This window comes from Lygodium microphyllum, chromosome 10, assembly GCF_053477565.2.
Source record: "Lygodium microphyllum isolate KBCC chromosome 10, Lygodium_microphyllum_v1.1.10, whole genome shotgun sequence".
Lineage (NCBI taxonomy): Eukaryota > Viridiplantae > Streptophyta > Polypodiopsida > Schizaeales > Lygodiaceae > Lygodium > Lygodium microphyllum.
Window position 1 is genome coordinate 71,004,514 of NC_141144.1, and position 144,179 is coordinate 71,148,692.

Genomic DNA, 144,179 nt, shown 5'->3' on the forward strand with positions numbered 1-144,179 from the left:
ACTCTTCACCTATCTTCTGTCTAGATCGCCATCTAAGCTTCACACAGTGGAAGCGCACGAGTGGACAGAGCCATCTTTGTATAGTTGTTTGGAGTTAAAGAATTTACTGATTCTCCTCTTATCTGTTGTGTACTCTCTATCTCTTTCTCAGATTCTGTTCGCTGCGCCGTGTAATATTTTACATGAGTGAGCCTATGCTTGAAATTAGAAGGTTAGGAGACAATGCCAAGGATAGGCTCTAGACTTAAAAATATTGTAGAAGACCATAAAAGAAGTCCAAGCATTATAAAGGAAGGTATCGATGGAGAGCCAGCACAACGTCACGATGGATATCCAAAGTCTTGCTATGTACTCAAAGGTATTACATAGGTAATAGATGGATTTGGGTACCAAAGCCCCCTGCTAAACCACCCCTGTCAAAATTGAAGACCGTATCAAAAGCGAAGAAGTGCAGGAGGAAATCTAAACGAAAATCCAAGTCTCAAGTCAAAAACATTGGACTGACTGAGCCCCTCACGATTGAAATTAAGAAACCAAAGATGACTATTTGAAAGGTAGATCCTCAGTTTAGCGTGCTTAACAAGTGGATATCAGATGTAACCATTGATCATGCACAAAGGCCACTAGTGCCCAAGGATCCTTTGACTTCCCAAGAGGATAATGAGCACCACAGGTGCAATGGTTCTCATGATAAGGCTGATTGCTCAACAAAGAAAATGGAAAAATCATCTAACATCCACATGAGGAAATCTTCTAGCCACTAGTGCCAAGTCCACCTAGGAGTCCCAAGTCTCCTACACCCTCTTTTCCTAAATGGACACAGAAAGCACAACAATAGTTGTCAAATGTAGCTACTCGATCCCAATCTCTATCTCCATTTAAGCTTCCAAATGTCCAAGGTGTAGGACATGACACATCCCTAATTCTCAACCTAAGGATATGCATATGCAATCCATCGTGACTAGCTCAACTGATCTACACTAGTGAATGCTCAAAGGGAAACAAAAGACACGACCACCTTTGAACTGCCTAAGGACTTGACACTACAGTCTACCAACAGTAGCCAGTCCACTAAACTAGCCACTACTACTTCCAATCAGGAATCACAGTGGTCATAGCCTTTGGTTGTGATGATGCCCCTTGTGGAATGTGTCCTTATTAGCAATACACCTTTGGAAGAGATGTCGTAACCAACATCCTCAACACCTCCAATATGTTCGAAGCACCTAAAGCCTAAGCTAGAGGAGAAATCTCTCAAATGTTTGGCCAAAGAGATAGTGCATCATCTGACCAATGAACCATAGATGAAGTGCATGATGAAACTTGATCACACGTTGATAGCCATCACACGTGCATACATCCATGTGGACATCAGAAGGCCAACATTAGAGCACAGAAAGCTCATAGCCGAACCCCTTTCTTGGGACGAGCAATAACATATTTGCTCCCGCTATGTAGCTGTCATCATTGATGAAGTCATAAAGATCATCCCAAAAGCCACAACTAGAGAATTGTGCTTGATACCCTCACTCCATACTACTCAATGTGAGACAAACAAGGAAAAGCTCGAGAAGAAATGAAATGAAAAGGTAAAGGACATGGCAAATTTGTACAGAAATGGTACTCAAAGCAAAGTTTGGCAGCCAAATTTGGCCACTAATTAATGACACTCGTTGAGCAAAGGAAAGCCTTTTGTACATCAATCCATGAATCCACATACATTGCCTTGACCTCATTAAGAGTATTGGAAACAGTCCATGAGGTCCACCTTTCTGCCATCGTCCAAAAACATCAATCGTATGATAAACTGCTTCTTGAAGAAGATCTACACATGGCTAGTAGGCTAAGAGTAGGGAGCATGGTACTTGATGTTAGTGCATATGTCTTCTACCCCACTCACAACCCTGCAATCCTAGATCTCTATGCTTCCCATCAATACAACCCTGACTTCTTTGGTTAGTTTCATCCAAGCCTACATGACAGGACCCCTAAACCGTCTCTTGGTTCTATCCTAGAGTCACCCAAACCTCTAGAGTAAGAGAAAAATAGTGGCTTGCTCCATTGCTATCTCATGCAAGGTTTTGGGAGTTTCCCTAGGCTTTAGCATACCTGGGGGCTCAAGCCTAGATGACCAAGATTGGTCAATGCTAGGGTTGCTTATGTCCTCGAGGTTTTCATGTTTCTCATGGTGCTTTGTTGTTATTATGTCATGGTTTTCCTCGAATGCGATTGGTATATATTGTCAAGATTGTGGGAGAGAAGGAAGGAGTCTCACTTGAAGCTTTCTTGCTTGCACAATGGGGGAATACACACAGAGGTGGAGGCTGAAAACAGTTTTCCTCTTCTTAGTTGTATAAGCCAAAAAGAACTCTCTTACAAAGAATTAGAAGAACCCTATATATGGGTCTCAAACCAAACTAACTAAGGTGGCATACTAACTGAGCCACGAACTAGAGTAGATAAGGATAGCTGTCATGTAGCTATTATTCATGGGCGGTGTACCAACCGCATCTACAACTGACAAGTCGGTGACATAAATGCACAACGGTCACCCTGGCATATCACGAGTGGAGCTCGATATCTCAACACTCCCTCTCGAGCTCAATCCCAATTCCTGCACACCAAGCAGGTCTCTGAACTTGCACAGCTTCTTTGCGCCCAATGCCTTCGTAAATATGTCAGCTACTTGATCCTCTGTGCTGACATAAACTAGATCAATAAGACCTAGTAAAACCCTCTCCCGCACATAGTGATAATGCACCTCAATGTGCTTTGTTCTAGCATGATAGACTGGGTTATTTGCCAAGTGTATACTGCTCATGTTGTCACAATAAATGACAACTGGCCCATCTGTAGGCTGATGCATATCATAAAGTAGCTTATGCAACCAAGCTACCTCACATGCAGCCATTGCTGCGCCCCTGTACTCAGCCTCTGTGCTCGACAAGGCAACTATAGGCTATTTCTTGCTGCTCCAAGTGCCTGCAACACTCCCAAAAGAGAACACATATCCACTGGTAGATCGTCTATCGAAAATACTACCAGCCCAATCAGCATCAGTGTATCCATGCAACTATATCTGAACCCCAGTCTCATAAAGTAGTCCATACTGCAATGTGGACTTCACATACCTGAGTATGCGTCTAGCCACATCCAAATGTGGTTTCCTTGGAGCCTGCATAAACTGACTTACCAATCCAACAGCATAGCTCAAATCTGGCCTGGTAATAGTCATATAAATCAAACTTCCTACTATGCGTCTGTACATAGTAGGGTCTTCTAGAAGCTCACTTGCATCTGCGCTCAGCTTCACATTCTACTCCAAAGGAACTGAAATAGGCTTACAGCTTGTCATCCCATATTTGGATAGCATGTCCAATCCATACTTCCTCTGCAAGAGCTGTATCCCACTTGGTGATCTAATCACCTCAATGCCCAAGAAATAACGCAGCTCTCCCAAATCCTTCATCTCAAACTTCTGCTTTAATAGCATTTTCACATGAAGGATATCTTTATCACTGTCACCTGTCATAATCAAATCATCAACATAAATGACAAGTAGCATAATACCTTTCTCTGTTTTTCTCACATAAAGTGAGAAATCTACCTTGGAAATCTGAAAGCCAATAGTGACAAGATACTGTCCTATCTTGTCAGACCATGCTCTAGGTGCTTGCTTCAAGCCATACAAGGCTTTCTTCAACCTGCAAACAAACTTAGGATGAACAGCATGCACATAACCTGGTGGCTACTCCATATAGACCTCTTCTTGCAAATCACCATGCAAGAAGGCATTCTTTACATCCATCTGATGTAAAGACCATCCTTTTGATGCAGCCATAGCAATGACTGCTCTTACGGTTGCCATCCTTGCAACCGGACTGAATGTTTCTTCATAGTCAATGCCATATGTTTGTGCATACCCCTTGACTACTAATCTTGCCTTGTATTTGTTCACAGAACCATCTGCATTGTGCTTCACCTTATAAATCCACTTACAGCCAATTGCATTCTTACCTTTAGGCAAAGGTACCAATTCCCATGTAGCATTTGCTTCCAAGGCATCCATTTCTTCATCCATGGCTTTCTCCCATTTTTCTTTTCCCATGGCTTGCTCAAAAGAAGTGGGTTCTGGTTCCTGTATCACTTTGACCATATATGCATAGTGAATGGCTGTAAATCCATCATATTTCAGCCTATCCACATGATACCTAGCTCTTGTAGACTTGCGCAAAGTAGGTTCACTCCCAGGTGCTCTCAAAACATCCTTGGTCTTCCTTACTCCAGGTGTAACAATAGAAGGAATACCCAACTCATCATCAATGCTCTGTTCTGAGCCACTGGATTCACCATCCACATAAGAGTGACCTGCATTCACATCAAACATGGGCTGATAAACCTTCTCTTTTCCTTTTCGTGATACCTGCATACTAATATCTGTATTGCCTTGAGAAGATTCTCCCGATCTTAATCTGCCTGTCCATGGCGAAGAATGTGAACCACTACTAGAGGACGCTCCAGGTCCACTAATATTTTGTGATTGCTGCTGTGAATTCTGTGCAGCATTACCATTTTGTGCATCTACATCATCAATCACATTTACTGGTTTATACCAGCTACTCATCTCATCAAAAACATCATCTCTACTCACTGTAAACTTACGAGTAGAAGGGTTATAGCATCTATACCCTTTTTGCTGCAGAGAGTAACCAATAAAGATGCATTTCTCAGCTTTTGGATCCAACTTGGATCTCAACTCATCTGGCACATGTACATAGGCAATGCAACCAAAAATTTTCAAATGAGAAATATCTGGTTTCCTACCAGTATACCTCTCCTCTGGAGTGATCCCATGTATTGCTCCAGTGGGAGTCCTATTCATTATGTAAACTGCTGTAGCAACTGCCTCAGCCCAATAAAAATCTAGCAAGTCTTTTTCATTGAGCATGGCACGAGATACCTCTCCAATATGCCTGTTTTTCCTTTCTGCAATTCCATTTTGTTGTGGGGTATGACTGCATGAATATTGCTGCTTTATGCCATGCTCCTGCAGGAACCTTGCAAACTCATTTGAGAGGTACTCTCCCCCTCCATCTAACCTTAGGCATTTTATTTGCAGATCTGTTTCTTTTTCAACCATAGCTTTAAGAGTTTTGAAATGCCCAAAAACTTCACTTTTCTTTTTCATGAAATACACCCAAACTTTTCTGCTATAGTCATCAATAAAAGTGACAAAATAATGACAGCCTCCAAGAGATGCAGCTTTAGTAGTCCACACATTAGAGTGGATTAATTCCAATGGCTTCTTACTCTCTTGAACATGTCTAGGAAATGGTTTCCTTGCCTGTTTTTCAAATTGACAGGCTTCACATATCTTATGCATTTCTGCAACCTTAAATTTTGGCAATCCTGCAACAATATTTTGGGCCTGCATTGATTTAAGTCGTTGTACATTAACATGACCAATGCGTTTATGCCAGATATCAATATCTACAACTACACCGGTCCCATGTGCAAACATTGCTGCACTCAATTTAGACATGTTTGCATCCAATGTAAACATTCTGCCCTTCTTCTTTCCTTTTGCTATCAAGCGACCTTTATTTTTCGTATCCTCAACAAAGCATCCATGAGGATTAAATCTGACCTGCAAGCCCTACTCAACCATTTGACCAACAGAAACCAGATTCTTGGTGATATTCGGGACATGAATTACATCGGACAGGTATTTCTTTTTCCCATCCTGCATAGACAAAGGAATTTTTCCAATCTGCACAATAGGATGTGCAGTATCATCATCAGTCTCCACAAATCCTGGTTTTTCCATTTTCCTTGCATCCTCCATCCATTCTGCATGACCTGTCATGTGGTTTGATGAACCTGAGTCAACATACCATACATCATTGCTTTCTTCTGCACTTGTCACAGAATTGTTCATGTGCTGCACCATAAAAAAATGCTCATTTCTGTCATCACCCTGTCTACTAGAAGATGCATAATTCCCTTGTTGCAATTTCCCATTCATGATGTCATTCTGCTTTTTATAGCAGTCTTTAGCCATATGACCCATTTTACCATAGTAGTAGCATTCAACATTGCTGTTTGCATTTTGGCCTCTTTGCCATCCACCACGACCTCTTTGGCTCCCCCTGCCTCTAGAGTTACCACATCCTCCTCCATAGGATTGGTTTTCTTGAGTTTGTTGCATATTTTGATTTCTACCACGGCCTCCAAATCGGCCTCCTCTACCTCTGCCTCTACCTCTTCCAGCATTTGAGTAGAAGACAGCTTCTTTTGAAGTTCCTCATGAAGAAGATGCACCACCATTTCTCTGCTCCTCAGAAATTAGAAGAGCAATCAACTTCTCAAAATCAGAAAATCTTTCACGAACTGAAATGGATGTCCAAAACTGCGCATAATCCTTTCCTAGACCATTCAAGGTCACAGAAACTAAATCATCATCTTCCACTGGCGACCCAATGGAAGCAAGTGCATCTGCAATCTTCTTCACCTTCATGTGGTAGTCATTGATGCTCATACTTTCTCTTTGCACATTATGCAACTCTTGCTTGAGCTGCATTTTCCTAGCTTGCGTATTTGTGCTATACATTTTTGACAAAGTATCCCATGCCTCCTTTGGCGTACTTGCATCTTGAATATGCACAATCATAGAGTCTGAAATGCTGATAGACAGCCAGTACATAACTCTCCTGGCTCTCTCATGCCATGCTTTAAATGCCTGCATTTGCTGTTGATTGGGAACATCAGGAAGAATTGGTTCTTCTTCATTTCCTGCAACAAATTCCCAATATCCTTTTCCCATAAGGAAATTCGTCATTCTAAACTTCCATGCTTGGAAGTTGTTCTTGTCAAGCTTTTCAGTGACAATCTGTGAAAGAGAGTCAGACGCCATTACAGAACACTGCAAAAAATTCTGTCACTGCAAAGAACACAGCTTCAGCCTCACAAGGGCAAATCTGCAAAACTGGCGAAAGTGGTATTTAACCACACAGTCACTTCCTAGTGACGATTTTGCATCAATAGGCAACAATGGTGATTTTGTAACTCCCAATGTCTCTGCGCACAGGCATACGATGCAATTTCTATAGTAACTTTTCACCGACCTGTAGAACAGTGGTCACACAGTATAAAACAGGGCTTTTTCCTGAGTGCATGCAGAAAACTTCCGCCTCCAAAATAGGCCCCAAAATGGCCTCAAATAAAAAAAACAGGGTCGCCGAGGGCTAAAGGCCTCGCCCGCAGCATATAGTGTCCTCTTGCTTCACCGCGAAGGGCGTCTCAACCTGAGACAATGCACTCTTGCAATTTTCGGCTGTGCTACCTGCAGAGATTTGCTCGCAAAACAGAAAATGAAAGCAATACTGCTCCTCTTACTAGAACATCACGAGCTTGGCTTGCTTTCTTGAGCTCCTTACCACGAACAAGGCTCTGATACCATGTCAAGATTGTGGGAGAGAAGGAAGGAGTCTCACTTGTAGCTTTCTTGCTTGCACAATGGGGGAATACACACAGAGGTGGAGGCTGAAAACAGTTTTCCTCTTCTTAGTTGTGTAAGCCAAAAAGAACTCTCTTACAAAGAAATAGAAGAACCCTATATATGGGTCTCAAACTAAACTAACTAAGGTGGCATACTAACTGAGCCACGAACTAGAGTAGATAAGGATAGCTGTCATGTAGCTATTATTCATGGGCGGTGTACCAACCGCATCTACAACTAACAAGTCGGTGACATAAATGCACAACGGTCACCCTGGCATATCACGAGTGGAGCTCGATATCTCAACATATATTTGTCAACCTATTGTGATAGTGTTGTATCCACTCTTGATTAATCAACGTAAGTTTTGTTGTCGATGGATTGAGCATTGCAAGAAATTGTTGATGGTAATGGTTGATTTGATTTATCAGGACACACAAATGTGTTTGAGGCTTCACCACCATTAGGAGAGATGGCAATGGGTTCATTCATGGGTGGACTCAATGCTTTATTCCTTAGCTCTTCAGCACTATTGGTCTCAATCTTCTTAGCATCTACATCCACTTGCAACTGCCATTGTTTTTGTTGTTTTCTCCTCTTTTTCTTGGGCAATAGAGGTGTTTCCTTTAAAGACTCAAGACCCTGAACTAGGTCAGCCCACCATTGATGTGCTTGGTTGGGCCTCAACATTCTCTTTTTCTGGTGTGTCCTCATGGAACATAGTCGCGGCTTGTTGAACAGCCTCGCTAGGTTGTGAGGGTACAACTGCCTCTCTTTTTGGAGAGTCTAGCTCTTCAGCCAATTCCCCTTCATTTAGCCCCTTATTTGATTGCATTGGCAGTCGTTTCGGGCGGTTGCTCTAGACTCTTGTCCTTACCCATTGGAATATGACTTCATTGCTTCTTATCATAATAGGAGTTGTGTTTATCGAACATAGAAGTGTCACAGAGTGCTTGATTGAGTTGGATGCTAAACTCAAATTATTCACATGTGCCTATGTCCTTTACAGACATGGGGACATTCCCTAGGGAGCGACTTGAGGAATATTTGTCATATATGCTGTCTTGGGAAGATCAAGTATATCTTAACGGGCACTATGACAAGCTCCTACATGAACGCATGCAACTCATCTCTGATGAGGAAGCTGACGAACTACGCTTAACTGTGACATTCAAAGAAGTGTTTTGCCAACCAAATCTCTTAGAGATAGAGTAGGTAAAGTGACAATCAGAGGGTTGAAGTCAATTTGAAAAACGTTGGTGTAATGTCCCCTTTACTTAATTTATTTTAATGCACATATACATTCCAAAGAAAATTGATTTATGTCGCACATTAAAAAAAACAATAGCTCTAATTATGAAATTGATTCTCTCATTATGAAGATAATTATTAATGATGTATTATATGCCAGTTCATGGAAGAAATACTTGGGAGACCCTCCCAAGACTAGCTTATTAAAACTATGTTTATAATATAGAATAACAAAAAGAACTAGCTTAGTGGATAGTCACTTGGCAATTAAGTGTACTTGGGTGATGACACTGCTGAGATGGGTGACCTCTGGGAAAGTTTCTCATGCACAGCTAATGGCACCAATGAAGCCTTCATAGCTCATTGCCAAGTATGCCAAGGTCAAGATGCCAAGGTCTATGCCTTGGTCGTGCTCCTTGGAGTGATGGCCGACGATGCACCATGCGGTGCTCACCCATATATCTGTAAATTTTTATCTTCACACTACAAAAATGGAGCTCTCTCTTTGATGTCATCAATGATGTCATTAGAAACTCTAAAAGAAAGCATAATCTCTTTGTCATCGATGATGTCATCAAAAAATGCTAAAATGGCAAGTGTCCTCTCTTTTATCGCTTGCAAAACGATAAATTGAGGGCTTGGGATGACCAGGAAGAGGGATAAGAGCAATCTTGATGAGGATGAGATGTTGATCGAGAAGCATGAGAATCTATTCCGTGAGACAAAGAGACATCAATCCATTCAACCCAAGGAAGGGGATATGCATAAGGTCTCTCATCCTCTTCTACTCTATTCTGAGAAGAGAATACACTGAAGAACTTTATCCTATTCTATTAATCTGGTTAGAAGTTATACCTCTACTCTCGTCCCTATTCTGTCTACTAGAGAGAGAGAAGTATTGCTCTCCACGAGGCAATAAGAACCATCCATGAGGCCTACATCATTGAATCCCACAATATCCATCATCATCATTGAGAGTCTTACACCCTTGCCAACTTGTATTATTGTCGTGTTCTTCTTCTTCTACAAATCATATTTTTGTCATGGCCCCGAAGAAAAAGAATTCAAAAGTGGAAATCGTAAATGACCCTACTAACGTGGAAGCAATAGTTGGAGTTGTGAGCACGGGAGTCATTACTGGAGTCACGGGCACAGATAACAACCCTTTACCGATTTCGATACCACATGTTTTTCTAAAAAATTCTATCCGAATTAAATAGAAATAAGATAAGTCTCTTAAGAAATACTACAATCTTAGAGTATTCACTTGATAAATTATTAGAACATCTTATAGGCTAGAAACTGTTAGGGGAACTATGAAAACCTAGAACTCAAGAGAAATCATGAGGAATTTTAATGTTAACCCCATAGAAGAGAAGTCTAATGAATTCAAGATGAATTTACTAAGAAGAAAACCATGAAGAAACTAGCCAAGGATATAGTTTTAATCTAGAAGCTCTGATAGAAGATAAAATAAAATAAAACAAAATAAATCTAAGTTAAAGAAAATGACTTAAGGCCAATAAACTTGGTTACAAGAATAAACCTTAAACTGGGAAGTTAGAGACCCCAAAATCTAGATACCTTTAGTTAAATTCCAAGGGGAAGAGTTCATGATGTGAAATTCAAGTATTGGTTGCTAGACTCATGAAGACATAGATTGACAACCGTTTATTACACGAGTGAATTAGGTTCCAAGATTGAGACTTGGACTCATAATGACAATCTTGTGTATGTAAACAATGACACAGACACTTGAGTGAAATGAAAAAAGTATTATGACATTGCATTCAAATGATAGGCAAGTACAATGCTTTATAGCTTGGGGATAGGTAGCACTTTCCACAATTGTGCTTATGGGATTGAGCAAGCTTCATATCCTTATCCCAACTACTCCATACAAAAGGGCTACATTGGGTGTGATTGCCTAATTGCCAACATGCTTTGGTAGTGCTTCACTATCATCAACCACTTCGAATATGCAAAAAACTAGTAGCGACGAAGAAGCCCAAAAAGTCCACAACTAGAGCCTTTGATAGTACTCCACCATCATCACCCACTTCCAATATGAAAAAAAATAGTAGTGATGAAGAAGTCCAAAAAGTCCACAACTAGAGCCTTTGATGATGCAATCCTCGTCACTTATGGTGGTGTGGATTCTTCCATGGAAAGATCCTTCCCTCTCCTTAAAGGTGGGGGCATGTGGTGCTTGGCTACGATCCCTTGATCCTTCGGCGATCAGTCTACAAGGATTTGGAGAGTGGGTAGACCAGTTTGGGGCAAGGCCACATGTTTAACTTGGTAGCAAAGCCGAAAGAAGAGTGTGAGCAAGACAAGGTGAGACCAATAGGGGCACTCTCACCTTTCTACTAACGGGCATGTGGAGTGGCGATGGTGGGCAAAAGAGGCAAACTTGGTATCTGTGTCCATCTCATCTAGTTTGTCGACAGGGGTGGGAGCTTCAAGTAGGAGTTTGTTATGGTGGCTTGGAGTTTTTGTTCCCAATGATAAGCCAATCCTTATCATAATCCCACTAGAATTTCTAAATGGTCTCCAGGTGGAGTGGGGTTGTGCTATCTAGTGCTTTGCATTCAAAGAGGGCAGTATGGCTTGCTTTGGGCAATCCACTTGGGTGGTGAGCTACTGATGCTATTATTGCTGTTGGATCGATTGGTGTGCCATTTTCTAGCTAAACTCTAGAGGGATGTGAATGAGTTGCTAGGAAAGAGTCACGAAAGATGGGGTGATAGCAGAGGAGGTGTTGTTCAGACTTATGAGTGTCATTGGAGTGAGGCCGAGGAGGGTGCTTGCTGTCTTGGGATGGATCTTCCTCCCACTAGTGATTTTTTCCTTGAGATTTGAGGAGGGCTAGTTTGGCAAAGAGGCTTGTTGGCAAAAGTGGACTTCTTGGGCGAGTTGGGGGGTTTGGCTTTCATGGGGTGGTCAGCTATGATTTAGGGCTAGCTTGGCAGTGTCTTGTCCTATTTGGTTCTCTTTTTTGTGGTCTTGGTCTTCAAAGCTTTGCTCCATTGGATCCTAATGAGGGTTAGGGATGGGCTCGTGTGAGGTTTCAGCCTTAGGTTGAGATTGGGCAATGTCTGTCACACTAGTAACATTTGCGAGGCAAGTGGTGGAAGTTGATGGGGTGGGGCAATGAGAGTAGGGAGGGGAAAGAGAAAAGTAAAATATTGGCCACACATTGTCTTCATTGTTTTCATGCCGGCTAGACTGACCTATGGAGTAGGCATTTTTCCTTGATGAAGAGGTAGTCGTGAAAGACATGGGCCTAGGAAATAGGAAGAGCCAAAGGTGAGAAGAAGTGAGATTCTATCTTTTTGGTGGATATGTTAAAGCCTTTCCCTACAGATACAAGGATCCCACAAGGAACTTCAAGGTATCATGCTTGGATTTATCGGGATCGAGGAGACTAATCAAGCAATGTTCTTTGTGAAGAATCAGATTAAAGACATCTTTGATGTCCAAGGTGGAAGACAGTGGAAGGTCAGGGTCACCATGATTGGGGAGGCATAGCTTTTCCTGGACCCACTTGGTTGATATGGTGTACTTGTGAACTTGGATGTAGATGGGGGAGATTGAGACAAGAGCTACTTTAAGATAGAATGTGTGTTGGGATGAACTAGGGTAGTGTGCTATGGCAAGCTAATGAAGCGGTTGAGTTCTCCAAGGGTAGGATTGGCTAAAGTGACAAGTGGTATCTAGCACCAAGTTAACCTAGCCTTTAGCAAGAATCACATTGTGGGACCCATATACATGTATCACCATGCATAGTTGGCCACCACAATCTAGTCTACTAGATTGTTTGGATGGTCACATTAGGAGAGAAATGGCCGTTAGAAACCCCTTCGTTAGCTTCCTTCAGAACAACAGATTGCTCCATTGGTAAAATTGCTCTTTGTAGCACCTCGGATAGGGTATGGTGATACAATTGGCCCATGATGGCCTCAGAACACGAGGTTTGGAGAGAAATTGTTTTTGTTGATCCTCTTACAGATGGGATGGAGGCACTCTGGTCTCTAGGAAGGTCAAAATTTCCTCATACTAGGTCCATGGTGGATTAGGCAGTTCAAGCTTTGGTTCTTTTGCTTCTGCTACAAAATAAGTGGGTATCTATGAAATCATCATCAAAACTTCTTAGAGCTTCTCTAGAATCTAGGAGGAAAAGAAAGTTAGCAATCACATGTTGACTTCTTGGTTGATGTATCACTATGTACTCAAGTTCTTGGAGCAACAAAATCTACCTTGATAATATTCCCGTCACATTTTTTTGCTTAACTAGATAAACCAAGGTTGAGTGATCCACATGGAAGATAAAAGAATGACCTAACAAATAATGTTAAAATTTATTTATGGAATAAAGTGGTGGAGATTTCCCCCGAAGTAGGAACAAAGAGGCTAGCCGCAGCAGATGCAGAATCACGGCGAGACCCTAAGTGGCATAAGCTGGAAGCATCAACCACTACGACCCCTCTCACAGCATTAGTAGTAGTAGACTACGATGCATATGTGGCTAGACTCCTCACTCAATTGAGCAAGGCCAGAGAGGAAAAGAAAGTAGCCTTGGTAGAGTTGGACATTGAAAAGGAAACCTCGGTAGCTTTGAGACTCAATGTGTCCAAGCAAGTTGCAGATCATCAAAAAGAGCTTAAGGCCCTAAAAGAGCAGTTGGATGCCAAGACCAAGGAAGCTCAAGAGAGTGAGGATCATTTGAGGTGAAGGTTATAGGAGGAAGAACAAGATGCATTAGTATTAAATTTCATGGAAGCAAGAAGGAGAGCAACACAGAGTGAAGCAACCTGCTTACACTCTCTATTCTTCTTTTTTATTCATTTAGCACACACATAGTGCATATACAACCTTAGGTCATAAAGACCATTCACAATAGAAGTAACACCGACTTATTTAATACACCTAACTGATCTAGCCAGACTAGCTGTGTCCAGCTCATGTCGGTCAACACACAAGTACGAGCTTGATATTCTAACACTCCCCCTCAAGATCAAGACATCATACGTACTCCAAGCTGCTATCTAACACTACAAAACTTATCTTTACCCAAGGACTTGGTAAAGATATCTGCTACCTGTTCATCAGTCTTCACATGCATAAGATCAACTCGTCTTGCAAGAACCATCTCTCTGATGAAATGGTAGTGTACCTCTATGTGTTTCGTCCTGGCATGATAGACTGGATTCATAGCCAGGTGTACACTACTCAGATTATCACATAGTAGCTTCACTGGAGCATCTACCTGTATGTCCAAATTAGCCATAAGCTTGAGCAGCCATGAAATCTCGCATGCTGCCAATGCAGCACCCCTGTACTCTGCCTCAGTACTCGATAAAGCAACAGTAGGTTGCTTCTTGCTGCTCCAGCTAATCATGCCGCTACCAAATCCAAATGCATATCCACTCGTAGATCTACGATCATATGAGCAACCTGCCCAATCTGCATCCATGTATCCAGTCAATATCAAGGGTTTATCTTTGACATAGAACAACCCATACTCTACAGTAGACTTAACATATCTCATAATGCGTCTAACTGCATCCAAGTGCGGCTTTCTAGGCTTCTACATAAACTGACTAATGAGCCCTACAGCATAGCTCAAGTCAGGCCTAGTGATGGTCAAGTAAATCAAGCTACCAACCATCTGCCTGTACATAGTCACATCCTCTACTTCTGCCCCAGTGTTCATGTCTAGCTTGACATTCTGATCAAGAGGTGTATCCAGCGGTTTGCATTCAACCATGCCATACTTCTTCAGCATCTCTATGGCATAGTGCTTCTGCATCAGCCCCATAACCCATTGTCAGCTGGAATTACCTCAATGCCTAAGAAATACTTCAGTTCTCCCAGGTCTTTCATGTCAAATTCAGATTTCAACATCTTCATTGCATGCTGTATGCCCAAGTCATCATCACCAGTGATTATCAAATCATCAACATATATGACCAGCACTACTAAACCATTGTATGTCTTCTTTGTAAATAGGCTATGATCAGCCCTACCAACAACAAAACCCAATCTCTACAAGTAGTTACTGATCCTAGCATGCCAAGCTCTCGGAGCCTGTTTCAGCCCGTATAATGCCTTTTTCAGCCTGCATACATAATGCTGAAAATCAGGGTGCACATACCCTTCCAGCTGAACCATATAGACATCCTCTACTAGGTCACCGTTAAGAAATGCATTCTTAACATCCATCTGCTGCAATTTCCAACCTTTAGCAGCAGCCAAGGCAATCACAGTGTGTATAGTTGCCATCTTGGCAACAGGGCTCAATGTTTCCTCATAATCAAGTCCATACTGTTGGGCATACCCCTTTGCAACCAGCCTAGCTTTGTATCTCTCCACGCTGCCATTTGACTTGCATTTGATTTTATAGACCCATTTGCAGCCAATGGTCTTTTTCCCTTCGGGCAGTGGTACTAAATCCCATGTTTTATTTTCAGCCAAGGCATTCATTTCTTCATCCATGGCTACACACCAATTCTCATCTTTCACAGCTTCAGCATATGTACTTGGTTCTTTGACCTCCATCACTTTTGTCATGTACGCATAATGCTTTTCATTCATCATAGCCCTAGCAGCTTCCATCAGAATTCTATTCTTCCTTTCAGCTACTCCGTTTTGCTGCGGAGTGTAGCGGCAGGTGAGCTGCCTACGAATGCCATTTTCAGCCAAGAAATCATCAAATTCATTTGATACATACTCTCCACCACTATCAGATCTCAAGCAAGAGATGTAGCATTCAAACTCCTTCTCAACCTGTGCTTTAAATTGTTGAAAAACAGCAAAGACCTCATCTTTTTTTTTTCAATATGTAAAGCCAGGTATATCGATTGTAGTCGTCAATGAAGGATACATAATATCTAGAACCTCCCATAGATACATTATGAGCTGGCCCCCAAACATCAGAATGCACTAACTGCAATGGACGTGTACTCTGTCGTACATTCCTGATAAATGGCAATCGTGACTGCTTACCAAACTGGCAAGCTTCGCATACATGACCAATATCTGAATATTGGAACTTCGGTAACCCTGTAACCAGCTGTTTCTTTTGCATAATTTGCAGTCTTTGCAAATTTACATGCCCCACTCTCTTGTGCCATATTTCCAAATCCCTAACCATGCCAGAACCATGGATAAACATAGCTGAATTCAGCTCTAGCAAAGAAGCATCAAGAGTAAACATTCTGCCATTCTTGTGACCACGAGCTATCAACTTGCAGCCATTTCCAAATTCTTCAATAAAGCAGCCATGCTTATTGAATCTAACCTGCAAGTTTTGCTCCGTCATCTGACCAACAGATAACAAGTTCTTCGTAATTGAAGGCTGAATTCAGCTCTGGCAAAGAAGCATCAAGAGTAAACATTCTGCCATTCTTGTGACCACGAGCTATCAACTTGCAGCCATTTCCAAATTCTTCAATAACGCAGCCATGCTTATTGAATCTAACCTGCAAGTTCTGCTCCACCGTCATCTGACCAACAGATAACAAATTCTTCGTAATTGAAGGGACATGCAATACATTATGCAAATTTTTCTTTCTGCCATTATGGACCACAAGGGGCACTTTGCCTTTATGCTTAATGCTATGCTGCGTGTCATCACCTGTGCATACATAACCATGCTTTTCAGCCACCATATTCGTGAACCAATCACCATGAGGGGTCATGTGATTTGAAGACCCCGAGTCAATGTACCACACTGCATCATCAGATGATTTTTCAGCAGCCTTATCTTTGACATGCTGCATGGCAAACAGTCTATCACCAGAGTCATTTGCCTAACTGGATGTAGCATAATGTCCATGCTGCTTACCCTTTTGATTTCCCTGCTTCTTCCAGCAATCCTTTGCAATATGCCCATACTTTCCGCAGTAGTGACAATCCTTATCTTTATTTGGATTGTTTGACTGACGCTGCTGCTGCCATGAGCCTCTGCCATGGGAGTTAGATCTCCCCCTGCCTCGAAAGTTGCCACTACCTCTTGCATTTGATGACTGCTGATTGCTATTACTATAGGATGCATTCTACTGGCCTCCTCTGCCAGATCCATAGCCTCTACCATGGCTACCACAACCACGCTGATTCGAATAAAAAACTGCATCCTTATTCTTTGAGCTGCTTGACCCTGTAGCTAAGCCAAGCTTCACCTTTTCATGAATCAATAATGCAACCAGCTCATTAAAATCAGGCATCTCAGCCCGCACAGATACTGAAGTGTCAAAAGACTTGTACTCTGGACCCAAGCCATTTAAGGTCACTGCAACCATATCCTCATCTTCTACCTGTGAGCCAATAGATGCCAACTGATCTGCTATGGTCTTAACCTCTGTGACATAATCTTGTATGGTTCTATTCTTCCTCTCCATGTTATTGAATTTCTGCTTCAGTTGTATCTTCCTTGCACTTGTAGTTGTGCCATAATATTTGACCAATATATTCCATGCATCTGCTGGGGATTTACAGTTCATGATCTACATCACCATAGCATCCGAGATACATAATGACAGCCAATGTAAAACTCTGCGAGCTCTTTCCATCCAGGCTCGATGCCCTCGTCTTTGATCAGCTGTAGGATTCCTATCTGGAACTTCAGGTTCAGCCTCAACACCTGTCACTAAGTCCTAGTATCCTTTGCCTATCAGAAAGTTCTCCATGCGGAACTTCCATATTGCATAATTGTTGCTATCAAGCTTTTCTCTCACAATCTGGGTTACATTATCAGTTCTATCAGCATTTGCCATGTTGCAGACCTTGCCTGGCTACCTGCAAACCAAGATCTTCTTAACAGTTCAACTTCAGCCCGGAACTGTTTATGACAGTTTTCTGCAATTAATTGCAGTAAAAACCAGGGTATTTCAGCCCACTAACAGTCCAAAACAGCTCACACCAAGTGGCTTAATCCGCGAGTAAAGCAGTCAATGCAAATACTATGTATTCACTTCGGTTTGAACTCCTGCAACCTCACTGCCAGGGTACATATATGCAGTCTGAAAACTGTAAACTATAAATAATCAGCAACACTTTCAAGTCCAAAACTGAGTGGTAATCATGTCACACATGTCCCAAAAACTCATAGATGGCTGCTAGTACATGTGTCAAGCCATACATAGGCATAAAAACACACAACAGTACATAACCAGCAGATACGAATGTTGTAAATACATTCCAGGTTCCAGGCAGCCCATGCACTGGCAACAAGGATTCATTTCAGTCCCAATGAACCATAAGACATTCGCATCACTTCAGTCTCCAATGCGCAAGCATTTGTCAGTCACAAACCAAGCCTTCAAGTACCTGTATGGCTAATGAACTCAACTAGTTCTTGTAAGAACTAGAGTAACTAATGAGTGCTTTATGCCTGCAATTTTTGACAGTTTTCAGCCTGTCACAAACTCTCAGATTAGGCCACCAAAAGCTTCAAATTTACCAAGAAAAATGACATGTCTTCTGCCAAGCATCACATGCTACATTCAAGCTTAATGTACATGCCAAATAGCATCCAAATCTCAGACCATACAAGTGTAAAATGTCTCTGTACTTTCAATGACTGTTCAGCCCGATCTATTCAGACCGATGCAACTGTATGTCAGCTCACACATGAGCTCCCACAGGGGCAATAGCAAGGTAAGAACCTTCCTTGGTATGCATCCAGCCTGTATTCCACTTGACACGTGCTTTGCATGTTAAATCCCAGCCAACAATGGTAGCCTGTTGATAAGTGCAGCCCAGACAAACAGTTCAGCTTATAGATGACCAAATGAGCATTTGGAGACCCCCAAGCAAGCACACAAGATGCCAAGTATGTGCTGAATTAAATCTGTCCACTTCAGTAGTCAATGCAGCCCCATTTTGGGCATCAAGAACCAGACGCAACCTGTCAGCAACTCGTTTTTACATCTGCAGTAGGGCTAGTCATTAAAGCTCACTCAAATCAAGCTCTAATGCTTGATTATTATCCCCTCTAGAAGGCTCAAATGGTTAAGTATGTTGCTTCTGCAGTCGTTCCACTCCTGAAGGACAGGCGCATTCCAGCAGACCACGTGTTCAGTAGCTTTGAAATTTCGTTTTTCTTCAGCTACCTATGTTGCTTCAGCCAACCATGTTGTTTCAAGTACATAACTAGCATTCATAAAGTGCTTGATGGTCTTCATTTAGCACAGTAATGCTGCCCCAAATCCACGTTTCTTCCATTAGATGCAACCCTGTCATGCTGCGCTTTCTTCCAGGCCATGTTTTTTTTAAACGACTGCTGGTTTTTAGTGTTGATACTCATTTGCATAGGCTTCAAGACTTACCACTAACCTTACTTGAGAAGCCTTTCTAGACAAAGACCAGAAAGAAGTCCTTCATGCTTCCAGCTATGGTTGTCAAGGCCACAGGACAGATCTCTTCACCACTGCAGATGACAGTTGACTCCTTTCCTCTGACTTCAGCTCCTGCAAGTCCAATGCCACACTCCCAGGCACACAGTCTTTGTCGATTCATGGCTCTGATACCATGTTAAATTTCATGGAAGCAGGAAGGAGAGCAACACAAAGTGAAGCAACCTGCTAACACTCTCTATTCTTCTTTTTTATTCATTTAGCACACACATAGTGCATATACAACCTTAGGTCATAAAGACCATCCACACTAGAAGTAACACCGACTTATTTAATACACCTAACTGATCTAGCCAGACTAGCTGTGTCCAGCTCATGTCGGTCAACACACAAGTACGAGCTTGATATTCTAACAATTAGCTCTTCTAAAGAGTCATAAAATGTTAATTTAGCAGTATGATGAGCTAACAGAAAGGACTGCTCGCTTGGAGAAGCACTAGTGCAGGAAGAAAGCTAGGAGTCAGAAGAGCAACGTCAGGAGAAAGAGGATGCCTTGGCGTTCCGGCTATGGTATGAAATAGAGGAGCAAGGAAGACTAGAAAGAGAGATCCAAGTTCTAGAGCAAGAAAGGCAGGATGCCACAGGAAGAAGCATACAGAAGCTGAAAGATGACTTGAAAAACACAAAAAGTGATGTGGGATCTTCTTCTTCCTATCCTCTTCTCATCCTTCTCTCTTCTTCTCTTCTCTCCATTATCCTCTCTTATATATATATCTCTCTCTCTTTCTCTCTCTCCATCTCTCTCTCTCTCTCTCTATGTGGCTCGCAGTAAATTAAAAAAATAAGACTAGCCTCTTGAGCCTTAGGCTGAGGCTTATATAGCCTTAGGAGAGGCTATTAACCTCTCATCTCTCTCGTTTATGTTGCCGTCAGTACAAGCTCTCTCTCCCTCTAGATGATGCCTTCGAGGCATATTCAATTGTACTCACTCATGTGCAGAGTAGGGAGTTTGATGAGTCTGAGGTAGTGCTCATCAATGGATCTAAGAGAGAGGTGTTGATAATCACGATGGTGATGGTGGTGGCCCAATATTCACTGAAACATTTTTTCTTGTTTTTTATTTTAAACTATATTTAAAGATTTTAATTTTTAAATGCCCCTCTTCTTATCCTTGAGTCACATGGGTGGGTGTTAATCTCAACGCAAGAAAAAGTGGAAAAGTGCAAGCCGGGAGCCAAAAGAGGCAGCCCAGAAGGAAATCAGACACAATGAAAGAAGCATGAAGGGAAATGGTCGAAAGAATAAGGGTGGCCTCAAAAGCTAAGGAAAAGGTGAAAGCTCATTTTTAAATGCAAGGCGCCCCTAAAATTTTTTGTAAAAGAGTGCTAGGCTCCCTCTTATGCAAATTGTAAAAGTAGATGGCCAGTAGGAAGGAAGATAGGAAGATAGGAGGACAGTGGGAAAGAGGGCCTAGTAGGCCACGATCGGCCATGTAAAAAAGGGGATAAGGGGATGACCGTCCAAAAGGAATTTAGGGTTTTGTATATAAAGTCAAAAAGTGAATGAGGAGCTTCAAAAATACCTTTTTGATTCGAATAGACGTTGCCGACAGCTCGTGCCTATAGGTGTTGGTTTAAATCCCATGTTTTCTTTGGTGTGTGGCAAAGTGGACTCATCTTCTTCTCTTCTTGTCTTCTCTTCTTGCTTGCTTGTGTGTGCTTGAGAGAGGCAGTGTGAGAGTGTGAGGGAGCGAGTGTGTGAGGGTGAGGGATCTTGGAGGTGAAGCTCTCCATCATCTCCTCTCTTCTTCTCTTCTCTTCTCTTCTCTTGTCTCGCGTGCAACTATGGAAGATGGAGCTTGGAGGTGGAGGCTTGAGCTCACATCTCAAATCGTGGAGCTACCAATGTTCTTGAGGGAGGAGGCAACTCATTTGGGTATCAAGGTAAGCTCACTACACCTTGGTAGGATTGAAGCTGCGTTGGCTAGGTGAGAGATAGCCATAGGTGTTCACTTGAAATGCTTGAATAATAAGCGGTTCATGGGTCTTGGCGGTTGAGTATGGGCTCCTCTACATTTTGGTTCCGTTGTGCTGGGACAAATGGATTCAAGCTTGAGCACTTGCACACCTCAAATCGAGTGATGAAGTAAGGTTTTCATCCCTGAACACCAGAGCTTGAGATAGGTAGGAGGTTTTGGGTTTTTAAATCTTTACAGCAAGTAAGTATTTTGGTTTTTTGATGATTAGGCAAGTAGAAGGAACCATTTCAATATTTTACTTTTGATTTTTGTTGCATTTAGAGTAGGATAGGACCAATAAATTAAAGGAAAAAACTTTAGGGTTTTTGTTGTGAAACAGGCCCAAACAGGGAAAAAATGGAAAAAAAGAGTGCTTAGAGGTGTTAGAATTGCACGGGGAGTAATGGGAAAGATTAAGGCTAAGTCCAACAAGGGTTTAAGACCATGGGAAGCAAAGGGTCATTTTTAGGTTGTTCTATAGCACACATAGAGAGAGAGAGAGAGAGAGAGAGAGAGAGAGAGAGAGAGAGAGAGAGAGAGCTTGTGAGATAGACTTGGAGCTTTTGGCAAATTGATCGGCGGCCACATGAGTTTTTGCTTGGATTAGGTGTGTGTAGAAACCTTTATGTGTATCTACCCTCAAATTCTGGAGAACATTGCTTGTGGGCATGGCCAAAATCATTGCCGCAAAGCGATTTTTGTTGCTGCTATTTGCGTGGTGGCAGAATTGCACACGGTTTGTAGAGGTTCGATTCCCAAAATTTGATGCTCAGACACCCTACACCCATTTGATTCTAAGAATCAGATGGCCAACACTCGGCGGACCAACCTGACCTATCCCATCAAACTCATTAAAATCAGACCTCGGACACTTGGACACACTAGACTCGCACACTCCAATAATTGGACCACTGCCATGTGTTTGATCTTGAGGATCGGATACTCAGACCTATGACCTCGTGCGATTTTGAAAATCGGACTCTCAGGCCACCCTATCCGATTATTGTGGCCATTGAACACACTCAAATTGGACACATGGATTGTGATCAAGCCTGGATGGAGCACATAGGGGCAATAGACAATGAACAAGTAGCCATTGCCCAGCCAAGTGCTTTGTCAGTGAGTAGGGTGACAGAGTCATCGTCGGAACTATGACCACCAAGTGAGACTCCCTCTTCTAGCAAAGATGGAGAGATTGATTCTGAGTCGAAGGTAAGTTGAGATAGTGATCATGAGGTGCCACAACCACCTAAGACTAGATGCACCAAAGGGGACATGCCAGTCCACCTAAGGCGCTGAAGGTTGAAGGAAGAATGACACAAGCAGCCTAGGGATACGCAAGCTAAAGAGCAAAGGAAACCACAAGAATTGCTAAAGCGATTTACTAAGTTTAAGAAAGGCGATAGGGTAGTGATCTTGCTAGGAGCCAAATGGCAAGGGCAAGCAAGTGAACTAATAGAAGGACCACAAGGAGGTTAATCTAGCTAAGGAAGGGGAGACATCCTGACCTGTCTTTATTACCATGATCACTTGACTAAGGAAGAGGAAGCAAGTCTCATTACTCTCTTGCGAGAGTACAAGGACGTCTTTGCTTGGTCCTTTGATGAGCTGAAAGGTGTTAGCACTCATGTAGACCCAAGTGTCGTAACTCATAATATCCTCATGACCCCTGACCAATGCCAATCAAGCAGCGACCATGCCCCATGAATCCCAAGCATGCTCATGTTGTCAAGGAAGAAATTGACAAGATGCTTTCATTTATGAGATTGAGCACACATACTGGGTCTCACCCATAGTGATTGTACTGAAGAAGAATGGAAGGATTAGAGCGTGTGTCAACTACAAGAAGGTAAATGTTGCTACCAAGAGGGACAATTATCCATTGCTATACACTGAACACATGCTCGAAAGAGTAGTAGGAAAAGAGGCATACAATTTTATGAACTCCTTCTCAAGATACAATCAGGTGCAAGTGCACCTTGACAACAGGCACAAGACTGCCTTTGCCATTGAGTGGGGTGTCTTTGCCTACATAGTCATGCCCTTCAAGTTGACTAACACACCTTCTGCTTTTCAGAGGCTCATGTGCACAATATTCAAGGACATGCTTAGGAAAGACTTAGAGGTCTTCACTGATGGCTTGTGTGCCCACTCCAACTGGAAGGAATACTTAGACAAACTCCGAGCAATCTTTGAATGATGTAGACAATATCGTTTCTCATTGAACCTCTTAAAGTGTCAGTTCTAGGTAAATAACAAATGCATCCTAGGGCATGTGGTATCCAAGAATGGCATTGCCACTGACTTCTCAAAAGTCAGGTTATTGTCAATCTTCCATCCTCAACTGATTACAAGGGAGTTCAGTGCTTCCTTGGCCATATAGGGTATTATCGACGGTTTGTGCTAAACTATGCATTGATTGCCATACCCCTATACAAGCTATTGATAATATTCAAATGGACCTAGGAATGCCATCATGCATATGAGGAATTGAATAAGCGTCTAACCACCGTACCAATCTTAAGGTACCCAGACTAGAAGGTAACCTTTCATGTTCATATATTCGATGCCTCAAAATTCGCAGTTGGAGCTGTGTTGTGCCATCCTAATGACCACAATCTAGACTATCGAGTGAGTTTTGCCAAAAAACAACTCATGGATACAAAAATGAGTTCCTCCACAACCAAATGAGAGGGGTTAGCCATGGTATTTGCCATAAAGAAATTTCAATATTACCTTTTGGCTACGCCCTTTATTTTCTTCGTTGACCATCAAGCCTTGCTGTATCTAGTAAAAACACCCTATGCTACAAAACACATAGCTCGATGGTTGCTTCTACTTCTCGAATTTGAATTCTCCATCATCGTATACAAGGGAAAGCAAAACTATATGGTTGATCATATGTCTCGCATACCTACGAGAAAAGCCGTTGGATAGGGCATTGAAGACGAATTGCCTAACGCACATCTATTTACCCTATCTAGTGCAAGAGATCTATTTAGATATGACTTGATGCCATATTGGGCAGATGACATAGTCCAAGTGTTGGAGCATGGACTATCTAACCAACCCATAGAAAAGGCCCGACTGGGGTGACTCATTCTCAAAATCCAACCCAATTAATTAATATAAGGACAATTGTAGCAGTCTCAACTGTGGTGGCCCACTCTTTTTCGAGATGCGGCACGATTCGTGAAACACTGTGATGAGTGCCAACAGACCAAGGTGCCAATTTGCAAGGAAAAAATGGAGCTAAGTCCCATCATAACATGAGACAACCATTCAAGAAATGGGGATCGACTTCATTGGGCCTATCAGTCCCACGGTTCAATATTCATCTGCCAACCAAATGCATCATTGTTGCCACCAATTATCTCACAAAGTGAGTTGCCAGGAAGAATGATGTATGATCTAATGTTAAGTTCTTATGGGAGCAAGTAATCTCTTGATTTTTGACTAACCCCATCAAACTTTTCAGTGATAAAGGCACACAATTCATCAATGAGGTGATTGCTCATCTCCTATCCACCTTCCTGATCATCCATCAAAAATCCTCACCCTACTACCCTCAGGCAAACGGCCAAGTGAAATCAACAAATAAGATTTTGGTAAACATCCTGACCAAGGTAGTCTCTACTTCACGTAGCGACTCAAATAACAAGCTAATGGCAGCCTTATGGGGCTTTTGGACATCCTATAAAATGGCTATGGGATAGATCCCCTTCAGGTTGACCCACGGAATGGAGGCAATTCTACCTTTAAAATTCTTCATCCCTAGCTTGAGAATTGCTATTCAAGATAGATGGGAGGGAAATGAAGCATGGATGGAATGTCTAGTTGAGCTAGAACACTTTTCAGAAACTCGGCTTCTAGCCACCCATGCACTAATCTACGAATGGGCATGACAGAAGAGGTGTTTTGACAAACACGTCAAGCAATGAGAAGGGAGACTTAGTACTGTTGTAGTCGATTAAGGGATATAAGAAAAAAATGAAGTTTAGGCGGTTAGGACCTTTCAGAGTTCGCACCATAAGCTGAACCGGTAATATGGAACTTGAAACCTTGGAAGGTGAGGGCATATGCTTTTTTAATGGCAGCCTCATCAAGAAGTACTATCCCCCTCCCCCCCCCCACGCATCCACTTCACGAATCCCCAATACTAGAAGCCCCTATCAATGTATGGGTAGCCACCATTATGGAGATTGAAGCGGAGGATAAGGAAGCAGTAGCTCTAACTTACGTGCGCATGACTATTATAGCCTAGCAGACACACACCATTGATGCATTGATCGATGAAGGCACTGACTTTAATGTCATGACTCACAATCATTGAACTCAAATTGGCAAATCATGGTTACAGCCCACTAACGCCAAACTTAACCCATTTGGTGGGCCGGTCATATGCACTTCTGAGAAAGTGCAAAGTTGCAGTCTCTATCGAGTTTGGAAGCTTGCCCATGATCTTTTATGTGTTTCCAAACACAAAAGATGCATGCTTTGAATTGCTGTTAGGAAGAACCTTTAATAAGAAGGCCCACTATAATGTCAACTACTAGTCACATCACATCCACCTAGCCATCGAAAACACATGACTTGTCATAGCCTTTAGCAAGGGTTGTGCGACTCTATCATAATCCACAAATCCATTGTTATAGAGAAACCCACCATCAAGCCTAAGGAGGGGGGTCATGATTCATCACCACCCACCAAACCTCAGTACCAACAAAAAGCCAACCACAAAGCTAAAACCCTTGAACACAAGCTCAAATGGGTTCTAAAACATCCAAGACCGCCACTTAGGAGCACCCAACCACATACTCACAAGGCTAGGAACCTTCCCTCAATCGGCCATGCCTAGTACACCAAGGCCACATGCCTAGCCAGAATCACAACCAAAGCTCCATCAGATACTAAATTGTCAAGCCCAACCAAACCAAAGCCACCTACAAGCCTTAGACCCTCTTACTAGTGAAGATACATTCTAACCTTAGTTGTCAACTTAGTTGAGAATACATGTGATGACTTGGTTGCTTGCCTCAGATGCTTGGATGCCACGTTTACCATGCTGGCTAAAAGCTACGATCGGCTAGATGTAGGTATTTTGGATGAGCCTTTAGGAAGTGCGAACGCTACCTTGTTCATGGGAGGAATCAAAATTTGTGTTTTTCAAAGCTGCCCAGGCAGCCAACTCATTGTCGATTGAACAAGCATGCAGACAACGCCTTATCACATCTTATGACAAGAGCAAAGTCCTTGCCATGGACCAAGAAATTGAGAAGTTGAAGCAGCTCATGGACACAACGACTCCTCTTTATTATGCAAATGGTACACCCTTCGCCTTTAGTGGGGCACTAGAAGGATGCCGAGTCATGACAAATGCTGAAGAGAGATGAGTGATCAAAACCGTGGAGTATGACCCGACGTATGTAGCTCCAGCTTCCTATACGATGTTGACTATTGTTCGTAATCAACTCCTTGAAGACCACATCAGAGGGTACATGTATTTAGATTCTCATTGAGGAGAAGTTACACATTGCCAATCGAATTGAATCCGATGACTTCCTTACGTATTTTCTCACCTACATCACTCAAGTAGGCATCCGTCCTTGTGACATGGACCGCTATGCTAATCTAGAATACATTTCAAACTTCTATGATTGGCTTATGCGGAAGTAAAACACCACAACCAAGCGTTGTGAACGCCCTTGACCTCTCAAACCTTAATCCTAGGAAGGATTCTTCTTCTTTCCGCAGGGGGAGGGGGTAAGGTGGAAATAATAATAAAACTCAAAAGCAAAGGAAAACAAATCAAAACCAATTCATGATTAAGAAAAAGGGGATGTATGGACTACTCCAGGGAGAAGTTTAATCCTATAATTTAGCATTTCAATTCCACAAGCATGTGATCTTTTTCCTCTGCAAATAATGGTTTTGAAAAGCACTAATGGTGAACATGGATTCATGATAGGCACCTAGCATGGCATGCCAAGAGAAAGCTAGCAAATTTTTATTTTTAGAAGAAGAGCAGGAAAAATATGGCCTTTCTATGGAAACAAGGGCCTTTAACCAATTCAAGTTCAAGCACATTGTGAGCTTGGAGGATGTTGCCATGGAGGAACAAGCAGTGAAGCAGATTATCGAACAATGACATCTACAAAAGTACATGTAAGCAGTCAGCCAATCTATCGACTACAAGAAGTGCATGGAATTTCTCTCGACCTTTGGTAGAAACCCCGCGACTATGACAGTGTGGAAAAGAGAAGAAATCCCGCCAAGTCCAGATCAAGTTAACCCTAGAGTTGGTGGAGAAAGCATTGGGCCTAGCCAATAATATGGAAAGGTGGCCAAAAAGAGATACGTATGCCATGTTAGGAATGGACAAGGTGGTGGTCCACACAAACGATGGCATCAGCTTGGCAGACATCCTCAACCCCAAAATCCAGCTCCAGGCCAAAATGATGCATGCACTGTTCTCTAGCCATAGGCACAACTCAATAATGAGCCGAATCAACAGGCCTATGTTGGAGAGCATTGTAGTAGGATCCCTTGACAAAGTAAACCTAAATGGCTTTGTGCCTAAGACCATTGAGTTTTCAGCAAAAGCACTGGCAATAGGAGGGAAACCAACACATGAGGAGAGTCCCCTACTACCAAGGCAAAAAGAAAAGCATCGTCCTCAAAGGCCTCTACCATCCGATTCGATGGGGTCTTGATAGTTATAATAAGGGAAGCATTGGGGGAAGGACAGGGTGAAGAAGAAGGAGTCAGAGAAACACCACAGAGGTCACCTCCTCACCATGAACAACAACCACAGTCCAGTGAAAGAACAGTGAGTGAGGATGAGGAATGAGAATGAGAAATGCAAAGTAGCCAACGAAAACCCAAAAAACCAAAGAAGAAGGATTCGAAAGAGAGGACCGAGGAGAAGAAATAAATGGAGGAATCAGAGAGGTTGGAGGAAGAATCAAGAAAATCTAAGGAGGAGAGGAAAAGGAAGGCAACAGAAGAAGAGGAGGAGTTGAAAAGGAAGGAAGATGAAGACATGGCTATGGAAATACGCCTATCTATAGAGTAGCTATGCAGGCAGGACAAGTTGGGCGCTATGAGCCCATCTAGAGATGAATGCCCGAGCTTGAGCACACAAGTTCTAGAGAGATCACACCAACCACAGTGAAAGAAGGCAAGGGCAAGGCCCCAATCAATCCCACCCCTACCCTCATAGTGCATACCACTCCCACAAGCATGTCCGCACCAAGCTCCATGGCCAAAGTGGATGCTACCAACCTCATGGCCTGGTTATAGTACTTTGTTAATAAGGAAATGGCCCAAGGAATGAGAGGGGCTACCCCCATAACAAGGACTAAAAAATTGATAGCAGGCAGGATGCTAAGTCAAGGCAGGATCCCAAGAGGCAGGAGAGGGAAACCTCCACAACCTCCATTCCCACGACAAAGTTGCCACCTCTATAGACTATGATGAATATGTCAAGGATCTCCTCTCGCAACTAAAGAAGGAAAAGGAAGATAAGAAGATGGCACTGGTGGCTGAACTAAAGGCAGAAAATGAGGCCATGGTTGCGTCACAATTAGAGAAAACTTGTCAAGTAGCCACGTGCCAAAGGGAGATAAGTGAGCTGAAGGAGCAATTGCAAGCCAAGGACAAAGTAGAAATCGATTAACATGCACAAGGCTGGATGAAGAGACTCAAGCCCTAGTGAGCCTGTGATGCCATAATGATGAGCTCGTAGGGCTCTATGAAGACCTGCAAGGGGAGATGGAAAAGGTCCATGAAGCCATAGAAGAGTTAGAGGTGGTAAGAGAGGAAAGGGCACATACATACCAAGAAGATATATAGAGAAGCAAGAGGAAACCTCAGAGTAGCAAGAACAACAGAGGGTGAAAAAAGAGATCAAAGATCAAGAGCAGAGACTAATGATATTGGCTCAAAGGGAAGGAGAAAGCCTCAAGGAAATGAAGAAGAGAGCAGAGGACTGGGTGAACCATAATGAGAGAAGAGTCAAAGCTTTGGTGCACCATCTGGCTCATGTGGAAAGGAAAAAGTGCTAGTTGAGAGCAGAGCAGAGGCTACTCAAGTGGGTTTCAAAGCCCAACAATGCACCTTCTTGAATGCACTGCTAGATGTCACTCAAATGCAAGAAAGGGAGGCCATTGACTCCATAAAGAAGAAGCTAGGGATTGCATGCATGTAGGGCCTTGAGAGCACGCCTGCAGATGCCAATGCAACCCGTGGGTGTTAGCCTTGGCCTTGAGGGTCAAAGCTTTGGTGCACCATCTGGCTCATGTGGAAAGGAAAAAGTGCTAGTTGAGAGCAGAGCAGAGGCTACCCAAGTGGGTTTCAAAGCCCAACAATGCACCTTCTTGAATGCACTGCTAGATGTCACTCAAATGCAAGAAGGGGAGGGCATTGACTCCATAAAGAAGAAGCTAGGGATTGCGTGCATGTAGGGCCTTGAGAGCATGCCTGTAGATGCCAATGCAACCCGTGGGTGTTAGCCTTGGCCTTGAGGAGCAACGAAACTATCTACTGCAAGTAGACTTAACCCCACAAGAAGTCGATGCACTAGGGTTCATTGAGGGGGCACAATAGGTAGCAAAGCCTTGAAACGGGACATTACGAAGAAGTTGTTGACCCATAGCCTCCTTCCCCATGCCTAGAAAAACAATAGCAGCATGTAGACACCTCTATTGATAGAAAATTGGAGCTTAAGAGAAAGAGGCAATGGATGGTGGAGCAAGCAAGGCAAAGATTGAATGCCAAGCTAGCACTAGTATTGACTGCACCCATCCCACCAAGCTAGGACGACATCCTAGTGAGCTTTAATACCAAACTTGTGATCTGGGAGCAACAGAAGACCGCTAGAAGGCCCTTCTATCTTAATTTTTGATTCCCCACCAACTTGCGCAGAGTGTTGCCAGTCATGGTGGTGGAAGAGGTGATTAATGTGGGAAGTCGACTAGGAGTCAAAAGGACCCCTGAGAAAGAGAAGAATCCCATCCTATGGGGGATCAAGGACGCATAATTTTAGCAATATAAAGTTTTTGAACTACTGAGGGCTATGAAGGGCTATGAGTACCAACCCACATGGAGGAGGTCCATTTTTAATGTAAACATGGATGCCTGGATAGCTTTTTGTAACACCCTACCCTTCAAGAAAAATAACCCAACCTTCATGCCATATCTGACAAGGGTAGGAGTGGATTTTAACCCAAGCATCCATGGCTAGTACGAATTTCCATGGATCTACAACGCCAATGTTACTAAACCCAAATAGGCCCTCCTTTTCACACCAGAGGACCTATATGATTCAATAATCTACTTCATCAACGAATTCTCTTCATGTCCTGATCCCGCCTTCATTACCACCTATAATTATCTTAGATTACTTAGGATACTACTTAGATAGGATCCCACACCACAAGAGCTTTACCTTACACTCCTTTTTTTAGACAGTTGTGTCATGGCAAGATTGATGATGTGAGCCACTCTACTTCCTTCATTTTTCTTAGCCCTCCTATAAGATATGAATGATATCTGCTTCACATGCTGCAATCATCCGTTTCTTTCCACCACCACTCTCCAAGTACGCATAAACCTTAGAGGTTACATGCAGAGCTAGAAATTCCTTGGTAAATCTTGTAAGCCCCCAACTCCACCCTCTTTTGACATGGATGATGAAGTTTAGCCCTTGTTATAACTATGTAATTCTCAAAAAAGAAGAGAAGAAAGAAGAGCCTAAAATGAAAAGAGAAGAAAATCATAAGAAAAACTAGTTAGCTCCACATTGGCCATAATAATTGCACCTAGGGTTCTCAAGTTAGGCACATCCAGTGGCCTTGATTGGCCAGTTTTATCCCTAACCCCCTAGCCCCTTTTGCTTCTTCACTGCATGCTTAGGACACCTCAAGGGCAGGACTTCCAAACCTATCCCCTAAGCCACATCCACTACATTCCCTTATGCAAAAACTGGGTCCTCAAGTGTGGGACAACACCTTGGCTTCCCAGTGGTTCCAATCCAACTCCCAGTTCCACTAGCATGAGCACAATGCACCACACGATAAGGTGGGCATGCCCCCAAATAATGCACATTATTTTCTTTTCAGGTAAATACAAATGATGCAACCCACCAACTTTGGAGGCCCCATCATCTACTCAAGTCACTCTTGGCCCCCACCAAGACCAAACCCCATGAAACCCTATCATCATCGAATTCCACGACCGGTGTCACGCGATGTGTCACCATGCAGCCGAAAAAAAGCAAAGGAAGCCCAAGTCAAGAAGTGAATGAAGAAGCTCATTTTTCTCAGGCATAAAAAGTGTAGGAGATGGCAACCTTACAAAGAACGTGGGGGAGCTCCAAATATTTTGGTGAGGTCCTCTCAAGGATGAGGGAGATCCTGTCAAGAATGAAGGGTTCTTTCTCAAGGATAAATGAAAGCATTGGATATTCTAGCAAGGCTCTCTCAAGGATGAGGGAGAGCCTCCAAAGGCACTCACAAGGAAATCACGAGGCACAATGTAATTCATTTTATAAGAATGATGGGTTCCTCATGTGTAAGTGGTAAAGTCTACATGGACATAGGTGAAGAGATAAGGCAACTTGAAGGGAATAAGTAAAAGCCATGTTAAGCTCATGTCATAGCAACCCTGAAGGATGCGAGGAGGCATCCGTCCAACACCATTGTCAATTTCAAAAACGGATCCGTCCATCCACTATTCTCCAAGAAGGATCCATCCAACAAGAACTTTAATTTCAAGGGATAGATCCACTCATCTAGTGCCATGGGATTGGCACTCAGCTAGGAGGGGGTGATGTTAACCTTTGCACAAGAAAAAGTGGAAAAAATGAAAAAGCGCAAGCCAAGAGCCAAAAGAGGCGGCCCATAAGGAAATCAGACACAACGGAAGAAGTAGAAAGGGAAACGACCGAAAGTGCAAGGGCAGCCTTAAAAGCTAAGGCAAAGGAAAAAGTGCATTTTTAAATGTGAGGCACTCCTAAAACTTTTTGTAAAAGAGCATCAGGCTCCCTCCTGTGCAAATTGTAAAAGTAGATGGGCAGTAGGAAGGAAGCTAGGAAGATATGAGGATAATGGGAAAGAGGGCCTATGCCACAAGGGTCGGCCATGTAAAAAAGGGGATAAGGGGATGATTATCCTAAAAGGGATTTAGGGTTTTGTACATAAATTCAAAAAGTGAATGAGGATCTCATTCTTTGGTGTGTGGCAAAGTGGACTCATCTTCTTCTCTTTTTCTCTTCTCTTCTTGCTTGCTTGTGTGTGCTTGAGAGAGGGAGTGTGAGTGTGAGGGAGTGAGTGTGTGAGGGTGAGGGATCTTGGAGGTGAAGCTCTCCATCATCTCCTCTCTTCTTCTCTTCTCTTCTGTTCTCTTGTCTCACGCACGGCTATGGAAGATGGATCTTGGAGGTGGAGGCTTGAGGATGCTTGAGTTTGCATCTTGAATCGTGAAGCTATTGGTGTTCTTTTGAGGGAGGAGGAAACTCATTTGGGCATCAAGGTAAGCTCACTACACCCCAGTAGGATCAAAGGTGCGTTGGCTAGGTGAGAGATAGCCATAGGTGTTTTCTTGAAACGCTTGAACAATAAGCGGTCCATGCATCTTGGCAGTTGAGTGTGAGCTTGCTTCTATAGTGGGGAGAGAATAACGTGGAATGCTACAAGGACAAAGATAACTTTGACATTGACTTAGTTGACTACACTACCAATGGCTAAGTAATAGAGAAAATATCTTAGATCCCAAGCTCTCATCACATACGGAAGGTCTATTTAGTGATGTGGGAATATCTAAATTTAAATTAGAGCTATAATGGCTGAAGCACTTAGAGGTATTAGATTATGAATGAATGGATATTAGCATGTAGAAATGATCCCCACCTTTGAGGTGCTCATGATCATCAATAATGAAAAGGACATAGCTTTTGATTCTCCACCAATGGAAAAACGCTAACTTAGAAATAAATACAAATGATTATTTAAATCCTAAAATTCTATCATCATCCAAGTCTTGCAAGAGTAAAGTCAAATTCTCAATCTATCTCAAGCACAAACACCTTAAAAACATTGCATACTAGACAAAGTCAGAAAAAAGCTAGAAGAAGCCACATGATCTTCCCAAATGACTTGTTAAATACAAAAGAGGAGATTAAGATTTTTCCTTATATAAAGAGGAAAGGGCAAACCAATGAACCCAGAGGGCTTATCACAAGTGAGTTATAATTTTTCTAGATACAAATCAGTGAACCCATTGAGGGCTTAGCACAAGGAAAGGAGTAAACCTTGCTAAACCATAGGAAATTCCTAAACTAGCCTTTACCATCGAGGAGCTCAATGCCGGAAGATGAGCAACATCTTATAGATCTACTCAAGGGATATCACAATATGTTTTCTTGGAAAGACCTCAAGGGCATACCATCCTACATACTAATACATGCTATCCCTTTGAAACCTAACACCAAGCCTACAAACCTATGCCATGAATCCTTGTTACATGCATCACATTTCAAAAGAGTTGGAAAAAATAAAAAAGGAAGGATTCATTTATGAGATTGAGTATACAAACTAGGTATCACCCATCATTGTGGTATCCAAGAAAAATGAAAAGATTAGAGCATACATTACCTACAAAAAACTCAATCTTGTGAAGACTAGATGAGACCATTATCCACTGTCATACATGGATCATATGAGTAGGATATATTTAGAACTAAGTTCCAACCTAAAACTACCTTTGCCACTACATGAGAAGTGTTCACCTACATTGTCATCCCATTTGGCTTGACTAATGTGCTAGCCACTTTCCAATGTCTCATGTGTATTATGTGTAATGATATTTTGAGATGATGGCCCAAGGTATTCCTAGATGGACGTTATGTCCACTTCAGTTGGGAGGAATACCTTGAAAAGCTTCGATTAGTCTTTGAGAGGTATCAATAGTACCAACTCTTCTTAAATACCTTGAATTGCTAAATCTATGTTATACATAACATCATTTTGGGGTGTATGGTATGGAGAAATGGCATTGCAATAGACACCACTAAGATCAAGGTCATAATGGATCTCCTACCACCCACCAACCACAAGAGCATTCAATGTTTCCTTGGACATATCAAATATTACCTCTCATTTGTAGATACACTTTCACAACACAATTATTTTACAAGCTATTGGGTATCCGGGAATGGACAAATGAGCTTCATATGAAGAAATATTGAAAAACACTCTAATGATCATACTAATTTTATGAGTCTAATATTGGACAATAACATTTCACATGCATATTGATGCTTCTAGAATTGCCATTGCAGCTATGTTGTCTCAACCTATTCAATATACTATGGACTTCCTTGTGAGGTTTACCAGTAGATAGCTCATCAAAATAGAGATGAACTATTCCAAGACAGAACAAGAAGGATTAGAAATGGTATATGCCATTAAGAATTTTAGTCACTATTTATTGGCTTCCCATTCACATTTATTATAGACTATCAAGCATTCCTCTATCTAGTAAAAAAGCCTTGCACTACATGCCTATTATGTGATGCCTATTCACAATGTTTTCTTTCAAGTCTCGGAGGATAGCTTACTCTTCAAAACATAGAGTATCGGAGGATAGCTTACTCTTCACAATGTTTTCAAGTCTCGGAGGATAGCTTACTCTTCAAAACATAGAGTCTAGCCATGTTTCTCTTGATTCTATATCCAAAAGATGATCATAGCACCCTAGAGGTAAGACTCAAAATGTGGCTTTCCTTTTCTAATTCAAATTGAAAATTTCCTATAAGGAGATAGATGAGATAACTTGTGTAATAGAAGTCACTTTTATGAGATGGCAAGCTCAACACATGCAGACATTGATGATGGACTGCCTGGTTAGATGGGTTTGCATGTCTCCACTTAGTATGTTGGTGGTCATTATGATCCTCACATTGCCATTGACTTATAACTTATTATATTTAGTTTGTTGTACATACCTACAGCTTGCATAGTTATAGCGCTAGTCAATTAATATGGTCAATTATGCATTGTTTGATTTAATAGGCCACTTTCCTTTATGTTGTATCTTATCTATACTTTGTATACATTGTATTGTGTATGAAAAAAGAAGAAAAAAGTAGCAAGAAAACGTTTTGGCCTCTATCTCTCTTTTCGTGTTCTTAAGTGAGCTTTCTCTTGTGTGTATGGTGGGTGTTCGACATAATAGCTCAAGCAAGTTCCCCCACCATGTGATTCTTGGCATGGTATTAGAGTGGTGCTTCTAAGAGAGGCTAGTTTTGAAGGCTAAAGTGAAGGGAAAAAATCAAGGATTTGAGAAAGCAAGCAATGGGTAAGAAGCTCTCCTATTCTTCCACTCTTTCTCTTGGATAGAGCCTATGGAGACATAAGAAGTAGGGCAGAGCAAAAATCTCATATTGCTATGAAATTTGGTTTACGAGTAGAGCACTATACATTTTACAAATAAGCCCTTTTGGGCTTGCCACTACTTTTTTGCCATCCGAGGCCATTTTGAGCCCCACTTTAGACCCATAAGATTGAGAATAAGAGTTTTAGGGCATACTCTTATTTCGATTATGTCGACTAAAGTGGGTGCACATATTGTAGATCTCAAATCTATAAATTTTGAGGTATTTGGCACACAGAAAACACAAGTTTTATTTGCAAATAGGTTACAAATTGCATGTATGATTGAGTCACTAAAAGAGGCTATTTGGTGTATTGTTGTGCACTTATTGTAGAAGATTTATATAAGATTTGCTTGTTATTTTGCATCAATTTTGTTAAATGGCAAAGAATAGTGGAAACCCCATCATTGAGAAGCTAGAAAAGAACAATTATCAATCATGGAAGTTTCATGTGATAAACTTCCTTATTAGAAATGGCATTTGTGAGTTTGTTTCAAGTGAAAAAAAGGAGCTAGAGCTAAGTAATCCTAGGATTGCTGAAGAATTAAAGGTATGGAAAGAATGAAATGCGAAATACAGAAAGGTGGTGTATTGGCTATTTACAATCATTGGACAATACTATGTTGGGGCATATATAAAATGTAAAAACTTCACATGCACCTTGGAAAATCTTTGAGACTATATTTTTAATAAATAAAAAGGCATGGAAGATTCAACTCAAGTAAGAGTTGAATACTTTGAAGAAAGTGAAGATGTCTATGAATGAGTATGTTTTGAAAATAAGAAGCATTGCATATGCTTTAATAGCAATTGATGCAATATCTGATGATGATGATTTGGTTTCATCTACTTTAGATACCCTCAATAATGAGAAGGCATTGAAATCATTTGTCACTTTTGTATATATGTAGAAGCCATTTCCAAATTTTGATGAGTTGGTCTCTCTTATGACCACAAAAGAGATCAATATGCAGGGTGAATCATTTGAAAGAAGTGATGAACCAATCCAAGAATTGTACTTAAGTTCACGAAGAGGACATGGTAGATCCTCTTCAAGAGGCCATGGTATGGGACATGTTAGTATTTAAATTAATGTTTTTCATATTGATGTAGCACTTCCTCATTTATATATTGCATTTTAAAATGCTTCAACACTTTCCATTATTTCTACAAGATGTTAGGTTGCTATTTCAAGAATTAAAATTATATGAATTCATATTTTTGCAATCCATCCTATAATTTAAACACTACCAACAAGAAATTATTGCTACATTTAGCTTTCACTTTTGTATGATTAGTTTAGCATTCTTCCTCAAATTAGTTATGTGCTGACACATCATTGAATCAAAACCCTTTATATATGTATAATCCTAAGTAAAATATCCTGAAACTTTGTATAACTTGACAAGATTTTACTTGAATTTTTCTTCTACAAAGATGCTGATCTAAATGGGTTTAGCCTCTCCTTCCACATTTAGATTAACTTCTTGAACTTGATCTTCAACTACCCTTGCATATCTTCTCATTGTATGCTCATACCTCTACTCAACCTAAATGATAGCCTTTTGTCCTTGTACATCTAGTACATCAAAATGTCCATACAATGCTCCACATCAGTTTGCTAACTTTCAAGTAACCCATGCTGAGCAACTTTAGGATGACTAGTTTTTGAGTCTTGAACCATGCTATACTCCTCATCCCCTAACCTCATGAAATTTAAATTGCTCTTGATCTTCAAGAAGGCTATTGAATGATGTCCTAATTGGTTATGGTCTATAGGTTGAATGGTTTGCTGTCTGGAAATTCCATTTCCTGCACTTTTGGGCTATCCTGATACCCTTGAATGCAGTTATCCACATATATTTTAAGAATTGGAACTACTTAAGGATTTTCTTGGGACCTAAAATGGACCCGACACTGGCTATAGGCACTAGCCAAGCCTCTATAACTCTCACAAGATAACCCCACACGGCCTTGCAGCCAAGAGTGTCTAAGGGACACACTGCCCGAATCACTACTATGGATATTGTATTTGTAGTAGAACGTAGTCCAACGATTTCCCTTCCTTACTCCTCAGAGGGAGATCCCACACATCTTGGTGTGATATACCACGTAACACAAACATAAAAGAGGCACCCCTCTGGCTAAATGTCATGGCCCCACTGCAGCTCTCCTACACTGAGAGGATTGGCCCCTCGATACACTGCTCTAACACAAAGAACATATGAAAAATCTCCACTCTTATATATTTTGAACGATCCAGGAGATAAATTTTCCTCACTTGACAATTTCCCAAATATTTGAGCGACTAGCCTACAGCTTGGGTTTCCTCACAACTCGGCATAGGTCATATAATTGGCAATCAATTGCTATGCATCTAGGAGTTACCATGTCATGCTCAATGCAAATGTGGATGATCATTGTGCTCAATAAATTTATGATTAAAAACCTAGCCACATGAGGTGCAAAACCAATCCTCTAATGATTTCCAAGCTACTCATAATTACGGCATTGCTAGAGACTAGCACCAAGTTTCAAACCATAATCCGTCCTATATGTTATCATTTTCAGCTACTAACCACTTCCACAAACCCTCATCTCTCTACCGTTTAGGTTTTACTTTCGTTGGGTAGGTGTAGGGTTCATTTTCATGTAATTTTCTATATAAAAATCGATAAAAACACACTATAACATAGAAAAAAGACTTGACAGAGGCTTGATCCTCATGATCCAGCCTTGTTATACACTCACGAGAATAAAATGTATTTTTTCCTAAATTTTTAGGTATAAAAACTAAAATTTTTCTTATTTTTCTGATTTTTTCTCATTTATTTATTCATAAAAATGTGATATTTCAGAATTATGAGTTCTTACTAATCAAGGACACTCAACATCATTTTCATATTTATTTTTAATTACATATGACCCCAAAATACTCAACAAAAATCCCAAATTCCATTTTTTTTCATAAAAACCGCAACATATGGGTTGTGTGTTTTGCGAAAAATTATTATATGATCATATTTTCTGGTTTTCTTTCATATTTTAGAGAGAATGCAACATGGGAAATCAAGAACAAATAAAATCAAACAATTTCTCCAACCATTTTTCGTAAAATAAAAGAACCACTCACTTACGCATAGAAACCATGATTTCGAGGCTTGTATCTCGTAGACGGGAGGTCGTTGATGCTTCTTCTTTGCTGTTGATGCAATCTCTTAGCCTAATCAATGTCCTCCATTGCTCTAGAATTATCATTTGCTCCGGATTCATCATCACAACCCTTCCCCTTCTCTCTTGAATTGATGCGTATGAACAGCCGCTAAGAGGAGAGAGAAATACTAAAAATCAGATTTTGAAATCCTCCATTAAAATGGGCAAGCTTACAACCATCTCGTTCCTCTCTCTGTCTTGATGGAGAATCTCACACTCTCTCTCCAAATGGGTCAAGATTGGAGCGGTATCGATGAGATTTGGAAGGGGTGCAAAAAAAATTTGCGTCCCCCCCCCTTTGTTCGATAGTATTTCCATTAGTTTGAGCTTCTTTAAAGCCTAAGGGTAATAATTTTTAAAATAACTGGTTCAACCTTTTGTATTCATAGTGTCTTGTAAGTGGATATTTCGGTTTTAAGGGGGCAAATAGACTCGAATTCGAGATCCGTATGGATAGGCGGCTTCACAGCATCAAAATCTATAAACCTAGGCCTCGTCGCACACTTTCCAACTCCCAGATCTAGTAGCTTATTTATAACACCAAACCTTGTGGGGATTAAATGGAGGGTCAAACGACCTCTGATTGATGAATTGAGACTTGTGTTGGATTTCTAACATTGAAATGCATCTAGGAAAACTCTAGCTCAGCCATTTGCGACCATTTGATTTTTCATGAAATTTGGTCTTTGGCACTTCCTCGGCACTCCTTGCTCCAAAAATGACCTCAAATGCTTCAAGCACGGCTCAAAATCGGCTCTTAATATCCAGCTCTCAGATTCTCTTGAAGAAATAACTCCTCCTCATCACCCTCTACATCATCCACCAAACTTATTATTTGTGCATACATATCCTCAAGAATAACATCCTAACTTGAAATATAAGAAAATTCTAATTGAGTATGCAAATCAGTAATTTTATTATCCTTCTGCAAAACAACTTCCTCAAGAGCATTAATAACCTCAAAACAATGTGAAACTTACCATTCCATTGCATTCTTGATATGCGAAACCTCTTATTGAAGCAATGGTTTCTCTTTTGAAGCCGATTGATAACAATCAGAGCCTTAATTGTTGCAATTTCTGATGCATTCCTTTTCTTTTCCAACTCAAAAGAAATCCATTGAGCCATTTTAGTTGAAGATTGTTCCATAGAGCATATCTCTTGCAAACCTTCAAGAAAACCAAACAAACTAAGTGTTTTTTGTAATTCCTATATTCAACCTACTGTTGTGAACCTAAACATTGCTAAAAACTAATCATTTGCTATCTTGAAAATTGCTCATACATGCAATATCTTGAAAGTGTGCAGTAGTATAAACTTGTTTAATTTCTTTAGGTTGGATAGTATAATGTCTTGAAATAATATTCAACATGCTGGAAATACAGGCATGATGAAAAAGTACATAAAAAAATGATGCATTTTGCACTACAAGTAATGGCATTTCAAGTAGTTGCAAAGTCTCTTCACTAAAATTTAACTTCCTTGTTGCATTATCCTTCTCAAAGCTAGTAAGAGAACCAAGAAAATAATCCATAATAGCATCTTCATTGAGAAAACCATAATCCTCATGCTTTTCATCTATGATAATATAATCTTTTTGAATACAAACTGATCTTCTTGATCACCAAACTAATCAACCTTCTTGACAATAACTTCATTACTTCTTCCTTCTTCAAGAAAACTGATCAAAGATTGATTATGATAGTTTGCAAGAGACCAAAATACAAAAAATACCTTCAAGTTATTGATGCAAGGTGTATGATGCTCCACTCTCCCATTGGTAAGCTTCTTTGTTGGGTTTGGGGCACTGGAGGATCCTTAGCTACTTTGACTCTTGTCCTCTCTCACTCCCTCAGCCTCAATTTTTGGAAAATCCATAGGTAAATGGTAGCAATCATCATCATCATCACTTGAACTTAAATCAAACTAGAACATCTTCATATTTCCCCTTGATCTTCTCAACTGCTCTAAGTAGTCTCTGAACATGCTTCAAATTGGAGCAAGATTTAACTTTATGGCATTCATGGTCATCATGCCACTCATAAGCATCATCAAGTATATTCTCAAAATAACTCAACCTTTCCCATTCTCGATGCATCCTTTAACTTGCATATTTCTTTGCTGCTAAAGAAAGCTTCTTATGAATACCATTGAATTGCATACATAAGTCAACCATGTAGAAATACTTGTAGGATTTCCCTCTTTCAAAAGACTCATAAATATACACACAACATCTTGAGGTATGTCAATGCTCAAAGTAGAATTTGCATCTCTTTTGCTTCTTCTTAGATTTATCGATGATGAAACATGCCTATAGTTTGCAAAAGAACTACTTTTCTTTTAGCAACCTCCTAACTTTTGCAATGATCAAGTAATAGGTTTCAGGCTATGATATTCATATTATTCTTGCAATTTCTGTAGTTCAAGCTATTTGAAAAACTATTTTGCAAGTATTGCCTAAAAACACATGTATTGATCAGATTTGTTTGTGTTATATGGCTAGTCTCTCTAATAGATTTTCAACAATTCAAGTTACTCCCTACCATTTCCACAACTCCTAGCACTTTTGCACTTTAGGTCATATCAATCAATTTCTCATTATGGCATTCTCTTGAAGTTGCTTCTGATCTCCTTCTTTGTTGCTAGCACATTTCTTGTGAGTCTTCTTTGTATTTTTTCCCACCATCTTGTGAACAACTGAATTACATGAATCTACCTCTACCTGAATTACAAGAAACTACCTGAAATGCAAGAATTTGCCTAAACTACAAGAATATATTTGAGTTGTAGGAAACTGTCTAAATTGCAGGAATTTACTTGAATGCATGTCTACTCTGAAACTGCTTGATTCTTGCATCTTGTACCCTCCATTAAAGAAGAGATAACTTGATACCCTCCATTTATACAAATGAATCATAATGTCTTCCTAGAAAAAAGATCACCTTTCTCTCATCATCTCCATTTTTCTCTCAATAGACTGTGCTCTCTTTTGCTGCTCTTGTACCTTCTTCTAATGACATTTCACTTTTAAAGAAGGAATTTGAAGACTTGAAATTAGGGCTATACCTTGAAACTCGTAGAAATGAACCCTTAAAAGTATTGGCTATTATAGATCGTAAATATCAACTAGAACCAACTTGCTTTGAACCCATAACATTGAGAATTCTTGAATAGATTGAGATCTTCAAGCTATCAACTAAAACCATTGCAACACTACATTGGTTTCATTTCATGAATCTTGAAATTAGAGCATCCAAATAGAACTTACAACAAGAAATTCAAGAAGGAAGATGAACCTTGAATGATCTATCTTATAGACATGACAAAAATCATTGAATAGATCTGAATCCTCTACTGCACCGAATCTTTAGATGTTATAGTTCTCTACTTTCACATACTGCTCTTGCAAATTTATTCTTTCTAGACCTGATGCCTAAATCATGAGAATTATGCGCATGAAACTAGCAGGATTGCCAAAGTGTTGTGGCCTCTCAAGTCCACAATAGAAACACAGAAAACAATAGACTACCTAAAATTACCTTGTTGTTGCAAATAACTTTATGAATTAACTTACAGTTATTTTAAGCATTTGATATTTAGGAACAATATGCTTATATTCATTAATATAAAACTGTTATCCTTAAAAATATCAGACAATTTTTTAATCATCACGACCATTCTTGAATGAATAAATCGAAATAGAAAACATTAGTTTTTAAGAAACCAACATAGATAGATAGAACCCAATATCAATGACCATATTTAAGCACTATCTTGCAGATTTTTCTCATTCATGATCATGAAAAATCTAAAAGGTTACAACTCTTAATATCCAAGATAGGTACCTTCACTTCAGGTGAAGTCATATGACATCTAAAGTCACTTTACACATGTTGATTAACATGCATATAAGTACAAGGTTGAAAGTAATAAATAGATTATGTAATTCAAGCCCTAATAGGTGAAATGTAGGTTTCATGAGGCCATGGAAACTTTAAAGATAGGGGAGATCTAGAGGAAGAGGTGGATGGCAAAACAGAGGTTTTGGAAATTCTAGTATTATTTGTCATTATTGTGGTAAAACAAGTCATATCGTTTCCCATTATTATGGTAAGAAGGATGATATTCATAGTGGTAAATTGCAACAAAATGAAACTATGCATTGTCTTCATGGAAAAACGAAGATAAAAATGAGCATCTATTTGTTATGCAACATATGATGAATGTTGTTATAGGAAACATAACACATGATGATGTATGGTATGCTGATTTAGGTGCATCTAATCATATGACCAGTCATGTTCAATAGTTTGGAGAGATGCAAAATCTACAAAATCCAAGTAATGTACAAATAAGTCATGATTCATGCCACCCAATTTCACACACATTGAAAAAGTTTCCTTGTCCTTGCATGATGGCTAGACAAAGAGTCTACCAAATATATTGCATGTGCCATCAATCACAAATAATTCAACGTCTATAACGTGTCCACCTGTCCACTGGTAGGACACGTCTTAGTAGCCCATCGGGAAGAGAGTCCAGAATGCGCCGCCCGGCACTCCCACGGAATGTCATGGGGTTTGCGATCTAGGTCTTCTCGAGTCTGCCATGAAGAAGCGGAAGAATTCTGGTCGTTCCCACTTAGGATCCACCTGAATCGGGGTTTTCCTAAAGGTCAAGTTTCTCTGAGGTAACTAGCGTCGAGCCCCAGACGACTTTACGCAGAAACATCAGGGTCGAAGTGGATTTATACTACACTTAGGTCAAGGAGAATGGGAAACGAGAGGGATGCGAAGCTCAACCTCTCTGCCTGTAAGGCATAGTCCCATTTCGTTCCCCTAAAACAATATAAATCGAGACTCTAGTTTTCTAGATTCTAGGTCATCGTTACTTTGCTATCAAATCCTTTGAGAAAAGTTCCCGGCCAACCGGGACCACTCTTCCATAGGACAGACCCATGGTCACATCCACCACACTTTCCTCAGGTTGCTTTAGTTGTCTAATTACCTACCACATTTAGTTTGACAAGCAAAAACAGCTTCCTTAATTAGCCAGTTAATCACTGGTTCCTTCACGTAACTTAAGCACTGACATAGAAAAACAACGTCAAACAAGTTCCACTTTATTTATTAGTCTTTGGAATACATCATATAATCTAGTCCAAAGGCTATTCCATAATCCGCCTGAAGGAAATTTCATAATCCACCAGAAGGCCTGAAGGAAATTTCATAATCCGCCTGAAGGAAATTTCATAATCTAGCATTCGATCCAGGATCAATTGCGACTTGGCAAGATCCCAAGGGTTTTGTAAGCTTAGCTCCTTGTTTATCCTTTTATCCTTGGGTTAGGGTTTATACCCAGTTAACCCAAATTGTTTCCACCTTACGTTTCCTTAAATTAAAGAAAATAAATCCTAGGAAACCTCGTCACCCTAACTTGATTGGTCAATTGCTTGCTAGGCAATTCATAATTACCCTAACTTGGCAAATCAGCCTCAAAGAAGGGTGATGTAGCAAGATGTCTACTCATCCTCTTGCAAATTAGACTTGTACGTAGAACTCACCAACCTTGTTATAAGGAGTGGCAATACTATTTTGTGATTTAACACAAAATCATGTGACGTTGCAACTTGTTGCAAGAGACAAGTGTCGCACCTAACTTGTGGGATTATTTTTCCCATCACATGGTATTCTTGGTCAAGAATACCTTTGGTCAAGATGTAGGGTTTGTGAGTCCTCTTGACCCAATCCGAACCTTAACCCTGCTAGGCTAATAGTCATTTTGGCCTTAAAGTTTCTAAATTCATACGGAAGTCTAGTATTTGGCCAATTGATCCTTAGGGTAAGAACCCTAGATCGTTCTTGCATAGGCACTCAGCTAACCCTAACATTCTGTGAATGTAGGTAGGACCTTTGAGGTCGGAAATATTAAGTTCGTTTCCTAAGTGCGATACTAGGTAGAATTTTATCGCGGCTTAGCTCCACCTAGCGCATTGCAGTGATCATCATTTCAGTTACACCATTACAAGCGATTTACCTAATTGATCTAATTGTCTTGTGACAAGAGGTGAACTTTCCTTAGAGATGCAAATACTTTTCCTAAAAGATGTAAATAATTTCAAGATATAACATTCCATGCAAATATGTGATTCATAGACTTTTTCCTTCTATGCAGCTATAAGTTCTACAATGATCGTTACTTTTCCTTGCCTAAACTATAATGATTGACAACTCAGGGCTACCTCGTATAAACCCTATGTTGACTTACATCAAGAACTATGCCTATAAACCCTTCGTTTAATGCATTGACTTCAAGCTTTAACATGAAAATGCATCCTTTCCTAAATACAAACTTCGATAAAAGAACTCCATGCATGAGCGAATGCCATGAGACCATTTATAATTTAACTCGTCCTTTAGCACTTAATCGACCTAAAATGTAACCATCCTCGCCTGCAAATTTGCAAGTTCATAATTCCTTTCTATGCATTGCGACGATTTGGAGAACATTCAATGGGCGTCTAAGATTATCCCCTATATGAACCGTGGCCATGAATTTAATTCATAAGTGCATCATGCGACATAAACTTTATCCTTCTTAGCACGATATCATCTTCTAAGTTATGCATTATATGTTCAAGGAGATTGCAACTACCCTTGTCCACGGGAGTGTGATTTCAAATATTGGACATACACTAACTATGTAAATCAAATGAATAAATCCATTTATAACTTTCCTACAAAAATTAAACATGCCTAATGCATCCTTTCATGCAGAATTAATTTTTAAGAACCTGGGCATTGAGGTTCGGGGTGTTGTCCACACGTGTGCTCGGGGTGGAAGCTCTCGCGACTTTTGCTTTGGGGCCATCGATGACGTAGATCCTCGACTCAGCAAACTCCTCCCGACCCTTTATCCGATTTCTGAAATCGCTTTCCGTTCGGGATCTTCCTCGCGGCATGAGAGTTTGGGCGTTGGGAAACACGGATTTTAAAATCATGGGAGGCACGATGAGAACAAGGCTTATGGAAGCCTTTAGTGGAAACTTCCAAAAAGAAGCTTCTAAGCTTCTGTGGCAGAGAAGTGACGTGGAGAGAGAAGATGAGGATGGAGGTGGAGATGTCGATGAGGATGATGATGGAGAGGAAGAGGATGATGTTTATGATGATGATGGCGATGATGGCGCAGCCTAGCGGCAGCAATATGGTGGTGTAAAGGTAGCACGGCATCCTCAGGCGGGAGCAGCATGTCTCTCTCTCCTCCTCCCCCTCACCCTTGAGAGGGGGGGGGGGTGTCTTATAGGTGGAAGGGGGAGGGATAGCCATACACATGGCTAATTGCATGCTTCCTCCTCCCCTTGTGCTCTCCTACTCCACAACACTCCTCTCACACTCCCTCTCCCCGCCATGCAACAGCTAAAGGGGAGAGGATTAATAGTAAAAAATTTGCAAAATTTTGTCCATTATCCATTTGCCTTTTCCCGTGAAGGGTGTTCATGCGTGGAACTACGGGTTTTTAGCCACGGTCTTCCATACATGACACGGAGCTGGAGTTTATTAATGCGCGCGGAGGGAGCACTTAGCCACCAACATTTATCATTGTGGGAGATTATTTTGAGTTGCTCTTACACGGGATTTGGGTCTTCAATATTTCATAGTGGAAATATTACATTCTCTCCCCCTTAGAGGAATCGAGTTATCCTCATCTTGAGAAGATCTGGGGGTATTGTTGGTTGAGAGTGCTTTCATCCATCCAAGTGGCATCCTCTTCGGGATAATCTTTCCACTGGAGGAGGTATTCTCTCAAGGTTCTGGATCTCAAATGCCTCTCTCTTGTTGAGATGACAAGCTCAACACATGCGGACATTGATGATGGACCGCCTGGTTAGATGGGTCCACACATCTACACTTAGCACGTCGGTGGTCATTATGACTCTCACATGGCCACCGACTCATTACTTATTATATTCAGGTTGTTACACCTATTTACAGCTGGCATAGTTATAGCGCCAGTCGAATAGTGTAGTTGGTTATGCATTGTTTGACTTAGTAGGCCACTTTCCTTTATGTTGTATCTTATCTATACTTTGTGTACATTGTAAAGTGTGTGGAAGAAGAAGAAGAAACTAGCAAGAAAACGTTTTGGCCTCCATCTCTCTTCTTGTCTCTTGAGTGAGCTTCTCCTTGTGCATTCTGTGTGTGTTCGGCATAACATCTTGAGCAAGTTCCCCCACCACGCGATTCTTGACATCCCTAACATCTAAGATCCTGTCAAGCTGTAGCTCAAGGACTCCTTGGCTAGGCATTACAACTTGTTGATCATCAAGCACGTGACTAGGGTTAGGTACATACTTCTTCAGTAGGCTGATATGGAATATATTATGAACTTTTAGGTTTTCAAGGAGCTGCAGTCTATAAGCATTAGGCCTTAGGCACTTGAGGATCTTGTAGGGTCCACAATACCTTGGACTTAGCTTTTTACATTCCCCCAAGGATAGGGAACCCTTATTTAGACGTATGTGAATGAAGACCATATCTCCTTCAACGAAGGATCTGTCTTGATGTTTCAAGTCTGTGTAAGCCTTTTGTTTGTCCTTGGCGGCTTGGATGTCCTGTCTTATTGACTTGATTTGATCATCCATATCTTACAGCATCTGCTTTGAGGATTCAATCCTCAAGATTGGATCCGAAAAGTTTAAAGGACTATGACAATCGTGTCCATACAATGCTTGAAAAGGGGTCATCTGAATGCTTTGTTGGTAGGAAGCATTGTAGGCAAACTCAACCAGTGGCAAATATTGAATCCACTTTTTGGGTTCGTGACATTAGTGTGCCCTAAGCATATCTTCAATGACTTGGTTGACTCGTTCTGTTTGACCATCAGTTTGGGGATGATCAGCTGTACTGAAATAGAGTTGAGTCCCAATGGCCTGGAAGATAGCCCTCTTGAAGTGTGATGTGAAGAGAGAGTCACGATCACTAATGATTCTTCTGGGTAACCCATGCAGTTTGAATATTTTCTTGATGAACAACCTTGCAATGTCTGAGGCTTTATAGTTTGTCTTAACAGGGATAAGATGTGCAACCTTGGTGAGCATATCCACCACAACCATAATGGTTTTGTATCCTCCTTGAACTTGGGGTAGGCCAACAACAAAGTCCATACTAATGAATTCCCATTTCATTTAGGGAATGTCAAGCGGTTGCAATTTCCTTGGAATTTTGACATGTTTGGCCTTAATGCGTTGACAAGACAAACATTTCGTGACATATTTGAGAATGCCACTTTTGAGCCTCTCCCAATAATAGCTCATTCTGACTGCATTGAGGGTCTTGGCATAGCCAGGATGTCCTGAGAAAGGGGAGTCATGAGCTTCCCAAAGTATCTTCCATTTGAGTGACTGGCTTGTCGGTATACATAATCTCATTCTATAGTAGATAAGTCCACTATTGATAGAGAATTCTTGATACTTTGCCTGTAGTTTCGGGTCTTGATCTTTGATAGGGATCTCCCTTAGCAATTTTTGATAGGTTGGATCATGGCATGCCTCTTCTTTAGCTAGCTCAAGTATTGGGTTGTTTGGCATGGATACCTTTGTGGCTAGAGATCTAGCTGTTGATGGATCTTGTAAAATCAAAGAATTCAGAAATGCCTTGCGAACGACTGAGTGCATCAGCAACTACATTCTCCTTTCCTAGGCCGGTATTTGATTTCAAAATCATATTCTTCCAGCACTTCAATCCATCGACATTGCCTTAAATTAAGCTCATTCTGGGTAAAAATCCACTTAAGACTCTTGTGGTCCATCACTAAGGTGAACTTGTTACCCAGGAGGTGGTGTCTTCAAAGCTTGAGAACATGGATATGATAGCTAATAGCTCCAAATCGTGGGTAGCATAGTTCCTTTCATGTCTCTTTAGTTTCCTTGAAGAGTATGCTACAGGATGACCTTCTTGCATAAGCACACATCCTAAGGCAAGTGTGCTAGCATCAATTATCACTTCAAACTCCTTACTAAGATCTGGAAGTTTCAGGATGGGTGCTGATACCAAGCTTTTCTTTAGTTTGTCAAAGCTGGACTGTTCAGCAGATGACCATACAATTGATACTTGCTTCTTCAGTAGGTCATTCAAAGGCGTTGCAATCAAAGCATAGTTTTCGATAAAGACCCTGTACCATCCTGTCAATCTAAGAAAACTACATATTTCTTTGACAGTTGTTGGTGTTGGCCACTCCAGAACGTCTCATGGATCTACTGAAATTCCTTCCGCTGATACAATGAATCCCAGATATTCAATTTGTCGCTTGAAAAGTGCACACTTCTTCTTCTTGGCATAAAGCTCGCGTGCTCTCATTATTTCAAGAACAATGCGAAGCTGGGGTTCATGATCTTCTTCCCGTTTGGAGTAGACTAGGGTATCGTCAAAGAAGATGAGTACAAAGTCATCAAGGTAGGGCCTAAAGATATCCTGCATTAGCCTGTTGAAGGTAGCAGGTGCATTTGTCAGCCCGAATGACATGACCGGGAACTCAAAGTGTCCATACCTTGTGCTAAATGCAGTCTTCGGGATATCCTCTTCCTTGATCCTTATCTGATAATATCCAGACCTGAGATCAATCTTAGAGAAGATCTTCGTACCTTGAAGACAGTCAAGAAGTACATCTATTCTTGGAATGGGATATTTGTTCTTAATGGTTGATTGATTCAATCCTCTGATCAATACATAGCCGAAGCGTTCCATATTTCTTCTTTTGGAACAGCACTGGAGCTCCCCATGGTGAACTGCTAGGATGGATGTAGTCTTGGTCTAACAGTTGCTTGAGTTGCTCCTTCAGCTCAATCGCTTTCGGGATGGACATTCTATATAGCCTCTTTGCGATTGGTGCAGCTCCTACACTAGCTTGATTTCATGATCGACTTCCCTTTGAGGAGGAAGTTCTGTCAGCTCTTCAGGAAATACGTCTGTGTATTCCTTTAACCATGAATGTTCTTCCCTATATTCCTGATTCTGATCTAGCTTGTTTAGCTTAATCAAATAGACAAGTAGCCCCTTTCTAACTCCTTTTATTATCTGAGATGCTTTGGCCAGTTGAATTTTTGGCATACCAGCCTTTCCTTGAGCTGTGAACTGTTCTCTTTCAGAATTTCGAAAGGAGACTTGGCCCTTTCCACAATGAATATGGGCATCATTAGGTTTAAGCCAATCCATTCTGAGCAAACACTTGTGGACACCTAAGTTAATAACCCTGAATCTTACCGAAGTCGACTTTCCACCTAATAGGAATTTCACCTTAGCAATTTGCTTGGTACAAGTGACCTCACGACCATTTGCTAATTCCACAAGTAAGGTAGGTGCATATTTTGTGGCTATTCTTAATCTTTTTGCACAAACTGGTGAAATGAAGGAATGTGTACTGCCACAATCAATTAAGGTTTTGAAGCTTTTACCTTGATAATCTGATGGTGTTTGAATCATCGAGAACTGGCGATTCGGGCCTTTCTTGTGAAGAGCGGCATGAATTGTTGCCCTCTCAAAGTCAGCTTCCATGGTTGGGACTTTTTCATCACACAGCTCCTTTTTGGCAACACTCGAGGTTCCCCCTCTGGCCCTGGTGGTGGCTCCTTGGCCATGCACGGTTTCTTGAAATGGACCTTGACATTGTCCTCTACTAAGCTTGGGACACTGATTTTTAAAGTGACCAGGCTTGTTGCAATGGAAGCAGTGGAGATTGCGGCCATTACCTTGGGTAGGAACCAAATTATTGACAGTGTTGGTCCTAGCTTTCTTCCTTTGTCTCTGATTTTGGCCCTGCACTCTCTTAGCCTGGGACCTATATACTCCCTTGTTTTGATCCTTGTAAGACCAAGTCCTGTTATTTCTTGGCCTGGTTTGCACCTCCTGTATTATGGGTGCATCTCGAATGAGTGCGTCCTGAAGATTTGTCAACCGCATTGATTCGAGGCGAGTGTTTATAGGTGGGTTTAATTTGGCACAAAACTTTGACACCTGTTGTGTCATATCCATTTGTGGTGCGTACTTTAAAAGAGAGACAAATTTTGAATAGTAAGCATCAAGGGATAGTCCAAGCTGCTTTAGTTCATAGAATTCATTCATCTTCTATGTGCGGTAGGTAGGTGGTAAATATCTTCCTTGCACAGCTCTTTTAAACTTCTCCCAAGTAACTGATCCTTCCGAGATCCCTTGGTATCTGCACCATTGCTTCCACCAAAGTCTTGCTTTGCTGGTAAGCTTCAATTTGGCAAGCATAGCTTGGTTAGTGGGTGCAGTACTTGCTGCTTTGAAATAATCATCCATGGATTCAATCCAGACTTCGGTGTCAGTTTGGACGGTCCTTCCCTTACCATCGAATTATGGTGGCTTAATCAGCTTGAGAAGAAACTTCTTCTCTTGAATTACAGTCATACTTGGTGTAGGGGTCGGACTAGGAATCTGCACTTGAGGTTGTGCCTGGGCAATAAGATTCTTTACGTTAAAAACTTGCTAAGTGATTCTCACATTACATTGCATGCCCAGTTTATTTTTTAGCCAAGTGACCTAATCACTTAACTCTATTACCAACACGTACATCCAAGACAGTCATTGATTAAAAAAGTCTATTTCATTCATATGGGCATAGCCCTTTCGAGTACATTTATTTGGGAAGGTAGAGCAAGCTGATACATTAGTTTGGGGAGAATAAGATTGTGTTAAATTCAGCTACGAGAACTGAGTAATAATATGGATTGGGGTCATGGGTTTTCAGCAATCGATAGGTCATAGGAAGCTTGGGGTATCCTTTCCTTTAATACCCGTTCTTCTCATAACGTCCCAACACCTTGATTCTGTCGCGGCAAGGATTATTTGAGTACTTCTTCGTACACATACTTGTTCTGCTTAACCTTTCGACTGCTGACATGTAGGGTTGCGTTTGTGTTGAGCCTCAACAAATATGAACAGCTTCACGATCTTTAGGTCCTCCATCCACTTGATTCTCTTCAAGTTGGTTCGAAGGTACGCAAGTTGGTGGGCAGCTTTGTAATAAATTCCTGAATCACCCATCCATCTCCGTTCCACATACAGGGGTGAAGGATTGTAGATGTGGTCTAGGATATTCATCATATCTAATCTTTGTCGATAATCTGTAGCACGCATCGCGGTCATAAACATAGCCTGGAACACCAAGAATTTGTTCCATGCATCGCGACTCTCTAGGCCAGCACCAATAAGTAAGTAAGGAAATGTTCTTATTGGCAACATTACTCTACTTTCCCCTCATTAAGTTTCCTTGTAAATATTAGATCTCGTTGGTTGGCTCTGATACCAACTGTAACGTGTCCACCTGTCCGCTAGTAGGACACGTCTTAGCAGCCCATTGGGAAGAGAGTCTAGAAAGCGCCGCCTGGCACTCCCACAAAATGTCACAGGGTTTGCGATCTAGGTCTTCTCAAGTCTGCCACAAAGCGGAAGCATTCCGGCTATTCCCACTTAGGATTGACCTAAATCGGGGTTTTCCTAATGGTCAAGATCCTCGGAGGTAACTAGCGTTGAGCCCCAAATGAACTACTTTACGCAGAAACATCAAGGTCAAAGTGGATTTATACTATACTTGGTTCATGGAGAATGGGAAACAAGATGGATGCAAAGCTCAACCTCTCTGCCCATAAGGCATAGTCCCATTCCGTTCCCCTAAAACAGTATAAATTGGGACTCTAGCTTTCTAGAATCTAGGTCATCGTTACTTTGCTGTCAAATCCTTTGAGAAAAGTTCTCAACCAACCAGGACCACCGTTCCGTAGGACGGACCCATGGTCACATCCACCGCACTTTCCTTAGGTTGCTTTAGTTGTCTAATTACCTACTACATTTAGTTTGACAAGCAAAAACAGCTTCCTTAATTAGCTAGTTAATCACCGATTCCTTCACCTAACTTAAGCACTGACATAGAAAAACAACGTCAAACAAGTTCCTTTTCAACATTTGATCTTTATTTATCAGTCTTTGGAATACATCATATAATCCAGCCTGAAGGCTATTCCATAATCCGCCTGAAGGCAATTCCATAATCCACCTGAAGGCAATTCCAGCAATCCTCAGGGATTGCTATTCCAAGTTTCCGCCCGTAGACTAGTATGCGGGCCTCGAGATCCAATCTTGAGTCACGCCAACCTCTTGTGCAGGGTCCGAAGGCAAGGGATTTATAGCCACGGCCCCCTCTGGCACCCAAGCATCCTCCTGCTCCAAGTAGCACCCACGGAGAGACCTCTCGCAGTGGGTTCAGTCCATGTACTCGGCACAGCTAATAACCCCCTTGGATAGGGTCAGGCAGACAATCAGGGGTAACTGATGCTGCCTCTCCCTCCAGGCCTTCAACCTGAAGCATTAATTATTTTTCTAGCTTTAGTTCCTTGAGCAAAGAAGTACAAACAGTTTTCCTAACAGTACAAACACAATCAATCCAATGGTCGTTTGTACGGCTAATTGCTAAGGTGTGAATCGTTCTCTCCGAATGCATCCAGCATTCGATATGGGATCAATTGCGACTTGGCAAGATCCCAATGGTTTCGTAAGCTAAGTTGCTTGTTTATCCTTTTATCCTTGGGTTAGGGTTTATACCCAGTTAACCCAAATTATTTCCACCTTACGTTTCCTTAAATTAAAAACAATAAATCCTAGGCAATCTCATCGCCCTAACTTGATTGGTCGATTTCTTGCTAGGCAATTCATAATTACCCTAACTTGGAAAATCAGCCTCAAAGAAGGGTGATGTAGTAGGATGTCTACTCATCCTCTTGCAAATTAGACTTGTACGTAGAACTCGCCAACCTTGTTAAAAAGTGTAATATTTCCACACAATAAAAGTTAGTTGGTTAGTTCAAAAGTTAGTTAGTTAATTAATAAGTTAGTAAGATTACTAACTAAAGACTAACTAAGGTAAAAACTAACTAACATTAATTATTAATAATTTTTATTTAATTTAAAATATTTTATTTAGAAAAATCAAGAGTCGTAAATTCGATATTTTTTTCGAATTGGCAAGGACCGTGGCCATCCTTCACATAAATTACAACGTGAACGAAACTTATGAGTTATATTAATCACTAGGATAATGTGTATAGTTTGGATGGTCTAAAAATATTAGACTTTTGGACAAGACTAGAATATTTTAGAGATTATCTTAATTTTTTTAAAAAAAGATATGGAGATTTCTAGAACTAGATGTCATTTAAAAGAAAAAAACAAGTGATGTGTTAGTTAGTTTGAAGATTTTATAAAAAGAAAAATAAGGAAAAGTGACTGGCGAAATCGCGCGCGCCGCTATCGCAGTTTACAGGCAGTAGACAGCACTTCGAACAGAGAAAAGAAGAAGGAGTGAACTGAGAGCTTTCTAATCAAGTGTCTTGGAGTTTTACCCCCCTTTCGGAGCCAATGGAACCATCAGATTTATGATCTGAGCATCATATCACTGATCTTTCCAAGATCCCCCTCCACAAAGAGCTCCACTTCTCAACCACAAGCACTCTTCCCCAATTCACTATAAATACGAGGCATGGGAGAGGCATAGGGGAGATAAGGAGACCCCGAGAGGCTGCGAGAGAGAAGAAGAGAGAAGGAAGAATACTCCTTCAAGAGGCTGCGAGAAGCTAGAAAGAGAGAGAGAGAGAGAGAAAGAGAAAGAGGAAGAGAGTTAGCTCAAATCCCTTGTCTCGATCTTTAACTAAGCCATATTCTCTACCCTCTCTCATCTAAAATCTATCCCACCTTCCCTATCTCTCAAACTCCTCGTGGACGATGGCTCCAAAGCGACGAAGTGGAAAAGCTATGGAAATCAATGCAACCGGTCAAGCAACGGGTATTGCCAATGATACGGGAGTGCCCGAGGTTGCGGGAATTGCCACCACAATTGGAACATCGGGTGTGGCTAATGCGAGCGCGAGTAAAGATGAAGTTCCTAATGTCGTCATGCCGCCAAACCAGGTTATTCATTACTAGATTATCAATTTTACAATATAAGATAAATTACATAGGATATTAGCTTTCATATTCTTCGCTTACACATTAAACTGATAACTCATCCAGAAAGACATATTAGTTCAAGCATAAAACGATTAATCACTATGATTTCTAGCTAGAATAGTTGGGATACTAAGGCATTGAATCATGATAGAATTAATTGCCAAAGGTTATTGTACATATGTCTTTACGCGTATTCCATATAGTTATGATCAAATGCGACAAGGTTAAGAACTGATTAGTGAAGGTTATAGAAACTAGTTATCTATTTAGGAATCCTAAAGATCATCTCGTTGAGTTTATTGACACAATATATTTCCTTAAGGGATTTTGCTTATGTTTAGATAAGTGAATCCAAATGGAAAACTCATGCCCTGCTTAACATGTTTTAAGAGGTGTATTCAACACTTCTTTATGGGGAGAAGAATCCTCATTAGAATGAAAGGTTACCTTAGGATAAGGTCTACCTTGGCTATGTGAAACTGTGATTTACATGTTGGGATGATTGTCATTGCACTATTTGATACATATTTGAAAGGACTGTTTGTGTTTGTTAGAATCTAGATTTTGATTGAAATTATTGCCAACAGAATAAAAGGAAGGATCGCGCTAGGCTACCCCCAAGCCAGCGGCGAGACCCTACTCCAAGGGGGTCATGATTATCGCTACGAGAGGCTGCATTGTTCCAAGAATCTGACTAGCCCCTTCGTGACCCAGGATGGGATCCTGGAACCCTAAATACTAGTTACGAGGGTGAAATCTTGGTGGACAGAATGTCCTTATGGAATTCTGTGTATCTTCCGTTGGGACAGAATGATGGAAATTGTAATAAGACTTCCAATATAATAAAGAAGTTTGCTTTACTATTCGAATTGTATGCGTGTTAGTGAGATAAATTATGTGAAGGAACGTGTGACTAAACGGACTAATTAAGGAAGCTGATTGTATATGTTCCAATAAATGTGTTGTAGGTAATTAAAAAACTAAAGATAACCCATCATCAGAGGAAAGTGGGTGGGCGTAAGCCCGACGGGTCCGTCCAATGGTAGGGTGGTCCCGGTTAGCTGGGAGCTTTTCTACATCGGATATAGAAATAGGAAGACGATAAATTGACCAAGTAGTCATTAGGTAGAACTGACTTGCATTGTTTTAGGGGGCCGGAATGGGATTTTGCCTTATGGGCAGGAGGGTTGACGTACCACACTCCCCTCCGTCTCCCATTCTCTTTGAACCAAGTGCAATGGTAAGTCCGCTTCAGATCGAGTAATCCTCTAAAAAGTGGAACTCGAAATTACTGATGCTAGCTGGCTGCTAGGAGACCCATCCGATTTTAGAAACCCAAGTCTTCAGGTCGATCCTAGTGGGTTCGGCTAGAACTCTCCCGTTGCGAAGTAGACTCGGTAGGGCCTAAGTGACAAACCCGTGATGTTCCAAGGGAGCACCGGGCAGCGTCATTTATGGAAAAACCTACTGATGGACTACTAAAAGGTGTGCCATGGATTGGGACTAGCGGACACCTCACAGTTGGTATCAGAGCGCACGTTAGTATAGATTACGACGTAAGCTTAAGAAAAATATTATTTTTTCTAAGCATAGCCTAGGACATGTTTCTTCTCTTTATTAACGTATGTTTTTTGAATTATGGCAGGGTAATGAATCTTGGAAGCGATTCTTGATCTTTCAAGTAATGTTTATGTCAGCTATGCATTCATCCAGTTTTTCCTGGAGAATTCAGATGATGCGAGTACTAGATCAGTTGTACAACCCGTCGCCTCTATATCGTGAAAGACGATGGATGATTAGTGGAGGATATTGCTATATTGATGCAAGCCGTCTAGCTTATCTTCAAAATAATCTGAAAATGGTAAAATGGATGGAAGATCTTAAAGTTGTTAAGATCTATCTGTTTCATGAGGCCACTGTAAACTCAACCCTGTATACTAGAGGCAAGAAGATCAAACTAAACCAATATATCTATGGGGAAGTTACGAAGATCCTTCCGGCTGACAAAATAAAAGTCATAGGTCGCTCTAGCCGCCGCAACTACAAAAAAGAGGGATTTCCTGAACTCCCTCAAAAATATAGATTCCTAGATATTTACTCTCCGAATCCAAGTTACTTCATAAAGGATGTATCAGAGTGTCATACTTAGATTGTAGTAGGGAATCCTTTCCTGAGAGAAAATAAGATGAGCCTGCGAGCCATCTGAATAATGTATTTCCTTCCATCTGATTACCTTGTACATCCATTGTAATAAAAGATTGATTGATACTTCATCAATCAAAGAAATAATGCAATCCTATTTTATTATTTTTGTCTTGAAACCTCTGAAATTGCAATTTAATTTTATGGGAAGAAAGTTGATTTGAGAGTTGTTTCAGTAAACTAAGCGAGAGATATTTTGAGTACTGAACTCAATTATTGACGCTACATAGAGTTGTAAAATTTAACTTATGAATTTCTAAAAATTTCCCAGAATCTTGCACCCACAATAATTCCCAACGAAGCTCAAGAGAAAAGGAATTTATTGAAGCAAGTCAAACCTCCAGAGTTTAATGGGAAAGGCGAAAATGTGGAAGCTGATGTAGAAATTTGGATCGAATCGATGGAAGATTATTTTACTACTGCTGGAACTATCCCAGCCAACCAAGCTATGATAGCTAAGCTAAAATTAATTGGTGAAGCTCGACTTTGGTGGAAGCAGTGGTGCCGAGATCAAGGTGTCCCTGAAAATACCATTACTTGGGACTTGCTGAAAGAAGCTGTAAGAGGGAGGTATTTACCTCCAGCTTATCGCACCCAAAAGATGAACGAGTTCTTCAATTTGAAGCAAATGGGACTGGCCTTGGAAGCATACTACTCCAAGTTTGTTTCTCTTCTTAAATATGCACCCCCCATGGATACTGTTCAACAAGTGTCCAAGTTTTGCAATGGGCTAAATTATCCTTTGAACACTCGTTTAGAATCAATGCGCCCCATAGACCTCCAGGATGCTTTGATTCGAGCTGCTTCTATTGTGCGGGAAGTACAATCAAAGCCTAATAACAATAAGTTTTGGAGCTACAATAACCAGAACAAAGGAGGATTCAAAGGTCAAGCAAAAAGAACCCAAGGACAATTTTTCCAAGGACAAAAGAAGAAGGCAAAACCCAATGCAGTTGGAAATTTTATTCCTACCCAAGGAAACAGGGATGGTCTTAGGTGCTTCCACTGTAATAAGACAGGACATTTCAAGAGAGATTGTCCAAAGCTTGGTAGAAACCATCACCAAGGCCAATTTCGAGGTCAAGGCAGAGCTGCCCAAGGTCGTGGTTATGTAGCTATGGCAAGAGGAAGAACGTCAAATATTACCCTAAAAGAGACTAATAAGGAGGAAGACCCTACTATGGAAGAAGATATTGAAAGAGCAACTGTTCATGCTGCATTCCACAGGAAAGGACCAAATCGTCAATATTCGGTAATACAGACACCGGCTAGTCACCAAGGTAAATCATTTAAAGTTTTGATTGACTGTGGAAATACACACTCATTTATTTCACCCAAGTGTGCTAAGAATATAGGTATAGATATTGTAAATGCATCAAAGCTGCTTGTGGAATTAGCAGATGGAAAGGAAGTACTTTCTACACAGCAAGCTGCCACGGTAGAGTTTAACCTAGGGGAAAACCTTTCAAGTATGAGGTTCAGGGTAATGAACCTAGGAGCCTATGAATGTTTACTAGGAATGGATTGGCTGATTCCCAATGATGCTCATATCCATTGTGGAAAAGGTCAAGTCACATTTCAGGATTTGAATGGTGAAATAACAACTACACAAGGTGAAACAGGGAAACCTAAAGTTCAATTGGCAAAAGCTTCTCGAATTGTGAAAGGCTTGAAGAAAGGATTACCTGTTTACTTGATCAAGCTTAACAAGACAAATCAAGATGGTCATGCAGAAGAAGAACCATCCTGGTTAAAAGAGTGCGCTGACATATTTCCTGAAGAGCTAATTGAGTTACCTCTAGAAAGAGAAGTTGATCATGAGATCAAACTTGTTCCAGGAGCCGCTCCAGTAGCAAAAAGACCTTACAAAATGTCTATTCCTGAAGCCATCGAACAAAAAGAGCAACTCAAGCAACTGCTAGAACAAGGATATATCCGGCCAAGTAATTCACCATGGGGAGCCCCAGTATTATTCCAAAAGAAGAAAGATGGAACTCTCCGTCTTTGTATCGACTACCGAGGGCTAAACCAGGTGACAGTAAAGAATAAGTACCCAATCCCAAGGATTGATGAGCTTCTTGATCGTCTACAAGGAGCAAAGATCTTTTCTAAGATTGATCTTCGGTCAAGATATTACCATATTAGAGTCAAGAATGAAGATATTCCAAAGACCACCTTCAACACAAGATACGGCCATTTCGAATTCATTGTGATGTCATTTGGATTGACAAATGCTCCAGCTACCTTCAACAGGTTAATGCAGGACATTTTTAGACCCCATCTTGATGACTTTGTCCTTGTATTCTTTGGTGACGTCCTAACTTATTCTAAGGAGGAAGAGGATCATGAACCACATCTTCGCATTGTCCTAGAGACAATGAGAACACACAAGTTGTATGCCAAGAAGAAGAAGTGTGCATTCTTCAAAAGAAAGATTGAATACTTGGGATTCATAGTGTCTATTGAGGGTATATCAGTAGATCCTTCCAAGGTCAAGGATGTTCAAGATTGGCCACCCCCAACCACTATCAAGGAAGTGAGAAGTTTTCTAGGTCTAACAGGATGGTATAGGGTATTCATCAGAAACTATGCTCAAATTGCAGCACCTCTTACAAATTTACTTAAGAAGCAAGTTGCCATTAATTGGACGCCAATCGAAAAATCTAGCTTTGAGCAAGTAAAGCATAGTCTGGTAACTGCTCCTATCTTAAGGCTACCTGACTTAAGTAAGGAATTTGAAGTTGTCACAGATGCCAGCTCTCTTGCATTGGGATGTGTGCTAATGCAGGAAGGACATCCTATAGCTTACTCTTCAAGAAAATTGAAAATCCATGAGTAGAAATATGCTACTCATGACCTGGAGTTATTAGCTGTGATTCATGCTCTCAAATTATGGAGACATTACTTGCTTGGAAATAAGTTTTCCTTAGTCACAGATCATAAAAGTCTTAAGTGGATTTTTACTCAACCTGATCTTAATATGAGACAACGACGTTGGATCGAGGTTCTACAGGAATATGACTTTGAAATTAAGTTCAGACCCGGTAAAGAAAATGTAGTAGCAGATGCCCTTATCCGTAAAGCCTTCCTTAATGCTCTTATCACTGAAGAACCATCTAGGTCAGAAACTCTGGCTACAATGGTATCGATGCCGACTAATCCTATCATCGAGTTGACCAAGGATGAAGCAAATAAGGACCTAGACTATCAACAATTGTTTTGGGAAGTTCAGAATAAGGAACAAGATCCCAAATTCAAGACTAAGTATCAGGAATTCTCTATAGATGAAGATGAAGGACTTGTTTATTTCAGAATGAGACTATGCATTCCTTCAAGTCAGACTCTCAAGAGAAGGATACTTTGGGAAGCACATGATTCTCCTTTTTCAGGACACCCAGGATATCCAAAAACTCTTAATGCTGTCAGGAAAAGTTATTACTAGCAAAAACTCAAGGGTGATGTACTTAAGTATGTCACTGAATGTCTAAATTGCCAAAGGGTAAAATCTGAACGTGTCAAGTTACCAGGAAAACTCCAGCCACTTGACATTCCCCAGATGAAATGGGAATTTATTAGCATGGACTTTGTAGTTGGGTTACCTTCTGTACAAGGAGGATATAACTCAATAATGGTAATAGTAGACATGCTAACAAAGGTCGCTCATCTTCTCCCAACAAAAACCAATTACAAGGCTTCAAATATTGCTAGAATTTTTGTAAAAGAGATTTTTAGGTTACATGGGTTACCTAAAAGGATCATCAGTGATCGTGATTCTCTTTTCACATCACACTTCTGGAAGAGTTTATTTGAAGCCATTGGAACCCAACTTTGTTTCAGTACTGCTTATCATCCACAAACTGATGGGCAGACAGAACGAGTTAATCAAGTAATTGAGGATATTCTGCGTGCATATTGCAGCAAGGAACCTAAAAGGTGGATTCAGTATCTATCCTTAGTGGAATTTGCCTATAATGCCTCCTATCATCGAAGTATTCAGATGACTCCATTTCAGGCACTATATGGTCAAGATTGTCGTATGCCACTTAATTTTTCCGATCCTACTCTAAGGGTAGAAGCCTCGAGAAAAATGTTAGAAGAAATGGATGATCAAATCAAGATCATCAGACAGGATATTCAAGCTGCCAAAGATCGACAAAAGGCATATGCTGATCTAAAAAGGCAAGAACGAATCTTCAAAGAGGGAGACATGGTCTTCATCCGTGTCCATCCAAAGAAGAGTTCTTTGTCTTTAGGTGAGTTTAAGAAGCTAAGTCCAAGATATTGTGGACCCTATAAGATTCTCAAGTGCCTAGGACCAAGCGCTTACAAGATACAACTCCCTGAGAATATAAAAATCCACAATGTATTTCATGTTAGCTTATTGAAAGCATACGTAGCTAACCCTAACCATATCCTTGATGATGAACAAGTTGTAATACCTAGCCAAGGAGTCCTTGAGCTACAACCTGACAGAGTAATTGATGTAAGGGAGAGAAAATTGAGGAGTAGAACCCTTAGAGAATACCTTGTCCAATGGAAGGATTACCCTGAAGAAGATGCTTCATGGATAGATGTGGATGCTCTTCATCAACAATACCCACAGTTTCTCTCGAGATGAGGACATCTCGATTTCTCTAAGGGGAGAAGGATGTAATATTTCCACACAATAAAAGTTAGTTGGTTAGTTCAAAAGTTAGTTAGTTAATTAATAAGTTAGTAAGATTACTAACTAAAGACTAACTAAGGTAAAAACTAACTAACATTAATTATTAATAATTTTTATTTAATTTAAAATATTTTATTTAGAAAAATCAAGAGTCGTAAATTCGATATTTTTTTCGAATTGGCAAGGACCGTGGCCATCCTTCACATAAATTACAACGTGAACGAAACTTATGAGTTATATTAATCACTAGGATAATGTGTATAGTTTGGATGGTCTAAAAATATTAGACTTTTGGACAAGACTAGAATATTTTAGAGATTATCTTAATTTTTTTAAAAAAAGATATGGAGATTTCTAGAACTAGATGTCATTTAAAAGAAAAAAACAAGTGATGTGTTAGTTAGTTTGAAGATTTTATAAAAAGAAAAATAAGGAAAAGTGACTGGCGAAATCGCGCGCGCCGCGATCGCAGTTTACAGGCAGTAGACAGCACTTCGAACAGAAAAAAGAAGAAGGAGTGAACTGAGAGCTTTCTAACCAAGTGTCTTGGAGTTTTACCCCCCTTTCGGAGCCAATGGAACCATCAGATTTATGATCTGAGCATCAGATCACTGATCTTTCCAAGATCCCCCTCCACAAAGAGCTCCACTTCTCAACCACAAGCACTCTTCCCCAATTCACTATAAATACGAGGCATGGGAGAGGCATAGGGGAGATAAGGAGACCCCGAGAGGCTGCGAGAGAGAAGAAGAGAGAAGGAAGAATACTCCTTCAAGAGGTTGCGAGAAGCTAGAAAGAGAGAGAGAGAGAGAGAAAGAGAAAGAGGAAGAGAGTTAGCTCAAATCCCTTGTCTCGATCTTTAACTAAGCCATATTCTCTACCCTCTCTCATCTAAAATCTATCCCACCTTCCCTATCTCTCAAACTCCTCGTGGACGATGGCTCCAAAGCGACGAAGTGGAAAAGCTATGGAAATCAATGCAACCGGTCAAGCAACGGGTATTGCCAATGATACGGGAGTGCCCGAGGTTGCGGGAATTGCCACCACAATTGGAACATCGGGTGTGGCTAATGCGAGCGCGAGTAAAGATGAAGTTCCTAATGTCGTCATGCCGCCAAACCAGGTTATTCATTACTAGATTATCAATTTTACAATATAAGATAAATTACATAGGATATTAGCTTTCATATTCTTCGCTTACACATTAAACTGATAACTCATCCAGAAAGACATATTAGTTCAAGCATAAAACGATTAATCACTATGATTTCTAGCTAGAATAGTTGGGATACTAAGGCATTGAATCATGATAGAATTAATTGCCAAAGGTTATTGTACATATGTCTTTACGCGTATTCCATATAGTTATGATCAAATGCGACAAGGTTAAGAACTGATTAGTGAAGGTTATAGAAACTAGTTATCTATTTAGGAATCCTAAAGATCATCTCGTTGAGTTTATTGACACAATATATTTCCTTAAGGGATTTTGCTTATGTTTAGATAAGTGAATCCAAATGGAAAACTCATGCCCTGCTTAACATGTTTTAAGAGGTGTATTCAACACTTCTTTATGGGGAGAAGAATCCTCATTAGAATGAAAGGTTACCTTAGGATAAGGTCTACCTTGGCTATGTGAAACTGTGATTTACATGTTGGGATGATTGTCATTGCACTATTTGATACATATTTGAAAGGACTGTTTGTGTTTGCTAGAATCTAGATTTTGATTGAAATTATTGCCAACAGAATAAAAGGAAGGATCGCGCTAGGCTACCCCCAAGCCAGCAGCGAGACCCTACTCCAAGGGGGTCATGATTATAGCTACGAGAGGCTTGGACCGGCTCCGTAGGCGAAAGGTCTGTCAGTAGAGATAGTCTCGGGCAATAGGAATTGTAGGTGCTAGAGGGGGCTCTGGCTGTAAATCCTGCATTGTTCCAAGAATCTGACGAGCCCCTTCGTGACCCAGGATGGGATCCTGGAACCCTAAATACTAGTTATGAGGGTGAAATCTTGGTGGACAGAATGTCCTTATGGAATTCTGTGTATCTTCCGTTGGGACGGAATGATGGAAATTGTAATAAGACTTCCAATATAATAAAGAAGTTTGCTTTACTATTCAAATTGTATGCGTGTTAGTGAGATAAATTATGTGAAGGAACGTGTGACTAAACGGACTAATTAAGGAAGCTAATTGTATATGTTCCAATAAATGTGTTGTAGGTAATTAAAAAACTAAAGATAACCCATCATCAGAGGAAAGCGGGTGGGCGTAACCCCCGACGGGTCCGTCCAATGGTAGGGTGGTCCCGGTTAGCTTGGAGCTTTTCTACATCGGATATAGAAATAGGAAGACGATAAATTGACCAAGTAGTCATTAGGTAGAACCGACTTGCATTGTTTTAGGGGTCCGGAATGGGATTTTGCCTTATGGGCAGGAGGGTTGACGTACCACACTCCCCTCCGTCTCCCATTCTCTTTGAACCAAGTGCAATGGTAAGTCCGCTTCAGATCGAGTAATCCTCTAAAAAGTGGAACTCGAAATTACTGATGCTAGCTGGCTGCTAGGAGACCCATCCGATTTTAGAAACCCAAGTCTTCAGGTCGATCCTAGTGGGTTCGGCTAGAACTCTCCCGTTGCGAAGTAGACTCGGTAGGGCCTAAGTGACAAACCCGTGATGTTCCAAGGGAGCACCGGGAGGCGTCATTTATGGAAAAACCTACTGATGGACTACTAAAAGGTGTGCCGTGGATTGGGACTAGCGGACACCTCACAAAAAGAGTGGCAATACTATTTTGTGATTTAACACAAAATCATGCGACGTTGCAACTTGTTGCAAGAGACAAGTGTTGCACCTAACTTGTGGGATTATTTCTCCCATCACATGGTATTCTTGGTCAAGAATACCTTTGGTCAAGATGTAGGGTTTGTGGGTCCTCTTGACCCAATCCAAACCTTAACCTTGCTAGGCCGATAGTAATTTTGCCCTTAGGGTTTCTAAATTCATACAGAAGTCTAGTATCTGGCCAATTGATCCTTAGGGTAGGAACCCTAGATCGTTCTTGCATAGGCACTCAGCTAACCCTAACATTCTGTGAATGTGGGTAGGACCTTTGAGGTCGGAAATATTAAGTTGGTTTCTTGAGTGCGATACTACTAGGCAGAATTTTATCACAGCTTAGCTCTACCTAGTGCATTGCGGTGATCATCATTTGATTACACCATTACAAGCGATTTACCTAATTGATCTAATTGTCTTGCGACAAGAGGTGAACTTTCCTTGGAGATGCAAATACTTTTCCTAAAAGATGTAAATAATGGCAAGATATAACATTCCATGCAAATATGTGATTCATAGACTTTTTCCTTCTATGTAGCTATAAGTTCTACAATGAGCATTACTTTTCCTTGCCTAAACTATAATGATTGACAACTCAGGGCTAACTCGTATAAACCCTATGTTGACTTACATAAAGAACTATGCCTATAAACCCTTCGTTCCATGCAAATATGTGATTCATAGACTTTTTCCTTCTATGCAGATATAAGTTCTACAATGATTGTTACTTTTCCTTGTCTAAACTATAATGATTGACAACTTAGGGCTAACTCGTATAAACCCTATGTTGACTTACATCAAGAACTATGCCTATAAACCCTTCGTTTAATGCATTGAATTCAAGCTTTAACATGAAAATGCATCCTTTCCTAAATACAAACTTTGATAAAAGTACTCCATGCATGAGCGAATGCCATGAGACCATTTATAATTTAACCCGTCCTTTAGCACTTAACCGACCTAAAATGTAACCATCCTTGCCTCCAAATTTGCAAGTTCATAATTCCTTTCTATACATTGCGACGATTTGGAGAACATTCAATGGCCGTCTAAGATTATCCCCTATATGAACCTCGACCATGAATTTAATTCATAAGTGCATCATGCGACATAAACTCTATCCTTCTTAGCACGATATCATCTTTTAAGTTATGCATTATACGTTCAAGGAGATTGCAACTACCCTTGTCCACGGGAGTGTGATTTCAAATATTGGACATGCACTAACTATGTAAATCAAATGAATAAATGCATTTATAACTTCCCTACAAAAATTAAACATACCTAATGCATCCTTTCATGCAGAATTAATTTTTAAGAACATGGGCATTGAAGTTCGGGGTGTTGTCCACACGTGTGCTCGGGGTGGGAGCTAGCATGTGCGCCTCGTGACTTTTGCTTTGGGGCCATCGATGACGTAGATCCTCGACTCAGCAAACTCCTCCCGGCCCTTTATTTGATTTCTGAAAGCTTTCTGGTTGGGATCTCCCTCGCGGCACAAGAGTTTGGGCCTTGGGGAACACGGATTTTAAAATCCCAGGAGGCACGGTGAGAATAAGGATTATGGAAGTCTTTAGTGGAAGCTTCCAAAAAGAAGCTTCTAAGCTTCTGTGGCAGAGAAGTGACGTGGAGAGAGAAGATGAGGATGGAGGTGGAGATGTCGATGAGGATGACGATGAAGGAGAGGAAGAGGATGATGTTTATGATGATGATAGCGATGATGGCGTAGCCTGGCGGCATCAATATGGCGGCGTGAAGGCAGCACAACGTCCTTAGGCGACAACAACACGTCTCTCTCTCCTCCTCCCCCTCCCACTTGAGAGGGGGGGTCTTATAGGTGGAAGGGGGAGGGATAGCCATACACATGGCTAATTGCATGCTTCCTTCTCCCCTGTGCTCTCCTACTCCACACCACTCCTCTCACACTCCCTCTCCCTGCCATGCAACGATTGAAGGGGAGAGGATTAATAGTAAAAAAATTTGCAAAATTTTGTCCATTATCCATTTGCCTTTTCCTGTGAAGGATGTTCCCGCGTGGAACTAAGGGTTTTTAGCCACGGTCTTCCATACACGACACGGAGCTGGAGTTTATTAATGCGCGTGAAGGGAGCACTTAGGCACCAACATTTATCATTAAGGGAGATTATTTTGAGTTGCTCTTATGCGGGATTTTGGGTCTTCAATATTTCATAGTGGAAATATTGTCAAGATTGTGGGAGAGAAGGAAGGAGTCTCACTTGTAGCTTTCTTGCTTGCACAATGGGGGAATACACACAAGGGTGGAGGCTGAAAACAATTTTTCTCTTCTTAGTTGTGTAAGCCAAAAGAACTCAAGTACAAAGAAATAGAAGAACCCTATATATGGGTCTCAAACCAAACTCAACTAACTAAGGTGGCATACTAACTGAGCCACGAACTAGAGTAGATAAGGATAGCTATCATGTAGCTATTATTCATGGGCGGTGTACCAACCGCGTCTGCAACTGACAAGTCGGTGACATAAATACACAACGGTCACCCTGGCGTATCACGAGTGGAGCTCGATATCTCAACACTCCCCCTCGAGCTCAATCCCAATTCTTGCACACCAAGCAGGTCTCTGAACTTGCGCAGCTTCTCTGCGCCCAATGCCTTCGTGAATATGTCAGCTACCTGATCCTCTGTGCTGACATAAACTAGATCAATAAGATCTAGTAAAACCCTCTCTCGCACATAGTGATAATGCACCTCAATGTGCTTTGTTCTAGCATGATAGACTGGGTTATTTGCCAAGTGTATACTACTCATGTTGTCACAATAAATGACAACTGGCCCATCTGTAGACTGATGCATATCATAAAGTAGCTTATGCAACCAAGCTACCTCACATGCAGCCATTGCTGCACCCCTGTACTCAGCCTCTGTGCTCGACAAGGCAACTGTAGGCTGTTTCTTGCTGCTCCAAGTGACTGCAGCACTCCCAAAAGAGAACACATATCCACTGGTAGATCGTCTATCAGAAATACTACCAGCCCAATCAGCATCAGTGTATCCATGCAACTGTATCTGAACCCCAGTCTCATAAAATAGTCCATACTGCAATGTGGACTTCACATACCTGAGTATGCGTCTAGCCGCATCCAAATGTGGTTTCCTTGGAGCCTGCATAAACTGACTTACCAATCCAAAAGCATAGCTCAAATCTGGCCTGGTAATAGTCATATAAATCAAACTTCCTACTATGCGTCTGTACATAGTAGGGTCTTCTAGAAGCTCACCTGCATCTGTGCTCAGCTTCACATTTTGCTCCAAAGGAACTGAAATAGGCTTACAGCCTGTCATCCCATATTTGGACAGCATGTCCAATCCATACTGCCTCTGTAAGAGCTGTATCCCACTTGGTGATCTAATCACCTCAATGCCCAAGAAATAACACAGCTCTCCCAAATCCTTCATCTCAAACTTCTGCTTCAATAGCATTTTCACATGAAGGATATCTTCATCACTGTCACCTGTCATAATCAAATCATCAACATAAATGACAAGTAGCATAATACCTTTCTCTGTTTTTCTCACATAAAGTGAGAAATCTGCCTTGGAAATCTGAAAGCCAATAGTGACAAGATACTGTCATATCTTGTCAGACCATGCTCTAGGTGCTTGCTTCAAGCCATACAAGGCTTTCTTCAACCTGCAAACAAACTCAGGATGAACAGCATGCACATAACCTGGTGGCTGCTCCATATAGACCTCTTCTTACAAATCACCATGCAAGAAGGCATTCTTTACATCCATCTGATGTAAAGACCATCCCTTTGATGCAGCCATAGCAATGACTGCTCTTACGGTTGCCATCCTTGCAACCGGACTGAATGTTTCTTCATAGTCAATGCCATATGTTTGTGCATACCCCTTGACTACTAATCTTGCCTTGTATCTATTCACAGAACCATCTGCATTGTGTTTCACCTTATAAACCCACTTACAGCCAATTGCATTTTTACCTTTAGGCAAAGGTACCAATTCCCATGTAGCATTTGCTTCCAAGGCATCCATTTCTTCATCCATGGCTTTCTCCCATTTTTCTTTTCCCATGGCTTGCTCAAAAGAAGTGGGTTCTGGTTCCTGTATCACTTTGACCATATATGCATAGTGAATGGCTGTAAATCCATCATATTTCAGCCTATCCACAGGATACCTAGCTCTCGTAGACCTGCGCAAAGTAGGTTCACTCCCAGGTGCTCTCAAAACATCCCTGGTCTTCCTTACTCCAGGTGTAACAATAGAGGGAATACCCAACTCATCATCAATGCTCTGCTCTGAGCCACTGGATTCACCATCCACATAAGAGTGACCTGCATTCACATCAAACATGGGCTGATCAACCTTCTCTTTTCCTTTTCGTGATACCTGCATACCACTATCTGCATTGCTTTGAGAAGATTCTCCTGATCTCAATCTGCCTGTCCATGGCGAAGAATGTGAACCACTGCTAGAGGATGCTCCAGGTCCACTAATATTTTGTGACTGCTGCTGTGAATTCTGTGCAGCATTACCATTTTGTGCATCTACATCATCAATCACATTTACTGGTTTATACCAGCTACTCATCTCATCAAAAACAACATCTCTGCTCACTATAAACTTACGAGTAGAAGGGTTATAGCATCTATACCCTTTTTGCTGCAGAGAGTAACCAATAAAGATGCACTTCTCAGCTTTTGGATCCAACTTGGATCTCAGCTCATCTGGCACATGTACATAGGCAATGCAACCAAAAATTTTCAAATGAGAAATATCTGGTTTCCTACCAGTATACCTCTCCTCTGGAGTCATTCCATGTATTGCTGCAGTGGGAGTCCTGTTCATTATGTAGACTGCTGTAGCAACTGCTTCAGCCCAATAAAAATCTGGCAAGTCTTTTTCATTGAGCATGGCACGAGATACCTCTCCAATATGCCTGTTTTTCCTTTCTGCAATTCCATTTTGTTGTGGGGTATAACTGCATGAATATTGCTGCTTTATGCCATGTTCCTGCAAGAACTTTGCAAACTCATTTGAGAGGTACTCTCCCCCTCCATCTGACCTTAGGCATTTTATTTGCAGACCTGTTTCTTTTTCAGCCATAGCTTTAAGGGTTTTGAAATGCCCAAAAACTTCACTTTTCTTTTTCATAAAATACACCCAAACTTTTCTGCTATAGTCATCAATAAAAGTGACAAAATAATGACAGCCTCCAAGAGATGCAGCTTTAGTAGTCCACACATCAGAGTGGATTAATTCCAATGGCTTCTCACTCTCTTGAACATGTCTAGGAAATGGTTTCCTTGCCTGTTTTCCAAACTGACAGGCTTCACATACCTTATGCATTTCTGCAACCTTGAATTTTGGCAATCCTGCAACAATATTTTGGGCCTGCATTGATTTAAGTCGCTGTGCATTAACATGACCAATGCGTTTATGCCAGATATCAATATCTGCAACTACACTAGTCCCATGTGCAAACATTGCTGCACTCAATTCAGACATGTCTGCATCCAACGTAAACATTCTGCCCTTCTTCTTTCCTTTTGCTATCAAGCGACCTTTATTTTTCATATCCTCAACAAAGCATCCATGAGGATTAAATCTGACCTGCAAGCCCTGCTCAACCATTTGACCGACAGAAACTAGATTCTTAGTGATATTCGGGACATGAAATACATCGGACAGGTATTTCTTTTTTCCATCCTGCATAGACAAGGGAATTTTTCCAATCTGCACAATAGGATGTGCAGTATCATCACCAGTCTCCACAAATCCTGGTTTTTCCATTTTCCTTGCATCCTCCATCCATTCTGCATGACCTGTCATGTGGTTTGATGCACCTGAGTCAACATACCATACATCATTGCTTTCTTCTGCACTTGTCACAGAATTGTTCATGTGCTGCACCATGAACAAATGTTCATTTCTGTCATCACCCTGTCTGTTAGAAGATGCATAATTCCCTTGTTGCAGTTTTCCATTCATGATGTCATTCTACTTTTTATAGCAGTCTTTAGCCATATAACCCATTTTACCACAGTAGTAGCATTCAACATTACTGTTTGCATTTTGACCTCTTTGCCATCCACCACGACCTCTTTGGCTCCCCCTGCCTCTAGAGTTACCACGTCCTCCTCCATAGGACTGGTTTTCTTGAGTTTGCTGCATATTATGATTTCTACCACGGCCTCCTCTACCTCTGCCTCTACCTCTTCCAGCATTTGAGTAGAAGACAGCTTCTTTTGAAGTTCCTCCTGAAGAAGATGCACCACCATTTCTCTGTTCCTCAGAAATTAGAAGAGCAATCAACTCCTCAAAATCAGGAAATCTTTCACGAACTGAAATGGATGTCCGAAACTGTGCATAATCCTTTCCTAGACCATTCAAGGTCACAGAAACTAAATCATCATCTTCCACTGGTGACCCAATGGAAGCAAGTGCATCTGCAATCTTCTTCACCTTCATGTGATAGTCGTTGATGCTCATATTTTCTCTTTGCACATTGTGCAACTCTTGCTTGAGCTGCATTTTCCTGGCTTGCGTATTTGTGCTATACATATTTGACAGAGTATCCCATGCCTCCTTTGGCGTACTTGCATCCTGAATATGCACAATCATAGAGTCTGAAATGCTGATTGACAGCCAGTACATAACTTTCCTGGCTCTCTCATGCCATGCTTTGAATGCCTGCATTTGCTGTTGATTGGGAACATCAGGAAGAACTGGTTCTTCTTCATTTCCTGCAACAAATTCCCAATATCCTTTTCCCATAAGGAAATTCGTCATTCTAAACTTCCATGCCTGGAAGTTGTTATTGTCAAGCTTTTCAGTTACAATCTGTGAAAGAGAGTCAGACGCCATTACAGAACACTGCAAAAAATTATGTCACTACAAAAACTCAGCTTCACCCTCACAAGGGCAAATCTGCAAAACTGGCGAGAGTGGTATTTAACCACACAGTCACTTCCTAGTGATGATTTTGCATAAACAGGAACCAAGGATAATTCTGAAACTCCCAATGTCTCTGCGCACAAGCATACGATGCAATTTCTACAGTAACTTTTCACCGACCTGTAGAACAGTGGCTGCACAGCATAAAACTGAGCCTTTTCCTGAGTGCGTGCAGAAAACTTCCGTCTGCAAAACAGGCCCCGAAATGGCCTCAAATAAAAAAAACAAGGTCGCCAAGGGCTAAAGCCCTTTCCCGCAGCATATACTGCCCTCTTGCTTCACCGCGAAGGGCGTCTCAACCAGACCACCGCGAGCTTGGCTTGCTTTCTTGAGCTCCTTACCACGAACAAAGCTCTGATACCATGTCAAGATTGTGGGAGAGAAGGAAGGAGTCTCACTTGTAGCTTTCTTGCTTGCACAATGGGGGAATACACACAAGGGTGGAGGCTGAAAACAATTTTTCTCTTCTTAGTTGTGTAAGCCAAAAGAACTCAAGTACAAAGAAATAGAAGAACCCTATATATGGGTCTCAAACCAAACTCAACTAACTAAGGTGGCATACTAACTGAGCCACGAACTAGAGTAGATAAGGATAGCTATCATGTAGCTATTATTCATGGGCGGTGTACCAACCGCATTTGCAACTGACAAGTCGGTGACATAAATACACAACGGTCACCCTGGCGTATCACGAGTGGAGCTCGATATCTCAACAAATATTACAGCATCTACTAGTCAAACGGTAAAGCAAGGGTTGTAAGTTTGATTTAATGCAAAAGGTTGCTTTCTGGAATATTTTAATGACAAGTGTAGGTTGGTTGCGAAAGAAAGTAGAGTTGGTTGCATGTTCACTTTAGATGTAGAAATCCGTACTATGAATGTTGATATGTATGCTAAAGGCAAAGGAGTGGCTGTAGACATTGAAATATGGCACAAACATATTGGGCATACAAATGTGTAAAGGCTAAAATTAATGCAATCCAAAGGGTTGTTACATGGTTGCCTACTTTTAAAGTTGTAGAATTTTGTAAATTGTATAAAGCATATTAGTTTGGTAAGTAGGCAAGATAACCTTTTCCACATGATAGAGATGTTAGCAGGAATATACTTGATGTTGTGCATATAGATGTTAGGGGTCCTACACAAAACATATCTCTTGGTGGTAACATATATTTTTTCACATTTATTGATGATTGTTCAAGAAAGCTGTAGGTATATTTCATGAAGGAAAAGAGTAATGTATTTGAGCACTTTAAAACTTTCAAGGCTGTTGTTGAAACAAAAATAGGCTTAAAAGTTAAGTGTTTGACATCAAATGGAGGGGGAGAGTATCTCTCTAATGATTTTAGTGACTTTTTGAGGTCTCATGGAATAAAGAGACAAATTACTAGTAGGTATAACCCATAGCAAAATGGGGTTGCAAAAAGGAAAAATATACATATTGTAGAAGTTGCACAAGCATTGCTAGCTGCAAAAGTTTTGCCAAAACATTTTAGTTTGAAGCTATTCATACGACTGTCTATATTATAAACAAAACTCCGACAACTAGAGTTTATGGAATGACCCCCGAAGAATGCTTTATAGGCAAGAAGTTTGATGTGTTGCACTTGAAAGTGTTTGGTTGTATTGCATATGTTCATGTGTCAGATGAGATGCAAAAGAAGCTTGATCCAAAGGCTAAAAAATATATTTTTATTGGATATTCTTTAGAGAAGAAAGGGTATCAGTGTTATAACCCTATCACACAAGTTGAGTTTAGAGTGAGTAGAGGTGTTATTTTTTATGAGATGAGTAGTTGGTATGTATCTAGTGGTGATGCATAGGGAGTATGCTCCACTTGGGGGGCAAGAAGTCGTGAGCGAGTCAAGCACGAGCAAGTATTTTTGAAGACTTGACAAATATAGTTTCTCAAAGAAAATAACCATGTGCTACTATCCATGAGGTAACCATTATCCATGAGCATAACAAAAGGATTTATATTATGCAACACATCCACCTTTGCAAATATATTACGACACTTTCATTGTTAATAATAAAATATCAAATCTATGTGGAGAAAAAGTAGCATAACATTGGTGCTGTTATTACAAATGATAGAAATTGAAGTATTATCAAAATATATAATTGTGCATGGTTATTGGTAACCATAAAGGCAACAAAGCTCAATCCTCCACGGCACTGTCATAAATGAAAACACATTTTGGTATTCTTCTTCTTTTGACACTACCTACGTTATAACACTGAATAGAATGGTGCACAAATAGCATAACATTGGCACTATCATTACAAATGATAGAAATCAAAGTATCATCAAAATGCATAACTATGCATGGTTTTTGGTAACCATAAAGGCAACAAAACTCAATCCTCCACATCACTATCATCCATGAAAACATATTTTGGTCTTTTTATTCTTTTGACACTACTTGTGTCATATCTAAAGTACTTGCCATGTGCTTGGCCATGTCCTCTGCATAACATGGCAAATAGCCACAATGGGTCAATTTATTTGCAGAAAATAATATTACCAAGATACACCCAAAGCATTGGACATGAACGCTTCAGCATCTTTCTCATCCTTAGTATCAACATCCATAGCACCAATTGTATACGTTTCATAGTAATCATTGAAAAAAGGCAGCAAATACTTATTACATATTTCAACATCACTCTCTCTCACCATGCAGGGGCATCCAATATGTATGATTGCCTTCATGCAAGTTGAAGTTCCTCCTCCAAGGACAAGTACACAACCATTAGGAGGGAAAAATGCCTCCATGAATAGCAACATATGTGAGGCACTTTTCTCTAGTAGCCCACACCAACCATCACTCTTTCCATCACATTGTGCTTTCAAAGATGAGGGCAAGTAATGGTGGATGACATCTTATGTCAAATCTTCTTACAAGGCATCCCCAACCTATGACATCATAATATACAATTGCCCTTTTTAGTACTCAAAGCTAGCATTGAAACTTATATGTAATTAGCATTATTGAACAAGGGTATACTAATTATTTTTCCTACCTTTGAGGTGGCCTCTATGTCATATTTTGGTCTCTTTCCAACCTTATGGAAAGCCATCACATGAAAAACTCAACTCTATGTAAACACAAAGAGACTTAAGTGCAATGCAAATAAAAAGGAATTGTTGATGATGAGCAACTAAGAAACATTAAAAATACTTCACACCTTGAAGGAGACTCTACATTTTGTTGTACTTGAGTAAGGCTCTAAACACTTCATTGCCCATTGGAGGCCTATCTCCAACCCTGCACACGTGATGCCATTTTCTCCACAAATCCAATGAGTGAAGGCATACAAATAACAAGCACCCATCCCAAGTCATCCATAAGTGCACTAGCCACAGCCAATGCTAACTTGATGTGCTCACTTAATAGACTATTCCATGTAGGAATGTCATCAAAACCCACTATATGGGAGCTTGTGGAAAGATCAATGAAATAATACTCCACACTTCAAGAGCTTGGCTTTGAATTTCTTAGCTTCTTCCCACCATCCACTTCTAGATAGAACTTCCTCATCACCTAAAAACCCTTGAAATTTCTAGCAAGCAATTCTCATGCTAGCTAAATATAATTATATTGCCAAACACATGTGTGGCTTTTGAGGGTTTCTATTTGCAAGCCCTGCAACTCCATGTGACCTGTCTTTCTACGAGAAAGGATGGTTGTAGTCAAATGTGTAGACTCTACATAAACAACATCCTAATGGGTCTTACATACAAACCAACAAAAAGAAAGAAAATGTATAAAATCCCCAATAATAATGAATTAGCCCAACATGAAAGCATACTCTTCCCTAGATCTAATTGATCAGTAGGATGTCTGCCCTTGGTGTGCTTCATCAATCTCTCAGCCTCTTCTTTCTCTTTGATCTGCCTACATTCCTCCTCTAGCTTCTTTCGTTGTTGGTTATCCAAATTTCCTGAAGAGCCTAAATCTAACTTGCATTCTACCTTCAACTCCTAAGATATGTCTCCTTATCTTTCTCCAAGCATTCATCCTTTTTCATGTCTAACCACCAAGGGCAACGCTTGCACTCCCAATCAAACAATCTGAAAGAACCTTCTAGCTTGTTATCCTCCCTACAAATTGGTGAGGTATATGTGCAATAGGGGGGAGGAGAAAGGATCGTCCAAGCCTTGCAAATGTTAGGCAATGATGGAATTTTCTTCATCCCAAGCAATGTAAGAAGAAACCTAATTCCAACAACCAAAAATATGTTAACTATCAAAAACATTCATCCAAAAAACTGAATAAATAGGATACAAATGTGTATATTAGCCATCTAGAGGCATTTTGTATGTCTATATGCTTGGCTGCATGAGTAGCCACAGACATCTCTTTTTGGAGAGGAAGAAAAATTACTCCTCTATATCTAGCCATGACATCCAAGAAGTACTAATCCAATGCCAGCTCAATCCTCTCTCTAGCAACATTTGACTCAATTACTTACTTCAACAATCGACAAGCCTCTTCCAAGACCTGATCCATCCATAACTCCTTTGCCAACCATGGTATAAAGAAATGATCACCTATGGGCATCCCATAGCTCTGCCTCAAATTCTCATTTGCACCGAGCAATGACAAAAGTGAAAATTTCTTTTGCATAGAACATGCAAGTGAAGCAATGGAGTATAACTTCTTTATTGTTATCTTGAACTTCACATCTTGAAAGGGAAGTTTCCGTAGTGTTTGAAGCCAACCATTGCCCAATGAAGGGTTTACCACATCCAAAATATAGAAATACATAAACTTGATTCAGTAGGACATTTGCTATGCATGAGTAGCATATCTAGAAAATCTAGAAATAAGACTCCAATTACTAAAGCTTGTTACCCATGTCATTTTCCTATTATAAGTTTTGGTGACAGCCTTTCTTACCAAATTCACATTTGCTTCAATCTCATCCTTTGGAAGATTGGAAGGGATATTTTTGCATGCCATTTCAAAATTAGCCTTCCACTTACCCTAAAAATAAGAAAGGAGGACCAATGTCAAACTAAAATCTATTAGAGACATAACTTACAAAACAAAAGTCTACAACTCACCACATAAATCATATCGCCAAGGATGGGTTGGGTAAGAGGATACCACGCTCTTCTTCCTGTGCTTCTAGGACCCTTGCTTTTTGAATATGCCTTTTATCCTCATCAATGAATCTATCAATAAATTATTGCTTATCACATGAACATAAGGTACTTGTATGGAACAAGTAGTCCTTGAGGTTTGTGACCACAATCACATCCTCATTTAGCCTAGAAATTTACAATGTAACATGCTGTCCAAGCATGTTTTAGCGGTCCATTGGGAAATGAGTCTAAGTGTCACCTCTCGGCACTCCCAAGGAATTTTCTAGGGTTTATCGCCTAGGGTTTCCAGAGTCCGCCTTGCAACGGAAATGTTCATGACCGAACCCACTAGGATTGACCTTAAATCTGGGTTCCTAGGTCATCCAAGGTCTCCTAACAGCATTCTAGCATTGGGTTTTGGACATCCTACTTTATGCAGAGATACCACACTTGGTCAAAGACAATGGAAAATGAGAGGGATGCACCGCTCAGCCTCTCTACTAGTAGGGCATAGTCCCATTCTGGTCCCCTAAAATGGCATGAATCGGGTCCTAACTTAACAATACCTAAAGTCAAACGGCAATAAATCCTTGTGAGAAGTCTCCTAGTTCTCTGCGACCACCTTGTGCCATCGGGGATTTCGCCCACCCGCTTCCTTTGATAGCTTTAGTTTTCTAATTAGGCCATACCACATTTATATGCGACATTTAAAATCGGCTTCATTAATTAAGCCTTTTAGGAACATGGTTCGTTTGTGTAATTTATAGCATAGAAACGAAAACAAAACAACCAGTCCTTTTGACAAACAAGTTCCTTAACTTATCTTCAATTTAATATTTGTCTCCTACCCATACAGGAGAATTATGTATCCCTTCTGTCCAAGAGAAGTACCCGGTCCTAATCACATGGCACCATAATTTCCATCCTTTATCTAGAATAGGATCTTCCAACACCCTAGACGTTGGGCTCACGACAGTCTACTATTCCATTCCGATCTAGGCAAGGGATGTCTAGAGCTCTGCTGACTCCAAGCAACCTAGGAGTGTGACACAACTTTCGTGGTTGGTCTTTTCACCACTCGACCTTCAGCCTGTGAATCGAGCATTGCCCTCTCAGGGTAATATGGGGTGCGATCTTGGAGATGATTCACCCATGAAAAATATCCTTTCTTAATTAATCCAATTAAGAATCAAGTACAATCAAGGCAATCAGCCTAATATCATCTTCCAGTGAAACATTCCTTTATTTCCCATGGCTACTTATCATTATTGGATTGCCATGCTTTTACCATCAAACATAATCACTTGGAATATTTATCCAAATCACAAATGAAACAATCAATTGATTGAAAAAAAACATTTAGAGTGTTGTTCAATCAACCAACAAAAACTAATTGTATTTTTCCCAAACAATATAAGAATAGATGCGATAATAATTCCATCGCATATTCGCTCTCCCCCTTGGGATCAAAGAGTGATTCTATGCAAAATTTTCTTAATACTTGTATGCATAATTCCTAATGTTATTCCTTTTACGATTATGCTATGCATAACCCTTGATCGATTGCTCTATCAACGAATAAGACATATGCAACTAAGTGCAATTAACTTCCCTTAATACATGCACTTTACAAATTCCATCTTTCAAATATGTGAGAAGAGAGCTATCCCTTCCCATGACTTATTCTCATACATCATAGTATGGAGCATAATATATCTCATGCAAGAATTAAAGCAATCACTATCAATTTATAAATACATTACTTACAATTGGAATCACAGTTGGATTGACAGTGATGCCTTCACCCAAAGCTTTATTGCTAGTTGTAGGATTGCCATCCGCATGTGACATTCTTCACTTGGAGGCCATCGTCTACAAGTAGACTCAAGAGATTAAGAAGGTGGAATAGATTCGAGATGGGAGAGTGTAAGAGAAGATGGCTAAGTCGAGGATCAAGATAGAGGGAATTGAGCTAACTCTCTCCCTTACAGCCTCTCGGGGTAACTATTCACATACACACACACACACACACACACACACAATCTCACAATATCTTGGAGGGGTATCCTTCTCTCTACCTCTCTCTCATAGCCTCTCGGGGTCTCCTTATGCTCCCTTGTGCCTCCCCATGCCTCATATTTATGATGAATTAGAGAAGAGGGGATGAGGCTGAGAACAAGAGTTCTTAGTGGACGGAATCTTGGAAAACTCAGTGATTTGATGCTTAACTCATAAATTTGATAGTTCCACTGGCTCCAAAAGGGGGGTAAAACCCTAAGACACTTGCTTGGAAAGATTTCAGATCACTTATTCTTTCTCTTCCTATTCGAAGTGTTGTCTACTGCTTGTAGACTGCGATCGTGGCATGCGCAATTTTGCCAATCACTCTCTTTATCTTTTTTCCTTTTATAAAATCTCCAAAATGGACTAAGACAGCACTCGTCTTTTCTTTTAAATGACATCCAATTATATCTTTTTAGGATAATATCTAAAATATACTAGTTTTTTGCCCAAAAATCTAATATCTTTAGACCATTCATATTATACACATTAACATTAATGATTAATATGTCTCATAACTCTCATTCATGTTGTAACTTCCATGAAAGGTGGCTACGATCCTTGTCAATCCAAGAAAAATGTCGGATTACGACTCTCGATTTTTCTTTTAATATATATTTTTACTTAAATAAAAATTGTTAGCTATTAATGTAAATTAGTTTTTACCTTAGTTAGTCTTTAGTTAGTAATCTTACTAACTTATCAATTGACTAACTAACTTTCGAACAACTAACCAACTAACTTTTATTATGTGGAAATATTACATACAAGCACATGTACGTATCCCAACAAGGACTTAAAACTGATCAACTCCACAACATCAATGACATATCTTTGAAACCCATGAATGTGAAAGTAGTTGCAAAATTACCACATATATTGAAGTAGAAAGAAGAAACTAATACCACAAACCACTTATAAGTTGAATCATTGAAAAGCTGTAATCAAGAGTAGCTTATCTTTGGGCTTTAGTGAAATGAACTGTGAATGCACTCTTACTTACATGTCTTGCCTTATTGTTTCTATAGAGCTCATTGTTAACCCCAACATGAAGAAAGCAAAAGGAAATAAAAAAGACGCAGGGAAAAGGCAGAAAAAAGATAGCTCGACTGAAGAAAGAAGAGGAGAAAAGGCCGAAAGCACAAGGGCAACCTTAAAAAGTCTGAGGCAAATGCAAAAGGGGAAATGTGCATTTTAAAATACAAAGGCGCACCCTGAAATCTTGTAAAAGAGTGCCAGGAGGTGGAAAATCCGGAAAGCTAAAGACAAAGACAAAGGCCAAGGCAAAGAGAAACGGAAGAGAAAGGCGCACAAAGAAAAGTGCAAGTCAAAACTTTTGTAAAAGAGTGCAAGCGCATCGTGGTTTAATTCAAGCAGCGTCGGGCTCTCACCCGTGCAATTTGTAAATGTAGATGGGCGGTGGAAAGGAAGCTAGGAAGATAGAAGGACAATGGAAAAAAGGGCCTAGGCTACGGTCGGCCATGTAAAAAAGAGGAAAAGGGGATGACTGCCCAAAAGGGATTTAGGGTTTTGTATATAAAGTTGAAAAGTGAATGAGAAGCTCATTCTTGTGTGTGGCCAAAAGTAGCTCTTCTCTTCTTCTTCTTCTTCTTCTTCTTGCTTGCTTGAGCTTGTGCTTGAGAGAGGGAGTGTGAGAGTGTGAGGGAGTGAGGGTGTGAGGGTGAGGGACCGAGGAGGAGAAGCTCTCCATCTTCTCCTCTCTTCTTCTCTTCTCTTCTCTTCTCTTACCTTGCTCGCGGTAATGGAGGTTGGAGCTTGGAGTGGGAGGATCGAGCTTGCTTGAAGCTTGCACTTGGATCGTGGAGCTACCAAAGTGTGTGGGAGAGGAGGTAACTCGAACGGCATGGAGGTAAGATCACTACACCCGTAGATATGGATGGCGCGTCGGCTATGTGAGAGGTAGCCATTAGTGCTCGGCTTGGAATGCTTGAAACAATAAGCGGTCAGTGGGTCTTGGTGGTTGAGTGAAAGCTCCCACATTTTGGTTTCGTTGCTGGGACCAACGGATTCAAGCCTTGAGCGCTTGCGCGCTTTGAATCGAGCATTGGAGTAGGGTTTTCCCGAACCAATGCTTGAGATAGGTAGGAAGCGAGGGGGTTGAAGATGGTATTCGATCTCCTTGGCAAGTAGGTTTGTTGTTTTTCTTGAGATTTATGTTGTGAGATGGAGTAGTGTTGGTATTTACTTTGTGATTTGGATGCATTAGAGTAGGAGAAAACAACGAAAAACAAAGAAAATAAGCATTAGGGTTATTGTTGCAAAACAGGGCAGAAACAGGGCAAGAATCATGCAAAAGTGGTAAAAAACTTATTTGTGATGCCTAAGGTCAGTAAGTGAGTTATTGGGGGTGCCAATACCATGCCCGTAAGAAGGTATAAGGGCCTGAAGTGGCAAGAAAGGCCACATTGTGCATTGCAGGGTTTCAGGAGAGCAGGAGAGCGGGAGAGAAGAGGAAAGCTTGGCGAGGAAATCTGCTTCAATCTTGGCATCAGGGAGATCTTTGGCTAGCCCAAGTAATTCTACACCTCCCCCTACTATAGTAAGACCAATCTGGAGTTGCTCGACAATGGGGAAGACACCCAGCGCCTTGCACAACGAATTTTGCGAGCTTCGAAGAAAAAACACGTGCGGCGTTCGGCGCGTCCGAGTCACGTCGACTCTGGTCCGAGGCCCAGACTCGGCCCTCGGACCACTCGGTCCACTCGGCCAAACCCTAGTCGTTCGAGGAAAAACCGTCTGAGTCAACCCATTCAGCCGTCCAAGTCAAAACTTTTTGCCACGTGGCACATTTGGCCTCGGCCCGCTCGAACGACCCGTCCGAGACTCAAATTTGGCCCTTGGCCACGTCCCACATTCGGCCCTTGGCCCAAGTGCCTCAGCCCGCCCGAGTGACCTCGTCCGAATTCATTCGAATCGTCTGAACTCATCCCTCGGCCCATGCGCCTCAGCCCATCCGAGTAACCCACTTGGACCCTGTAATTCGGGCCTATTGGCCCGAATTTAGATTTTCTCAAATTTTAACTTGAAGACAATGAAATAGACCGAGAAACCATACAGAGCCGACATCATATCATAGATCGATCATTGGGTTGAAACTTAGAGCAAGTGGTTCAAAATTTGGCTATAAATGGTCCTCCAAATTGTGCATGGCTTTTACCGTAACGACCCTGCGGGCCGAGGGGGACAAACCCCCCCCCCCCCAGACCCCCGCAGAGGGGGCTCTGCTCCCTCTGCACCTCCCCTAAGTAGGTTGGAGAGAAAACGCGCGCCATGATAGGTCCTCCAAATTGGACCCTGGTGTAGTAATGGCTCTACACGAGCATGGATTCTCACTTGCAAAAGAGCAACCAAAAGCCCATGCCCGAACAGAGAGAAACAGAGACCCTAGAGCATCAATGGGCCAATCTAGCCATCAAGAGAAAAAAGACCACACCACGAGAACACAAAGACATTGTGTTCATACCATGTTTAGTCAGAGCGAAATGCAACATCAGCAAGCTACAAATGCCAAGATGACTAGACATGACACTCTTGACGAGAGATGTACTTTGAGCAACACTGCACAGACAACCCAAGACATTGTTGGAGAATCCACGTCTGGTCATGCATGTGGGGACTCAAGGGCATCTATTAGAAGGCTTAAATTTACAAGCCAAGACCCGGAAGATGAAGACACAGTACCACCTGCTTATCTCAAGGTCAAACTCATCGCGAAAATAGAGCATACTATTGATGCTCTGATTGATGAAGGAGTAGATTTTAACATCTTGACCTATGAATCATGGACACTACTAGGCCAACCAGAGCTCACACCGACTAGTGCAACTCTCAGCCCTTATGGGGGACACCCACAAGCACTCATAGGAAAGTGCAAAATCCTTGCAACAATTGAAACGGAAAGCTTGCCTATCCTATTTCATGTTCCTTCAAATAGTGCTAGCTGCGGGAAAGAGACCCTCCTAGGGAGACCCTTCAAAAGGGCAACCAAATGTGAGGCTGACTATGTAACACAGAGGATACACTTGACACTACCAGGTGTGAGGATAGTCACAACCTTTAGCAAAGGTGACCTCATCAAACCTCGATGGAAAGGCAAGGAAGGTGCTGACATAACAATCAAGCCTACTAACGAGAGTAAGGACTTGTTAGAAAAACTGACACAAGTACAGGTCGAACAATGAGAACTAGTGAGTGAGGCCAAGCCTGAAAAAAGAAGGTCAAGAGACAATGCTAAGGACGGGCTTTGGACTTACAAATATCATAGAAGACCCCAAAAGAATCCCAAGCATTATAGACGTAGGCATCGATGGAGGATCAGCACAACGCCGCGATGGATATCCAAAGCATTGCTACGTGCTCAAGGGTACTACGCAGGTAACCGATGGATTTGGGTACCAAAATCCCCTGCTACACCACCTCTATCAATTGAAGGCCAGAGTGCATCAAAAGCAATGAAGCACTGGAGGAAATCTAAGAGAAACTCTAGGTTTTGAGGCAAGAAAGCAAACATGAGTGTTCGAAAGAAAGAGCCTCAACCTAGCATGCTTAGCAAGCAGATATCAGGGGTAACTACCGAGCGTGCACAAGGACCACTAGTGCTCAAGGAGCCTTTGATTTCCCAAGGGGAGAACAAGCATCATAGGCACAACGTTGCTCAAGGCAAGGTTGATTGCTCAACAAAGTAAATGGCACAATCGTTCAGCCAGTGCCAAGTCCACCTAAGAGTCCTAGATCTCCTACATCTTTTTCCAAACGGACACAGGAAGCACAACAGTGGTTGTCAAGGGAAACTGCTCAATTCCAATCTCTATGTCCATCTAAGCTTCCAAATGTCCAAGAGGTGGGACATGACGCCATCTGTAGCTCTCGACCCAAGGATATGCATGAGCAACCTAATGTGACTAGATCAACTCATGCTCGATCTACACAGAGAGTGCTCAAAGGGCAACAAAAAACATGGCCACTTTCGATTTCCCTAGGGACTTGACACCGCAATCCACCAAGGGTGGCTAGCCCACCAAACTAGCTGCTACTACTTCCAATCAGGGATCACAGCAGTCACAGCCCTTGGCTATGACAATGCCCCTTGTGGAACGTGTCCTTAGTAGTTTACCTGTGGAGGAGGTGTCCCAACCAAATCCATCGACAACTCCAGCACTTTCAAAGTGCCTAAAGCCTAGGCTGGAGGAGTTCAACACAAGGGAGTCGGATGAAGGGATAGACTTTCCTAAAAGGGAGGTAGTTGTGCTCTCACAACCTAGCGAGGCTATTCAACAGGCCACGAGCATGTCCCGTAAGGACACACTAGGGAAAAAGAATGTTGAGGCCCAACCAAGCACATCAACGATTGACCTAGTCCAGGGTCCTGAGTCGTTGAGTGATGCACCTTCATTGACCAAGAAAAAGAGGAGAAAACATCGAAAACAACAGCAGCTATTACAGGTGGTTGTGGATCCCAAGAACATTGAGACCAAGAGCAATGGAGAGCTAGGGAATAAAGCATCAAGTCCATCCACCAATGAACCCAATGATGTCCCTCCTAATAGCGGTGAAACCTCAGACACATTCATGTGCTCTGAAAAACCAAAGCAACCGTTGCCATCAACAGTTGCTTGCAAAACTCTATCCACTGACAATAGAACTCACGTCAACCAATCAAGAGTGGATACAACGTTGTCACAATAGGGTGACAAATCTATACCAGTCACACCCAAGGAGAACCATGACGCAATAACGAAGCCTCAAGAGAAACAAGGAAACCCCAAGAGCATGAGCAATCCTAGCGTTGACCAATCTTGCTCATACAGGCCTGAATCCCCAGCTATGCTAAAGCCTAGGCAAACTCCTAGAACTTTGCATGAGATAGCAACCAGCCAAGCCCTCGTTGAACATAGAAGCGTCACAGAATGCTTAACTGAGTTGGATGCTAAGCTCAAAGTGGTTGCACATGTCTACGTCCTTGCGGACATGGGCACAATCCCCGAGGAGCAGCTTGGAGATTACTTGCCCTTTCCTCTATCCTGGGAAGAGCAAGAACATCTTAACGAGAACTACGATAGGCTCCTGTATGAACGCATGCGACTCATCTCTAACGAGGAGGTTGACGAACTGCGCTTAACCGTCACATTCAATGAAGTGCACTGCCGAACTGAATCTCATAGACGTAGAGCAACTGAAGAGACTGTCAGCAAGCCAGAGTCAATTTGAGCAGCATTAGTGCGAAAGCCACGTTCTAATGGCTGAACTAGGGGCTCAGATCATGACAGTCTCAGAGGAGCGATTGGCCAAATGGCAGTCTCAAAGAGACCCAACCTATGTGGCACCAACTTCCCTTCGAGTGCTGACTGCCATTCGAGGTATGGACTTAGCTGGAACTAGCCAAGAGAATGCTCTGTTTGATAAGGTTCTCACTGAGGAGGAGTTACATATAGCCAGTAGACTCGGACAAGGTTCCATGCCACTCGATGTGGCAAAATATCTATTGGTACTAAGTAAGCTTCCACGAATACTAGATGTGTGTGCCACGCTCTAGTACAACCCCGAGTTCTACACTTGGTTCTTATCCTCGTGAAGTGACATAGATTCATAAATATGTATATTAAAAAACACTGATTTTTGTGTCACCGTGTATAAATAATGTCAACATACACAAGCAATGATAGTCAAGCGCAGGGAGAAGAGTTGGGTCTGACAAACTAAGCTCCTCAAGTCCTCCTCTCATCACACATTTAAAAGCTGTGTGACCATCCCCACCTCCAAGTGAAAAGCATGCAACCCACATTACCACCATAGGGAGCCTTGACCAACAACTCTGATGGTGTAGACAGGGTGTAGTCCCTTTCTATACACCTTCTTCCCCTTTTGGTCCATCCTTTTGAGGATGTGCCCTGTCCCACTCCATGACAACCAGTCCACACAACTTAGCATAAGCCGATATCTGCTAATGACTGGAGGCAAAACGAACATCATCATGGGGGCCATCCCCCTACAACAAACACTGCATACCTCACCCCTCCCCTTCTTGTCATATGCGCTTGATAAACCACACTAAAATCCCTTCCATGCGAATAGTTGTATCCTATATCAAGGTCCAACCCTTGGTTCACACCTTGTAGGTCCCCCTACGAGGAAAACATGGAGAGCCTAGGGCAGCTGGCTTGCAAGGATGCTCTCTACACAGCCGATGGGAACATACATCACACACCCCTCCGCCAGTGTGCTACGTGCCCACCCTCAAACGGTATGCGAAGAAACGAGGGCCTAAGCAACATCGTCTTGGACATAGGCCGAAGAATCCCCGGGCTAGGGGAACAGAAGCTCAAAGCAGCATGCGAGAAGTGGCAACACCAGTTGTGTAAACAACCAACGGACGCTCGGGAACCAGGTGCTTAAAGGCAGAAAGGGCAGCTCGAGACAGGGAAGAATTCAATGATTTGTTCAAAAGCATTTTGGAAACGGTGGCAGCCAGGGATTACACAATTCATGTCCCGGCCGACATGTTTCCTATCCACCCTCACGGGAGCCCCGCACTAGCACCGCCCCGGTTGCCTAGCCAATCGGACTCACCCCGCCTCGTACCTATCGACTAAATCCCTATGATGTACAAGTAGCTCGACAAGTTAGCATGCCAGAACATTTTTTTTTTAATGAGTAAAGGGGCAAGACCCCCACTTGTACACATTCCCGTTACTTCTCGTTAATGTATGCGACCTTAACAAGCAATGAAATAGGCATCCCAATAGACATCATAGAATTCGGAAAAATTATGTCTTACCATGATTGTATTTGTTCGATGCACTTAACACAAGCAAGCATATACTCTCACGAAGTGACAAGTGGATGCAGGATAATACAGGTCCTTGTGCAAAAGTGTTCAATGCCCGATCACCGCAAGACCATTGACCCCACAAAGAGCCGTGATAAAGCCACGCTGCCGAAAGCAAAAATCACCCTTGCCAACCACCCACATCGCATAGCCCAAAGCATATTCATGGGCTACTCTCTTTCTGGGTAAAGCTCTATAGTTGGCTCATGGCGGGCGTTACCTCAATTGTATCAACATTGCGTGTGACGCAAGGAGGTTTGCAATGTCTCAAGTGTATCTCCCCATCTCAACAACTGCTTCTCTAACAATGAGGCTAGGGCTCAATCATCATTGTAATATCCATTTCTTGAGCCTTCGAAGCTTGACATTTTCCAACCCACTAAAAGGCTGATAACCTCAACATATTGCAATGGTTGTACTCAGGCAAGTCAAAAAAAAAGGGAAAAAAAAAGAAAAAGACAAAGAAAAAAAAACAAGGAAAAAACAAAGAAAAGAAATGAATGAAAAGAAGCACCCACAATCACAGCACAACACATAGGGGTCCTCAAATTAGGTACGTCCAGTGACCTTGATCGACTAGCTCCGTCCCTAGTCCCCTAGCCCTTTAGCATCACTCACAATTGTTTAGGGCACATCAAGGGCAGGACATACCTAGGGAGCTTGTCTCGCCTATGATTAGACCTATCACCCTGACCCACTTGCACAATTCTCTCTTGCACTCTTCCTTAATACCTTTACAATCAATTGTGGTAAGCACCGCACGATTGGCCATGAAATGTACATCGTCCTCATCAAGCAAGTCCAATATCTTCCAGCTACCGAAAGTGTGGTGTCCATGTATTCAATTATGCTACGTCATGTAGTCACAATGCAAAGGACGTCTCATATACCTTCACGTGTACTTCTTCTCAACATGGACAACTTTGCTTCATCCACACATTGTTAAGAGAAACTAGCCCATGGTCTTCTAACTACGTAATATCTAAGTATGCACGGGCACTTACATAATATCTGCACCAAAGTATCTATACAGTTTGGGTCCTCAAGTGCAGGAAAATACTCTCAGCTTGCTTAGAGTTCGACTTGTCTCCCAAACTAATCAAATATGTCTTGTGCACGATAAGAATCCTAGCACTACCCCTTAGGGAGAGACCACACGAGAGGTTTTCAAATTGCAGGTGTTGAAGACTCCAACGAAAGTGTCGTTCGCTCTTTATCAAATCCCAACTCTGAATGCTTATCCCTTACCATCCGACAAGCCTGCAAAGAATCATCATGTGCAAAATCCCCAACAAACCAACACTTATCCTAGCCATCAATGCAATCCCCAACACAGAATAGCCCTACGGCCAACTCCAACAACCTTCCACCAGCCACCTTGGCCACCAATAGGCCCCAGGACCTTCTTCCATACCACCACCAACACTCCTCCAAGGAAACCACAGGCGTCCTTGTCACCCACGTCTTCGGTGCATGCTGCAACCTGCTACCTACGACGGTGAGTGCCACGGGACTGGCACTCGTCTAGGAGGGGGTAATGTTAACCCCAACACGAAGAAAGCAAAAGCAAATAAAAAAGAGGCAAGGAAAAGGCGGAAAAACGATAGCTCGACTGAAGAAAGAAGAGGAGAAAAGGCCGAAAACGCAAGGGCAACCTTAAAAATTCCGAGGCAAATGCAAAAGGGAAAAAGTGCATTTTAAAATACAAAGGCGCACCTTGAAATCTTGTAAAAGAGTACCAGGAGGTGGAAAATCTGGAAAGCTAAAGAGAAAGACAAAGGCCAAGGCAAAGAGAAATGGAAGAGAAAGGCGCACAAGGAAAAGCGCAAGTCAAAACTTTTGTAAAAGAGTGTAAGCGTATCGTGGTTTAATTCAAGGAGCGCCCGGGCTCTCACTCGTGCAATTTGTAAATGTAGATGGGCGGTGGAAAGGAAGCTAGGAAGATAGAAGGACAATGGGAAAAAGGGCCGGCCATGTAAAAAAGGGGATGATCGCCCAAAAGGGATTTAGGGTTTTGTATATAAAGTTGAAAAGTGAATGAGAAGCTCATTCTTGTGTGTGGTCAAAAGTAGCTCTCCTCTTCTTATTCTTCTTCTTCTTGTTCTTGCTTGCTTGAGCTTGTGCTTGAGAGAGGGAGTGTGAGAGTGTGAGGGAGTGAGGGTGAGGGACCGGGGAGGAGAAGCTCTCCATCTTCTCCTCTCTTCTTCTCTTCTCTTCTCTTCTCTTACCTTGCTCGCGGTGATGGAGCTTGGAGCTTGGAGTGGGAGGATCGAGCTTGCTTGAAGCTTGCACTTGGATCGTGGAGCTATCGAAGTGTGCGGGAGAGGAGGTAACTCGAATGGCATGGAGGTAAGCTCACTACACCCGTAGATATGGATGGCGCATTGGCTATGTGAGAGGTAGCCATTAGTGCTCGGCTTGGAACGCTTGAAACAACAAGCGGTCCGTGGGTCTTGGCGGTTGAGTGAAAGCTCCCACACTCATTGATACTCTGCATCCATGTTGTAGTCCTATGGTTTCCCTCCCAGACATAAGATATTTTTTTGCTAAGAATGCACCAATCCTCATTTCCTTCCAACTCCTTTTCAAACTCCTCATTTACTAATACAGACAATGTTGTCATCCACCACTTGTTGTGTTCCATCTGGTAAGGCTAGTGAGAGTATGAAAGAGCCTTTGGTGGGTATGTAACCCTCATTCTCAAGTGCAACCTTCAACACATATAAATCATGTCTAAGCTCTCTCACCCTTGATTGCATATGCATCGATACAAAGGAATCAAGGGGGGAACCCTACCTAGATTAACTGTCAATGCTTAAGGGATTTTAGAACCATAAGGTTTTGACATGGATTGAGGAATAACATAATCATTATCTAAATCCTCCTACTTTTTGTTCTCTCCAACATTAGATGCACTAGTACCTTGATCTTTACCTTTTTCTTCGAGATTGGAAGTATCTATAAACCCCAATGCAAAGATAGCAAAAAGAAAATTAAAAAGATGTAGGGTAAAGCAGAAAAAGGCTACTCGATTGAAAAAATAGGAGAAAAAAAGGCCAAAAGCCCAAGGACAATCTTAAAAATTCAAGGCAAGTGCAAAAGAGTAAAGTCACATTTTAAATATAAAAGGACACTTTAAATATTTGTAAAAGAGTGCCAGGCTCCCTCCTATGCAATTTATAAATGTAGACGAGCATGGCTGAAAGTAGAATGCAAATAGAATGGGAATAAGAAAAGAGAGCCTAAGCTAAAATGGTCAGGCATGTGAAAAAGGAATGGGTACCTAAAGGGGATTAGGGTTTTGTATAAAAGGTAAAAAGTGAATAAATTCTTGTGTGTGGTGAAAACTAGCTCTTGTCTTCTTCTTCTTCTTCTTCTTCTTCTTCTTCTTCTTCTTCTTCTTGCTTGCTTGCTTGAGCTTGTGCTTGAGAGAGGGAGTGTGAGGGAGTGAGGGATTGAGTGTGTGAGGGTGAGGGACCATGGTGGAGAATCTCTTTGTCTTCTTCTCTCTTCTTCTTCTCTTCTCTTCTCTTCTCTTATCTTGTGCATGGCAATGGAGCATGGAGCTTGGAGCTTGAGGATCAAGCTTGCTTGAGCTTGCACCTTGGATCGTGGAGCTACCAGAGTGCTTGAGGGAGGTGGCAACTCAATCGAGTATGGAGATAAGCTCACTGCACTTGTATATGTGAGAGAATGTATGGCAATGTGAGAGGTAGCCATTGCACTTGGCTTGAAATGCTTGAAACAATAAGTGGTCTATGGGTCTTAGTGGTTGAATGAGAAGCTCCCACATTCTGGTTCTATTGCCAAGACCAATGGATTCAAACTTTGAGTAAATTCATGCTTTGAATTGAGCATTGAAGTATGGTTTTCCCAGAACCAATGCTTGAGATAGGTAGGAAGCAAGGGAGTTAAAGAGGTATTTGATCTCCTTTGAAAGTATGTTTTTTTGGTTTTTTGGATTTAGGTAAGTAAACTAGGTTAGTGTAAGTAGTTGCTTGTGATTTGGATGCATTTAGGTAAGGAAAAATAGAGAATCAAACAATAGGGTTACCGTTGTAAATAGGGTAGAGCAGGAAGAAAAAGGGGGGCTTCAATGCATTAAGAGAGTAAAGAGAGAAGAAGGGGAGAGAAAGACTGAAGAACAAGGGGTTCAAGAGGCAAGGAGAGCAAAGGGGAGCTCATTTCTACATTTAGAGTTGAGAGAGAGGGAGAGCTAGACAAGTTTGTTGCAAGGCAATAATGAGGCAATGATAGCTTTGATTCATGTGACTGAGCACATTTAGAGGCTATAGGTGAGTTGTTTAGATTGATGACCCCTTGTTGTTTGATTCTAGAGCTTGCCATAGACTAGAAGAAAGCATCGAGCATGATACATTGGATTTTCGTTGAGTTTGTGCATCGCATTCAGACCATCCAATTCTCAAAATTAGACTGTCCAACCGCCTCAAAGTCACCCGATTTTTAAAATTAGATGTAATCAGATTGTCTAATTAGACAACATTTTGATTTGTCCAAAATCGGACAATCTAGAATTGGACAACAAATGATTTGGAGAATCAGATAAAAAACCTGCAAATCAAACAGGAAAGCCAAACATCAAATTCTGACAAACTCTGACCTCACTAGACCTTGTAGAGGCCAAGCCCTAGTTGTAGGAAACCCCAGTCAGGCAATAGAGCTCATTGACTCGAGAGTTGAGACTTGAGAGGTGCAGTCATTGACCATACCCCTATTAGAGATCTGGACGAACAACCTGAATCCCCTACCCTTTAGACCATGCTTCAAGCATATATCAAGGACATAGAGTGGACCATTGTAAGCAACCACCGCCACTACCACATCTATACGGAAGAGCTAGCACTAGCCAAAATTGATTAAAGGGAGTGTGATTTGCATTGATTGTGATTGAATTCACACATTTGGTCACATAAACACTTGGAGTACACCAGAAAAGTTGAAAGCCTGATTTTTCGCAATGCACATTGAGGAGCACCCCACTAGCATCTAAGTGCACATAACATTAGGAATTTCTTTAAATAACAAGGAATTCACACAATATAAGATAAATTGAACGAACCCATTAGTAGGAGGAGACCCCCAAACATTGAATAGTGGCCAAGGATCCCACAATCACCAAATATTGAGAGACTTGAATTGTCAAGCCACTTACGGAGCAACATCGAATGACATGCACAATTAGGGATGTAGATCTACCTGACTTGATCAATCTAATTGGCACCTTAGTGGCTCAAGATGTTGATAACATGTCATGAACCTATGCCAACCCAAAAAATGACGAGCTTAACTTGGGACATCCACCAAAAATTGATGATCCAATATGACTTGGAAACCGATTTGGAGCATAATGATAGACCAATTGAGGACATCATAGTCAATCTAGAGGAGGAGAGAAGGTTGGCAAAAGGAAAGTTGTGCAAAGCATGGCCACCTACAACCAAGAGCAATGAGCTCAAAAACTGAGTTAAGACATAGAAATGTGCAAGGTCCAACATGTCTTAGCTCTCACCAATAGAACCATGACAATACCAAATGTCGAGAGCGAGAGAGCCTTAGAGGCTAATGTTATGCTGAGAGAGCTTCTCACAAAGTGACTCTTAGACAACACAACTATGAAGCAGAGTAGAGCATCTCTAGAAATTACATTGCTAGCAAGACTGGGAATCCCCCAAATTCTATGAGCTAGACCAAGATACTTGTGGTTGCTAAGAAACTCGACAAGTGTCAACTTGGCAATGATCCATATAGCTTTTTGGAGCAGTTTGAGCAAGTATGCAAGGCTAATGGCCTCACGAACCTTGCTCAACGTGCACAAGATTTCAAACTTTTCCTAGGAGAGATGTGGTACACTAGTCTAGACAATGCCAAATGCAATGACTTCAATAACCTCGAGAGTTTCTTCATCAAGATATTCTCTAAGGCATGATACTTTGATAACCTCATCATCAAGTTGATGAACGTTAGTCAAAAGGACAAGGATATCTGAGACTACGTCACCCACGTACATAGTCTCTTTAAGAGAATCCCAATTGCAGAGCCACATAGCAAATGAGTAGTCTCCACCGTGTTCATAAGAATTGGGATCCAAAGAGAAGAGCTTTATAAGGCCTTAGTGAGCAACTCAACCCTGCAAAGGGATGTGCTAGCTAGGTCTTTGAAGAAGCCATATGAGTGGATGATCTACTCAAGGAGAGAAGCTCGAGACCCACAATTTGAGACAACACTATCTCTAGGACCTCGGAAAGGGCTACAACCATTGGTGCAATATCTAACTAGAGCATCCAAGACAAGGGAAAGAGTATCAAGAGTTGGCGGCATATGCAAATCTAGAGTTGACCAGGATGCAAGAGATGATGAGAAGGCCCGCACGACCTCACATGCAATGCATGCATTACAGAGGAAATAACCTTCTGACTGAGTGCATGGATCCTAGATCCAAACCCTATGCCACTCACGATAGGTTTGGCCATGATGCAATGCATTGTCGATTATCAAGGAGGTTGCTATACCCACAACCATACAATTACCCTTACTAACTAGGGAATAGACTGCCACAATACAAAAGGGGAAAGCCAATTGTTCCTAGGATGGATATCAACCCCATTAGGATACCTAGACTATTTGAACCCATCATGACCCATCCACCGAGGGACACTCCTATACATTACGAAGAGGAACTGAATGAGGACGAAGCATACGTAAACTCTTACATCTCATATATGATGAAGAGGGCAATCCCATCTTGATGGATTTCAAACTAGTACTGGTGATGGGGTTGAGCAGGGGAAGAGATGGAGGTCTAGGAGGATAGTCCCAAAAGAGAGAAGCCAATCGAGAGAAGGCCGTCGAGAGAAGGCCGACCTGAGATGCCCTAAGTGTGGGATCACACATTTGTACATTGAATACCCTAGGTGGAAACCTTCCACTAGTTTGGCTATCGTGACATTTGTGCCATTGTGGGATTGTTCGGAGTTGAAACACGATGGTGAAGCCACGCCAATTCCGTTGAATGTCATGACCCGAGCATAGGCAAAGTATGCCTGTATTTCATTACCCAAACCTAGCAACCTTGACATAGCTTCAATAGGGAACAAAGTCCATAAAAGAAGGAAAAAGAGGGTTGAGATGAAGATTATGCTTAAGACAGACAGTGCCACCACATTACCAAAGGGGAAGCAAGTCACGAATACAAAAGCAGACATCTACTCCTAAGACAATAGAAAAGGAAAGTGCCAAGGTTGGGAGAATATCCCAATCTGAGGTACCGATAAGAAGTGGTTGATAAGGTCAAGGAGTGGGTGAGAGAAGCCCAACTGCACCTAAAGGATGCAAAACCCATTATCAAAGACAAGATTGGTCTCATCTACTCAGTTCAAATCAAGAGACACATCCACATCCCATGTAACACTGCATAGATAGAGCCTAGACGCCACAAGTGGGCACACTATCCAAGATCATTAGCAAAAGAGTGTAGAGCCTAAGGAAAAGCATGTAGTTGGCATCTTGCTCACGATGTTGATATTGGTCCCTATGACCCTACCTTTAGGAGAGTTACTCATGTAGAACCTAACGCTATGGCAAGGGTTGAAGCAATGGATAGAATGACATGATGAGCTTGAAGTGATTGATTTTCCTGACCATGTCGCAGTAACACACATACCAAGCTTAAATTTGACTCAGTGCCTAAGTATTTGCATGTAAAAGCCTTCTGAGAAGGCACAGAGATGCACATAGTCTTGTCTATTATCAATGCATTAGAAGATGCTATAAGAAAGGGAATTGTAGATACGGGAGCTGGAGTTAGTGTGCTCATCCATGCATTCTTGTAGGCTTGGGATAACCCACCTATGGAGACCACAAGGTTTAATGTCACACTAGCTAATGGAATGAAGGTTAGACTATTTGGAGTGTTAAAATACTAGCCCTTGAAGCACAAAAGTCCAATTCTCATGAACTTCATAGTCATGAAGGGAGTGGACTACGACGTCCTACTAGGCCCACCCTAGATGTGAAATGCACGAGTGATAGAAGATTGGGGCAATGGTCTTATATTCTTAGGCAACAGATCGAAGGCTCTGAGAGTCAAGATGGATACTCGAAGGCTATCTTGAAAGGAAACTCACAAGTCAGAATTTCTATGGGCCACTAATAAAGTATATTCCTCACCCCAAAGACAAGCAGGATTGGATGCATGTGCTAGCCACTATTGATCTACTGTTCTCATATCATGAGGAGGATTATAAATAGGCTACCAAGGCAATTGGTGAGTCCCAAAAAGTCACATAATCTTAGCTGCTAGTGAAGAGTAGGATCCCACTATCAATGCCACTCTACATGATGGCAAGGAGCCCTAGCAATCAACCAACACCAATGCATCCACTATAGGAGACTCCAACACTAGAATCCCTTGTAAATGTGAGAGTTGCCACTATCACTGAGATAGAGGATGGGGATGAGGAAATGATAGAACTTGCCTACCTATGCATATTGGTGAGTTCCCAGAAGATACATGTCTTTGGCTCGCTTATATTGATGAGGGAGCTTACTGTAATATCCTTATACACAACCACTAGACCCTCATTGGTTAGCCCCAATTGTAGCCTACTAATGCTAAACTCAACCCATTTTGGGGGCATTCCTACTCACTTCTAGGAAAGTGCAAAATAGCTATCTCTATCGAGAGTGAAAGCCTTCCTATGATCTTCAATGTGATGCCTAACACCAAGGCCGCTAGTAAGGAATCACTATTAGGATGTGCATTCAAGAAACAAGCACAATGCAATATCAACTATGACCCGTAGCACATTCATCTCACCATTGGCAATGTTCAAATAGTGACGACTTTCAGCAAGGGTAGCATGGCTCCATCATAGCTTGTAGTGTCATTGGTAGAGAAACCAAGTGCAAGGTCTAAGGAGGGGGATCGTAACTTGTCCCACCTTGCCAAAACAAACCGCCTACCACCTAAAGGAGTGACATCCAAGACCATTGAGAAACAACTTAAATGGGTACCAAAATGCCAACCACAACTAGCTAGAAGCTAAACCATGCAAACTTGTAACCATGGAACATCACGCCATAAGGCCTAGGAGCCAAAGCAGGCACTACCGAAGCAGACAAATAGTCAAGCCACCGTGATGGGTGCTTAAAGAACTATTACACGCTCAAGGCTATTACGAAGGCAACAACTTGATTTGGTATTGCCCAAGACTACAAGCGGTACACATTTCCCTCAATCTAGGCCCTCCAGCCCATCTCCACCAAACAATAAGCTAGCAAGGACTAAGAAACCAATTGATACAAAAGGAACCAAACCCATCAAGCCCCAACACGTCTATCGTCTAAAGATACAACCAGCTTTCCCTAGACCAACTCAACCTCATACTTCCAGTGTTCCCACTATTCCACAAGTAGCGAGTAGTACATCAAACTGAGCCACAACAACAACCCATCGCACAAGTGGCTGACAAGCACCCCACTGAATAGCCTAGAAGGCACGCATCAATACTGGAGTTATCCAGTTCAACAAAACCCCAACCTCCCGTAGGCCTTACACCCTCCTATAAGTGTAGATATATCCTTGCATTGGCCTCGAACCTCACCACAAATACGGAGGATGACCTCATCACTTGCATCAGATGATTCGATGCCACATTCTCGCAAACAACGATTGATCACATCAAATAGTAGGAGCAAAGTCTATGCATCAAGCAAGGAGCTTGAAGATCTAAAAAAGCTAGCTGACTACTGTGACTCTTCTTTTCTATGCAAATGGTATGCTCTTCTTCTCCAATGGGAACAAGAGGGTTGCCAAATTATAACCAATAGCGAGAGCAGAGACATGCAAGCAAAACCTCGGAATATGACCCTACCTATGTGGCTCCTACCTTGTTCAAAGTCTTGGCCATCATGTGCAATTGACCTTTAGAGGAATATGTCATGGTCCATACCTATTTGGATCGACTCCTTAAGATTGAGAAAGAACTTCACATTGCTAGCAAGATGAACTTTGGAGACTTCCTAAAAGATGTCATGACCTACATTACGCAAATAGGCATTAGGTCTCAAGACATGGATAGTCACTCCTACTTAGAGTAAAGCCCATATTTCTATGATTAGCTCATAATAAAGTAAAGCATAGCAAGCATGCAGTTAATGCCCTTAACCCTTCATCCTCCAATCCTAGGAAGGATTTTCATCATTCCTAGGGGGGAGGGGGTAAAGTGGAAAAGAAAACATGACTTGAACTTCAGAACTTCAAACCAAATTTCAAAAGCAAAAAAGATTTAAAAGCAAAAAAGGGAAAATAAAGAAAGCTTCTACTTGAAGACAATCTTTTGTGAAATTTGTGCTTGGAATGTGTGGATTTCTTGAAGTATAAAAAGTTTACAATCCTTACTAGAACATTGCTCCATTCCATAATGTTTGATCCTAAACTTTTTTCTATTTGTAAAAAGTACTCTCAAATGAGCTAATGGTAAACTATTATGCCATAATAGGAACTTGAGATGGCAAGCTGACTCCCGTTCTCAAAGGAAGAGCACAACAAGTACCAATTGGCCACTAAAACACAAGTCTACAACCAGCTAAAGTATGCATCGTCAACAATTTGAGAAATGGTCAACCACTGCAATCTGCATAAATACACGGAGAAGGTTGGCCAGAAAATTGACTACAGTATATGCACAAAATTCCTAAGAACTTTCAACGTAAGAAGGAACATTGGCACGATGACCATCATGCAAGGAGAAACCTCTTGAAAGGTGGAAGTTGCCCTTAATCCACAAATTGTGGAGAAGGAACTAGGATTAGTGGAGCAGCTGGAAAAGAGGCCAAAAAGGGATGTGTATAGGATGTTGGGGATGGAAAAAAATAAGGTTTACACTAATGAAAAAATAAATCTAGTTGACATTCCAGACCCCACCGTTCACCTACATGCTAATATAGTACATGCCCTTTTCTCAAGGCAAAGATATAATACTCTCATGAACAAAATAGGAGGACCATTGCTAGAGAGTCTTGCAGCCAACACCTTGTATGAGGTAAATTGGAATACCTTCATCTGGAAGACAAAACATGCATCGACAAAGATACTAGCCATAGCATTAAGGGTGGTAGAAGGGGAGTCTTTGGCTACCACAGTAGAGTTTGAGAGGAAACAACTTGCCTCCAAGGCTTCGAGTGTAGGCTTTGGAGGGTTAATTGCCATCATTCAAAAAGCTCTAGGGAAAGCGAAAAGAGAAGTAGCAGAGGAGAGCCATCACCAATCCAAGAGGAGCATTGCTCTTCCACCCCAGCAAGCCCAACCATCTCACTTTCAGTAGGAGAACATTGGGAAGACCAAGTCCACAAGGAACAGTAGGACAACATGGAGAGAGTTACTAATAAAAAGGAAAATCAATGAGTAGCAAGGCTCAAAATTGTTGAGAAAAGGGGAGAGGAAAAGATTACTCTCAAAATCACCATAAGAAGAACTCGATCCACCTCCAAGGAAGACAGAGAGATACAAAGGGTGGATGAGGAATCGAAGAGAATAGAAGTAGCACGCAAGAAAAGGCAAGAAGAGAAGGAAGAATGACTAAGGCAATAGGAGGAGGAGAAGATTACTCTAGCAAAAACAAAATCAAAGATTTAGCCTACAAGCTTGCCCATTCCGAGAGTGAATGCCTCATGGCAAAAAGCAAAGCCATGGTTATTGAGATAGGAATCCTGGAACAACAATGCGCATTCTTGAGCACAACATTGAATCTCATGTAGTCAAGAGGAGAACATACATTAGAAAAACTAACAAGAAAACTAGAGCTAACAAGGAGGGCACTACAACATGGACTCCATGCCATGACACCCAAGCCTAGCATCGGCCTGGGAGTAGAGGAGCAACGTGGTCACCTAGTCTCAATTGAATTAGCCACACATGAACTCTCCTTGCTAGGGCTTGAGGAGCCAGAACAACAAATGAAGCCACCTCAATTGGAGCCATTGGAGTTGGTCCAAGAAGAAGGGCCTAATTCTGAACTAGATCAAGAGAAAGAACAAGTGCAGGAACCAAACCCCCCTTTGTGGCTATAGGTATAGTCAGAAGAGCAAAGGGCTACATGCCAAGCCATTTATTCCTTGGCAAATCTCTTAGGCCCCCTTGAAATGTAACTTACTGATCATTAGGATAATGTCTAGCATACTCCCTCCCAATGTATCTCCCAAAAGAAAAGAGATAGAAAAAGAAAAAGAAAAGAAAGAAAAGACCCACACAAAGCAAAAGGAAAGGAACAACAAGCTTTCCTATGTAATATTAGAGTGCCACAAATACTACACCTAGGGGTTCTCAAGTTAGATATGTCTAATGGCCTCAGTCAGCTAGCTCTGTACCTAACCCCCTAGCCCTCCCTATCCCCCAAATTCACACTTAGGGCACATCAAGGGCATGACACACCTAGGGAGTTTACACTCGCCTACCTGTCTCCCTAAGTCACACCCATAACACCTTCCCTGTACACAAATTGGGTCCTTGAGTGTGGGACAACACTACATGCTTCCTTGAGATTCGACCCAACTCCTAGTTTCACTAACATGGACACCTTTCAAGCATTACACGGTGAGGTAGGCATAACCCCCAAGCAGTGCACTTCCTTTTCCTTTTCAAGTACATTCGGCAATCCGTGATTAACCCCTAGCTTTGGGGGCCCCCGTCACCCACTCAATCTACTCTTGGCCTCCACAACCTCACATTCACTTTGTGATGCTTCTTCTCCATGGCCTATCTCCATGAAGCCCCATCCACCAACCCACAGGCAACCTTTCAACCACTTGAGCCCTCATCAACAAGTGCCTACAAACACCATGGGACTAGCACTTAGCTCTAGGAGGGGATAATGTTAGCGCCAAAGCAAATAAAGAAAAAAGAAAATTAAAAATACATTGGGTGAAAGCTTAGGGCAAGTTCAAAAGAGGAAAGGCACATTTTAAATACAAAAGCTCACTCTAAATCTTTATAAAAGAGCACCAAGCTCCCTAATGGGCAATTTGTAAATGTAGGCGGGCATGGGCAAAGGCACAATGCAAATAGAAATGGAATAGGAAAAGAGAGCCTAGGCTAAAATGGCCAGGCATATAAAAAAGGAATGGGTGCCCAAAGGGTATTAGGGTTTTGTATAAAAGGCAAAAAGCTCATTCTTATGTGTGGCCAAAACTATCTCTCATTTTCTTCTTGTTCTTCTTCTTTTTCTTTGCTTGAGCTTGTGCTTGAGAGAGGGATTGTGAGGGAGTGAGGGAGTGAGTGTGTGAGGATGAGGAACCATGGTGGAGAAGCTCTCCATCTTATCCTATATTCTTCTTCTCTTCTCTTCTCTTCTCTTCTCTTCTCTTGCATACGGCAATGGATCATGGAGCTTGAGGATTGAGCTTACTTGAGCTTGCACCTTGGATCATGGAGCTACCAAAGTGCTTGAGGGAGGAAGCAAATTTATCAAGCATGGAGGTAAGCTCACTACACTCGTAAGTGTGAGAGTGCATATGGCTATGTGAGAGCCATTGTGCTTGGCTTGAAATGCTTGAAGCAATAAGCAGTCTGTGGGTCATCACTGTCGAGCAAGAAGCTCCCATAGTATCATCAACTATTTCATTTTCCTCTAGATTGGGAGTATCATCATCTACTTTAAATGGAGTAATATTCGTCCTCTCATCTTACTCAACATTTCTCTCTATAGGATTTTTTTTTTCCTTCCTCGACTCGAGGTTAAGGAACCCCTTCATTTCACCATGCTTGCAATAAATCATGTTGAGCCATACAAGCACATTTAAGACAAGATTCTTAAACACACATGATATAAATCCTTTTGAGCCATATAAGAACATTAAAACTTTGTATATAGACATTGTTGCACTCTTGATGCTATCTCATGATATTTGAGGCAAGTACAACTTTAGACTCTAGGCATATAGCTATAAAAGATGGGCTTCATCTTTTATAGCTAATGGTCTCACTCTCCTTGCCTAATCTCGTCAATGGAATAGTGTGGGGATCCTTTGAAGACAAAAAATATGATGATGGTCTCTCTCTCTATCCACTTGATGATACTCTCTCTCTCTCTCTCTCTCTCTCTCTCTCTCTCTCTCTCTCAATGCAATACACCTCGAGTGGTTTAAGGAGATCTACCTCAAGTGATCGAGCAAAGACTTGCTTCAAGGGCAACAAGCATCTGCTTTGACTATTGCCTTGAAAGACAGCCACATCATGCTTTAATTAGACTTGAAGAAGCAACATGTGAAGAAAAAAGACATGCCACATTGAATCCTCTTTGCCCATCACCTTGAGTACATTGGCTACTCTCCTCAAGTTGTTATCCATTGCCATCACATAAGGACGTTGGCTCACCATCCCAAGTTTCATCAAACCTGTGAGTCCCCTCCTTCTCAGCCGTGAGATATCATAATAATAATAATAATAATAATAATAATAATAGCATAATGTTGTAAAAAACAATGTGTGAGTTACAAGATCTATTTTCTAATGGTTTCATCGACAAAACATGGATGCATGCAGTCAAAGATAAAATCTTACCTCTTCTCAACCAAAGATCATGTAGGCAAAGATAAATTTTTGCAACTCTTCTTGGATTCATGCTAAGAACCACTCCCTTCTATGTGGCGGCTCCTCCTCCTTGCGTCATACTAACAATAGCATGAATCATGGCAAGGAGATCGATTGCACACGTTGCACTAAAGAGGGTTTTGTTAGTGAAATAGGGGGATGCATACTTCTTGATTCTTTTGTTCACTAGAGATGGGCATGATGAGCATGACTTGGACCTAGGTGGCCACAATAAAGGGCACAACTTGGAGATGGAAAACCGAAATAAAGGATATGAATTTGAAATGGGTGAGAGGGGTTGTCATGATGGTTTTGTCAATGACGAAACCATCACAATTTGAGGATGCACATTAAGAGAGATTGGACACCCGATTGATGCCATGAGAGGAACATCATGAGGAGTACATATGTCACCTTATCATCACCAACATAGCTTGAGTTTAATCCAAAGGTAAGTGCTTCCAAAAAACATTCCATATTATAGAGTGTCAAGGAGAGCCATTCCTTAAGAAGAATCCAACCATGTGTAGGCTTAGCCACCTGTGCCATGGGAAACTGAAGAGCCATCATTAGAATTTGTCCAATGTCCATGGGCTTGAGCATGCCTAGGAGTTTCATATCCACATCACTACAAGATATAGGCCTTATACCGACATTAAAAGTGACAAAAATGTAAATAAAGAAAATTTCCCCCTTGTCAAGAATCACGTGGTGGGGGGACTTGCTCAAGATGCTACATCGAACACACACAGAATGCACAAGTAGAAGCTCACTCAAGAGACAAGAAGAGAGATGGAGGCCAAAACGTTTTCTTGCTCATTTCTTCTTCTTCTTCCACACACTTTACAATACACACAAAGTATAGATAAGATACAATATAAAGGAAACTGGCCTACTAAGCCAAACAATGCATAACCGACTACACTAGTCGATTGGTGCTATAACTATGCCAGTTGTAAATAGGTGTAACAACTTCAATATAGTAAGTAATGAGTCAGTGGCCATGTGAGAGTCATAATGACCATTGACCTACTAAGTGTAGATGTGTGGACCCATCTAACTAGGCGGTCCATCATTAATGTCCGCATGTGTTGAGCTTGTCATCTCATCACTCCCCTCAAGCTCAACTGCATCTTTATAACTCCAAGTAAGCTTCAAAACTTTTGAAGCTTCTCTGTACCCAATGCCTTCATGAAGATGTCAGCTATCTGATCATGTGTGCTAATATACACCAAGTCAATCTCACCTACTAGTACCTTCTCTCTCACAAAGTGGTAGTGTACCTCAATATGTTTTGTCCTGGCATGGAACATAGGGTTCCTAGCCAATTGTATACTGCTCATGTTGTCACAATAAATGACAACTGGACCTTCCACCTGCACATCTAAATTAGCTAATAACTTTTACAGCCATACTACCTCACATGTTGCAACAGCAGCACCTCTATACTCAGCCTCTGTACTCAACAAAGCAACTGTAGATTGCTTTTTGCCGCTCCAAATAACTGCTGCACTACCAAGAGAGAACATGTATCTGCTGGTAGATTTTCTATCATACATACTACCAGCCCAATCTGCATCTGTGTATCCAAATACTTGTACATCTGTACCTACCTCATTGAAAAGTCCATAATGTAATGTGGACTTCACATATCTCAATATGCGTCTAACTGCATCCAAATGTGTCTTTCTAGGTACTTGCATAAACTGACTCACAAGACCAACAGTGTAGCTCAAGTCTGGCCTTGTAATGGCCATGTAGATCAAACTCCCCACTACCTCCTGAACATAGTAGGGTCTTCTATCTCATCCCCAACATCAGCATTCAACTTTACATTCTGCTCCAATGGGATTGGAAGTGGTTTGCATGCTGTTATACCATACTTGGACAACATATCCAAGCCATACTATCTTTGGGATAGCAATATACCATCATCACATTTGATCACATCAATGCCAAGGAAGCACCTTAGCTCACCTAAATCCTTCATCTCAAACTTCTTCTTCAAAAAGTCCTTGACTTCAGTAATCCCACTATCACTATCACCTGTAATAATCAAGTCATCCACATAGATAACTATGATGACCAAACCTGCATCTCCCTTTCTCACATAAAGTGAGTGATCAGTATCGGAAACATAAAAGCTAATATTAACAAGATACTCTCTGATCTTGTCAGACCATGCTCTAGGTGCTTGCTTGAGCCTATAGAGCGCCTTCTTCAACCTGCACACATACGTGGGATGCTCTAAATCTTCATAACCTGCTGGCTGATCTATATACACTTCTTCCTGCAAATCACCATGCAAGAAGGCATTCTTCACATCCATTTCTTGCATCCTCCAACCTTTGGCTATTGCAAAGCAATCACACATCTGATAGTTGCTATCCTAGCAACTGGACTGAAGGTTTCTTCATAATCTATGCCATATGTCTAGGCATAGCATTTTGCAACCATCCTAGCTTTGTACCTATTAATAGAACCATCTACATTGTGCTTAATCTTATAAACCCACTTAGATCCAATATCTTTCTTGCCCTTCGGCAATGATACTAGATCCCAAGTCTTATTGGCCTCTAATGCAACCATCTCCTCATCCATTGCTGCATCCCAATGAGTATGACCAACAGCATCCTCAAAACAAGTGGGCTCAACATTCTCAACTAGTTTCACCATATAAGCATAATGGTGAGTTGTATAACCTTCAAAACTAAATCTTTTAACAGTGTATCTGACCCTGCTAGATCTGCGTATCACCGGATCACTCAATGGATCCTTTACATTACTATGAGCTCTCTGTACACTTGGTGTCCTGACAAAAGGAATACCAAGCTCATCATCCAAGCTCTCTGAGTCACTAGAGTCTCCATCAAGAACTTCATCAATGCCATGTGACACTTTATTCTTTCCTTTGCCTTTACCTGTAGTGCTACTAGATGCACCCGAAGATGTAGAGCTACTCCTTAGTCTCCCAGACCAAGGACTACCAGATGATGTCTCTGGTCCACTAAGAGTTCGTGATTCTTGCTTTTTAAATACAGCCAAACACTTTCAAGTGTGAGACATCAAGCTTCTTACCTGTAAAACATTCTTCGAGGGTCATCCCATGAACTGTAGCTGTGGGAATTCTATTCATAATGTAGATAACAGTATGGATAGCCTCGGACCAAAAATGTTTGGGCATATTCTTTTTAGCCATTAATGCCCGTGCAACTTTTACAATATGCATGTTTTTTCTTTCTGCAACACCATTTTTTTGTGGGGTATACCTGCATATGAAATGTCTCTTTATCCTATGAGACCTTAGAATATCACTGAACTCATTTGAGAGGTGCTCTCCCCCTCCATCTGACCTCAAGCACTTTACTTTCAAGCCTGTTTCTCTTTCAACTGCAGCCTTGAAAGTTCTAAAGTGCTCAAACGCTTCACTCTCTTCCTTCATAAAATATACCCAGAGCTTTCTAGAACAATCATCAATGAATGTGACAAAGTATGAACTGTCTCCTAAGAGATACATTTTGTGTAGGCCCCCAAATATCTGTATGCACAACATCAAGGATATTTCTGCTTACATCTCTGTCATGTGAAAAGGGTTGTCTTGCCTGCTTACCAAACTGACATGCTTCGCATACCTTATGAAATTCTGCAACTCTAAATGTAGGCAAACCTATAACCAACCCTTTGGATTGCATTAATTTCAGCCTTTGTACATTTGCATGTCTAATGCGTTTGTGCCAAATTTCAATATCCGTAATAACACCTTTTTCTTTAGCATTCATAGTAGGAATTCCAGCATCTAGAGTAAACATATGTCCAACTCTACTTCCCTTTGCAACCAACTTGCACTTGTCATTGAAGTCTTCTACAAAGCAGCCCTTTGCATTAAATCTGCATGCAGCCCTTGCTCTACCATCTGACCGACTGACACCAAGTTCTTTGTAATAGATGGCACATGTAATACATCTGAAAGACTCTTTGTCTTACCATCATGCAAGTACAAGGAAACTTTTCCAATGTGTGAAATTGGATGGCATGAATCATCACCCGTCTGCACATAACCTGCATTTTGCAAATCCTGCATCTCTCCAAACCATTCTGCATGGTTGGTCATATGATTGGATGCACTTGAATCAACATACCAAACATCTTCATGTGTTCCCTTTCCTATAACAACATTTAGCATATGCTGCATAACAAACATACGTTCATTTTTGTCTTCATTATGTCGTAAAGACGCTGCATAGTTTTCTTGTTGCAACTTACCACTGCAAATATCATCTTTCTTAGCATAACATTGGGCTGCAATATGACCTGTTTTGCCACAGTAGTGACACACAATATCAAAGTTGTTAGAACCTCTGTTCTGCCATCCACCTCTTCCTCTAAAGCTCCCCCTGCCTCTAAAGTTACCACGACCTCGTGAAACCTACATATCTGATTCAATCCGTTTTGCTGGTTGTCACTACCATGTCCTGTACCACGACTACTTGAAGAGACCTGCCACGTCCCCTTCTTGAATTGGAGTCAAAGCTTTGACCTGTTCACCACTTTTTTCAGATGTCTCACTCTGCATGTTGATCTCTTTAGTGATCATAAGGGAGACCAACTCATCAAAATCTGAAAATGGATTTCTGACATATACGGAAGTTACAAAAGACTTCCAAGCCTTTTCATTGTTAAGTCCACCCAAGGTAGACGACATCAAATCATCATCATCGGGCATTGCATCAATTGCTGCCAAGGCATCTACAATGCTCCTTACCTTCAGTGCATACTCATTGATAGACATCTTCCCTTTTCTCAATGTATTCAACTCTTGCTTGAGTTGAATCTTTCGTGCCTTTGTATTTACAAAAAACATACTTTCAAGTATGGTCCAAGCTGCATATGAATTCTTTGTATTTCTAATATATCCCAGCATATTATTGTCAATCACTGCAGACAGCCAATACATGACCTTTTTGTCTTTTGCATTCCATTCCTTTCGTGCCTTTGTCTCTTCTGTAGTTGGAGGATCACTCACCTCCGGCTCCTTTTCTTCACCTGAAACAAACTTATAGAGGCCTTTTCCAATAAGGAAGTTCGTGACACGGAACTTCCATGAAGGGTAGTTGTTCTTATCGAGCTTCTCAATGATGGGGTTTCAACTGTTCTTTGCCATTATCACAAAACTAATACCAAATAGCAAGCAAATCTTTTGCAACCCTCGACTTCTAGTGCACAACAATACACCGGACAGTCTTTTTCACTGTCTGCTCAACAATATATGCAATCTGCAACAACCAGTTTGCAGATAAACCTTGTGTTTTTTCGTTGGTAAACACCTTTGAACTTACAGATCTGAAATATATAATCTGTACACCTGTATACAGCAGACACAGCTGAAATTGCAGGATACCTCGAACTGTTGTCCGCAACGTTGCGAGTCTAAAACAGGGCCTGAAATGACCTCGGATGGCCAAAATAGCAGTGGATAAGTCTTAAAGGGCTTATTTACAGAATACACATCGCTCTTTGCGCACACCAAATCTCACTGAAATGTGAGATTTTTGCCTCTGCCCTGCTTCCGGTGCCTCCACAGGTACTGTCCAAGAGAAGAAGTAGAGAATGGAAGAGCTTCTTACTCGTTGCTTGTTTCCTCGAATCCTTGGCTCCTCTCCTTTGCTTTAGCCTTCAAAACCAGACTCAATCATTGGTGCAGCTTTGATACCATGTTAAGAATCACGTGGTGGGGGGACTTGCTCAAGATGTTGCACCAAACACACACAGAATGCACAAGGAGAAGCTCACTCAAGAGACAAGAAGAGAGATGGAGGCCAAAACGTTTTCTTGCTCATTTCTTCTTCTTCTTCCACACACTTTACAATACATACAAAGTATAGATAAGATACAACATAAAGGAAAGTGGCATACTAAGCTAAACAATGCATAACCGACTACACTAGTCGGCTGGCACTATAACTATGCTAGCTGTAAATAGGTGTAACAACTTGAATAAGTAATGAGTCAGTGGCCATGTGAGAGTCACAATGACCACCGACCTGCTAAGTGTAGATGAGTGGACCCATCTAACTAGGCGGTCCATCATTAATGTCCGCATGTGTTGAGCTGGTCATCTCAACATCCCGTCGTCGCAAAAAGTGTCGTTATTGGCGACACCATAGAACAATCGGTATAAGTGTCGTTATCAGCGTCGGTATTAGATAACGACGCTTTGCGATACTAATAGCAACGATAACAAGGAAAAAAAATTTGTGGTAGAGCAGCTTGCACTATGTGCTTTATTTGGGCCATACAAAATAGTTTCTACACTGTGTACAATGCTCGTGTAAATAAAGACAAAGTATACTTAAATTATAACACTGATACATGAAATAAATACATGATCGCATAATGAAAGTGACTGGTACAATCATGGCAAGATATCACTACTACATAGAAAATATCTACACATATCATGTGACAAAAAAATAAGGGTGTGTGAGCTCCAGGGATCCAAGGGCGAGCTATAGATCATCGCCATCCGAAAGCTCATCCCGCCGCAAAGGAGCATCGAACGGACTCTACAAAAAAAGAAACAACTACATATCAGTCCACTATACAATAATGCATTCTAATTAAATATAGTAACAACGGACAAGAAAGATAAGCGACTTACAGGGCTAGCGCGTCCATACAATCGGTCGATCAATGCAGTGAGACCGTGTCTCTTTGCATATCGAGTCTCAAGGTCGGTCGGATCGCGATTTGTAATGGAGTGCTGTAAAGAAAACAAAATACTAAATGTTCGAAACACGATTGTCAGTACAAAGGATATTGCAAAAAAATAAGCAAGCAAAACAAAAGAAAAACTTACAAAGTCATCTAGATATGTCCTGTGGCCGCCACTCCTAAGATGATGGACCACTTCGGCCTCTAGTCGTACCCTCGCTACCTCGCGCTGCTATCTCCAACGTCCTGGAGAATCTGTAGCCTCCTCCCTGAGTCGGTGCCAGTCGTCCACATCTAACCACTCGAGCTTTGCAGCCCCACTCTTGAGTGCCTTACGTGTGTCCGATCGTCTGTGTGACATATATGCACGCATGCACTCCATCATCCAACCCATAGAAAACCTATTACTGCGGATGGTACCGAAAACTCCTCATGCAAGGATGCTACTATGTAGTCCTTGCTCCCCTCCAGTATGTTTTTCCAATGATCCAAGATGTTGTGCCAAAAAACTTGGCACAACTCTCTCATGCGAGCCATCGCCCTCCTCCCCTCATCATTCATGATGATGGCTCATGACCTATCATCTACAAGGTAGGCGTTCCCTGAGTTCATGATCCTTTGGCAAGAAAGTGGTGTATCCTTGATTTACCATCTTCTTCATGGTTCGTGACCTTCGAAAGTCTAACTGTGGCCCACACAACGGACATGCATGATAACGTGAGGTAACCAAATCTGTCCCAACACCTCTATCCAGTGAATACAAACTTGAACGAGCTATGATAGATATTACCAACGAGAATGGAAGCCTATTTACCTGAGCACTCTCCGAATCCCGAAAAGTCATGCATCGTTCACATGAGAATGGCTCAAATATTAGCAAACCGTCAACTATTGCGCTTGCTCATATATTGCACAGTGATCCTCTCCTCCCACAAAATCTTAAGCTCATTGACTAATGGACGAAGATACACGTCCATATTTTTGACTTTGTAGCAGCCAGGGACGAGTAAGCTATGGATGAGATGTCCTTTCTTCGTAGAAAGCCATGGAGGGATATTGTAGTTGACAAGGACTATAGGCCACACACTGTAAGAAGTTGAGCGCAGACCGAATGGGTTCATGCCATCCATTGCAAGACCGAGCCGAAGATTCCTTGGCTCTCGGGCAAAGCCTGGGAAGATAGAGTCAATGTGACTCCATGCGCGTGAATCCGCTAATATTCATTGAACTCCATCTATGGACCTATTCTGCGCATGCCACGTTGTCAAGCTCGCCATGCCGAACGTATGAAACATGTGGTTTATGCGGGGGATAAGCAAAAAGTATCTAAGAACTTTTTGAGGGATGGTTTGCCCTTGTAAGTCTTGTCGATACCTGTGAGAACCACACTTGGGACATGTCTCCATAGTCTCATATTCTCCTTGAAATAGTATGCAATCGTTGATACATGCATGGATACTGTTGTAGTCCATGCCAAGCTTTCGTAAAACATGTTGTGCATCATCACGAGACTCTGGTATGGTATTTGCAAGTGGTAATATATATGATACTTCAGTAACCTGAAAAAAATCATAAAATACCCTGAAAAAGCACAAATATTTTTAATGATAGTGCCGAAAAGAAATCAATGAAGCATACGTACAAGATACCTAATCAACTCAGTCACACTCGCATCGCTCCACCCATATTTGCTTGTACACTTAGGAGTGCAAGCAGTGTCTTGAGGTGAGATACTCGGCACCCATTATATAATGGTATGGATGCTTCCTCTCTAAGCGGATCAAAAGTATCAATATCCATGGGAATCAATGCATTGATCATGGCCTCTATCTCATGCTCCAAGATTGTAGGTAAGTCTTGAAGGCTGTCTGTCTCCTCTAGTATTGACGATATAGATTGGGTAGTACCTTCCAAGTGGTGGATTGGCTCAGGTACTCCATCATCGCATGCCCACGAACTCTTTTAATTGGCCGCAAAGGCTGCACTTCTCCTTGGGACGAGACATCACCTCCCTAGATAGAAAATTTTCCAACCACACCCAATCTTTTTGTATATGGTATTCAATTAGCCTGCGAGTACACTTGCGAGTACAGTGCATGATTAATATTAAATTTTCTTACAGTTTGCTCAAAATCCGAGATCGCATGATCAATGATCTCAGATTGAAACTCACCAAAGCGTCGTACGTGTTCTATAGACAATCGACATTTTTGTCTAATTTCCAGCTTACATTGAGAGCAAGGACATAGAACACGCTGATTAATATACGCCTCACGATCTTGAACATCAAGACCTTCATCGTTTTCCATTTAGTCTACATTACGACAAACAATTTGTTTTTGTTATCATTCTTTTTTTCTTTCTTAAATTATTTGAGAAGGAATTTCGACTCTTGTAACTCAGCAAAAATTAACTTATGTAAAGTCTCCACCCATCCACCCACAAATTAATGTATGTTGAGTGTTTTCCATCTCGTCGTGTATACCGGACCTCGCCACCACTCTCTCCTTGTTTTTTATCCATTCATTATCTCCTCTCCTTCCATCTCTCTCTCTTTTCTCTTTCTTTATTATGTTGTATGTTTATTCCCTCTCTCTTGTTCCTTCTTCCTTTTTCTCTTCCTCCCCCTCTCTCAATTCCTTTAACAAAACATATATATCTCACTACTACTACTACTACTACTACTACTACTACTACAAACAAGAAAATGAAAAAAAAAAAACTACTAACACTACTACTACAACAAACAAGAAAACTAAACAACAATAAACAAGAAAAGAAACAAAACTACAACAACAACAACAAATAAGAAAACCACTACTACTACAACTACAACAACAAACCACTACCACTACAATAAACAAGAAAAGAAGAAGAAGAAAAAAAAACAACAACAACAACTACTACTACTACAATAACAACAAACAAGAAAATAAGAAAAAACTACAACAACAATAACAATAACAATAACAACAAACAAGAAAACTAAACAACAATAAACAAGAAAAGAAAAAAAAAACTACTACTACTACTACAACAAACAAGAAAACTATCATTACTACTACTATTACTACTAGTAGTACTACTACTATAATCATGACTACGACCATGACTATGACTACCACAACAACAACAAACTAGAAGAGAAGAAATTAAACAACAACTACTACTATCACTACCACTACCACTACTACTACTACTACTACGGCTACCACAACAACAACAAACAAGAAAATAAGAAATTAAACAACAACTACCACTACCGCTACCGCTACCACTACCACTACCACTACCACTACCACTACCACTACCACTACCACTACCACTACCACTACCACAACAACCACAAAAACAACAAACAAGAAAATAAGAAATTAATCTCCAACTACCGCTACCGCTACCACTACCACTATCATACTACTACTATGACTACCACAACAATGACAAATAATAAAAAAAGAAAAGAAAAAACAAAACAACAACAATAACAACAACCTCTCCCTCCTCTCTCTCCCTCCCTCTCCCTCTCCCTCTCTTTCTCTCTTTCCCTATTATGTTTAATGTTTTCTCCTTCTCTCTCTCATTCTTTCTTTCCTTTTCTCTCTTCCTCTCCCTCTCTCATTTCCTCTCCCTCTCTTTCTCTCTTTTCCTGTTATGTTTAATGTTTTTCTCTCTCCTCTCTCTCTCTCTCATTTCCTTTTCTCACTTCCTCTCCCTCTCTCATTTCCTCTCCTTCCCTCTCCCTCTCCCTCTCTTGCTCTCTTTCCCTATTATGTTTAATGTTTCCCTCTCTTCCTCTCCCTCTCTTTCCTCTCCCTTCCTCTCCCTCTCCCTCTCCCTCTCCCTCTTCCTCTCTCATTTTCTCTCCCTCCCTCTCCCTCTCCCTCTCTTTCTCTCTCATTTCCTCTCCCTCTCTCAATACACATGTATTTTAACAAAAACAAGTAAAAGAGAAAGAGAAAACACAAAAACAAAGCAAGAAGGAACAATGCACTCACCGTAAAGACTTGAGGATGGATTCGGCAGCTCCTCTTCGCGACGGCAGCTCCTCTTTGCCCTTTGTACACTTCCTCCTCTTCTTTGCGAATGGCGGTGGTGGCGGTGAGAAGCTTTCATTCTCCCTCTTTCTCTCTTTCTTTCCCTCTCCCTCTCAAATGCAAGATGTTCACTCTCCCTTTTGCTCTCTCTTTCGTGTATGTGCACAAAATAACGCGCTCGGCTTTTGGCCTGCATTTTTTTTGTTTGAGCACCATCGCTATTTGTGTCGCTATTTGTGACGCTAATAGCAATGCAATTATTTTGCGTCGGAAAGCACTATCGCTATACCTCCATATCCTTGTAGTGCATCCACATTCACTTGAAGAGTAGACATCAAAGAATCACCTTTGGTATTTGAATTGTGGGCAGTGCTAGAAATGATTAAATGATTCAGTTTAAGAAGTACAGTCTCATGGGAGATTGCAGCACAATCAAGAACATGTAGTGGCTAGGTGGTAGCCAGAATAGGGGTGACAACATGAGAACCATCACCATGATTAGAATCCAATACCTAGGTATAAACCAACTCCATCTCCATATGAAAGATTCCTATACAAGTAGAAAGATGTTAAGATATGTCATGTAAAGAGGATGGAAATGGTGAGATTCAAGCTCATGTATCTTTGGTTTGGTTTAATTACCTTAGTTGAATAAGGTTTGGGTCACACTGACTCAACCATGGTTACATCTAGGTTACTCTACTTTTTTACGGTTTGGCTGTATGAACACTGAAAGTGCATGGAAGATAATGGAAGATGAATAGAGAGCATGGCTGCTCTCCTTCTTGCCTGACATTTGTCCCCCTCTCTCTCTTTTGTTTCATGGTATGAGAGCTCTTTCGCTATTGTTGTTGGTGATGCTAATGATGTTGATGTTATTGATGCTGATGTTGCTTGATTCTGTTGACTAAATGGATCCAGACTTAAGAAAATAAGAGAGAGCACACGGACTCCTACACCTAAGACTGCCACAATAGCTATATTTTGCTCATCTCCCTCACCAGCTCCGATGTGTAATCCTTGTGGTTGTATTTCTGTCGTATGAGATCGACTCCTAGTGGGTTCTCCTGCTGGCATCTCATGGCAACATGGAGGACAGAAGCTATGTAATGCTAACCATGGAAAAATGCAATCAGAATGCTTTCGATGCAAGAGAGGAAACATACCTTGCTCCATCACCTTCCACAAATTGTTGGATTAGGAAATTAAGAGCGGGATCAAGTATCAGGTCCTGAAGCCCGTGAGAACCATCATCGGTTTACAGCCAAAAGCCTGTCACACCTAGTTTTATTGGCCTCAAATTGGATTGCCAGCTCTTAATCACAGCGAAAACTTGATGACGTTATAGGGACACTTACTTCTGGTTATGATTCACCTAGCACTAATAGCTCGGATAGTGAGTTTGGCATTCCATCAGTTGTGACTCTTGGTGTAAGACATAGATATGTACCACCTCATGAGAGAGGAGAGTATCATACTGCACCTCAGTTGAGGGGATCGGAAAGAAAGCCTATGGTGGATAGGCTTACATACAGTGGCTACACAGTAAGGGACTATGCATATATGGCAAAAGTTGCTAGCTTCAAGGAACCCACAAAGTTTTCTAATTATCATTGGTGTAAGGCAATGAATGAGGAATATTTAGCATTGACTAAAAATGACACTTGGGATTTGGTTGATTTGTCTAAAGGAAAAATTCCTATTGGTTGCAAATGGATATACAAGGTGAAGTGCAAATCAAATGGCACATTGGAAAGATACAAGACAAGACTTGTGGCAAAGGGGTATGCACAACAATATGGTCTTGATTATGAGGATACATTTCGCCCCATTGCTAAAATGGCAATCGTGAGAATAGTGATTGCATTGGCAGCATCTAGAGGATGGAGTATGTATCAGATGGATGTGAAGAATGCTTTAATCAATAGTGATTTGGTTGAGGAAGTATACATGGATCAACCCGAGGGCTATGTACATCTTGATTTTCCTACACGTATATGTAGATTGAAGAAAGCATTGTATGGGTTGAAGCAAGCATCTAGAGCTTAAGAATACTAAGATAAGTGCATGCTTACAGAAGCTTGGTTTCACTATGGGCAAGGCTAATCATAGCCTATTCACAAAGAAGACAAGGGCTGGTTATGTGATATTTGTCATCTATGTGGATGACTTGATCATTATAAGGGATGATGCTATGAGAATTGGAGAGATCAAGGAAATGTTACATGCTGAATTTTAGGTCAAAGATTTGGGTGAATTGAAGTATTTCCTTGGGATTGAGGTTGTTTCTACACCTCATGGTACTTGGTTTTCGTAAAAGAAATATGCACAAGACATGTTAACCAAGTATGGTATGTTAGATTGCAAGCCTTTGAGCACTCCATTGGAGCAAAATGTTAAGCTACTTGCAGATGTTGGGCATTAGATTGAGAATGTCACTATGTATAGACAGATGGTGGGTAGTCTGATTTACCTTGCTATTACTACATTGGGCCTTAGCTATTCAGTTGGACTAATTAGCCAATTCATGCAAAAGCCTAGGAAGCCTCACTTGGATATAGTGAGGAGGATCTTGAGATATGTGAAGGCTACATTAGATTATGGTATATTCTATGAGCATGGTAAGCCTTTGGAGCTTACAGGATATACAAATGTTGATTGGGAAGGAAGTACCTATGATAGGAGATCTACTAGTTCGTATGCATATCCCCTTGGTAGTAGTATGGTCAGCTAGAGTAGTAAGAAGTAACCTACAGTTGCACTCTCTAATATTGAGGCAGAGTATAGAGGTGCTGCACTTGCTACATGTGAGGCAGCATGGCTCATGAAGCTTCTTGATGATTTGGGGATGCATGGAGTCAGGCATGTCACACTCTATTATGACAACATGAGTACTATGCTCTTAGCAAGTAATCCTATCTATCATGCTAGGACTAAGCACATTGAGGTACATTATCACTTTATCAGAGAAAGAGTAATTACAAGTGACATTGATTTGGTCCATGTGAGGACAGAAGACGAAGTTGCAAATATCTTTACCAAGTCATTGGGTAAAGATAGGTTTGTGCATTTCAAAGAGCTACTTGGAGTGAAGTACCACACGAGCTTGAGAGGAAGTGTTGAGATTTATACTCATGTACCTTTGGTTTGGTTTGATTACCTTAGTTGAATAAGGTTTGGGCACACTGACTCAACCATGGTTACATCTAGGTTACTCTAGTTTTGTATGGTTTGGTTGCATGAACACTGAAGATGTGTGTAAGATAATAGAAGATGAACAGAGAGCATGGCTGCTTTCCTTCTTGCCTAAGTTGTGTTCCCCTCTCTCTCTTTTGTTTCAGAAAATCACTCTTGAACTCTTACATATCTCATCTTACAAGGATTTCTCATCAACAAATTAAGAATCTCCCCAAACAACAAGAGGATTATGAGGCATTGATCAACTAGCGGTATCTATGGGACCCAATATCTTGATCGAATTTCTTAGTTTCATCAGCAAAACTAGAATAATTAGTTGGGGTAGGGTTTAGCTAATAGGGCAAGGTTTCATTAATTCGGCATTGAGGAGGGATCCACCTCACAAAGAGAGAGAGAGAGAGAGAGAGAGAGAGAGAGAGAGAGAGAGAGAGAGAGAGAGAGAGAGAGAGAGAGAGAGAGAGAGAGAGAGAGAGAGAGAGAGAGAGAGAGAGAGAGAGAGTGTGTGTGTGTGTGTGTGTGTGTGTGATTTCGATGATGGTTCTTTTGATGATGAAACAATGATAGAGAGACTGGTATTACAGAGATGTACCACTAGTACTTTATGTTTGTGGTGGCGATAGAGTAATATAGAAAGAGAAAGAGAGGTGATAAAAAAGTTTACAAATAAATGGTGCCAACGTGCTAAAATCTTCTAGGATTCTTTTGAATGGAAGCTATTTAATTCTGTCATTTTCAGAGCTATTTAAATTTGAATATAGATCCAAGTATAGAATTATGAGACAAATTCTTCTTAATAATCTTTCAACCATCCACTATTTATTGTAGCTTTAGCCAATCCTAAAATAAAAATGGGTGTAGCCCCATTTCTAGACAGATCAATACCCCCATTAGGGGAAAGCAAAGAACAAAAGGAAAATATTAATAAGTCTTGCGACATTGGGATGCATTGGAAAAAGTTTCCTTGACAATTAATCTTAGTAGATAATTGCTCAAGATAGTGCCTACATACTAATGATAGCTTTATCACAATCTCACTGTAGGAGTAGTTCATGGATGCTATGAAAGGCTAAGCATTAGTGAGTGAAAACCCCCCAAAATTGTGCAAATTTAGGCACACAAGTATGATCTTCATCGGCAAATCTTATGTATTTTGATAATTTAACCTTGTAACTTCATTGTAAAATCTCAAGACAAGCATTATAAAAGGTATGACTAAATATTATAAAGTCATGGCCTTAAAGTATATGTGTGTTTCTTCTCCAAATTTGGAAGGTTGAGAAGTGAAAATAAATTAATCTTCTTGTAAGGTGCAAGTAACCATGTAAAACAAAAGTCTCAAAGAAATGAAAAGGTGGAAATGAAGAGCCGTGCAATTTGTGGGAAAAGGTGGTTTGGGGAGTTACAACTTCTCTTCCTCTCCTTTATCTAGCTTTTTGCACGTATCTTCTTTTCTCTTGCAAGGCACAAACCCTTGCTTTATCTTCTCTGTGTGCTCTCTTGCTCTATCTATGGAAGAAGAGGGAGAGAGTGAGGATGGAGAGAATGTAGATTTTGTGTGTGTCTATGGTGTATGTGGGCTTGGTTTTGCAAGGTTCGAAGGCACAGGCATTGTAGATGCCATTCCAAGGCCTGATCTCCTGGTTGTTTTGGTGCTCCTCTTGGCCTGATCATTTTTCTACGATCCTACCAGGGGGTTGCTTGGAAATGCTCTTGAACCCACATCCAGGCTTCACAAAAATCAGAGAAGGAAAGAAGAGATATTTATGCAAGTTGTGTGCCATGGTCTTGCAAAGGTCAAGGGAAGAGATCTCAAATCAATAAAAGAAGAAGGAGAAGAAGAATGTGAATATAATGACATTGTGCTCGCGCTTTGTCATGCGCTAGTGGACTCAGAGCAACAACATCATCATCATCATCATCCTCCTGCAAAGAGGAGGTTCCAACAATGGCCTTTGGTGGAGGAACAAGTAGCAGAAACATGAACACAACAACCATCTTCTTCTTTCTTCCACCCCAATAAGCAAAAATCACCCCTGCGTTTGGCAGGATTCTCAAGGAAAGCAGTCCTTCCCCCCAAATCAATCAATAAAACCTTTTACTTGTTGTGGTTGGTGTCTATCCAGGGAGGGAGAGAGATGAGAGATATCCTAGGAGGAGCAGGCAAGCCGTGCCCTTTCTTTCCTGAAGAGGAAAGCCAAGGAGCGAGAAAGAGACACATGAAGCTAATGGTGGCACAACACATCGCCTTCACACGCTCCAAGCAATCTTATGGCAGGCATCAATCTGCGCCCTTGGGTAGTCTCACATCTCTTCATCTTGGCCGTTGATACAAGCATTCAAGGCTATGACACTTTCTGCACTGGGAAAGGGTGACTCATCATCATCACCATCCTGTAGCAGCAGCGGCCCGACAGCATCAACTACTATGGACGATTGCGATATCTAGTGCGAGATACTGTCTGGTGAATGGCCTAAGAACTTCTCCATATACTGAATTATGAGGACCTCTGCAAGCACTATGAGCCGATCCTATTCAAAGAGGAGGCACAGCCCAACACGCTCCTTGCCGATGTTGTGTTAAAGAAAAATTTTTACTACCATGCCTGATCAGTTTTTGGAGGAGGTCGATCATTTCTTCCTAGATATTTTTGGTTTACCTGTTGTGAATAATGAGCTCAAGTGCATTGGATTTCTGTCCCAGAAGGATAGAGCAAAAGCCTGAAAAGGGCTACAATCAAAGGTGAGCGAGGTTATGACCACTCCTCCAATGTCTTTATCCACAGACAAAATCATCTGCCTGGGCATGCATTCCAACACTGATGATCAGGTGGACTCAGCAGGAGCAATAGCTCCTACTAGTACGATGGGTGCAAACATCCCATGATGGGTGCAAACATCCCACAGGAAGCACACCACCACGTCGATTTTGATGATAAGACCGGTGCACAGGAAGAGTTAGAAGCAACAACAGGCATGGTAAGAGAGGCGGATGCTGTTCAATTTGGACCTCGAAGAAGAAGGTGATGCTGAGAAGAAGAAGAGGATGGGGGAGGAGATTCTCTACGCTTCCATCTCCTCCAAGAAGATAACAGACAACAACCTCTCCCACCCCAGATCTTTGCCTCATCCCTTTGCACACATGGCATTTCTTTGACCGATCATAACATCTATTCAAAATCAGATCCTTAATGTTTTAACCTTTAACATAGAAAAATCAATCCCTCTCTAGTTTGTTCACATGCCCCTGTCAACTAGTTTTTTCTAATATCATTCACGAGCCTTAATTCCTCACGCAAGAATCAAAATAGCATTAGGATTGTTTGTTTTCTCTCAAATTAAACTACTCTTCTTCCCTTTTGTACCAAACGCACAAAATTTTCCGGGTGGAGCTCTTCAAGTTTGATCTTCTGCAAGGGTGTTCTACAAGATCAATCTTTTGTGGGAAATTAATCCATGGTCTTTCCCATGGATTGGTGGACAATGTGCTTCAAGTTGGTGGTTCACATTTCCTTCTTTGATAAAGATTGTGGATATGTTTATGTTCCTTTGGATGGTGTTCTGCCTTGTGCTCTTTTCAATGTGGAAGTGGAAGATTTTACAAATGGTGGTGTGAAGAAAAAGTTAGAGATGAGTTTTGAAGTGGAAGTGTGAAGAAGTATGGTGTCTTTGGATGGGTAGCGATTGAGGTGGTTCAATTTGAAGTGAAGAGTTGTAGTTTCTTCATCAGCATGAGGTGCTTATTTCAAGGCAAAAGTGTCTTTTCAAAGTGTTCGCAAGGACGCTCACAAGATTGGAAAAGGAGGAATGATAACCCCCCAAAATTGTGGAAGTTTAGGCACATAGGTATGATCTTCATCGGCAAATCTTATGTAGTTTGATAATTTAACCTTGTAACTTCATTGTAAAATCTCAAGACAAGCATTGTAAAAGGTATGACTAGATATTATAAAGTCATGACCTTAAAGTGTATGTGTGTTTCTTCTCCAAATTTGGAAGGTTGAGAAGTGAAAATAAAGGAATCTTCTTGTAAGGTGCAAGTAACCATGTAAAACAAAAGTCTCAAAGAAATGAAAAGGTGGAAACGAAGAGCCGTGCAATTTGTGGGAAAAGGTGGGTTGGGGAGTTACAACTTCTCTTCCTCTCCTTTATCTAGCTTTTTGCACATATCTTCTTTTCTCTTACAAGGCACAAACTCTTGCTTTCTCTTCTCTGTGTGCTCTCTTGCTCTGTCTATGGAATAAGAGGGAGAGAGTGAGGATGGAGAGAATGTAGATTTTGTGTGTGTCTATGGTGTATGTGGGCTTGGTTTTGCAGGGTTCGAAGGCACGGGCATTGTAGATGCCATTCCAAGAACTGATCTCTTGGTTGTTTTGGTGCTCCTCTTGGCTTGATCTCAGTGAGAGAGTAAAAGAACACAACCAAGTGGAAGCAAGAGCAATGATTATGGAGATTTAAACTTAAGAGAGAAAGATGAGTGTGTGGGAACTTCAACAATCACAATGTGTGACTTGCCTTCCCTTTATTATTCTATCATACTAAAGAATAAAGAGCAAAGATCATATTGATGGGAAATTTCCACCTATAATGTGCAAGTGTATGGGCACTGAGTAAAAGATAAATATAGGTGGCTAGGTAGAGGTGGCCTTTAACCCCAATAAACTCCCACTTAAATATAGGTAGCTAGGCATTAAGTAAAAAGTAAATATAGGTGGCTAAGAATAGGAGCATTTAACCCTCAATAACCTCCCACTTAAAGGTGAATGTGCTAGAAGTAAGGAGAAAAGTATAATATATACATATGAGTATAATTGGATGAGAAAATATATCATCTCATTCTATGCCCATCAACTTCCTAAGGAAGGCATAACATTTTACTATGATACTTTTAGTGAAAAATTCAATAGGATTCTCATATGTAGAGATCTTGACAAGATCTATGTACTTGTCCTCAATGACCACTCTATTGAAGTGATAATGCACCTCAATGTTCTTGGTCATCATATGAAAGGTGAGGTTACATACCAGTTGGATGGTACTCATAGAATTTGAATACAACATAAACGAGATGGTAGTCATAGAATCTAAATATAGCATAGAGGTCATAGAAGTAATACCAAGGTTTGCAATACCAAATGTCCAAACCATAGGCCCTCCTTGCAAGCCTCAATGGCTGCAATATACTCGATCTCAATGTAGTAGACAAGACGGTGCATTTTTGTATAGGAGATATCCAAGGCATAGTACCTCTAGCAAAAGTGAAGACCTAGCTAGATGTGGACTTCCTATTATCCACATGTCCTACATAATCTAAGTCAATGTAATCCCCATGACTCTAGTAACTTGGTTGTAATATATTAAAGCACAAGTCTACAATGCCTCTAAGGTATCTCATGATACCTTTCACGATGTTCCAATGTCACCAGTCCAGTGTAGTCATGTAACAATCCACAACTCCCACTACAAATGCTATCTCAAGTCTAGTGACTATCATGGAATACATCAAGCTTCCCTCTATGGATGCCTATAGAATATTGGTTGTCTCAGAATTCTCATTATAATCTTCTAATAATTGACCTTTACATGAGAAGGTTAAGGGATACCAATGGGCTTACCACCCTATGTATGGAACCACTCAAGGATCCTATGAATATACTCCTTCTATGACAAGTAGAAAAGTCTATTAGAGGGATTGTGCATAATATACATACCAAGTATATGGGAAGCATGTTGCCCCATGTCCTTCATCTCAAAGCTCCTCTTGACCTAAGTCTTTAAAGCATCCATGTCTTCATGAGCACTACATTAGAGATACAGATTTGCAGCACTATGAAAGTAAGATTGTGAATGCATAAATACATTAAACTTACAACGCCATTCTCTACATGCCTAATTAATTCCATAGATACTCTTTCTCAATTTTTACACTAGTTTTTTCTTGCCCTTTTCCACAAATCCGTTTGGTTGCTACATATAAATGTCCTCATGCAAGTCCCCATGTAGAAAAATTGCCTTATCATCCATCTCATATAGGTCCTAATCTAACTATGCAATAAAGACCAAAAGCAAGTGAAGAGTAGTCATTTTAACCATAGGAGAGAATATCTCATCAGATTCAAGTCCTTTTTCTTTTTTGAAACCCTTTTCAACCAAATGGGCCTTAAATGTTGGCTTAGAGTGACTATTGGCGCTCTTCAGCTTATACGTCCACTTGCATATAGAAAATCCATTTTAACATCCATTTCATACAAGTCTAGATCTAACTATACAACAAAGGCCAAAACCAAGTAAAGGGCCGTCATTTGACCATAGGAGAGAAAATCTTATCAAAGTCAAGTCCCATGGTAAAAAAACCCATAGTCCTCTCCCAAGAAGAATTTTCATGTCTACATATAACCTTCTTATAAGTAAGGGGCTCATTAGAATCTATCACCATAGCATAGCCCATAGAGGCTCAAAATGATCAAGAGAATATGAAACTCTAATAGAGCATTGCAAAACTAGTTGTGAAGCCAGTATAGCATGTCCTCTCTCTCTAACATCAACATACACAATAGGCGAATCCTAGACCATTGGAGATTCAACAATTGTAGGCTATCCAATGGGGACTATTTGAAAAGTAAAATAACACGAGTTCCTCCTAAAAGTTCACCCTACATACCTCAATCACTTACTCAGGTTTCTTATACATCTTATCCTCATGGAACACAATATTATGGTTGTGGATAACTTTCCTAGCTTGGATCCCAAAGATGATAACCTATCTCACTTGCATCACCATATCCAAGAAAGGTGCATTTTATATACTTTAGATCCAACTTCTTGTGCTTGCTTTGGGAATATGGCAGAATGCCTCACATTCAAAGACTCTCAAGTGTGCATATGAAGGAGGTTTACGAAACCATACCTCTTCTGAAACTCTATCACCAAGAGCAATAGATGGGGATTTGTTAATCAAATAAACTACAATAGTAATTTCCTCAGCCTAAAACATATAGGCTAAGCATACATGACTGTGCATACTATAAGGCCTCTCCTAAATGGTTCTATTCATGCACTCAGCAACACCATTTTGGTGTGGGATATAGGGAGTGGTCAACTTATTCTTAGTATCTAAATCATCACAAAATTTCTCAAAAGTATGTAATATATATTCAACCCCATTATTTCATCTTGGTGTTTTAGCCTATGCCCAAACTAGTTCTCAACCAAGGCAATAAAGCTCTAAAAAGTAGCTGGAACCTGTTATTTCTAAATTATGGGATAGGCTCATATTTTATGTGTAAAGGCATCAATAAATGTGACAAATACTTAGCACCACCCAAAGACTAACAGAGCATGGTACCACAATAGACATTAGAATGAACAAGAGACAATGGCTCACCAAAGCGTGTAGAATTCATCTTCTTATGAGCATTATGAGTCTGTCTACCATATAAACAATGATCACAATAATCAAAACTAGAATATTCCAAGACCAAAGAAATTGCAAATGAACCAAAACTTTCGTTCATTTAAATGATAGGTACCCAAAGTGATGATGCCATAGATACATGAGGAAGATCAATACTAGCCAATATATGATCAATAGACCAAAAACAAGAAAAGGAAAAAAAACTACCAATTTTGGCACCTCTATCAAAAATGAGGTTGTTGTCACAAATAATTTTCCAAGCAAAATCACCAAAAGGGGCATGATAACTAGCATCATCCAAGTGTCTAATAGAGATAAGGTTTTTTGTTAAAGTTGGGATATGATGTACATCATGCAAAACGAAAGAAGTACCTATAGAAAATTCCAAGTAAACATCATGAATGACAATACTGTCACTTATACGATCATCTTCCATTTGGACATGACCTGAAATGGTGCAATTGATATAAAAGCAATCGCAATGCAGGTCACATCAAAGGAAGCCACTTAATTAATTAACCAACACTGAGAGAATGAGGACTAACTATCAATCAATTGTGTGGCATCAAGCAAAGAAGCAACCAATATATAGTCATTTGAACTATACTCGAATGTATTAATCTCCTCAATCTTGACAGTGGATTTAGTAATGTGTTGATCATCCGATAATTTAATATTATCCTACATTTTCCCTTTGTTATCACATCTATCCTACACATCTTATAGCACTATGAATATATGTGTTTTTGCTACTTGCAATAATGATATGTAAGTGATGACTTCAAATCATGGGATTTATTGCAAGCTTGCCCACAAGATCTAGACTTAGACCTATTCTCCTATGGATATCTACCATGATGGCCATAACTACCTCTATCATCATTGTAAGAGCATGAGAGATGCACTGTACATCAACATTCTTTCTATTAACCTCTTCAATGGTCTTTCTTCAATCAATTATTGAGAGGTGAGAATTGAGGGACGTTACGACAATTGACATCAGGTACGTTTCTATTTCCCTATGCACCCATGGGATGGATCTTTGCCATCATCACAGGACACGCCACTTTGTTTTGTGCACTGCACTACAAGGCTCCCTAGCCTTCCTCCTTGCACCTATGCCAGACGGGTTGGAGACACTGATGCATCATCAACTGTACACCCTGGCATACTCCCTCTGCACAATTCCCTTGTCGATTCCTAAGTCGGGTGTGAGATCTGGGTTTCCATCAATATTCACTCGTGTGATGCAAGTTATGGAGCGAGTGACTGTTCTCTCATCCCATTTGAGTGCCCGTGAGTTGAGTGACTCTCCTTCGTCAACGACACCTACCCCGACGGGATTCATCAACCAGCTACCTCCTTGGGTGCTGCTGCATGGTCCCTACCATATTGGCTAAATGCTGGAGCGACCCATGGTACCTCCTACAACCGACTCCAACCCTTTTGTAGTAGCGACAGTTCCTTCGACCATACGCGAAACGGGCCAAGTCTTTCTACCCTTATCCTTATGATTGCAAGTGTACGTTATGTTTTAAGTATGGGGACTCCAGAGTCTAGTTAGTTGACGAGTCCTAGGTTGTGTTGCTGCATCTAACCCTGTCCGTTAAGGTTTTTAGTGTGGGGACGAGTCCCTGCGCGTCTATGATACATACCCCCTGCATATGCCTCACTTTAATCCTGCAAGTATGCCATGACCCGATTTTACCCTAATGGGGTTCCTTCCCTAGCCACTTGTCCTTGTTCAACCCACCCTTGGGGTTGTTCCTTCTCTTTTTCCCTTTATCCCTTGTTGTGACGTTTTTCCATGTGAATGCATCCTACATTCATCGAAACCCACATCCCACCTTACAACCCTATTTTTCCCTTCGACTTGACCATTTTTTCTTTTTACCAACCCCTGTTCTAGGTGACGGTTCTTGCGTTATTATTTTTTGAAGCATTTTTCTCGTAAATTGGACGGTTTTCCATGTGAATGCACCTTTATTGCTTCCGAACAACAATCTGACATGACAGCCTTGTCCTCCATCTTCCCCTTGATATTTTTCATTTTTGATCCCTTTCCTATTGATGCACGGTTCATCCGATATTAATTTTTGCGCATTTTTCGATCATTTTCGAGCATATTTTTAATAATTTTCCATGTGAATATGCCATATTTTCACCGGAATTCCAGTTTCATTTGACTGTTGTGTCTCTTCAGCCTTTCCCCACATTTATCCTTTTTTCTCCACCGTATTTCGATGGCTGTATTTTTTGTTATTAAATTTTCAATATATTTTTTATTTTTTTGGTGTTTTTCACATGTGAATCCCTTCTAACTCCATCGGAAGTGAGTTTTGACATGACAATCCTGTGCATCCTCTTCTCACAAACATTTTCTCTTTTTATTGCCCTTCATTTTGCTCCTTGGTTCTTTCCGTATTAATCTTTGAGCCCATTTTCAGGTCCGTTTTTTGGGTTTTTTCCATGTGAACGTGTCCTCTCTCGGTCAGAACCATGTGTTGATATGATAAAGTTATCCGGCACATTATTTGGCACATTTTGCCTTCTTTCCGTCCTACGTTCTGGCAAGTAGATTTTCCCATATTAATCCATGTATGTATTTTTGGAGCAGTTTTTCGTGTTTTTCCCATGTGAACACCCTGATTTTGCCCCGGCACCCGTGTCGCAGTTTTCTGTCATCTTCCCCTCATCTCCCATCACATTTTTCCTTTTTATAGTCTTTCGATCTAGTGTATGGTTTGGGTTTTATTAAATTTTCTTCCTCTTGATATGTGGCCACATCTCTCGTGTTGCGCGTGAACGCGCATGTTTTTAGTTTTAAGCGCCTTGGGACGCTCCCGTGGCCCGTATGCCTCGGTGTCGCTGTCCCTACCCCATTTGATCCTACCGATGCTAATTTTTTTACTCCCACCCCATGCATGCATGCGGGACGGGGGTGCTCTCATCTTTTAATGGATTTCGCAAAACACAAAAAAAAAAAACACACACACACACACACATACACAAACAAAAAAAAAAAACAACAACAACAACAAACAACAAAAAAAAAGAACAATATCCATTTAAAAAAATAAAACAAAAACCAAAACTACCAAATTTTTAAGAAAAAACACAAACACTCACACACACACAAATACAATAATTCAACAACAAAAAATCTCAAAAAAAAAAAAAGAGAACAAAACAACTCAAGAAAAAAAAAACCAAAAAAACAAACAAACAAACAAAAATAAAAACACAAAAAACCAAAACAACCAAATACTACCATACCAAAAAAAAAAAAAACACACACACACACACACACAAACAAAACACAAACAAAAAACAACACAACAAAAAGAAACAAACAAAAAAATATCCAAGAAAAAAAAAACAAAACAAAAAAGACAAAAAAAAAAACAAAACAAAACACAAAAGAAAAACCCAAAAAGACAAAAAAAAAACCAACAAACACATGAATTTTTTTTTTAAAGCACACACACAAAAGAACCAATAAACTTTAAAAAAAAAACAAAAACAAAAACAAAAAAAACACGAAAAAAAAAAGAAAACAAAAAAGAAAACAAAAGCAACCACTTACTTGTTGCATGTTGTGGGGTCTCCTTCTTCTGCCGTTCCTTCGTCCTTGCCTCCCTCCCTCCTCTGTCGTTGCGCTCTCCCTCCTCGCCTCCCTTCTGCACCCTCCCTCCTCGCCCTCCTCCCCTTCCGACGTGCCTTCGTCCTCCTCCCTCCCTCCTCGCCTTCCTCCTCCTCCACCTCCGCTGCCACCCCTCCTCTTCCTCTTCCTCTTCCTCCTCCTCCTCCTCCTTCCCTTAACCTAACCTCCCCTTCCACACCTAACACAACCCCCCCAACCAAACCTAACCCCCCTTCCCACCCACTTTCCCCCACCCTAACCCCCCTTCACACCCCTACCCCATTACCCCCCTCCTAGCCCCCGTTCCCACCACCTCCACCCATAGTCCCACACCCACACCCCCCGCCAACCCAAAAACTAACTTCACCCCACCACACCACCGCCCCCCACACGCAGGCCCCCTTTCTTCCCGGTGGTCCCCTGTGTGTGTGTGTTCGAGTGGGCGTCCAGGTGTGCCTATGCGTATGTGAGCTGTCAGCAAGTGTGCACGCGTGAGAACACGTGTTTGGTCTTATCCGCGCGGTGGTGTGTGCCGTCCCCGAGCACACGAACTACTCACACAAAGCCGAGTATCTCCTTTGATTTTTCACAAACCCGCGAAAAATACCTAAAAACACTTAAAACTATTAAAAATTTCATTAAAAATCAATTTTAAAAAAATTATTGAAAAAATCCTTACTAAATTGGGTAATTTTTTGGTTTATCTTGTTGATTGTAATAGAGAGAATTAATTCCAAAAAAGTAAAAATATTTAAAATCGTTTTTAAAATTCACTAAAAATTGAGAAAAAATCATTACAAATCCTTGAAAATTAGAATTAAATTCAAAAAAATCACAAAAATTTCCATCAATGCATTTGACTACTTTTGGGATATTTAATAAGCTAAAAAAGCCTTGACACATTATCACCCTATTATTTTCGGACCCAAATGATAAACTTTTAATCTAAATTCATAGAAAATTTATTTTATTGCCAAAAATAGGCTGCAAAATTACAAAAAAAATACATATCCATGGTTGAAGCTTGATGGTCCAATTTTCACTTAGGTTTGATTGATACCCTAATAAATCAAACACACACACACACACACACACACACACACACACACACACACACACACACACACACACACACACACACATATATACATACAAAAAAGAAAAAAAGAAAAACACACCTAAATTATTATTTAAAAATATTAATAATATCACCCAAACACAAATCAATATTAATTGAACCAAATATGATCCCATTAACATCATCTTGATATTTCTTTTGTTTTTTTAAATAATGAGGTGTTTTATTTTTCCAGTTAGTGGTTTTTTCTTTTTTGTTGGATTCCTTGCATTTGGGACTACTCAGTGCGCCCTCAGTCTCTTGCATACACACACATACCAGGTATCTAGCTTTCATGTTTTATTTATTTTTTGTCATCCTTTAACCACGGTTAATTGTTAAAATGAACTTTATTCATCCACTTTTTCATGCGCGCTCGCACAATACACATTTTTCTAATAAATTAAAATCAACCCGTGATTCACTTTGTACGCGCTACATGTGCTCAGAGGCACTTTAATTTTAAATAAAAATGAACCAGCCGTCACAAAAATGCACGCGCTAAAAAAGAAGAGCGCTTCAGACACATTAAATTTTTAATTAATGAATATGCATTTAGAGACCTGAGTCTGGGTATCGAAGTCCAGGTTTCGTTAAAAGCACTGTTTCACATTAGTAAATTGTAACTAACAATTTAAAAATGAACCGTTGTTTTCTTATTAAGGTTTACAACCTAATAAAATTTCAACCATTGTTAATAATTTATTAAAATGAACCCTTCACTAAAATCATTCCCCTCACTGCACTTTTTCTCCTTTTTAATAAATACGCTTCATGGGATGAGCACGTGCAGACCTTTAAGCTGACATTGTTTATTAAAGTTTTGGTTATGTCTTGATTAGGTTATTGAGGTATTATGGTTTGATTGTGTGATACGATTACGGGTGCGATCTATAGTTTTCTTTTTTTGCCTAATATGGGTTCTTGGGTGCCTGTTTGTTGCACAGCATGAAGCTTTCGGTCACATATGTGTAGGGGTCATGTCAAATTTTTTCTAGGATGTGGATTACTTGGGATGGTCAGTCGGTTAGTCACGTATGTGTGTGCTTATTCTGATCGATTTCTTTTTTATAGATATTTTCTATTATTTTGCAAGCATTCACTGTGATTGTCTGTGTGTGTGGTGTGTGTGTATATTCCATCTGAATGGTGCCTCAAGCTCCTTCTCTTGTTCAGTATGTCCCATTGATCAATAGGGATTATTCTTTCCTACTGACTTTTGAGCCTATTATGAAAGCTAGCCTTGCATCTTTTGTGGCTGCTTCACTCCCTCTGATTCCAGATGATCCAGCCATTTGTGATGAGTTTCTTGCGTCATACAGTAAGAAATCGGGCATGTTGCGTGGTACTTCCATGGTCCTAACACCTAGAGGGTTAGGGAAGGCTTTGTCTCTTCCTTACAAAGGAGAGACAGTTATTCTCAAATGAAGAGATCCTCAAGCTGTTACAAAAGGAGACTAAAGAGGTCCTCGATGTCAAGAAGGTGATTAACACTTCAGGAGTGTCTTTCTCAATGATCACTGATCCTCTCTGGAAGCTAGTCTGTCAATTTCTTCACAACAGGTTCATGCTTGCCAAGACACCATCTCACTATTTGTCCAAGGAGCTCTTCACAGCCTCTAGGATGGTTTTAAAAGGGGTTGCCATTGATTGGAGTACTTACCTTCTTACGAAGATGGACCAACATTTTGTCAAAGTGACTAGAGGGAATGTGACCAATGTAACCTATGGTTCATATTTATATGCTTTCTTGACATATTCGGGCCTTAAGAAGGGTGTATTACCTCCTCATCCATCTGATCCAGTCCCTCCCCCTTCAGAAGATTCAGAACCCATTGACATAGAGGATATTGACTCCCCTCCTCCATTGGTCATTCAGCGGAAGCGCTTGAAGCATGTAGCAGAGAAAATTCCACCAGTCATTCCTTCAATGTCAGTTCGTGCTACCTCTGGGAGTAACCTCCTTGCCTACCTCACATGCAACAACTTATTCAAGCCACATCAAGAGGGTTCTTTGGACATATCAGTTCCTTCGTTGAACAACTTAGTGTCAGGGGATGCTATTCCTTTCCTTTGTAACGACATCCAGAGTTCTATTGAACTCTCAGTGACAGCTTGTGTTCAATAGTTATATACTTCTTTCTATGGAGAATTGATGCAATCCAAGGACCACATGCATAAGGCAACCACAGAGTTAGCCTCTGCTAAAGACACTCTTTCCGATTTGTTTAAGCATATGGAGCAACATACACAAATGATTGAGAACCAAAGAGAAGAAATATCTTTTTTGAAAACTCAGTTAGCAGAGGCTCAGTCAGAGGTCACTAGAGTTTTGGAAGAGAAAGAGAAAATATCCAAAGAAGCTCAAGATTTTAAGACTCTTTTGGATACGAAAATATCAGCTTTGTAGACTGCTCACAATATAGTGGAATCCCAAGCTTCCTAGATTAAACAGTTAAAGGACCAACTGGCGCAGTCACGGTCCATCTCTCCAAGTCCTAGTGTCCCCATGATTCCTTCTATATCTCAACAAGACTTGGCAGTTCTCTAAAGACAGGTCACAATATGCCTATTGTTTCAAGATAAAGTGGAAAGATTGCAGTCCAGGATGGATTTATTATGGTCTACATTTGAGCAATTTCAGGAGTATGTTCCTCCCGACCATTCCTTTTTTGTCCACTATCAGCTGCAGAAGTTGGGCTTCTATATTAAGCTCTCAACGATGGATCTCCCTCTTCCAGAGGATGGTTGGAGTGGGGCTTAGTCTTCTAATTTGCTGATAGAAGTTTTCCGTATGGTCTTTGAAGATTCTGTGATGACGGATATCATGTTGCTGTCTTATATGTATCTGCAAGGTGATATGTTAATTTCAAATTATGTAGATCTGGCTTGGTACGTAGGGGACATGGTCTTACAAGTTGCCTTATATGTCAACCATTTGGAGTTGAGGATCGATGAAATGTTCCAATGCTATTCTTCTAAAGTGGTTGCTTGCCCTAACACTTTATGGCATTCAATGATTGATTCTGTAGTCTTGAACCAATGCCAAAATACAACTTCTACTCATGTGCAAAGCACTAACCAACTGAGGGTGGATCTCCTAGCTTATCTTTCTAAGAACCATCCATTTGATTCATTCTTCTTTGATGCCTACCATCGACGATCTGTTTTAGGTCCCTCTATTCCTACCTTATTATATTATCAACAAATGTCCCATCGCTATGATGCTTATTTTTTCCTTTATCAATCCAACTCAGCAGCTATCTTACCTCTCCTTTTCCAACCTCAGGGTTTTTCTCAAATTCCAATATTTACCTATTGCTTTTTCATTGAAGATCGAGTCTTTTTCCCTTCCCCGCCATGTCCTTCTCCATCTATCCATATACCTTCTACTTTTCCTGCTTATCAATTGACACCTTTCCTAACTAATTCGCTTAAATTTTTTGCCACTCCTTCTTTATCTTATTCCTCATTTTATGATTTTACCTACCCATCTCTTCATCCTTTTTTACTTATTCCTCTTCCATCTCCTACCACTTCTATTTCTCAACCCCCTCAGTTAGTTAGTGGGTATGAAGAATTTGATCAGCAGATTCCGAGAAGAAGATGATGGAGCTCAACTGATTCTCTCACGGGACTACAGATTAATTGGCCATTAATTCTAGGGGACTAGTCAAGCATACCAAAATTACCTTAATTTTTTCCAACAATATTCACAATCTCTAGATCCTTCAGTGAGATTGACATCCCATTTTGCTTAGTACCTAGCATATATGCATAGGCATTCCCATAACGATCAAAAGGCCATTCCAAATCTTTGTATGAATGTCAATGTGAACATTGATTCCCAACAATTGGATGCCCTATATTTTCATGCCCTTTGTCTACCTAGCAAATATCTTGTTATGCCAAAACGGATGTGCTGCCTTCAATTCTTTCAGAATCCTCCAAAATCTTTTGTAGATGAGTCTTTATCCCTAGATCTCTTTCGTAATCATCAAGTCTTCAACAGGAATCATCTTCATTGATACCCCTGAATGTATCTTCTATGCTTCTTAATGAGATATTTTTTTTGGAGGTGCCATTCAGATGGTTGTGTTTGTGTTTGTGCTGTATTAATTTGTATGTGATGAGTTCGTGCTGGTTGAATAATTTGTTCGAGAGCTTTCTTTTCAACTATTAATGGTGATGGTGGATGGCAAGCCTACGACGCAAAGCTAAAGAACCTCTTATATCCTTTACAAAATTTTCATGACTTTTTATTGTTTATCAGATGTGCTAATGAATAACGAAGTTTTCCTTTAGTAGTATTCTTTCCTAGATACAGGTGATAAGTTGGGGTCGTGGTTTTGGGTGATTATTGAAGATACTAAAGAATATCAAATTGAGCTCTTTACTGAACTTATATTCTTCTTTTTCTTAGGTCGCGAGGACGCTTCCTTTCTAAGTGTGGGGATATGTTGAGAGTGGAAAAAGGCTGAAATTTTTACTGATTTTTGTTGTTTTTGATGTTTGAATGGTTGATTTTTGATGGATTTAGAGTGATGTTTGATTGTTAATGGAAGTGTTTAAGAGTGTTTTGGATGATATTGATTATTTTTTGGAATTTTATGATGATTCTTAGTAGAAAAATGAGGCTCTGTGATGTTCTGATAGGTTCTGATTGGTTATGATACCTTCTATATAGCTTCTGTTTTGTGCTAATTTTCTTCTATATGAAGCATGGATTGATGATTGATAAAGGTTGGAATCTTTTGGAAGTTTATTGAATAGTTTTTTATAGTTTGGAATGGTTTTAGTATGAGTTATGAGGATCAGTTGTTCTCTGATGGCCTTCTATAACCCTTTGTAGACCTTCTGTAGAGTCTCTATCTTTACTATGTTTCTGTTTTATTTTGTTCTGTAGATCTTCTGTAAGTGTTCTGTAGAATGTATGTGTGACTTTGGGAAAGTTTTCTAACTTTTGGAAAGGATGAATCTAAGTTCAAAAGAGCTAAAACAACTGGAAGAAGCAGTTTTTGAAGACTGAAGAGAAGATTGAAGTGACAGTGACAGTAGTGAGCTATGAAGAGACACTGTAGTGGCTCTAGTGCCCTTTCATACCTCCCATACCTCTTGGGAGGTGCATCCACGACCTAAGATGGATTATTAAGTGCCATTATTGAGAGTTGTAGAGAGGAGATGATGTACTATTAATAGAGAGAGAGAGAGAGAGAGAGAGAGAGAGAGAGAGAGAGAGAGAGAGAGAGAGAGAGAGAGAGAGTTATAGATAGTCAATTCTATAAAAAACAATGTATCTACTATGAGAGATTGAGAAAAAGAAATATGAAGACATTGAAGATGAATACTATGTGATTGATTTCCATTCAAAAATGGTGTATTCTTTTATGTTCCTTGTTCTATTGATGGATTTTGTGAAGATGGTGAAGATTATGGCTGATTCTATCAAATCCGTGGAAGATATCTACTATGATGCTGCGTGAAGATTTGTTGTTTTCCTTGTTTTGGTTATCAAAAGAATAAAATGTTGATGTTACAAGACTATTTTCTTGCAGTAGAATCCTCTTTTCCTTGGTGTCTCTCTTAGGGCTCCACTATTGTGATTCTTGATTGGAAGTAAAAGCAACTAGTTTAGTGGATTGGCCACTGTTGGTAGACTGCGGTGTCAAGTCCCTAGGCAAATTAGAAGTGGTCGTGTCTTTTGTTGCCCTTTGTGCATTCACTTGTGTAGATTGAGAGCTAGTCACTGTGGATTGCACATGCATTTCCTTAGGACGAGAATTAGGGGTGATGTCATGTCCCGCATCTTGGACATTTGGAAGCTCAGATGGAGATAGAGATTGGGATTGAGAAGCTGCACTTGATGACTAATGTTGTGTTTCTTGTGTCTGCTTAAGAAAAGAGGGTGTAGGAGATTTGGGACTCCTAGGTGGACTTGGAACTGGCTAGAAGATTTGCTTGTGCTGTTAGACGATTCTGCCATTTGCTTTGTTGAGAAATCAGCCTTATCATGAGCAACGTTGGGCTTTTGGTGCTCATTATCCTCTTGGGAAGTCAAAGGCTCCTTGGGCACTAGTGGTCTTTGTACTCATTGGATTTGTACATCTAATATCCACTTCTTAAGCACGTTAGGCCGAGGATCTAGTTTCGAAGAGTCATGTTTGGTTTCTTGATTTCAATTGTGAGGGGCTCAATCACTCTAATGTTGTTGACTCGAGACTTGGATTTTCATTTAGATTTCCTCCTATGCTTCTTCATTTTTTATACGATCTAGCCTTTAGATGATGATGGAGGTCCCAAGTAGCATTCTTCATTATGTTGTCATACTCAGCTTGCATAGTTTCTCTCCATGCTGGAGTGGCGAGTGCTTCTTCTAAGCTCTAGGAATGCTTGGAGCATTGAATCGGGCATTGAGCATGATTAAAAACTTAAATTTGAAGCTAAAATCAAATGCATTTACATTGTCTTAGCTGGGTACAAATAGTAAATGCAATGTATGCCATTAGCTTTTGAAGACAGCTTGTCTATGGGTGCCCATATGGTCATGCAGTGACCTTGATATTTCAAAGTGGATGTATGGCATGTTTTTGAGCTATTTTTTGGAGCTAAAAAGGCTTGACTTCACTAAGTATTTACTAATTGCAATATGTGAACAAGTTATTTGACAACCGTACTTGTTGGTTATGCATTGTTTTGTACCCGTATGCTTATGTCCGGACTGCCACATGTACCAGCAGATATTCTAGAGGGTTTGGGACATGTATGACATGTATAACATTGATTTTGGCCTTGAAATTGCTGCTGATTACTCACAATTTACAGTTTTCAGACTGTACGTATTTACCTTGGCAGTGAGGTTACAAGAGTTTAAGCTGAAGCAACTACATAGCATATGTATTGACTGTTATACCTACAGGTTAGACCACTTGTTTGTGGACCGTTTTAAGCTGTCATTGGGTTGAAATACTCTGGTTTTTTACTGCAATTAATTGCAGAAAGCTGTCATAAATAAAGAACTTGGTCAGTCATACTTGTTGGCTTGCAGGAAGTCAGGCAATGACTAAATATTGTCTGGTACAATATGGTTAATGCAGAGAGGACTGATGTAATGTGTCCACTAGTATCATCCAGGACACGTCTTAGCAGTCCATCGGAAAGGATGTCTAGAAAACTCCGCCCGGCACTCCCATGGAATGTTACGGGCTTTGCGATCTAGGTCTTCCCGCGTCTGCCACATAGCGGAAGTATCCTGGCCGTTCCCACTTAGGATCGACTAGAATTAGGGTTTTCCTGATTGGTCATTAGCTAACAACAAATAGCGTCAAACCCGAGCGAACTACTTTACGCAGAAACGCCAAGTCCGAAGCGGAATCACACTGCACTTGGTTCAAGGAGAATGGGAAACGAGAGGGATGTAAGGCTCAACCTCTCTACCATAAGGCATAGTCCCATTCCGTTCCCCTAAAACAGCATAAATCGGGTAAGACGTAACTCTAGGTCATCGCTCTCATTATTCGTTTTTATGATGATGATCATCCCGCTGTTCTTCGAGATTTTTGAGAAAAGTTCCCGGCTAACCGGGACCACCCAATCGTAGGACGGACCCATGGCCCATCCTTCGCACTTTCCTCGGTTTGTTTTAGTTATGTAATTATCTAACACATTAATTTGACATATAACAATCAGCTTCTTTAATTAATCCCGTTAAGCACTAGTTCCTTCACGTAATCTTATCACGTGACATAGAAAAACAATATCAAGCAAATTCTTTTTTTACATTTCATCATTTTATCTTTGAAATACAAGGAGTTCTGCCCGTAGGCTTGTCCATAATCCGCCCAAAGGCTATCCAGTAATCCCTAGGGATCACTATTCCAAGCTTCCGCCCGTAAACTAGTATGCGGGCCTCGAGATCCAATCCCGAGTCATGTTAGCCTCTTGTGTAGGACCCGGAAGGCGAGGGATTTACGGCCAGAGCCCCCCCTGGAACCCAAGCGTCCTCCTATTCCAAGTAGAGCTCAACGGAAAGACCTCTCGCAGCAGGTTCGGTCCACGTTCCCGGTGCGGTGAACAACCCCCTTGGTTAGGGTTAGGCAGGTAGTCGGGGGTAACTGAAACTGCCTCTTCCTTCAGGCTTTTAACCTGAAGTATAGGTACTCATTTAATTTGTAATTCATAATTCAAACAGAGCCCTAAAATCTCTCGGAAGCACAAACATTTCCATTAATCAACCCAGTTGTTTGGCAAACTGCTAAGGAAGTGTTCTTTCCTTTTGAGAGTATCAGCACTCGTTCCCAAGGTGTCTTGTAAATTGGCAAGATCTTTTACATTCCGGTGTAGGGCATACCTTATTAACCCAACTTGGTCAACCCTAAAGTTCCTTAGATATGCTAGTTTCCGATTTACAACTTTCCTTATTTAGAAGGATATCCAAAAATATGTCCTTTTGCAAGATAACTTGCGTAGGGATCTGCCATCCTTGTTGAGGGTTTTTACCCTTTCTCCTTGTGAATCAATCACAAGACTAAATGATTTCGTACTTGCTGCGCAAGTCCTGCGATGGAATAATCCGTTTTAGATCCTTTAAGCTGACGTATGTCGGGCCTAGGGTTTCTTTTTAAGGATCTCGGGGACAGCCCTAGTTCTTTATCTTTACGAATTTTTTTGACCCTACAATAAGGAAAGTAGTCAAGTGCTTAGGGTATGAATATTTCTATGTTTAGATTGGTTTGGATATCTTTTGGAAGGTAATATTAATCGTCTTGTCACAGTTTTGCTATCCTTGTGACAATTTACTTTTCAGTCAATACAATTCAATTTAAACTTTCTTTTTCCTTGCAGATGAACTCATGCCAAATAACAAACATTTCCCTTGCTAAGATGTACAACTAGCAATGATAACTTCCTAGTAATTTGAGCAACAAAAGAACCCTATCATGAATTTAATCATTTACAATGATTCGTTGCGAAAAGGAATAAGACTAATGGTGCAAGATATAAATTCTATACCTTTAGGATTTAACTAAAATATACTACTATAGTAAATGGATAATCTTGCTCGTGATTTATAATGCTTAATGCAATTCAAAGGAAACTAAGTTCTATACATTATCATTCTTTCAAATAAGCTAAACTCCTTCATTACAGATAACTCGGATAAATATATCCTATCCCTAACAATTTCTCTTTGCATGATCGACTTAAAACCGAATTAAAGCCAAGAAGAAAAACCTGGTTTTGGGGTGAGATATCCACATGGATATCGGGAGATGACCCTCCTGCAGCTACACCTTGGACTTCCTTAGGCGGCATCATAGTTTGAATGTGAGATAGCCTTTTTCTCTTTCTTCTGGAATTCCACCGTCTCTTTGAAAAAAAAAGTTTATGGGTGAGTGTGGTTTTTCAACCACAAGAACCCTTGGAGGACTTTGACTTGGGGTAAAAGGAATAGAAGGCACTTATTCTCCTTCCTTGCCCTTCCTCTATTCCTTCTCTTTTCTAACTCTTTTACTCCTTTCTTACTCTTCTTTATCTTTTCCTCACCCTCTACTTCTTTCACACTACTCCCTTTTTTCCTTCACTCCTCCCTACTTCCCTTCCTTATATTTTACTTCACTTCCTTATCCCTCTACTTTCCCTCCCTATCTTTGATCTCACGGGCTACTTTTTCCTTACGGGATATCATCCGAGGCCATGTTGATGATTTGGATTTTGAAGTTCAGGGGGGGAAAAATAATAATGGGGATACGGGGATTTAAGAAAAAACTTAGGGGGTTGTGGAAAAAAAAGAGTTATGTGGGGGGGTGAAAAGGGTTATAAGGGGGTGAAAAGGGGCTTAGGGGAATAAAACACGGGGGGGGGTTGGTTCCCAAAGCCAAGGAAGGGGCTTAAGGGGGGAAGGGGGCTTAAGAGGCCCCTTAGAAGCTTCCCCTAGGAAGCTTCTAAGGCTTCTATGCCACGTGGGGGGGAAAGAAAGGAAACGATGCCGATCGACGGCGTTTTGATGGTCGAAGGCGTAGTCGTGACGATAGAGGGCATCGACGGCCTGGCATACAGCGGCAACAACAGCAATTTCCCTCCCTCACGAGTTGAACAGAGAGATTCTCTCTCTCCTCGTAGATCAGCCGGGGCGACAACACTCTCTCCTCACAGCATCAACAGGCGATCGCCCCCCCTTCATCCTGCACCCCCTTGATTTAAATAGGGGAGGGGAGGGGGATCCTCCCTCCCTACATGTCGACTCCATGGCGATCAGAGATGAGGAAGCTCCAGCAAGGAGCTTTGCTGGACATTCTATTTCCCTCTCCAGCACGACCGTCGGGGCTAGGGGGGATAAGGAAAAAAAAATCCATTTATTCATTAAAAGAAAATGTTATATCATTTTCCCTAAGAGGTAGTTTTCGTGAATGTTACATTCCTTCCCCCTTAGAGGAATCGAGATGTCCTCATCTCGAGATAAACTGGGGATATTGATGGTTGAGAGTGCCTTCCTCTACCCAGGTGGCATCCTCTTCGGAATAATCCTTCCACAGGATGAGGCATTCTTTTAAGGTTCTAGATCTTAATCGTCTCTCCCTAACATCTAAGATCCTATCTGTCCTTAGTTCAATGACTCCTTGACTAGGCATTACAATTTGTTGGTCATCAAGTACATGATTAGGGTTGGGTACATATTTTTTCAATAGGCTGATATGGAATACATTGTGAACCTTTAGGTTCTCAGGGAGTTGCAATCTATAAGCATTGGGTCCTAGGCATTTGAGGATTTTGTACGGCCCATAATACCTTGGACTTAGCTTCTTGCATTCTCCTAGGGATAGAGGACTCTTTTTAGGGCATACACGAATGAAGACCATGTCTCCTTCTTCGAAAACTCTTTCTTGACATTTCAAATCTGTGTATGCCTTTTGTCTATCCTTGGCTGCTTGTATGTCTTGTCTTATTGACTTTATTTGATCATCCATGTCTTCCAACATCTGTCTTGACGCTTCAACTCTTAGGGTTGGATTAGAAAAGTTTAGGGGACTTCTGCAATCATGACCATATAATGCTTGAAAAGGGGTCATCTGAATGCTCTGCTGGTAAGAAGCATTGTAGGAAAATTCAACCAAAGGCAAGTATTGAATCCACCTCTTCGGCTCTCGACAGCAATATGCCCTAAGCATATCCTCGATGACTTGATTTACTCGCTCTGTTTGGCCATCCGTTTGGGGATGGTAGGCGGTGCTAAAACAGAGTTGAGTCCCAATAGCTTCAAAGATAGCTCTCCAGAAGTGTGATGTGAAAAGAGAATCTCGATCACTAATGATTCTTCTAGGTAACTCATGTAGCTTGAATATCTCCTTGATAAACAATCTTGCAATGTCAGAGGCTTTATAGTTTGTCTTTACTGGTATCAGGTGTGCAACCTTGGTAAGCATGTCAACCATAACCATAATGGAATTATATCCTCCTTGGACTTAGGGTAGGCCCACAACAAAATCCATACTGATGAATTTCCATTTCATTTGGGGAATGTCAAGCGGTTGCAGTTTCCCTGGCATCATGACATGTTCGGCTTTGATACGTTGGCAAGACAAACACTCAGTGACATATTTGAGAACGTCACCTTTAAGCCTCTCCCAACATGGTAGCTCTTCCTAACTGCATTAAGAGTTTTAGCATAGCCAGGATGTCCCGCGAAAGGAGAATCATGAGCTTCCCATAATATCTTCTGCTTAAGTGACTGGCTTGCTGGTATACACAGCCTTGTTCTGCAGTAGACAAGTCCATTATTAATGGCAAATTTCTGATACTTAGCTTGCCACTTCTGATTCTGCACCTTGGTAGATATTTCCTTTATCATTGTTTGGTAGGCCAAATCATGGCATGCTTCCTCTCTAGCTAGTTCAAGTATAGGGTTGTTTGGCATAGATACTTTTGTAGCCAGAGATCTGGCCGTTGATGGATTTTGCAAGATTAGGGAATTTAGGAATGCCTTGCGACTGAGTGCATCGGCAACTACATTCTCCTTCCCTAGTCGGTACTTGATTTCAAAATCATATTCCTCCAATACTTCAATCCACCGACGTTGCCTCATGTTGAGCTCATTCTGGGTAAAAATCCATTTGAGACTCTTATGATCGGTTACTAGAGTAAACTTGTTACCCAACAGGTAGTGTCTCCAAAGCTTTAGAGCATGGATGACAACTAGTAATTCCAGATCATGCATGGCATAATTCTTTTCATGACTCTTCAATTTCCTTGAAGAGTATGCTACTGGATGACCTTCCTACATAAGTACACACCCCAAGGCAAGAATGCTAGCATCAGTTACTACCTCGAACTCCTTATTGAGGTCAGGAAGTTTTAGAATAGGTGTTGATACCAAACTTTGCTTCAATTTGTCAAAGCTATTTTGTTCGGAAGTTGACCATGTAATGGAAGTCTGCTTCTTTAGTAAGTCTGTAAGAGGTGCTGCAATCAAAGCATAGTTTTTTATGAAGACCCTATACCATCCTGTCAATCCAAGAAAGCTATGTATCTCTTTGACGGATACTGGTATTGGCCATTCAAGCACATCTCTGACCTTGGCTGGGTCTACTGATATTCCTTCTGATGATACTATGAATCCCAGATATTCAATCTGACGCTTGAAGAATGCACACTTCTTCATTTTTGCATAGCTTATGGGACCTCATTGTCTCAAGGACAATCCGAATTTGAGGTTCATGATCTTCTTCCTGTTTAGAATAGACTAAGGTGTCATCGAAGAAGACAAGCACGAAATCATCAAGATATGGTCTAAAGATATCTTGCATTAATCTATTGAAGGTGGCAGGTGCATTTGTAAGCCCGAATGACATAACTAGGAACTCAAAGTGCCCATATCTTGTATTGAAGGCCGTCTTTGGAATATCTTCTTCCTTGATCCTTATCTGATAGTAACCTAACCTGAGATCAATCTTGGAGAAGATCTTTGCACCTTGAAGACGATCAAGAATCTCATCTATTCTAGGAATAGGATACTTGTTCTTGACTGTTGATTGATTCAACCCTCGGTAATCAATACATAGTCGAAGTGTCCCATATTTCTTTTTCTGGAATAGTACTGGAGCTCCCCACAGTGAGTTGCTGGGCCGGATGTAACCCTGATCTAACAGTTGCTTGAGTTGTTCCTTCAACTCAATTGCTTCCGGTATGGACATTCTATAAGGTCTCTTTGCAATTGGTGCAGCTCCAAGCACTAGCCTAATCTCATGATCTACTTCTCTTTGAGGCGGAAGTTCAATCAATTCCTCAGGGAATATGTTAGTGCATTCCTTTAGCCAAGAAGGTCCTTCATGAGACTCTTGCTTTTGATCTAACTTGTTGAGTTTGATCAGGTAAATGGGTAATCCTTTTTTGACTCCTTTTATGATCCGAGATACTTTGGCTAATTGGATTCTTGGCACTCCTGCCTCACTTTGAGTTGTGACAAATTCCCTTTCAGAGTTTCGAAAGGAAACTTGACCCTTTCCATAGTGGATGTGGGCGTCGTTGGGCTTAAGCCATAAGCCAATCCATCCCGAGTAGACACTCATGGATACCTAAATTCATGACTCTGAATTTGACTGAAGTCTTCTTTCCTCCCAGAAAGAATTCCACCTTAGCAGTTTGCCTGGTACAAGTTACCTCACAACCGTTTGCCAACTCCACAAGCAGGGTAGGTGCTTCTACTGTGGTTATTCCTAAACTTTTTGCACATACTGGTGAGATAAAGGAATGTGTACTGCCACAATCAATCAAGGTTTTGAAACCTTTACCTTGATAGTCCCCGATGGTGTCTGAATCACCGAGAACTAGCGATTCGGCCCTTTCTTGTGTAAAGCGGCATGAACTGTCACTTTTTCGAATTCAGCTTCCATAGTCGGATCTTCCGCTTCTTTTTCTTTGCATCTTTGCCTATTGGCAATGCAAGCGGTTCTTCCCCTTCTACGGGTAATGGCTCCTTGACCGCGGCCCGCACCTTGGAAAGGCGTTTGATGATGTCCTCCGCTAAGCTTGGGACATTGCCTCTTGAAGTGACTAGGTTCGTTGCAGTGGAAACAACGAAGGTTTTGGCCATTACTTTGAGTAGGAACAAAGTTGTTGACGTTATTGGTCCTTGCTTTCTTCCTTTGTCCCTGATTATGGCCTTGAACTCTCTTCATTTGAGGTCTGAATGCTCCTCTGTTCGGGTCACTATAGGACCAAGTTTTGTTACCCCTTGGTCTAGCTTGCACCTCCTGAATTATAGGCGCCGCTCGAATGAGTGCATCCTAAAGATCTGATGGACGCATTGATTCGAGACGAGTATTTACGGGTGGATTTAAGCCCGTGCAAAATTTGGACACCTGCTGCGTCATGTCCATCTGTGGCGCATACTTTAAAAGTGAGACGAATTTAGAGTAGTATGCGTCAAGAGTGAGTCCTAGCTGTTTTAGCTCGTAGAACTCATTCATTTTCTGCGTACGATATGTAGGTGGTAAATATCTTCCCTGCACGGCTTTCTTCAACTTCTCCCACGTAACGGACCCGTCTGAAATCCCTTGATCCCTGCACCATTGCTTCCACCAAAGTCTGGCTTCACCGGTGAGCTTTAATTTTGCGAGCATGGCCTGATTGATAGGTGCAGTACCAGCTGCTTCAAAGTAATCCTCCATGGATTCAATCCAAATTTCAGCATCAGCCTGGAAAAATCTACCTCTCCCATCAAATTCGGGTGGCTTTATCTGCTTGAGGAGGAACTTCTTCTCCTGGGTCATAGCAGTACTTGATGTAGGAGGTGAATTTGGAACCTATACCTGGGGTTGTGCCTGAATAAAAGTTTTCTTACGTTATTATATGATAATCGACGTTAGCTTATCTTTCATTTTTTTTAGCTATCTCGTAAACAATGTAGCTACTTAACTTTTTAACAACTCTTATGCACAGCCATATATTGATAAAAAGAAGTCTTTATTTGTATTTACATGGGCATAGCCTTTTTGAATACAACGTTGTGTGATGATAAGCCAATCATTACATTCAGTTTGGGGAGAACAACGTTGTATTGCATTTGTCTACAGGAACTGTGTAATAGTAGGGTTTTGGGTCATGGATATTTAGGAATTGATAATTCATTGGAAGTTCAGGATACACTTTCCGTTGGAATCCATACTTCTCATGGCGGCCCAACATTTTAATCCTGTCGGCTGGGATTACACGGGTTACTTCCTCATATACATATGAGTTCATTTCAACCCTCCGACCTTGAATATGTAAAGTCGAATTTACGTGAGCTTCCACAAAAATGAACAGCTTCATGACTTTCAAGTCTTCCAACCACTTGATCCTCTTTAGGTTGGTCTGTAGATAAGCAAACCGATGGGCGGCTATATAGTAGATTCCTGAAGACCCCGTCCATCTTCGTTCTATGTAAAGAGGTGATGGATTATAAATCTGTTCTAGGGTGTTCATCATCCCAATTCTTTGTCTATAAAGCGGAGAATGCATTGCAGTCATAAACATGACCCGAAATACCAAAAATTTGTTCCATGCTTCATAATTCTGCAAGACAGCATTGCAGATGAGAAAATGTTTGGACAGCAATAATTTCTTTACTTCCTTTTATTGAGATCTCATAAAAACAATTCCGTTGTTGGTCGGCGGCTCTGATACCAACTGTAACGTGTCCACTAGTATCATCCAGGACACGTCTTAGCAGTCCATCGGAAAGGATGTCTAGAAAACTCCGCCCGGCACTCCCATGGAATGTTACGGGTTTTGTGATCTAGGTCTTCCCGCGTCTGCCACGTAGCGGAAGTATCCTGGCCGTTCCCACTTAGGATCGACCGGAATCAGGGTTTTCCTGATTGGTCATTAGCTAATAGCAACTAGCGTCAGACCCGAGCGAACTACTTTACGCAGAAACGCCAAGTTCGAAGCGGAATCACGCTGCACTTGGTTCAAGGAGAATGGGAAACGACAGGGATGCAAGGCTCAACCTCTCTGCCATAAGGCATAGTCCCATTCCGTTCCCCTAAAACAGCGTAAATCGGCTAAGACGTAACTCTAGGTCATCGCTCTTGGTATTCGTTTTTATGATGATGATCATCCCGCTGTTCTTCGAGATTTTTGAGAAAAGTTCCCGGCTAACCGAGACCACCCAACCGTAGGACGGACCCATGGCCCATCCTCTGCACTTTCCTCGGTTTTTTTTAGTTATGTAATTATCTAACACATTAATTTGGCATATAACAATCAGTTTCTTTAATTAATCCCGTTAAGCACTAGTTCCTTCACATAATCTTATCACGTGACATAGAAAAACAATATCAAGCAAGTTCTTTTTTTACATTTCATCATTTTATCTTTGAAATACAAGGAATTCTGCCCGTAGGCTTGTCCATAATCCACCCAAAGGCTATCCAGTAATCCCCAGGGATCACTATTCCAAGCTTCCGCCCGTAAACTAGTATGCGGGCCTCGAGATCCAATCCCGAGTCACGTTAGCCTCTTGTGCAGGACCCGGAAGGCGAGGGATTTACAGCCAAAGCCCCCCAGGCACCCAAGCATCCTCCTACTCCAAGTAGAGCTCAACGGAAATACCTCTCGTGGAGGGTTCGGTCCACGTTCCCGGTGCGGTGAACAACCCCCTTGGTTAGGGTTAGGCAGATAGTCGGGGGTAACTGAAACTGCCTCTTCCTTCAGGCTTTTAACCTGAAGTATAGGTACTCATTTAATTTGTAATTCATAATTCAAACAGAGCCCTAAAATCTCTAGCAAGCACAAACATTTCCATTAATCGACCCAGTTGTTTGGCAAACTGCTAAGGAAGTGTTCTTTCCTTTTGAGAGTATCAGCACTCGTTCCCAAGGTGTCTTGTAAATTGGCAAGATCTTTTACATTCCGGTGTAGGGCATACCCTATTAACCCAACTTGGTCAACCCTAAAGTTCCTTAGATATGCTAGTTTCTGGTTTACAACTTTCCTTATTTAGAAGGATATCCAAAAATACG

General features: G+C 41.1%; 1 pseudogene; it reads right to left on the reverse strand.

The window, feature by feature from the left end:
• Positions 1–18,376: 18,376 nt before the first annotated feature.
• LOC148030145 (uncharacterized) lies at positions 18,377–76,227 on the reverse strand (annotated as a pseudogene).
• Between the last annotated feature and the right edge of the window lie 67,952 nt (positions 76,228–144,179).